The sequence below is a fragment of the Anthonomus grandis genome, chromosome 22 (assembly GCF_022605725.1).
Source record: "Anthonomus grandis grandis chromosome 22, icAntGran1.3, whole genome shotgun sequence".
In the NCBI taxonomy this organism is placed as follows: Eukaryota; Metazoa; Arthropoda; class Insecta; order Coleoptera; family Curculionidae; genus Anthonomus; species Anthonomus grandis.
This window is the reverse complement of record NC_065567.1, coordinates 33,239,090-33,340,586: the sequence shown is the minus strand read 5'-3', so window position 1 is coordinate 33,340,586 and position 101,497 is coordinate 33,239,090. Positions and strand designations below refer to the sequence as shown.

At 32.1% G+C, this 101,497-nt stretch overlaps 3 protein-coding genes across 9 annotated transcripts; 2 read left to right on the top strand and 1 right to left on the bottom strand.

Annotated features, from left to right (window-relative positions):
* The first annotated feature begins 6,510 nt into the window (after positions 1–6,510).
* LOC126748270 (elongation of very long chain fatty acids protein AAEL008004-like) lies at positions 6,511–61,675 on the top strand. The gene is made up of 8 exons (XM_050457382.1): positions 6,511–6,850; positions 43,545–43,608; positions 54,165–54,355; positions 58,552–58,632; positions 58,683–58,739; positions 58,796–59,038; positions 60,397–60,561; positions 60,625–61,675. Exons 2-8 carry the CDS (start codon positions 43,548–43,550, stop codon positions 60,820–60,822), a joined length of 996 nt encoding a protein of 331 aa, XP_050313339.1. The 5' UTR covers positions 6,511–6,850; positions 43,545–43,547; the 3' UTR covers positions 60,823–61,675.
* Positions 61,676–71,565: 9,890 nt separating this feature from the next.
* On the bottom strand, positions 71,566–93,461 carry LOC126748255 (transmembrane protein 201). 6 transcript variants are annotated; one of them, XR_007664677.1, is made up of 9 exons: positions 93,247–93,461; positions 87,837–87,948; positions 84,727–84,950; positions 81,743–81,921; positions 72,840–72,922; positions 72,277–72,621; positions 72,008–72,167; positions 71,798–71,946; positions 71,566–71,711 (listed from the first exon to the last, which is right to left on the bottom strand). XR_007664677.1 is itself a non-coding variant. In XM_050457360.1 (8 exons), the coding sequence occupies exons 1-5, from the start codon at positions 93,312–93,314 to the stop codon at positions 72,879–72,881; spliced, it is 627 nt and encodes a 208-aa protein (XP_050313317.1). In that variant the 5' UTR covers positions 93,315–93,461; the 3' UTR covers positions 71,566–71,711; positions 71,798–71,946; positions 72,008–72,621; positions 72,840–72,878. The 6 variants fall into 6 exon arrangements, 3 of the variants coding, with proteins under 3 accessions (XP_050313317.1, XP_050313316.1, XP_050313315.1); XR_007664679.1 differs by having other exon boundaries at positions 72,008–72,415; positions 72,485–72,621; XR_007664678.1 differs by having other exon boundaries at positions 72,008–72,406; positions 72,485–72,621.
* Positions 93,462–93,624: 163 nt separating this feature from the next.
* On the top strand, positions 93,625–101,083 carry LOC126748256 (actin-related protein 5). Of its 2 annotated transcripts, none has more exons than XM_050457362.1 (10): positions 93,625–93,754; positions 94,778–95,113; positions 98,714–98,920; positions 98,980–99,210; positions 99,359–99,513; positions 99,575–99,802; positions 99,861–100,047; positions 100,219–100,428; positions 100,554–100,807; positions 100,865–101,083. In XM_050457362.1, the coding sequence occupies exons 1-10, from the start codon at positions 93,688–93,690 to the stop codon at positions 100,964–100,966; spliced, it is 1,977 nt and encodes a 658-aa protein (XP_050313319.1). In that variant the 5' UTR covers positions 93,625–93,687; the 3' UTR covers positions 100,967–101,083. The 2 variants fall into 2 exon arrangements, with proteins under 2 accessions (XP_050313319.1, XP_050313318.1); XM_050457361.1 differs by lacking the exon at positions 93,625–93,754 and adding an exon at positions 93,774–94,078.
* Positions 101,084–101,497: the final 414 nt, after the last annotated feature.

Genomic DNA, 101,497 nt, shown 5'->3' with positions numbered 1-101,497 from the left:
ACTTACACTTAAGAAACTCCTGACTGAAAAACTTATTATTCATTGGCCGAGTGCCATGCTGACTCTTTCTAATACTTAAGTTTATATTTTCAAATTTTAGTCCTGATTTTATGATAAATGGTTTCCATCCTCAATACTTTAAGTAAAATATATGTTCCATTTTTTAGTTTAATATCTAATACCTTTAAAGGTATATTCTAGTTTGATTTGATTAATATGGATACAATACTGTATCAAGTACAACGCCTGGAAAGCTACGTGACTTTTTGATAATTGTTTTCAAAATTATATTTGAAATAAATTTAAAAAATGAAAGTAAATTTTCCTTTTATAAAACACCGCTATCAAATATAAATTTTTGTTTGTTTATTTAACATATAATTGTTCATATGCAACTTAATTTCTACCTATTTTAAATTGTAACGACAAAATAAAATACGATTTTAACATATGTGCCTACTATTAAAACCTTAGGATCGAATGATTGATTTTTTATGGTCTCGTTTATTACCGTATTTTATAGTTTACCTATCGTTAAAAAGTAATTTAAGCGTCAGCCTCCAGGGGCATCCAGCGGAATCGACAGGAGGCGAGGATGAGAAAATCGCCAAAAAATAAATTTATCGTTAATAAATCCTGATTTATAAAAAATTATTGAAAATGTGTATTGAAAATTTTCCTACGTGTAACTCTGGCCTTTATGAAGTTACACTAAAAAAAATTTTAATATGGCAAAGTCTAGCAAATCGGAATACTATTACTTTGTGTTATTTTATATCACTGAAATTATTAATCATTCTCGTTTATTTTTTTTATTTCTTTCAGCATTCTAAAAATTTCGTTATTTCATTATTTTACTTTCTTATTTCAATATTCCCAGAAATCCCAGGTATCCTAGACCTTCCAGACTTTTTTTTCATTAAATTTAAGTGTATTTTTTCAATTAATAATATAAGCACTTAGCTCTCTCTGCTACTTGAAGTAATTTTTTTTTGAGTTATTTTTCGTTTACTGGAGGCAGTTTCATTATCAGATTTCATTTATTTAATGCAACCTTATATTTTTTTGGCAATTGATTTTTTTTCCGCTATAGGGACATTTCATTCATCACACATTTTATTTTCAATTATTTTTTATTATTAATAAATTGAAATGAGTGAAAGATTTAGGGATTACTTAGGATGCCTGGTCAAGAAATATATTTTTGTAATAATGGAAAAGATGCCTTATATATTTAATAAAATTGCAAAACATAATGTGTGGAAAATATCTCCTAATAGCTAAAGTCACGGCTTATGCACCAACCACGTGTGAAATACCCTATCAACAGCCATGGAAAAGGGTATCTATATGAAGACCTTTTTCTAAATGTCCAACAAAAACTCAACAAGAATAGTAAAAATGCTTAGTCTGAATTCAAACCCTTAATGCCTCAAAAGGGGTTCTAGCGAGGTTAGTAGAAAAACGTACATTAGATTTTCAAAAAATTTGGAAAAGGCAGTATACTGATGTTGTTACAAAGGCCTTACCTCCTGATTTGAAAATAGGTTTCAGAAAACTTTATTTCTATCAATTTGGAAATATGCCAGGTTTAATAAAAAAACTAAATATGTGATATAAGGGCTAGTTACATAATAGTTGGAGAAAAAAAAAAATTCCACTACCTGGAAAAAAATTTAAGAAATTTGAAAGCAAACGAAGAATTTACTTCAACTGCAAGAAAATTTGGCAAAAATCAGAGTAACTTCAATAAAAATAATAAATCATGAAGAAAATTAAATGTGACTGCCTGGAATGAAAAATACCATTTGAAGTTAATGAAAAATGACTTAAAATGGTTAAAAAGGGAAATGGCTCGAAGGAATAAAACTTTAATCTAATGAACCTGAAGCAAAAACGGGTAAAAATGATAAGTGGCTCAAAAAAAATTAAAATTGTTAGCAAAAGTTCTCGAAAATATCAGAATCGCTTTAATAAAAATAATAATGTAAGAAAAGAAATGAAATTCAAGTGACTGGATGAAGCTAAAATTACCTTAAAAAATAACTGCAACTGCTTGGAATAAATAAAACTGCGTCCATTAAATGAAAGCAGCTGTTCTAAGGCTAAATATTACTCTTGTAGTAGTTACAGTTCTTCACAAATATTACATATTGTGAAATTTTTGGAACCTTATATGTATAAAAAATGTTTTAATGGTTCTTCTTCTTCTTCAGGTACCTAACTGTTTCGGATATTGGCAATTATGCTAGCATTAACAGCTAGAAAGTCTTTTATCGAACTCAAGAAGTATCCCTACAGCTAAAATAAACACACTAGTAGCGTTGATTGAATATTTGAGTAAGAATTCCAATTCTCAAATATTCACTAAACGCTGGTAGTGTAGGGCCTTGAAAACTTGGACGATTTACGGAACACTGAAAAAGCTTGTGCTCCTCGACATATAGATGGCGATAAAAGAGCGAAATTACCACCTCGAGACTACGCGGACTATCAAGAATCTGATATGTCATAAAATGCGGCATAGTTTTAACACGTGTGATAAAGGAAAATTTCCAAAAAAGTGAATTATATTATTGTAAAAGAACTGAGAAATAAACAGTAAAAACCTTAAATCGAATATAGACATTGGCGACATTGCATTTACATAAGTACTTATTGCAATCAGCTTTCTTGTGAAAATGGCCAGTGCAAATGTAAACAACAAAAGGGAGAAATGAATTTTAAGAAAACGAAGCTGTAGCAAAAGACACACATTTCCTGGTTTTTTAACAGGCCCAATATGTTTAATAATTGGGTTCAGATTCTTAAGCCTTGAAACCATGAAAATCTCAGTAATAAACAATTCTATTTGAAATTCTGTATATGTGAAAATTATTTTAATCTTCATTCATTTATGCCCAATCCATGGAGAGGCCTTAAACCAGCTGACATACCTTCGGGTAACCTCCCAAGCTTAATACAACTTAATTTAAAATGGTTTTCGTCACAAATAACTTAACCAGAGGAGTAAGCTTAATTTAATTATAAACTGCTTGGGTTAAACTCAGCTCTTTAATTAATAATTTAGCTTTATCGTAGTAAAAAAATATTATATTTAACTTAGTAATGCTAGACTGACCTTTGTTGTGTGGCCAAATGATATTTTGTATAATATATTTGATATCAACAAAATATTATCTTTTTACTTCTTCGAGTCGAAGATGTATAAGACATTCCATTTAAAAATGTCTTTTTTCAGAGCGCTATTATAAAACCTGTAAACTTTTGTAAAATCCTTTAATTTTACTTTTTACATGTTTACTTATTGCCTCTTTCATTACAAATTAGTTGATAGTTATTTCATTTATAATAATTATTAAGGAACACTTTTAGTGAATGAAGTGGAGTGATTTTGTAAGAAATTTATTGCATTTGTCACACCCTGGATAAATTCTACTTTGCAAACTTTGCTCTTCATACAACAAAGTTAAATCATTAAATTAAGTTGTCATTTTATACATTATGGAATTTAGAATAATTTTTATATTTTAACAAACATGCATAATTGTTAATTCTATACTCTATTTCAGAAGTGTATAGAGCAATAAACTGGGGAATTCCGTTCTGTTTGGCTACATTTATAATTGTATAAATCGTGATTTGTTTTACTTCTTGCCTCTTTCATTGCCAATTTTTTGATAGTTATTTAATTTGAAATATTTACTAGAAAACATTACTGGTGAATTAAGTATGCAGTAATTTCTTAATAATTTTAATAAATCTTTATTGATCTGTATACATTTACTATAACCTTTTACTAACTCTGTAAAGCAGAATTTATTCTTCATACAACAGTTTCTAAATAAATTAAGTTGTAAGTTTATATATTATGAAATTTGGAAGAATTTTTGTACTTTTTTTAATGTTTTAACAAGCATATATACCTCTTAATTTTGATTGTATAGCCTGCCAATTTTTTTGCTATAATCGGTGTCTTATAATATAGTAATACATTATGTGAATATTTCTTGTTTAATTTTTTAAAACCCAGATTTATGTATATAGTAGGAAATGTATGGATCTTTCAGAAATTATATTACGCAAATAAAAAGAGAAACAAATTAAGGACTTACGTATTTAATATGGGGAGAAAAAAGTTGCAATTTAACACTTTTTTAATCTGCCTACTATAAATTCCGGAAGAATAACACATTTCCCACTAATTTTAAGCGCACAGTATAGTAGAGCACAACTCAAATTTGGCGCCATAATTAAATTTTAAATTACCCGCCTTTATGACGTCACAAAACCATCTTCACTTTCGGTTAGTACTAATCCTCGACATTCAGAGGGCGCAACGATCGACGTTCAGTTTTCTATTGGCTCCTATGGGAGTCTCCTTTCTAAGAATTATTAATCTATGCTGGTAGTAATATTCTGACTTAACGTAATATTCTTATGCAACCCAATTTAGACTATACAGTGTGGTGACTTTAACTGGAATAAATTCAGTTAAAACTAATCAAATTTTATCTCGCAAAATTCCTGAGACCCGTCGATTTTTGTTTATTTTTTTTCACATTTCAAGATAGTTTTTGTATTTTTTCACCTACAGGGGGGGTCCAAATTAACCCAAACTTTTTTTTTCAAATAGAAAGCCACTTTTTTTAAACTCTCATTGAAAAGAGCCCTTTTTCCTGATTAAATTGCCCTATTTACTTTTGTGATTATCTAAAGGAGAAATACGAAAAAAAAATAAAAACCATTAAATTATTAAAAGTCTCGAAATATTTTGTGTTGGTAAATTTTTGGCGTGTTTGTTGGTATCGAGACATTTCCTGACATTGTTGTAGTGTCACTGTTAAAGTGAATTTCAACCAGTTGTTAAATAAGTTAACTTATATTGAAAAAACGCCTTATTTATCCGAATCCCACAAGATTGAAATCTTAATGATGATTGGTTATGGGGACAGAAGTCGTACTCAGCTAGAGGTTATCCACTTATTCAGGCAGAAATATCCAGATTTGCCACCTATTAACCAAGGTACGGTTAGTAAAATCGAAAGCAGATTTCGAGAAGTTGGGCACGTGAGGGATGTTTCATGACAAAGGTCTTCTAAAATCGATGAAAACACCCAATTAAATGTATTGTTAGCGATGGAAGAAAATCCGGTAACTGCAGCCAGAAGAGTAGCTCGCGAAAACTCTATTCATCATAAATCTGTGCTAAAAATTTTAAAGTACAAACAAACGACCTTATAAAATGCAACCCGCTCAAGAGTTATTGGAAGACGATCCAGATCGCAGACTTCAGTTCTGTGAATTAATGATGAACGCCATTGACGAAAATCGCATATCTTCGGAGTGGATCCTTTTTTCTGATGAGGCTACATTCACCCTAAATGGCCATGTTAATAAGCAGAACTGTCGCTACTGGTCTGACGAGAACCCACACTGGGTAAGGGAAACTAATACACAATATCCCCAGAAAACTAATGTTTGGGCTGGCATAATTGGCTGGCAAGTTATAGGGCCCATATTCTTCAATGATACTTTAACTGGGGAAAGATATCTAAAATTTCTTGAACATGAACTAGTTCCAGTCTTACGTGCCTTATATCCAAGTCAGTTCGATCCAGATTTGTATGATGAAAGAATCTGGATGATATCTTCGCGCAAGCACCACTCCAAGAGTGACATAGGACTTTCCTCTTGTGCTTGTGTTTACCATAAAAAAAAAACATGTAGAACTTCTAAATGAAGCTTTAGATTAAATTAAAATAGAAATAAAGAATAATAAAACGCAAATAATCAATCTGTCAGTTTTTTTCGCGATACATTTTTATAATTATAACTAGTTTCAATATTTTTAAATGTATTATGATTAGTTTTTATAAATTCATATATATCTGTCTACTATTGTTAATCTTATAGCTGTAGGTACTTTCTTTTTTTTTATTGTTTCTTTTATTGATTTTGTTAGTTCTGGTTGTTTTATTTTATTAATTTTGTTTTTATGCTTGAATTATTATTTACCTATTACTATTATTAATAGCGTTTGAAAAATGGTCATGAATTCGCATGCTACGGATTTCATGGGTTGACAGAGTTACAAAAGTCTAAGTGCTGCATCGTGCGAACAAAGAAGAAAAAATGTATCAAACGCTAAAGAAAAAGGAACTTGAATATTTTGTACAAATTATTAGAGGTTTAAAATATTATGAAGGGAAAAATTCAGGTGGTGTCATAGTAGAAAAGCCCTAGAAAATCATCTGCACGTAAAAGAAGAAGATTGAGGATTAATCAAAAATACAAGGTCGCAGTGACTGCAAGTAAAAAAATAAAAAGTGTTCAAAACATACGACTTCGACTGTCTTAAAAAAAAGTATTGCACGCATAAATAATATGTTTATTAAATAAATTACGCTGCTTGTTGACATATACTACTTAAGTAAAACCATAATAAATTCATAACGGTTGCGAAGTGTTTGATCATAAAAACACGTTCAACTGTCGAAAAGCCCAAAACAAAAACCGAAATATGTATTTCATAGCTACATTAATTAATATAAATAAATGATCAAACAAGTCGAGTCCACAGGTGGGGACACTCTCAAGTTATAAAAGTATTCTTGTAATACCGGCGCGAGCTTTATTTTCTATTTTACTACAACATTCTGTCTCAGCAGGACTTTGTGCTTGTGCAAGTGGAAATATTGCAGATTCTGCTAATTCGTAACTGGTTACGGTGATTAGGTGATTTATTGTAACGCATATATTTTTGCTTCTTTGTGGAACAGTATAGTACTATTAGGTCAGTTTTTGTGTATTTTTTAACGAGAGTTTTAATATTGTTTTTTTGAATAAGGTAAGTTTATTTTTTTATACTTTAGGCATTGTTGTTGTTTTTTTTTAAAAAAAGGTGTTGTTCGACCTTCAAATTCTACGCACAAAAACGTTTTAATTTAATTGCCAAAAATACATAGTATGGACAGTATGTCAACAAAAAGATACTTGCTGTTTGAAAAAATGTGCTTCTTTTTTTTGTAATTTTTTTCCAAAAAAGGATTAATTCTAATAAATCACGTATAAGTCATCTTTATATTTCCTTTGTTTTTTTTGTATATCATATTAAAATGTAATGCCTTTAAATACAAAACATTACAGTACCAAAACTCCCAATTTTTTTTCTGATAAAAGTAAAAGTAATATTGCAATACAACGTTGCCAATCCGCGAAATTTTTTTAATAATGAAAGGCTTATTGAATTAATGCACTTTATGTTAACTATATGGGACATACTCTTTGTAAATTAATTAACAAGACAAAGAACATAACAGTTTTTATGGGAACTTTAATGAATCAGTGTTAATGTTAAAAGTGTAAGTAAAAAAAGGTCGTTATGTTATTATTTTTTTTTAGTATATGACGGTTTCTTTTTTATACCCATCTCTGAATCTTTCGGAAATTGTATTTTTTTCTTGCATATTTTACCCCAATTAAAAGAATTAAAATTGCACTATCTAATTTTTCTATTATTCTCTAAATATTATAGAAGTTCCATTTTTGTGTCCTAATTTATGCATTTGCAATAAAAACTACCATTCTGCATGATTCTTCACACTGAGATGGGGGTTATTAGAAGGGAATTGAACTTTATTTCTCTCGTATAATTTACCCAATTGCAACGAAGAATCATTCTGTTATTACCCTTTTTTATGATACCTGAGACTAAGGTAGGGATATATTAATGAAAGTTTTCCATTTTTTTGCTACATCATCATTTTATTTTTATACCAATGTCTCGATCTTCTGGAAATTACTTAATACTAATTACAATGAAAAAAACATCATTATTTATAAGAATTAATTGTTCTTCCTGTTAACTCAAAAATCTCTTATAGATCTCTTATAGACTTTGATTTCTTACACATTTACATAAACTTTTTGGATTTTTTCATTATTCTCTTTTTTTTTTATATAAGGGGGTCAAGGCGGAATTTGTAAAAAAAGAACATCTAGGTCCAAGCAATTTTTTGATTAAAAAAAATATTCAAATAGAATTTAACGAAGACTGTTTAAAACAGATAAGTAAAGTTTGAAAAACTTTTCGCTGATTATTTGCGGATAATTTAGGAAATAATTTGTTTCTTGCTGATGAGTTGTATCAAAACAATCAGATTTACTTTACGATGTTACTTTCACCACAAGTGATTTCCTTTACCAGTTGTTTTAAGGACAGTTTATCTAAAATTAATTCAATTAGTTGAAAATGTTAGTTCATAATAGTTTTATTGAATTTTCGTATTTTTTTACGATCTCTTTATCGAACGATCATTTTCAGAATTGAAATTAATTAAGAGTTTTCTAAGAAACTCGGGGGGAATTTCGAATGATGTGACAAGGAAAATTTGATAAAATCTAAAGCCATTTTATTTGCTTCAAGTTCCTTGTATTTTATTAAAGCATTTTTATGGATTCCAGACAGTTGAATTTTATTTTTTTTAAGTTAATATGTTTATTGAAAGAATTGTGATATTTTCTAGGTTTTCTTCTCAATATTTTCCATGTTACTTCAGGGTATTTAGATTTCAAAACTCATTTTATCGAGTCATTAAAAGGTATTTTCCTTTTTTAAAATTTTCAAGCATTTTCGTCATTTCTCATCCCAGGCACTTGCAGTCATACTTCATTGGATTTTTTCTTCATTTATTGAAAATTGAATTTGTATTCATTAAAAACGTGAATTTTTTACCAAGTTCGATTTCTATAATTCGTTTTTATTTTTAGCCATTAGACCGTAATTTTTGACTATTTACTTTTTTCTTATTAATAGTTTGCACTGGTTTTGTATAATAATTAATAAAAGCTAAAAATCTGCATTAATGATGCGACGTATCGCTTTCTAGCTTTTGCAAAATATTTTTTTAATAAACACGTTTTCAAAATTTGACATTTTTGACACATTTTCTATTATAAAAAAATATATATATATATAATATTTAATGTTTTAATGAGAGCATAGACTAATTAGTGGCCTAATCGGCTTTAATGTAAATGACCAAATAAGTATAAAGAGATGTCTTGAGATTTTTTTATTGCTAATTAAATATATATTCAATGCTTTAAGGCATACATTAAATGAAAGAGTGGTCACAAAATTTTAATTAATTAAAATTTTATTGCTCTTTATGGCCTTTTATGGCCCATCTTAGAACTTATTAACCTAATTTCATGATTTCTGGGTATTTAAATTATAATGCAAAAATCCTTACAGAATTATATTTTTGAACTAAAAAGACTTATCAGTCCTAACGTCTAATATACCAAATAAGGCCATGGACGAATATTTATTTCTAATTAACACGTTAAGGCAAATAATAATTTTAAGTATGGTCAAAAATTTTAATTAATTAATAACTTTATTAGTCATAATATTAAAAACCAATTATTTTTGTTTTATTAGGCTAAAATTTTCTTAAAAAGGATAGATTTTTTTAAAGAAATTAATTCAATTTATTTTTTTTTAAATATTTTTTTTTTAAATACAATAAATGACTACAAATTTCTGAATAACATGTAATTAAGTAAAATCCCAGCCCTGAAAAATAGTGAACAGTTGCTCTGAAATTTTTTTAATTAATTGGTTTTTTATCAAGCACGCTTGCAGACAGCATATTGAACCGTAGTAACATCAAATGACGACCGGAGAGACCTGCATTTTAAAACTTATTTCCAGTACCAGGAAAATTATGAAAAATGCCAGCTCTGGAATATAGTGAAAAATAATTCTAAAAACCTTTATTAATGAGGTTTTTATTAAATATTCTTGTAAACAGCATATTGAACCGCGGTACCGCCAACTTCAAAGCTTTAATTAAACTTATTTCCAGTATATAGAAACCATAAAAAATGACTCGAAAAAAAATTCAAATTTCCGAAAAACGTAAGATATGATCGATGGAATGCCTGGAATAAAATTATATGTGGTTCCAAAAGGCATTAAAGGTTATTCCCAATGCCTGAAAAATATAATTATTATTCTTAAAAAATGTCAAAATTCTGGAAAATATGCCAATTTTGTTTAAATTCCCCTCATAGAAAATATCATAAATCGGTTTAGATACAGGGTAACTTATAACTACAAAAATAATTACCTCGAAAAATGTGTTTTTGAAATTTTGACACTCTCCAAGGTTGTACAATGTTGCTCTCAAAAAGTCCATTAAAAATTTAATTTTCTTATTTGTATTTCCAAATTTGATCAGAAAATCGAATTCATTTGCCCTCATTTTCCAGAATTTAAAACTCACACCCTTTTTAACACAGATACCATAAATGTGACATAAACCTCAAATTTGTAATGAAAATAAATTAATAAAGACTTGGAATATTAAATAGCAATTATTTGAACTTTTTGCATAATTGCTGGTTAAAACTATTTGTTGCCGTACCTATTATTCTTAGCCGCGTCTCAATCTTTAAATTTATTTATTTTTTATGTATGCGTAAAAGCTGCTATTTGAAAATGAATACCTTAGGAAATCCGTTAGAGTTAATTAAATAATTTAAATTTCCATCTTAATTCTGCTTGAGTCTGGTGGCCTGATTTTAGTAAGATTATCATAAAAATTCGTGAAATATTTTTTATATTATCGTAGATACAAGATAATTAATTATTTATTATTAAATTATTTAACGAATTATTAATACTGAGATATTGTACCATAAGGAAAAATCGGAAAATGTCGGCATCATTTCATTATGATTCCCCATGATAATTCCTTCCATCCCCATCTTATGATATTTCTCTGCTTTTTATTCCAAAATAGTTTGTCTCACTACATATGATATATAATGGAACCTATCATACTCCATAATATATAAGAACAAATTTATCTATATCTGTTTCAATTTCTCCATTACTACCTAAATCATATTTTTTATACGTTATTGGACACTACGCAACTCAAGCATAATCTCAACATGATCCTCCACCGCGACATTCATGTGTCAACTGTCAAAATATCCATCAAATGAAGTGACGTTTCAGGACTCTTCAAGGAAACCTTACTTCGTCACATCAATTAAAACTCTAATGTGTTCTTTTTAATTATATATAGACCATTTAGACAAGCCATTCATTATCGTAGTTAATGAATGGCCTTTAAAGACCATTCATTAGCGTTCACGCTGATAAATCAATCAATTCTGTTAAATGGACTTTAGTTACTGACCTGGTACATAAGTTTGCCTTGATCTTATTGTGACATAGGAAATTTCCACCCTAAGCCTGTCCTGTGTAAAACTGTCAATGATCACTTTTACCTTTGATTCAGTATTTATGATGTCACCACACCTGGTGTAATTTTTTTTAAATAATAATATATTATTAATGAGCGATCATGCAACAGTTCCACTCGGTCCGATTGTCTAATCTAATTCTTTACAGACGACTAGCACTAAAGGAAATGTTACTCCCAATATTGCGTTCATCAATTAACGGTAAAAATTGCAGTCATGCAAGTTACGGTATACGGGTATAATTTTATTTTTTTTCTAAATGAACTATGATACAGAACCATTTCTAGTGCAACTAGTTTCTTGCAATATATTTTTAAAAATATTGAATCAGACAACTGTTTAAGAATTAGTAATGGTGCTAATTGGTGTAATAGATGTTAATATGATGATAAACTTATTTTGAGTTAGCCTAAAAGATCCAATTTCAATTTCCTTGTTTAATTCAGAAATGACTTGCGTTAACCATTTTTTTCATCAACTCTATTGCATTTAGTTTCTTTGCATCATTTTTTAACTTAATTTATTTAATTCATCATATCATTAGGATTTTTAGTAATAATTTACTCTCAGATTGAAGATTACGGATGAAAACAAGGTAAATATTGATTCCTTTTTAACTTTTTATTGCCTTCATCTAATTTATTTTCATTAGGATCACTGCAAACCGGACAAATATTTATTCTTTTTATTTTTTCATGAACTTTATCGCATTTCATCTTTTCATTACTGTGTGCATGATTTTTTGACTTATCATGACTCCAAGGATTCGATCAAAGATTGAGGATTATGGCTGAAAACAGGATATATATGGATTCTTTTTTAACTTTTCATTGTCTCCACTAAATTGAATTTCTCTTTAGTATCTGCATTATTTTTTGACGTAATTTGACTCAATCCATTATTTCATGAAGATCCTCGATAATAATTTGATCTGAGATGATAAATTATGGTTCCAAACCAGAGAAATAATAATTCAATTTAATTATTCATCAACTCTACCGCATTACATTTCTAAATTACTGTCTGCATATTTTTTTGACGTAAGTAAATGCAACGCATCATATCATTAGGATCATTAATATTAATTTGATCTAGTATGATTTAATATAGTTAGTATATAATGATTTCAAACAGGAAAAATATAAATTCTTTTCAATTGTTTATCAACTCCACTGCATTTTATTTCTCTATTGGTGTCTATATAATTTTTTAACGTAATTTAACGCAATGCATCATATTAGGATCATCAATATTAATTTAATCTGAGATATTGATTATTTTTAATTGTTCATAAACGCAACCACATTTTATCTCTCTATTACTGTTTGCATAATCCTTTGACGAAATTTAATGCAATTCATCGTATTATTATGATCTTTAATAATAATTTGATCTAAGGTGGTGTATTATAATTGCAAATAGGAAAAATATTGATTTTGTTCAATTGTTCATCAATTCCACCACATTTTATTTGTCTATTACTGTCTGCATAATTTTTTTCTTCCCCATTTCATCTCTCTAGTATTCTCTGCATGATTTTTTGATAAAATGCGACCTAATGGATTTGATCAATATTTGATCTAATATTGCAGATTATGACTAAAAAGATAAAAAATATTGATTTTTCTTAACCTTTTCATTTTCGCTATATAATTTAACTCGATGCATCATTTCATTAAATCCTTCATAGTAATTTGATCTGAGGTAAAGTATGATAACGGAAAACTGGATTGTATGATTTTTTTAAAATCATTTACACCACCGTACGTTTTCATCATATCCATCGCATTTCTCTACTACTGATGTATTTTTATTACTCAATTTGACTTCTAATAAGTTTCTTATGATCCTCTATGGCTTGACGTGACGAAAATTTTGTTTGTTTCCATAAATATCAAGGTTTTGACCGCTATGAGGACATCCTCAGGAATCTATTTAAAAGCTAAGAATATTTTTCAAATAGTGTCGAAAGACCATCATATTTGTAATCAAAATATTTTCTTAATACTTTAATCTGAAAATTAATAACAAATATGACATCAAATATATTAAGCATTATTCAATGTTGAAACTAATAAATTAATTGAGGTTGAATATTGATGATAATTAACGTTAAAGGTCAAAAAGTATTTAGTAATTTGACTAATAAATATATCATAATGGCAGCTGCCTTGACCTACAAGAAATTCCCTAGTTACATAATGCCGTATGCAAATACTATCCCAGAACAACACCTGTGACCAGTGCGATGTGATTCCAAAAATATCATAAAATTTATTAATCGCCTATAAAGGGGGTCTCTGACATCTCGGGTAATAAAAGCAGATATGCAAGGGCACCGACATAAAAAGAAAATAAATATAAGGACCAAAACAGGTGCTATCAACCCATAACCTTCCATTCAAAGGTATCGTAAGACACCAATTCAGACGCAACAACCAGTCGCGACACTCCTTCACCCAAGTAAAATGTAAATCACGACAGGAACTGACTTCTTTTTTTTTCGCTTTTCATCTTGAATTTCCTGATTACCTTGCCCTGAAAATGCCAAAAAACTGTAACGCGTCCACGAGCGACTACTTTTGCTTTTATTATCGGCAGTAATTAATTAATATTGACTTTCGAATCGAATTTATTTAGAGCGTTGATGTACTATTTAGACGATCACTGCACAGGTTACTGATGAGCAGGCGCAGATTTTGGACGTTCGCGCATGATTGGGTAAGAGATATACAATCAGGCATCGTTTAGAAAGAATAGAAAATAAGGAATACAATACAATGAATACAGTCGTAGAATGGTTTATGATTTATATGAATATTTCAGTGAAATTTCTTAATTCACATAGATATTCCTCTTCGAATCACGACTCACTAATTTACCTGTCATATGAAAACTTGTCTTTAGTCACAAACTCAAGAGTATTGCCCATCATCACGATATTTAATAACATCATGATACTAAACATCAAATTCTCTTTGTAAAAGATCATCAAACTCTCTTAGTTCAAACTTGTTCTCCTACCAAAGCAAAATACAAAGACAGCTGAAATCGATAAAAATTCCAGATAAGTTAATAGCCAATAAAAATCGACTAAACCAATAACAACCATTACAACTCATCTAAAACCGAGCGTGAGTCATGAAGACGTATATAAATAGATATAAGTGGAAGATGGAATATATTCAGAAAATTTGAAGTAGAAGATATCATTTAAGAGAATAGTAATATTCTTTGATTGAAAGAACTAGCAATAAAATCTCATGACGACTTAATCTGATATGCAGAAAGATTTAAATTTAATGGTTTAGATTTAAATGTTCCGAAGTGTTATTCAATAACTTTTGGAAGAATTCGCAATCTTACCTTGTTTGATTATAGTATAGGTTCTACTATTTTAAAAAGGGTAACGGAAGTTAGGGATCTCGGAGTGATTTTCGATTCTAAGTTGACATTTTTGTCTCATGCTGAAAAGTTAGTTCAGAAAGCGTATAGAAAAAAAGTCTAAAATAAATTCTTAAGAAATTGTTCTTTTAAACTTAAGGTTCCATTAGCTAATGGTCATACTGATTACAAGTCGGTCATGTCAGTTCTCTCTTTGGACTCACTTGAGCTAAGGCGTAATAATTCAGACTTGTGTTTTATTTTTAAATTAATATCTGGCATGACTGATTGTGATTATCTTTTAAATAGGCTGAATTTTCGGACGCAAAAATTGACTAGACTGAAAAAACTCTCCTATGTAGATTTTGATAGTAGTTCTTATGGGTAGCATAATCCTATAACTAGAATGCAACGTTCTTTCGATAGGTATAGTCTTGACTTGCACGTTTCTTTTAGCAGTTTTAGGAGCTCTCCTAAATTCATTAATTAATTAGTGACTCGTTACTTTAACAGGTTTCTTTAAATTAATTTGTAACTTTGATTGATTTATGTCTTACTATTATCTAGCTTAAGTTGTATTATTGTTAGTATCTTTTGTGTTATTTTAATTTTGTAAAATTGTAAAATTGGTGGATACCGTTAAATAAATAAATAAATAAATATTTGTTTAAATGCAACAAATCAGGTTTGAAAACCAATAATTTAGATCTGATTTTGAAATGCAGACTCATTGGAATTATGTTATTGAACTGACTGAACAAAACTCAAAGAATTTGGCCCACATAAAAGAGAAAAGATCTCAAAATAGATAGGTTGTAGAATCTTGAGACGGAGATTAATCTTGATGCTTCATTGAAGATATTGGTGATGTAGTGATTATGGATACTCAATTAAAGAAAATTGAAAACAAAACTTTCGTAAAAATTAAACGGTAAAATCATATTAAATCGGAGGTGTTGATTTTCAAGGATCAAAGTCCATACCCTCGGATTCGTGTAAAACCTGTCTGGCAATATTTTACCGTTTTTTTTGTTTCAATTAAAATCACATATTGATTATCATTTAAATTTTTTATCTGCCTAATAGGTTTATTTGGTGAAAACTAAATTACCATACAGTCATCACCCAAATATAAATTAGTAAAGAGTGGTAAGTTTATACTGTTACATTAAGAGAGGTTGAATGGCTTCGTAATTGATTTAAAAAAATTCCATTACTTTTGTAATGCAGTTAATAATTGTATTCAGAATATTTGTTTGATACAAGCAAACCCTAAATATATTATATTAACCTTTCTCGAGGCCAAATTAGCATAGATTTATTTTAAATGTGCCATATTAATGTTATCACAAAAGAAATCATTTATTATTTAAATTGATAAAATGCATCTGCTTTAAAAGTCAAAAATTTCCGATCACTTAAAAAACATAATGGCCTGCGGTAAAACCCAAATTCTACCTTGCTTAGACCCATGTCCAACCGTAATGTAATGGAAAAATATCGCTTTTAGTGTCCAATTTATTTAAGTTTTAAGTCAATTTATTAAGTCTCCGTCACAGTCGGTCATCAAATTTAAATAACTGGAAAATAACGAATCGTATGCACAAAGAGTCGCATAAAATGTCTTTTAACTTGACTACGTTTATATCAGTGACTTGAAACCCTATTTAAGCCTACTTGAAAATTCAAAACTAACCTTTGGCAATTTCCTATTTCTTCTGGGTGGTTAGGATCTATTTGTTCTTTGATGCAGTTACTCCCTTTAAGCATTAGATAATTAATTTGAAGGTTATTGGTTATCTGGGTTCAAAGTATTTTAATTTATTACCAAACGTAACCAAAGCAATTAAAAAAATAAATAAATAAAAGAAAGAACGTATTCTTCTTAATGTTAATAAATTTAGATATTGCATCTTAACCTAACTATAAATGTAATATGTATATAAATTTTTTAAGTTATTATTTAAGGTGTAGAATCATATTTTGGTTTGTTTTTGTTTAATGGAATTTTGAACTTTTGTTTCTTGTTTATTTATTATTATAATTTTATAAGGATTTTTTTGGTACAAGAGTCGAAATTTTTTTATATATTGTCTTTATAAGTAAGGTACAATAGTTTATTTTGAAATAATTGAAGGCATACTCAGGTGTTAAGTCACTTAAGTACATAAGGTATAATTTACTGTATTAGATATTATTTAAATGGTACATATCCAAACATTTAATTGTTTATTTATTTTTATTTTAATAAATTTACGGGAATCCCCATTTTACAAAATAAATGTACAAAATAGATTATTACATAACAGATAACTTAACCTAAATAGTGAGTTGATACAATGTAAATAAATATAAAATATACACTAAAAGTATTCATTTAAAATACCAAAGTTTGGCGTAAATAAAATATTCATTATTTCTAGACATTTTCGCTAACTATTTGCTTACACATTTACCGATTTCATTTTTTTTGGTACCGTTGAATAGAGAATTTTACGCTGCTTACTATGATGTATCACACGATGGGGTTCCCATTTGCTGGAGGTGAAGAGGTGATTGACAGAACTTCAGTAAATGCAAAATTAAACGTCCCCTGTATATCTTTTTTTTTTTTTTTTTTTTTTAAGAAAGTTATTAAGGGTGGATCGTTTTGAAATGAAAGCACTGTATACATATATCTAAGATATGAGTTGACACCATTACAGCCATAGTCTGCTCAGGCTATTCTTAAAAACGGACAGTCAACTACTACATAAATCAATGTTATGAGCGTTTAAGACACTCAGAGATCTATCGATAGGAGAATGACGGCCATATTCAGTTCTGTGCATAGGAACATGATAAAGGTCAAAATTGCATAGAGTTCTATTTGAAACATTGGGACCTACTTTAGAAAGAAGGTCTGGAGCGTTAATCATGTCATTAACCAGCTTAAAGACAAAACAAAGATCAGCGTTTACACGCCTTTTGGCCAATGTATCCAGTTAAGTCTTACTCTCATGTCTTCACGATGATACTCGTCAAAGCTAATGCCCATTCTAAATGCAGCACACCGTAAAAATCCATCTTGCACTCTCTCAATCATATCTATTGAATTCTGAGGACACCACACTACTGAAGAGAATTCAAGATTAGATCTACCCGGTGAAACATAAAGGAGTCTATAGGCTTGCAGAGAGAGATGTGAACTATACCTGTTTACAGCACCCAACACTCTTAGTCCCTTTAAAGTTATTTTAGAGATGTGATGAACAAATCTCAGATGCTCATCGAACCACACGCCCAAATCCTTGACTACATTCACATACTGTAAGGACTTACCAATGATACTATATGTAGAATTGAATCTCTTCGAACCTCTATGAAATGATATGTATCAACACTTGGAAATATTGAGCCTCAATCCGTTCATCACTGACCACTCACACAAAGCATCAAGGTCTTCCTGAAATTTGGCTATATCATTCACCTGCTTAATCTGCAGGTAGCGCTTCAGGTCATCAGCAAACATACTTACAGAACTATGATTGGTCACATTAACAATATCATTCACAAATAGATTGAAGAGCAGAGGGGCACAGTGAGATCCCTGAGGAACCCCTGAGACTACATAAGTAGGTGCAGAAGTATAGCCATGCACCTTCACACTTTGAGTTCTTCCTATCAGAAAACTTTGAATTTAAAGCCCATTTTAGTCCAGGTCCATGTGAAATCATTTTTAAATGACTTAAAAGGGATTTTTATTATATTTTCCTGCCTTCTTATATATTTTAGAACTAATTGTCAATTTTATTCGAGGCATATTTTTTCTATTTCTATCAGTTTTTTTAAGGTACTTCAGGTTATCTTTAAATTAGTTTAAAGTAATTTTTCATATTTTTTAGGAATTTCAAATAATGTTTTATAAATCCCAGGCATTTAAAGTTATTTCTTGTATTACATTTTTCTTTCGGATTTTTGAATAAATAATTTTTTATTTGATTTCAGGCATATAGTATTCCTTCTATTTAAATGCGTTCCTTCAAGGGATTTAAAATAATTTTTAAATTAAAGTTTTTTTTTCAATTCTTTCCAGGCATTCGGTGTTCCAGGACTTGAAAATTAATTTTTTATAACTTTTGTAGTCATTTTCAATGTATTTTTTTCTATTTGATCAATTCTTTTAAGGTATTCGAAATATTAGTAAAATGAATTTAAAGCCCTTTTTCATGTTTTTTGCCTCTCAGACAATTAAAGTAATTTCTTTTATCTTTACCTTTATGTCGGACCTTTGGACGAATTTTTAATTTCTATTTCTTGTATTTAAATGCATTCCTTTAAAGCACTTCATATTATTTTTAAATTTATCAGTAATTTTTTCTTATTTATTAGGCATTCAAAATAATGTTTTATGTCTTCCATTTTTACATCTTCCAGGCAGTTAAAGTTTTTTCTTATAATATATTATCATATCTTACTCCTCGACAAATTTTAAAATTTATTTTAGGCATTTAAGGTCAATTGAACTTGACTTCATTGCATCAAGATATTTGAAATAATATTTAAATTAATTTTAAATTACTTTACATTTTCTTGGTTTTTAAAGTCATTTTTTAAATGACTGTTTGACCGATGCATTGAAAGTACTTTTTGATATCTTTCAGGTAATTAACGATATTTTTTGGATAATTTTTTTAAATTTTATTCCAGTCATTTGAAGTGATTTGAAATGTCTGTCTTCTATTTGACTTTATTGCTTCAGAGAATTGAATTATCTCCCTTCTAATTAAATTAACTTTTTACATCTTCTAGTTCTTTTGAACCAATTTTTAATTTTATCTAAGGCATTTGAAGTGATTTAAAATCTTTGTTTCTGTTTGACTTTATTCCGTCGAGACATCTGAAGTCGCTTTTTACATCTTAAGGTTTCTAAAGTTATTTTTTTAAGCAATTTTTATTCCAGGCACTTGAAGCCATTTGAAATGTCTCCCTTTGAATTGCCTTGATTTTTTAAAAGCATTGGAAATAACGGTTAAATGAATTTCAAGTGACTTTTTATATTTTTAGGCGTTTAAAGTAAGTTTTTACATCTTCCAGGTAATTAGAGTATTTTTATTCAAGGCATTTTAAGTGATTTGAAATGTCTCCCTTTTATTTCAGTTCATTCCTTCAAGGCATTTGAAATAATGTTCAATGAATTTTAAATAAAGTAAGTATTTGAAGTGATTTGAAACGTGTCCCATTTATTTAAATTCATTCCTTCAAACATTCGAAATAAGGTTTAATGAAATTTAAATAACGTAAGCATTTAAAATTATTTGAAAGGCTTCTATTTACATGTTTTAGGTTTTAAAGAATTTTTTTTCAAAAATTTTAAATTTTTTTCCAGGCATTTAAAACTATTTAAAATGCTTTCCTTCTAATTCACTTAATTCTTTTAAGGCATTTGTAATATTATTTAAATGATTTTTAAGTCACTTTTTATGTTTTTAGCCATTCAAAGTAATTTGTACATTTTTTAAGTAATTACCGTCAGTTTTGGATTAATTTTTAATTTTATTCCGAGCATTTAAAGCGATTTAAGATGCCTTCCTTCTAATTAAATTAAGTCCTTTAAGGCATTTGAAATAATGTTTAAATAAACTTTAAGTAAGTCAAGCATTTAAAAGGTCTCGCTTCAATTTGAATTAACTCCTTTAAGTCATTTGGAATAATGTTTAAAAAACTTTTAATAGAAAATGTAAAAAGTTACTTATATACATATTTAGTTCAAAAAATTATTGCATTTTTTGAACCAATTTTTAATTTTATTCCAGGCACTTGAAGCTATTTGAAATGTCTCCCTTTGAATTGACTTCATTCTCGAAGCAATTTATTTATATTTTTAAGCATTTAAAGTAACTTTTTACATTTTCCAGATAATCAAAGTCATTTTTTGAATCAATGATGAATTTTATTCCAATCATTTGAAGACATTTCAAATGCCTCTCTTACAATTTACTTGATTCTTTCGAGGCATTTAAAATAATGTTAAAGTTTCAAGTCACTTTTTATGTTTTTAAATATATAAAGTGATTTACATCTTCCAGTTTTTTAAAGTAATTTTAAATTTTATTCCAGGCATATTCCAAGCCAATTCTAATTGAATTCACTTTTTCAAGGCATTTAAAATAAAACATATTTCTGACTTTTGTTCAATTTTCATTCTTATATGTTAAACCAGGAGTTAGTTAATGACAGTTTTACGTTTCTTCTTACGATTTTAAAGGCATTTTTGGTTCCTTCTTGGTCGTTGAATTACTCCTTATACCTTTGAGCCCTTATTTTAAATCATCTTCCAGATTATTCCAGGTATATGACGTAGTTTTTTATGATTGACAGATTTTTTAAGTTATTACTTCTTTAAGTTATTTCTAATTTTAATTATTATATTTCAAGTTTTCGAAGCCGAATTCAATACCACTATTACACTTTTTAAATTAAACCATCTCACTTAAGAGATGAGAGAAAATGATACTCAGTAGCACCCAAAGATATTCAAGAACCACAACATTTGCATCATAATAACCTAAATATGTGTAAATTAAAAACCTCCTTTTATAAAATCAATAATCAGTAAGCAAATATTAAATAAAACAAAATGAATATAACTATTGACATAAATATCTATATACCGCCGTAGTAGTTCCTCTCTGCGTCAATGACCCAAAAATGGAAACTTGCAATCACTCACCTTTAGTGCATGCAATAGCTAAAAACACATGTTATAAACCAAATATTTCGATTACACATTGCTGATTTACAACGTGGGTTACACCTCTTTTAATGTTTTTGCGAAAGGCAAATCATTTTTAAATAAATAAATTACCAAAAACTAATTACCTACCTGCGTTGTGTCTGAGGTTTATATTTGCAACTAAATGCGTTACGACACGAGGCAAATCGGTATAAAAATTAAAATAAATTGTTGCTAATGAAGCCTATTTAACGCACCGGACTTTAAAATAAAACGAGTGCGCCTTGCGGTTGAATAACTTGAGATTGAACGAAAAATACATTTCTCATGATGCACATGTGTCGAAAGTTGGTTTCAAGTTGAAAGCAGCTAAGTAATTAAATTAATTTTTGAGATCAATGCAGAAAATGTCCTTCTGAAAAAAAGCTATCGGTATCCAGTTTTATCAACTATTTCGTAAAAGCACGACAAATGACGACCACCAACAAGAGAAAAACCAGGCAGGATTGTCTGATTAACCAATGCACGGCATAGAAAGCTTGCAATGTTTTTTCGAACGATAGTCCTTGCTATTTCAAACATTTTTTGTTTTAGTTATATTTATCTAAGACCCATAGTTTTTTCGGAGAAAAGTGGATTTTTCAAACATTCTTCAAAATTAATTATTTTATTTTTCCATGGCTTTCCTATAGGAAATGAAAACTTTTGTCATAAGACTTTTTTTATTGCCTCTTTATGCTTAATATATAGCGATATTTTTTTTTATTTGGACAGATTTTCAAATGTCCTAAATCACTAGCTTGGCATGGTCAAAAAACATTGAACACCATGAAAAACTTTGAACATCTATCGCAAAAGTGTTGAGAATAGGCTGAGGATCAATAAATAAATTTAGCTTAGTCAAGGTTTCAACATAAGTAGTTGACATTTTTTATATACGCTATTAGAAGCTTTTGATGGATCTGAATAGTTTCCCTCTATTGAGAGAATAAATGAAAAACTTATCTTATACAGCTAATTAGTAATAGTTCATCCTCTAGAAGCCATGGTAATTTGAGAGATTGAGATGTGTTACGTTTGGTATGACAGAGAGGAGACATTTATACATTTTCCTTAGTCCAGCAGATTCTAGTACGCATTTACATAATACTCGTTCTGAATCATATTGGCATCTCACTCTTTTGGGCTCTTAATGCCATTCATCTTTGTCGTGTCATCTTTGTGCATAATAACCAGTGATAATCTGCAGAGAACTAAGCCAAACACTTGAATGGGAATAAGATATATACATATTCCTTTCAAATTCGACTCACTCCCAATGGTTATTTAACTTAACACTAAAAAAAAATATTATTTTAAGCAACATAAATCAGCTGTCATCAAGTATTCCTCTGAAAATGCTGAAAGAGCATTTGAGGTTAAGTATCCCCTTAAAAGTAAAGGTGTAATTCCATCAGGTTTGGTCCTCTTATTCAAATCAAATTTTCTTAAGCGTTCTTCAACATTTGGTGCATCGCCTAATGAACTCCCAATAAACTAGATCAGGTGGATGCTTGATGAGTGTATGTATATTTTTTCTTTAGATACAATGTTCTTTTTCATATCTATTATTCATAAATGTTGTTCAATATCTGATGCATGGTCTGAGAAGCTGAATGAAAAATCATCGCAAGAAGGTTGGAAATGGACTAAGGATCAGTTAGTAGGATATTATTGAAAACTAATTTCGCTAAAATCAGAAGCTTTTGATAGTTTTGTCCTATTTAGAAAAAAAATCAGGAAGTTTACTTCTACAGCCAAGGTAGTAAATAGTAGCTCATCCTCTAAAAACCATCCTAATTTGAGATGATGAACTGCGTTACGTTTAGTATGATACAGGGAAGAGATTTGTCCAATAGTCTAATTTAATATGTCTTTTCTTTTCTAACCTTAAATCAGGAGGATCAGTTAGAGGACAGTTTTTGCCATACGCTATCAGTAGCTCTTGACAAGTCTATAAATATTTTTCCCCTATTCAGAGAATGAATCAAAAAGTTTTCATATACAGCCAAGGAAGCTCATTCTCTAAAAGCCATACTAATTTGAGATGATGAACTGGGTTTCGTTTGGTATGACAGAAAATAGATACATATTCCTTTGTCCAGCAGCCTTATTCATATATATCTGTTCTTTTCAATTCTATTTATCTCTGAAAAACACCTGATTGTCACACTTATCCTAAATCATTAACATCTAACTTTTCTGGGCTCTTAATGCCAGTACGATGCTAAGCATCCATCAAGTTACTTGGATTCACTGTACAGATTTGAATAGATCGGTGGGCGTTTTGCTCGAACCTCCCTATAGTTAGAGGTACTTGGCACATTTTTATAAAAATATACAATTTAATTTCAGTCTCATAATGCAAATAAGAAAATCAATAAATTGAATGATCTGACATTTTGAAAATACCTGATATGAATCACTTAAGTGCATATGAAATGAAACCACATAATAATTATTTATACTTTGTAAGTGAATTATTGTATGTGAAAATTACGGCAAATATTACAGTGCTTGAAAACGAGTTGACCAATATAAGTAATAATACTCAATGCTTATGGAATATCAGATGTATCTTTTGCGGAAGCGCAGATGACTATATTCAATCATAAAGCAACAATTGCTGACATCATGCTTCTTCGGCATCTTTTTAAAAAACTCAATCAGAAGTTTCGATAACAAGGATAGTAAAAATTGATTTGTGCTGATGGACTCTATTATTATTCAAATAACAGAGTCTATATTTTCCTTCTGTTAAATTTGAACGCTAAAAATAATTAAGAAAGGACGCAAAACTGACTATATCTTAGAAATTAGCAATTTGTGAAGATATGGTGGCAAACACTATCAAAAGCTTTCGGTAGATCTATATGAAAAGTATTTACCTGACAGCTCTCCAAGGAAAGGCCAAGTGACGGTGTTATTATTCAATATTTGGTGTATCGTCCAATGAGCTTAATTGGAAATATGTTGTAAAATCGTTGACAATAAACTGAGAATCAGATCAGATGGATGGTGTGGTTTAGGTAGATTTTTTCTTCATATTCAATATTTTTTATCACATCTAATATTCATGAGTATTCTTGAACATATATGACAAAAGCATTAGGAATATACTGAAGATCAGTGAGTAGGACATCATTAAATTTAATTTGGCTTAGATAAGGTTTTAACATCAACGGATGACAGTTTTTGCCAAACGCTATCAGCAGCTTTTGGCAAGTCTATATTAATATCTTTCCCCTATTCAGAGAATGAATCAAAAAGTTTTCTTATACAGCCAAGGAAGCTCATTCTCTAAAAGCCATTCTAATTTGAGTTGATGAATGAACTGAGTTTCGTTTGGTATGACAGAGAGAGTAGATACATTTTCCTTGGTCCAGCAGCCCTATATATGTCTATATCATATATGTCTCTTCTTTTTAATTCTATTTATCTCTGAAAAACATCTGATTGTCACACTCATCCTAAATCATTAACATCTAACTCTTCTGCACTCTTAATGCCAGTACGATGCTCAGCATCGTTTTTTTTTTTGAAGTATTGACGTGTTTCATTGTAAGGACATCTATAACAATCCTTATAATAATCCAAAGGTTCTATTGACCTTAAATTTGACTTAAGAAAGATAAATGGGTTACGTGGATTTACTGTACAGATATGAATAGATCTGTAGGCATTTTATAATCTTCATGGAAATACATTGCTCGAACCTCGCTATAGTTAGAGGTACTTGGAACATATATAAAAATATACAATTAAATTCCAGTCTCATAATGCAAGTAAGAAAATCAATAAATTTAATGATCTGACATTTTGAAAATACCTGGTATGAATCACTTAAGTGCATATGAAATAAAACCACTTAATAATTATTTATACTTTGTAAGTGAATTATGAATATTAAAATTAAAAAGATCGAAAATTACGGCAAATATTACAGTGCTTGAAAAACGAGTTGGCCAATATAAGTAGTTATATAAATATTTAGTAAGAAGTAATCAAATTAATGCACAGCATGAATTTTCACTAACATTTTTAACTGCTGCTGTCTGCAATGCGCGTATCTATGTATTAGAAATTAAAATATCTTCGATATACTTAACAATCGTTTATATGCAGCGAAACCAGGTTTGTACGATCAATGTTAATTGTCCAAAATCTTATGTTAAATTACGATAAAGAACTTCTGAGGCTAATCAAGCAGTTAGTCAATCAATTAATGGCTCAGGTGCAATTATGAAATAATTTCGGTTGTCTAAATACTAAGGTCGTACAATTTCGAAGATGCCTAAGGAGATGTGTTGTTCTCAATTTTACGATTATTGATTATAGCCGACCTCAGTTAATACATTGAATATATCATTAAGAACTAATTTTCGGAGACTTCTCGAGTGTCTGGCCAGAAAGCACGGCATAGAACGGCAATTTTCGTGACAGGCATCAAATGACTCATAGAATTAATTGATTTATTGATTTTCGACTCTGATTTACACTATGGAATGCCGTCTATTTTTAATTTGCAAAAAAGATTGATATGATACACATTATATAAATAGTACAATAGTATAAGGGACTTTAATATAAGGGACTAATTCAAAAATTTAAGAATGTGTTAAAATATTTTTTTAAATTAAATTTATTTATTCATGCTAAACTGTGCAAACATAAGTCAAATTATAGAAAAAAAGTATTATATTTAGTAATAATATAATAAGATAATCCAAAATTAAAGGAAAAATGCATCAAACTCTAAGTAAAACTAGCAAATACAGAGCAACTAAGAAATACAGTACATACATGAACTACATAATATTCCTAAAAGCTATAGTGGAGTGAATTCCTCAAATGAGTAAAAAGGGTTATTAAAAAGTCGCATACCTGTCCACATTTTTCCTAACATATAGTATTGCTAGAACCGGCTATAGTACCTAAAGTACTGTCCTACATATTTGAGCTTCTTAATTGATTTTCTGGAGGGACAAAGATGACACGACAAAGATGGATGTTTACCATCATACGGGCATTAAAGGCCCAAAAGAGTGAGATGCCAATATGATTCAGGATGAGTGTGGAAATTACATGATTTTGATCTAAAGTATATAAGAATCCAAAGCCAAATCATAGTCAGACATCAGACAAATCGCCATAATTAAATGCGTAGTAAAATCTTCTGGAAAATGATTAAACTGGAGATTCCCTATGGAAAAAAAAATGAGTATCTCAATGCCAACCTGTGGCCGACAGGCATTATTGTGAACCATTTTTTGAATGTACAGCGCCGGAATGGAAATGCTCCTCTCCAGAATCGGATAAACCAAATAAAAAATTAGATTGTAAATCAAAAATAAAGATTTTGCATGCAAATGTACAATGTATTCGTAACAAAATTTTAGAATTTGAGGTACTCTTCAAAGAAGGTAATTATAGTTGTATTTGTTTGAATGAATACTGGCTTCTATCTGCTGAACTATCCTCACTAACATTTACTAGGTACAGGGTCTCTGCGGGTTTTTGCAGGACTGTGAGGCTTCATGGCGGAGTTGCAGTGTTGTTGAGAGATGATGTTGAGGATGCCAAGCTTCAGGTGTCCCGGCTATCTGAGGAAATACATTGTGAAGTCTCAGGAGTCTTTTTAACATATCTCAATACATATCTTGTCACTCTTTACAGTTCTCCCAGCGGGGATTACAATAGATTTTAACCAGTGTTTTTGATTCACTTGACATTTCAAAAAATATCATTTTAACTGGAGACTTCAACGTACATTTCTTGGATTCTGCAGACCTTAGGGTAGCCCCCCTTGTGGACCTGCTACTTTCATATGGTTTGTATAAAACTGTACAGTTCAACACTAGACATAATTCCTGTCTTGATAAGATTTTTACAAATATTAACGTAAATAGCTTTACCTCTGAGCCAATTGATCTTGATGCTTTATCGGACCATACAGGAATTGTGTCTACGTTTAAGTCATTGGGGCAGGTTAGGGGGGGTGGCGTTAGGGTGAATTACAGGCCAATCACTGACAAAGGTTTGTTCAATTTTTACAATGCTGTCGAATTAATTAACATTAACTCCATTCTCAATACCAACCAAGATATAAACAGCAGATGTGAAACCTTCACCGGTTTAATAGGTAATGCTATGGAGGAAAGTTTCCCTATTAAATCTAAAATCTTTAAATCGGGCCCTAAAGAAAACAATCCTTCATGGTTTAGTGAACATCTTAGGAACATGAGGGAAAGGTTACGAGCACTACATAGTATTCATTTGCAGCACCCTACTATGGTTTCTAAGCAAGAGTTAACTCAGTATAAAAAGTCCTATCGGGGAGAGCTGTGCAAAGCCAAAAAAGCTGCAAATGACAACTTTGTTAAGAGCTCGGAAAATAAGCAGGCAGCAATGTGGAGTTTAATTAGTTCAAAAAATGCTACATCTATTTCTTAAAAAAATCAAACTGCTCAAATTTTTAATACCTTTTTTGTTAACATTGCAGAAAGTATAGTCTCAGAATTACCTACACCCACAAACCATTTTTCCACATTTTTAACTCCTGGTAGATTCACTTTCATGAGGTGACTTTCAATGTGGTTAGAGATAAAATAAACTCTGTTAAAAATAAAAAAAGCAAAGACTGTTTTGATCTTAACGTTAAACTCATTAAAACAATTAAAAATATTATCATTTATCCATTGACAAATATCTTAAATGCCTGCATAAAAGAAAACAATTTTCCTACATCCTATAAGGTGGCTAAAGTGATACCAATATATAAAAACAAAGGTGCAGTTGATGATGTGTCAAACTATCGCTCAATATCACTGTTGCCAATTTTCTCAAAGATTCTGGAATCACTCATGAAGGATCAAATTTACCAACATTTTAAAAATAACAATCTCCTTATGCAGGGTCAGTTTGGTTTCAGGAGTAACAGGTCAACTGCATTGGCTATAAAGAGTTTGGTGGATTTTTCATCAAGGGGTCTGGAAATGGGTTTCGACACCTATGCTTCATTCTTTGACCTGACAAAGGCCTTTGACCGTGTATCTTATGAAATTTTATTAAGCAAGCTCTGTTACTACAACTTTCATTCAGAGAGCATTGCCTTTGTCAGACCGACTCCAATATGTGTCATACAATGCTAGTGTATCTGATAAACAGCCATTACATCATAGAGTACCACAAGGATCCGTTCGAGGCCCACTCTTATTCCTTATTTATGTAAATGACTTGCCTTATTTTACAGACCGGGCACATGAGCATAAGTTGATCCTGTTTGCTAATGACACTACTTTACTCCAGCATCATCACCCGGCAAAACAGAAAATTTCCAGTACAGAGGAAATAGAGAGTAAAATGAGGGAATGGTTTGTAGCAAACAAACTAAACCCTAGTGCTTCAAAAACACAGCATCTAAATTTTTCACTTCGAAACTCTCAAATAGATCTGGCACAGGATGAATCTGTAAAGTTCTTGAGTGTACTTCTTGACTCTGGTCTCACTTGGGAAAACCACATTATTCAGCTGGCATGTAAGTTATCAAAAATAACCTTTCTAATAAGAAATCTATCCAGCTCTGTATCAAGGGAAGTTTTGTTGTTGGCTTATCATGGTTACTTTAGCTCCGTTATGTCATATGCTGTTCTAAACTGGGGTCACTCTACTCATGGGGAGAAGACATCTGGTTTACAGCGCATGTGCATAAGGGCTATGACTGGTTTGGGGCACCGTGACTATTGTCGAGACTGTTATTCTGAACTTGGCATCCTCACTTTTCCATGTTTATTTATCTTGCAATGTTTGACTTTTATAAAAAATAATCTACCATCATATTTAACACACAGTAATATACAGCAGTATTCAACTCGAAACAATCTGAATATTTTGCCAGAATTTCGCAGGCTTGGGAGAACCTGCAGAGGAATTGTTATCATGGGATTTGTTTCTATAATGTGTTACCATTGCAAGTTAATGAACTTAATGAACAAGCTTTTATTAAAAAAATTTAAAACTATTTATTAAAAAAGTCTTTTTAGTCATTTGAAGAGTACCAATAACAATTTTAATGACCTAATTTAACTGTTTTATAAATATTGTGCCTCTATTATAAGTATTTTTAAATTGAGTGTCTGTAGATTTTAATTATATATAAATTTTAGAATCTTACTGTATATGTGCGTATATAATTTTTATTTATCAATTTTAGTTAATACTTAAGTTTTAAATCATGAAATTGCATTTTATATATTACCGTAAAAACACTATGTGTAATATTACGAATAATAAAATTTAAAAAAAATGTATGGATCTCTTCTCTTTGTCATACCGAACGTAATACACTCATTATCTCAAAATACCATGACTTCTTAAGCATGAACTATTACTAACTTGAAACTATTTATGCAGATCTATCAAAAGCTTCTGATAGCGTAAGGCAAAAAATATCAACCATTGATGTTGAAACCTTACCTATGATAAATTAGTTTTCAATATATTCTGCTAACTGATCCTTAGGCTTTTGCGATAGATGTTCAGTGTTTTTTCATGTTTTTCAATGTTTTTTAACCACGCCCAGCCAGTGATTTAGGACATTTGAAGATATGTTTAAATTTAACAAAAAAATTGCTATACATTAAGCAAAAAGAGGTAGTAAAAAGAGTCTTATAACAAAGTTTTCATTTCCCATAGAAAAAAATAATTAATTTGTTTATGGAAATGTTTGAAAGATCCACTTGCTAATTTTTTGCGAAGAACTTATGGGTCTGACATAAATATGACTAGAACAAAAAATGTCTGAAAATGCAAGGGCTATCGTTGAAAAAGAAAATTGCATTGTTATTTCTCATACAGTGGGAGAAAATAAGCAAAAACGAGTATTTAAAAAAGGCAATTTCCTTAAAACTTATGGAAAGTTTGAAGTTTTTTATTTTTGCAGAAGGTACTCTCAAAGAAAAATAAAAATGTATTCAATGCATTTTTTCGAAAAACATACAGTAAAGAAGTTATTGGCATTTTTTGGTTTTTGAACACGCCCAACGATTGGTTTGGGACATTTGAAAAAACGACCAAAAAAAAATTTTCACTTTGAAATATCCACTTTTTTTCCGAAAAATCTATGATTGTGCGAAAAATATCACTTATATACAAAAATTGTTTGGAATAATAAGAGCTACCATCAGAACTAAAAATTGCAATTTTGTTTCGCAAACAGTGAGAGAAAATAATATGATGATCGTACTTCAAAAAAGGCAATTTTCTCAGAACCTATGACGAGTTTTAGGTTTTCTATTTTTGCAAAAGATGCTCCCTTCAAAGACACACAAATATATCCTGCATATTTTGTTCAATAAAGAAGTTATTGGCATTTTTTTGATTTTTGACCACACTCAACCAATGGCTTACAACATTTGAAATTTTGGACAGCTTAAAATTTTTTTTTGCTTTATATTAGTAAAGAAAGCAATAAAAAAAATCTCAATTTCCCATAGGAAAGGCAGGAAAAGATCAGAGTTACTTTCCTCTTTTAATTAAAAAAAAAACAGTTTTTCTGAAAAAACTATGAGTTCGCCATAAACATTGTTTATACAGGGTGTCCCGAAATTACATTGCAATATTTTACCAGCCGCATCTTTGTCTAAAAATAAGACAAAAAGTCCATATACAGTATGGTTCAAAAGTGCATCGTTTTTAAGTTACAGGGTGTTTTATGAATCATGTTAAAGATGGTTTTTTGTTAATATATCCGGAACGTCTAGTTGTAATCTTATGAAATTTTCAACATTTACTATGGGTTTTATTAAAAACTGATATTGCAACCATTTTTGCCAAAATGTATATAGGGTCGTGTAAAATAAGTGGTCGGTAAAGTTTAAATTGTTAAAACTTTTTCTAGCAACAAAGAAAGAAAAGAACAAACATTTTTACATAAAAAAGGTGCTCTTGTCTAATTTCGATAGGAGCTTCCGTTTTCGAAAAAATTAGATGTAAATGTTTTGCAAAGAGAACGCGTAAGTTATTTTGGTAACAGTTAATAAAATTAAAAAGCATCTTAAAAATTCGTTGGGGATAAACATGACCTAAGACTATCACAAATACTTTATTTAAGATAAAAAATTGTTTTTCGAGTTCAATTATTTTTTTTAATGTAATTGAATAGATAAAAAAAGGAACAATTAATTTATCACATAAAAGCACCAAACAAAAAAGTACAAATTACAACAAATGTTCAAAGTGGTTTCCATTTTGCTGAAGACACAATCCTGCGCGTTATTGCGCGAGTAGCCCTTAAAACAAAAAATGGATTTCTCTTTATTTCATTAACAGCCCACTTAATCCTTTGCATCAGTTGTTCAAGGGTATTTATCTCCATGGTTATTCATCCACTCACACACATTGTGACCAAAATGAGCAGGCAAGGTCTTGTTGAAAAATCATGTTTTGGCGTAAGATAAGAGGAACTTCTTCCAGAAGCTCCACAAGATTATTTTCCAGCATATGAAGATAATTCTCCGAAGTTAGCCGATTGGGTCATTCTATCGGGCCAATAAGTTGGTCCCCGATTAATCCCGCCCACAAATTTACCGACAACCTTCTTTGAAAATTACTACGCCTTATGGCTCTTGGATTTTGATCTGCCCAAAAATGCATATTATGCATGTTAAATGAACCATTTCGTGTGAAAGTGGCCTCGTCCCTCCATAAAATGGAAGGAATTAAGTTTGGATTATTAATTACCCATTGACAAAATTGGATCCTCAACGGAAAATCGTCTGGCTCTAAATCTTGGACCCGCTGGTAATGAAACGGATGTAACCCTTGGGATCTTAGCATTCTTCCAATCTAATAAAAATTAAATTACTATCGTAACAATAAGTAATTTTTTTAATTACTTACTATAGAGCGAGAGATATGTGTGGCTCTTGACACATTTCTTATACTTGCCCCCGGATTTTCTTCAAAAACATTTAAAACATTTTCTAAATTATAATCTTCTTGTGGTGTGCCTTGTCCACGAGCTCTTTGAAAACTTCTGTTATTGCATAAATTTCGGTAAGTGTTTATAAAAACTTGACGATCTGGAACATATCTTAGGGGAAATCTTCGGCGATCCTCACGGACAGCCTCTAAAGAACTGCCATTACACAAACCATAAACAAAATGCATGTCAGCTAACTCTTAATTTGTAAATCTATCCATAATTTTTGAAAAATGAATCACAAAAAAGAACTAATTTACTTGTAGTTACTTTTTGAAATACTAATTCATGATTTATTAATAATTGATTTTTTCGAAAATGGAAGCTCCTATCGAAATTAGACTAGAGCACCTTTTTTATGTAAAAATGTTTGTTGTTTTCAATTCTACCATACCTACTAATACCAAAATTATCACGGAGTTGCTAGAAAAAAAAGTTTTAACAATTTAAACTTTACCGACCACTTATTTTACACGACCCTGTATACATTTTGGCAAAAATGGTTGCAATATCAGTTTTTAATAAAACCAATAGTAAATGTTGAAAAGTTCAAAAGATTACAACTAGGTGTTCCGGATATTTTAACAAAAAACTATCTTTAACATGATTCATAAAACACCCTGTAACTTAAAAACGATGCACTTTTGAACCATACTGTATATGGACTTTTTGTCTTATTTTTTGACAAAGATGCGGCTGGTAAAATATTGCGATGTAATTTTGGGACACCCTGTATAAAAATAGTTTGAAATACTATTTTTAGAAATAAAAATTGTGATTTTATTTCCCATATAGTGAGAGAAAATCACCAAAACGTGCAATTCAGAAGAGTCAATTTTCTCAAAACCTATAGGAAATTTAAATTCTTTTTATTTTTGCAGAAGATATTTTCGTCAAAGTCAAACTAAAACGTATTTAATGCATTTTGTCGAAACAAGAATAATAATGAAGTTATGGCATTTTTGTAGAAGCAAAGTAATGGCATTTTTTTGTTACCTAAACCATAATATCCATCTGACCTGATCCTCAGTTCATTGTCAACGATTTTACAACATATTTCCAATTAAGCTCATTGGTCGTCCAATGAGCACCAGACGCTGAATATGAATCTCATCTTATTCCTTCTTATATATCAAAACTTTATTTGATTATGTGTTGAAGGGCTGATCACTGTAATATCAGCCCTTCATATAACATTTCAATATAACATAACATAACATATATAACATATTCAATATAACATAACACATCATTTTTTCTTACATATTAAAAATGCTTAATTGATTTCCTGGATGCACAAGATGGTATGACAAAGATGGATGCTTACCATCATACTGCCATTATTAACTCAAAGTAGTGAGATGCTTATATATGATTCGGGATGACTATGATAATTAAATGTTTTTGATCCGAAGTCTTGAACAGCTCCAAAGCCAAAGAGATATCCAGATACAGAATTAAAAGCGTATTGAAATTTATAGTCTAGAAAAGAAAAGACATACGTGAATAAGACTGCCAAACAAGCAAGGCATATGTACCTCTTTTCTTTATCTTACCAAACGCAACTTTTTGATTCATTCTCTGAATAAGAGAAAACTATTTATGCAGACCGACCAAAATCTGCTGATAGCATGTGGTAAAAAATGTGAACCATTGATGTTGAACCCTTAACTAAGTTAAATTAATTATATCCTATTAAGTAATTGTTGATTGATGACTGGTTCGGAAGTCCTTGTATCGAAATATGTCAACACTGTCTAAAAAAAGAATAGTGACAAATATGGATGCCTACCATTTTACTGGCATTATCAGCCCAAAAGAGTGATATACTATTATTACTTATGATGAGTGTTATATTTAAATGTTTTTGATCTGAAGTCTGTCTTGAAGAATTCCAAAGCCAAGTGTCAACTCAGATATATCTCCAGAATTAAATGCGTATTAATATTAATAAAATATAAAATATAAGACACATATGAATAAGACTGCTAGAAAAAGAAATATATATATCAATCGTAACACAGTTCATCATCTCAAATTAGCATACCTTCTAGAGGATGAGCTACTACTACTTTGGCTGGATAAGAAAACATTTTCATTCATTCTCTGAATAGGGGTTTGAACCATTTATGCACCTATCAAAGGCTTTTGATGTCAATAAATGTTAACCATTGATGTTAAAACGTTGTTGAGCCAAATTAATGTTTAAAGTCCAAAGATGGTCCATTGTCAACGATTTTACAACATATTTCCACCAGGAGCTGAACCTGATATTCCTTCTTACATATTTAAACTTCTTGATTGATTCCCTGGAAATGAGCTGTCAGGTGGGTACTATTCATATGAATTTACCGCAAGCTTTTGATAGTGTCTATTCACCAATAAAAAATTTCTTCAAATTAATTTTTAAGAAAGGTATTAGCAATTGGTGATAAACATTTGTTTTATGGCTGGATGTTGATCTTTGCGTCCTCTAGCGTTCAATAAGATCAATAGTGTGTTGTATTTTTAGTTTTCCTTGATATACAGAGAAGATTTTTCTGAAATTTAGCTTTCTATGGTATCATTAGAAAGCATTTTTTAAGATCTTCAAGATGATGTATTAGTCGACCCTCCTTTCTTATTATTTCTATTTAAGATTTTAGGGTTTATCTCACCCTGTCCAAGGGGCAGATAAGGGTGAGATTCTTTTGTTCCCTCATCGTTTTTTAGAAATTGTTTTCAGCGTTTTTTAATATATGGCCATTCCAAGTTTTTAAATTGTCACCCATGTAAATGGTAATAGTATTAATGCATCCTTTAGTTTTGTTCAAAGTAAGTTTATCAAACTGTAATAATTAGGATTCTTTTGACCTTTCCATTTTTATGTATATTATTTTTCTTTATTATTAGCCTAATTGTATTTATTGAGAAATATGACGGAATTCTATTGTTGATGCTGTTAAGAGAAATGTTTTCGTCAATACTATCATTATCATTTATATTTTGGGAGGTAAACAAAGAATGTCAATCAATCATGTTTAATTCTGTTTGTATATCATTGTAGTTTCGATATTGCTTTATTTTGCAAATAACTTTTAAGTGAGAAGAAGGTCATTCAAATAAACACTTAAGTGGTTAATGTTATCAGATAACAAAGAGCCATCACAATGACACAAACTATTAATAAAAAATTTCCAACAACCTGAAAACCACGTCATTGAATTGCATAAGGTCAGCATCAGAGAAAGATTCCAATAACTAACATCATTTAGGAGATACATTAAATGGTTCAAAATAGCTGTTAGTCTTAAGCCAATTGACTGTTCAGTAGTTGAAATCTCCACTGATCATCAATGTACGTCTTTAATTTTTTGTAGCTTGGGCTTAGTTTTGTTAAGAAAGAAGTACAGTTAACATCCTCGTTATGCGGTAAATAAATACATCACAAATAAAGTTTAATTTAACCGATAGTTAAGAAAACTCACACATCTTTTGCATCACCTTCTGGTTTAAAATTATTTTTGACTACTAGAAAGGCATTTTTTGAACATGGGGGGTATTGGATCTTGTCAAAAAATGAACTACCCTTATGTGTCTATAATTTTTGGTCCAATATGGTGTCATTTGGCCAGGATCCTGTTATAGAAACAGTTACAACCTTCATTATTTTGGATAATCACGATGAATGAGGAAGACAGTTCTAAATTACAAATCTTTAAATATTGATACATGGAATTTCATGAACACAGCACTTATCCTGGTTTCAAATTTTCATTACACTCGAAGTAGAAGATTTCCACCCTGAAGCCCACAGGACTCCCAATTCATTGCACCCTCTTAAAAAAGCTTACTTTTGTATTTCTTGGATCAAGGGGAATTTTCTCTACTATTGCAATGATAATTTTTTAGAAATTCGGGGTTCAAACGTCTAGAAATAGTCTTCACAGTCTCAGAAATACATTAGTTTCCCTTTCCTTCTGTTCCGTTGACAGCAGTTTATTCCCAATTTTTCTAATGGTTAATTTAAGAATTTTATTGTCATTTTCAATTTTCTTTGGTGTTTCTGTAGTCTTGATTAAGTTATGCTTTTGTTCTTCGAAGGAATTTGAGATAAATTGGGTCATCAATCTCTTGCTTTATTGACCTGGTCGCAGTTGATGCATATGATTTAATATAAGAATCAACTTTAGACTTCAGGAGCCCTATGTATGTTATTTATATTGTGATCCATTAGAAAAATTAAATCATATTATATAATTAAAAATATCAGACGATGTCCGATAATTGGTAAAATATTAATATAAAATTAGTGGCAAATATTATTGGTATTTGCACTCTTGAAAAAATTGTACTAAAAACGCCTTGTTCCGGGACAGAGGTCACCACCACCACTTCAATTATCACAATTATTTCATGCATAGAATCTTTTTAGTGCAGTTTTTTAATATAAAATTTGACAATAAATAGTACAAAATATTAATAGAACTTTGTACTATTTAAAAAATTGTACTGACAACACCCGGTGTCCAATTTGCTAAGCTAAGCAATAACAATAAAATTTTCCATCAAAAACTCATCTAAATATTACCACGTCTGTTCCAATTACAATTTTAGCTGACACTTGAATGTTTTTGATCAACTCGTTTATATTTTTATATAGTAAACAGTTATTTCTATGTTATGCTATTGGGAAATTTTGACCCACTAATTAGCGTTGGTATATTAGCTTATGTGACCTAAATATACCCAGTAACCTTGGTCACTTAAGTATGTCAATTTCGAATATCTGGTCAGTCAATTTAAGATGACGTAATGTGGTTGCTTGAGGATCTTTTCCATTAATCTGGTTTGTATTATTTATTTCATTTAGATAGTCAACTTTCTATCCGGGAAAGTTGTATCTGTCATTAACGCTTTGGTCACTTATTATATCCGTCAATATTCAAGAAAAAAAAACTCGAAAACCTTCCATTGTTAATATATTATACATTAATAAGGATTTAATGTATCAAAAGACTATTGATTGATTTAATTAGCAAATAATGAAACACGTATCATCCCTATTAATTGCTGGTGATGAGTTGGAAATCATTTCACCTTTTTAATTATTTGATGATTCTTGATTCTGTTATTTAATGAAACAATTCCATTGTATCATTGGTTATTGATGAATAGTACTTAAAACGAATTCTCTTGTCTGATGAATATTTCACTCTTAAATCTAAAAACCTGCTTTAAAGCAAAATAATAATTAAAATTTCTTCATATTGAAATAAGCCAAAGCACATCAAACCTCATATTTATTATATAAAACAACATCATATATTTTAGCATCTTATCTCGTTTCTCCTAAAAAATCTAATGTATACTTACATTCGACTAATTTTAAGATAGCATCACGTATGCTCCTTTTGATGTGTGCGCATACGTGCTTGTGTGGGTGTTAAGACGTTCTTATACTAAACACAACTTTCTAAAGAATATATTGAATTTAATGACAAATATTTGCCCAATTAAGCTTAAGCCCAATAAAGGAAACCTAGTTCCTACATGAAAAACATATTTTTTTAAAACAATATTACAATTATTATTTCATAGAGTATGCGTTTCGACCGACTTACTTCACGGTCTTCTGCTTTTTAATTTCATTCGATGCCGAAAGTCAATTAACATTTTCTGATTTTTTTTTGGCTAAAAAATGACTAAGGTAGCCACAGGGCCGGGCTGTAATCGGTTGAACGTAATATGACGTCAAGGCAAGTAGATAACTAAGATTTGAACTACATCATATAAATAATAAATGATTTTACCTGCCCATACTGTATCAATAATGACCGTTAAAATTAGGAAATCAATTCATAATCAATAATCATTAAGTTTAGCAGACCTTACGCGATGATATTGTCATTCTAATAAGATGATAATGACATTATTATTGGTCGAATCAGTGAGTGTGTGAGGTCCGCATAAGTATTCAGAAGGGATCTTTTTTGGAGTTGTATCGACATATGTAAATAAAATGTATTGATGTTAAATATTCTTTTGTTAAGTAGGTTTTATGTTTTTGTTTATTACAAAATTTTCTAATTAATATAAATAATTTTATTTTTCTTGATTTTTTGTATGTTTGATTATTTCTCAAACATTCCTCGGATTACACTAGAAATTTAACCTAAAAAATATATTTTTATATTTTATCTGTTCTATAAATTTTCACGAATTTAATAATAGTTTTTTTTTTGCTATAAAAGATTTTATATTTCTTTAAAATTCCTGACAATCACCTTGTATATTGGGTGCCTTGATTTATGCATATACAAAATCTTATATAGTGAATAACCTTGTTATGTAGCAGATTCATGCGGAAAAAACAAAGTTATATGCAAATTTGTTTCCTTCCAAAATCTTGCAAAATTACAAGGTCAATGACTAAAAGAATATAAAAATCTCATAAAAAATTCCAAAATCTTAATCGTATTCCCTTTTTTGCTGTTGCATAATTTAAGAAAAAAAGCTTAAAATGTTTTTCAAGGATTTTATTTTTTTTATAATCCAAGGCTCTATTTTAAATAAAAAACAAACATATTAAATACTTTTATTTATTTATTTATTAACAGGCGAAGGGTCCAATATAAATACAAGTTAAATGCAAAATATTTTAAAAATATTCTTGTGAATTTGTGACCACAAATTGTGTATTAGAAGTGGCATTTTGTAGGTGTATTGATCAATCGTTAAAGGAAACTATTTGGTTCTAGCCAACGTTCTAGTTCTTACACTTTAAGATATATACGTGTATGAAAAGTATATCATATGCTACACAGCGGCATATATGTGATATCAGGGCCATTTTATCACATATTTGAGGTGTAGTGGTCGAGTTTAAAGACTAGATATGTAAATCCCCTGTTTTTTTTTTAAATGCCGAAGTTTTCTCCCTTTTGGAAACAATGATATATATATATATTTTATAGTTTAATAAATAAACCTTGACCATATACGGTTAATAAATATACCAAGTTTTAATTTTAGAAAATTGTGTTTTTGGACCTAGATAATGAAAAGTTGTCTAGAACCAAAAAAAAACTGAAATTTCTTCAACACCTATTGACTTATCTTAAAAAACTAAATTTTCACTTGCAATAAGAAATCGTACAACTACTACAATTAGCATAGCGATAGGCTTGATTTTGAGAAATAAAATAGGTGCTTTTCACGTTTTACTAGAAAACCTTAAGGTTATGTAAGAAAAGTATAGATACAAAAACCATAGATTTTTTTACCATTTATAACATGCATTTTTCTTTCAGGCAATTATTTTCTGCAAAAACACCGTTTTTCATTAACCCTACCCTTACCCCCCCACCCACCCCACACAACTTACCAGTAAGAAATTGTTTTTAAAAGTCACTGTTTTTCCAAAATAATACGCATGAATAGCGCCTGGTTTTGTCGTTAATATCCAATCTAGTTAGACAGTTTGTTTATTTATTTTATATGAAAAACAGTGATTTTTCAAAAGATTTTCTTAATGGCCAAATGTTTGGGGTGGGTGGGGGGGTAAGGGTTGTTTTGTTGAAAAACAATGTTTTTGCAGAAAATATATATTCAATATTTAATTTAATAATACTGTTTATTTAAATTTCATATAATTTTATATATAAATATTTAGTATAATAACAGCGTTATTAAATTGGCTATATCGACGAAAAACAGTGATTTTTCAGAAAAATTTCATCATATATTAAAGGGTCCATATATATATATATATATTTATATACAGGGTGGCCATTTGAAAACGAAACAGAGCTTATTTTGGGTCCCTCAGACCATTTGCGAAAAAATCCTCGGACCCGTCAATTTTTGATTCAAGGGGGAAACATTTTTTTGCTAGTTTCGCCCCCCTGAGGGCAAAGCCCTAGAGGGAGTGACAAGGGCCCCCAAAATGTTAAATGGAACGGGGGGTCAAGTGATACCTTATTTTGAAGGTATTTTTATGTGGATTATAACCCTAAAGTTTTAAATCGTTACTATTTGCCTAGTCGATACAGTGGCTAATAAAAGTTACAAAAAAATGGTAAAAAGTATAATTTTAAATAAAGGGCTTAAAGATAAAATCAATCAAGTAAATGTTCAAAATGTTGGCCTTCGACTTCCATACAGAATACAGGTTTTGTTCAAACCTTTCCCGTCATTTTGCAAAATTTCTGGGGTGATTTGACGACATTCATCAATTATTCTTTGTCGCAAATGGTCTAGCAATGTTGGCTGACTAGCATAAATTTTAGTTTTTAAATGGCCCCATAAAAAAAATCTAACGGGCTTAAGTCCAGGGAACGAGGAGGCCATTCAATAGCTCCTCTTCTTCCAATCCATTGTCCTGGAAACGTTTGGTCCAAATATTGACGAACCCTTGCAGCATAGTGGGGTGGCGCTCCATCTTGCTGAAATACTAGACCATTTTCCAAGTACTCGTTGTTATTTTCTAGTATCTCCACTAATGCTGGATGAATTGTATTTTCTAATAACTCCAGGTACATCTCTTCTGTTAAATTGCCAGGTAAAAAAAGGGGCCTACGATATGTTTACCAAAAATGCCAGCCCAAACATTTTCAGGATGTTGTGTATGCACCTCACGAAATATTCTGGGACTTGAATCAGCCCAATAGCGACAGTTGTGACGATTCACAGTACCGTTTAGGAAAAAGAAGCATTCGTCAGAAAAACATACATTAAATAGAAAGTGTGGATCATTGGCGGCTTGTTCAGATATAGTTTCACAAAATTGTACTCACCTATCAAAATTGTCTTCGTTTAGTTCCTGTACGAGATGCATTTTGTACGGATGAAACAGCAAGAAACCCATGCTGTTCATCAAAGATTTTGTACTGATGTTTTTGAAAGATATTCATAAATAATACTTTCAAATATTTTGGCAAAACAAGTATGCTTATTGGTCTATAATTTTCAATATCCTTCTGAGAGTAAACATTTTTACAAACAGGGACAATAACTGCCATTTTAAGTTTTTCAGGAAAAGTGGAATGCTAAATAGTCAGATTGAAGATGTGTGCAATGGAGTATGCTAGAAAGTCGTGGTCCTATTAAGTTTTCTTCGAAAAAGTATGGCCCTATTACTTTATTTTCCACGATACCAGTCCAAACATTAATAGATTTACGGTACTGTATAATGAGCCTCAGTTGCCCAGTGTGGATTTGACAATGACCAGTAGCGACAATTTTTAGCCGATTTACTATACCGTTTAAACAAAAAATTGCTTCATCCGCAAACAAAACTCGTATCACAAACTGACGGTTATCATTGCAAATGTTCATCATTTGCTCGCAAAATTGGTTTCTTCGATCAGGATCGTCTTCATTTAATTTGTGTATTAGTCTAATTTTATAAGGGTGGTATTCATTTGCTTTTAAGATGCGTCTTACTGACGTTCCGGCTATATTATTAGCAACTGAAATTTGTGAAGTTGCATTGTTTGGATTTTCTTCGAGGGAGAGCAGAACGTTTAATTTTGTTTCTTCAGAAATTTTTGGATGACCTGATCTTGGCAAATCCCTAACATGACCTAAAGTTATGAATTTGTGCTCTATTCTACTAACTGTTGACTGAGAAATAGGATGGTTTGGCTATTTGGCATTAAACAGTTCACTTACTTCTTTTTGCGTGCGCACTCGATCCCCGTACCCTAGCATCATCAAAATTTCAATTCGTTGAGTTTCCGTTAAATTAGCCATAATGTATTCTGATAAAAACTATTAATTTTCAAACTGACAGTGACATTCGAAGATGGAGATTTTTTACAAGTGCAACCATGGAAATAGAAACAATTGGCAGTGTTTATAACATTAATTTTATCCTCGATTTTACCTTAATTTATAATCAGACGTACTTATTTGTTTTCTTGTTATTTTAATGTAAATAATTCGGAAACAGTTGAGTTTTGAGATAAGGTGTGTTATACGAAACTTGCTTGGAATTTCGCCTATATTTCATAAATGCAATAAAAAATATAGCATTCCATTTAAAAAAATGACCGATGACGTCATATCTTTTTTTTGTTCCACCCTGTATACAAAAATTTATCTAAAATAATGCGCGACTTAAAATAAAAATCGACGGGTCCGAGCGTTTTCTCAAAAAATCATGTCTCTAATTTTTATCGAATTTATGCTGAACTTTAGGTGGTCTCTGTATATAAGAGGGAATATTGTCAAAACTTGTAGTTTTTTTCTGGTTTAAGTTTTTAATACCTTGTCTCACCATGTCCTTAATGATTAAAGTCAAGTCGATTTATACAGTCTCAATAATGATTGTTCTTCAGTAAAGATGGCCTGAAAACTAAATGAAAAAAATTAGGAAACTCATTTGTAATGGTATTTTGGTCCTAAAAAAAGTCCAGAAACTTTACGGATCAACACGCATATTTTGCTTTATACCCTTTTTATATAGCTGATAACTAAACAGGAAAACAATGTCTATTGCCCCTTACCTTTATTGAATTTCAAGGAATAGACTGGTTGATGCATGAGGAAATTCTATCATAGAAGAGACCTAGACAGCAGTCAGTAACTATCATGCTTGGTGGGCATCACCCCAACTTGAACTTTTTATTAAGTCATACAAAAGTGCAAAATCTGCATTGGTATAATCATAAATATAAGAAAACTGAATATTATTTCTAAATTTCTTATTGAACAAAATTTAGATATCAATAATGGGTGAAAGCCATCTTTACTCACAAATAGAGTTTTTTGCCTTAGAGTTTAAAATATCACTATAATGCTCTAGATCATAAAAATTGCAAAAATCCTGCTCTACACTTATCGGAAGTATTACTTCCAAAATTTGGTAAATTAAAATCACCTACTATTAAAATTTACTACCGATATAATTAAGAGACTCTACTAGCTTAATATAATAACTAAATAACCCATCCTAGCAAATAAACATTCAAGGCTTGACACAGTCCGGACTGTTAATAGGTTATCCCACAAATCCACTAGCTTTAGTCAAGTCCCCCTAATCATTGCCTTCTGGAAGGTTAAACATCATGAGGCTACTCGATATTAAATACTTTTAAACGACATTTCATTGCATATGAGTAAATGTATTTAATGTTAATAAAAGTTTTTTTTCAGAAAATGGCTCAAATAATACACCATATTTATGACAGCTATAGGGACTTAATGGATAATAAGAGTGGTAAGTAATTCTCAGGGGTAATTCCTAAGTAAATTTAAAGTAATAAAAGCCTTTTTTTTATTCTCAACTTCGATGTATAACAATTTTCTTTAGGCATGTTTTTCTTAAGAGAAAAGAGCGATGGTTATGACCCACATAGCATACGATATCCACTGTATATATACCTATTGAGTCCAGAAAGTGCAAAAAATATCGTGTATGTTCTATGTATATACATTATACACATTGAGATAAACTTTATTTTTATATGTTCAAGTATAAATATTATATGTATATATTTTGTGAACATTACCGTCGCCTGCTAATATCTAAACCTTCGATATATACATAACATGTACATATGAACGATGTACACACATGTAGCCTTAGCCAGGTACCAACACGACGTCAAATGACGTTAAGCGATGTCATCTTAGTAACGTCACTTGTCAGACGTCTTTATGTCGTCCTGACTGGTCAAAAAAATCAAAATTTTAAATCAAAATAAAAAAGTACAGACAATGCCGACAATTGAATCCGGGATCACCTGCACCATATTTGCTGCACAGCAAATATATACTAAAGCGGTTTGTTTTTAAGCCAAAGCCAATTAACTTTAAATAAAACTATCACATGACTAAAATAAGATACGCAATTGGTTGTATATTTAAGTAAAAATGTTTTTTCCTAATATTCAAGTCCTCAAAGTCTTTAAAACTGGTCCTATGTAAATATTTAATGTCTCCCAGAAGCATTTTTCAATTCCGTTTAAGTCGTCTTTTAGCCTTTATTTAGGACGTCGTTTTGGATGTGACATTTGTACGTCACTTTGAGGTAGTAAGGAAATCAAAATGACTCGTGATATAGATCAGAAACTACGAGAAACGAGGCATTCAAGACGTACCTAGAAAATTATGCATATATGGTATATCCAGAAAATGTTTCATGTATATCAGATCACCTATATACCTATATCTCCTGAAATATTAAAAATGTATTTGTATATTCTGTAAAGATACATAGAATATAATAGATGTTTATGAGACATCCATAGGATATAACCCTTGGATATAGTTTAAATATATAGTATATTCGGGATATACACTGTACATACTAATAGTATATTCCATGTATTACCTAGTGTGTGACAAATGTATATTTATTTTATATCCATAAAATAAACAGAGCAATAAAATTAGGCATTGTATGTACATATATACCTCAGGATATTATGAATATACATAGCATTTACATATAAGATATATTTGCTATGTGGGGAGTGACCACAGAAAAGAAACACTACAGCCAAAATATATTAAAATATGCACTTTGAACGTAAAAACCAAAGCAAAAGCAGAAAAAATAGACAACACTACCTAGGAAATAAAGAGAATGAATATCGACATAATGGGCATAAGCGAGATGAGATGGACAGAACTAGGAAGTATAGCCAAAGAAGACGTCACAGTATTTTATTCGTGATCATCAAATGGAAGCTGGAATATGGAGTTGGAATAATAGTTGCAAGACGTATTGGCCAATGTGTGTATAATTTTATCCCAATATCCGATAAAGCAATGCTACTATGAGTAAAAGCTCATCCTGTAAATATGAATAAGCCGAAACTCTTTACCAAAGCATAGAAGACGTAATACAACAACTCCCAAAGCACGAAATAAATGTCGTAACGGGCGATTTTAATGCCAAATTTTCATTGGACCGTTTAGATTAGGACAAAGAAATAATAAAGAAGACAGGCTTGAGACATTTGCAGAAAACAACAAATTAGTCATATAATAAACACAATCTTCAAATTGCCAAAGAGAAGACTATATACATGGAAATCGTCAGCCAATACATCTAGTAACATTGTCCATAACCAAACTGACTATATGTTAGTTAACAAAGGGTTCAGAAACTGCTTTAATTCAGTTAAAACTTATCCTGGAGCCCACATTGAATCAGATCAAGATACTAAGAAAGTTAAGAAGAAAATGATTCTTCAATATGCTATGAAGGCTTTACAACAACCTGTTAAAAAATAGCAAGCGAATACGTTAATGCAGAGGTAAGAAATTAAAAGAGGCGAGTAACATGTAGGCGAAGATTAACGTATTTACGAAGATAATAGATTCAACAAAGAAAGAATTTTTAAAACCAGAAAAGGAAACCAAAAAGAAATCATGGATGACGTTTTAAAACTAATGGAACAGAGAAGAACCCTGAAAAGTAATGAGGAAGAGGACAAAAAAATCCAGACACATATTAAGAAAAAGATTAGAGAAGTTAAAGAAAAACAAGCAGCAAAGAGATGTGCAGAAGTAGAAGCTCTAGAAGACAGATGCGACAGCTTTAACATGCACAAAAAATAAAAACGGTAACTGGAACCTTTAAAGACAACAAATTATGAAGGTCTTAGACTACTAACTACAAGGCCACTTATAATAAGCCACGAGGTAGCAAAATAAAAAAGCAGTGGGACCAGATAACATAAAATCTGAATTTCTAAAGCTGTTGGATGATGAAGGAATAATCTGGATTACCGACACTCTGGAAATATCCCCGAAGAATGGCTGCAATTAGAATTTCTAGCATCGGCTGAAAAACCTGGAGTGAAGAAGTGGGAGGATATCGGACCATAAATCTTATAAGTCATATGCTAAAATTGTTTTTTAGAATCATCTACAGAAGAATTTATAATAATTGCGAAGAACATATATTCGAAATATTTGGTTCTATAAATATAATCGGAACGCGCGAGGTACTCTTTGAAATTTAAACCCTAATCCAGAGATGCAGCGACGTCAACTGTGATGTATATGAAAGTCTAATCTACTATGAAAAAGCATTTGATCGCGTCCCACATTATTAAATGATCAATATTCTGAAAAAGACTAGATTGGACTATAAGATTATCAGATTATTATCAGTAAATCTTTACGGAAATCAGATAGCACGCTTAAGACTGGATGGAGATTAAACGGAATAAGTGAAAAGACATTGTGGTGTCAGATTTCAACTTTGATCTTAAACTTATATTCCGCAAAAATTGTCAACGAAGCCCTTAATGGAGTAGAATAACATTCGATATCTCTACGATATCATGGTGATAGCAGATAGCTTGGAAGTACTGCAAAGGTTAATGGACCATATCGCGCAGTACATTAAATAATATGGTCGTAATATCAAAAGCAAAATCAGCGTCAGCAAAAGATTTTTCTTAAACGTTGCACGAAAAGTCTATTTTATTTTTTTTTTAAATTTATTTTTGTGAATTTATAAAATAAATATTTTTTTTTATTTTTGATAATGATGGAAATTATCTCCTACTACAAAGAAATTAAGAGGAAACGGTTTCTACAATTAATTGTAGATAACTACTGGGCTACATAAAAAAATCAAACGAATATTTTAGATAATCGCATGGATCTATCGGAATCCAACCTACCCTACCAACTTGGAGAGGAAATCCAAAAATAAAATGAAAGCCTTTTGATAGTTAGGTTTCATTTAAAAAAATTAACGATTCATTTGTCATTCTAACTATCACCAACCGTACTAAATTTGAAAATCGTACATCAGCGTCATTAACGAATACATTCTGTAGATTGCCTGGACAATCTTCTGATGAGGGGTCTAGGAAACAAGATTTCCTAGACCTTGATGACTTCCTAAGATGTGCTACCTGAGGAGGTATGTTATTCTAGCTTCACATAGCTTTTGTAACGATCATGCTGATGTGAAAATATTGATTGATATTCAAGAAACTGTAATGCAGTATGAGACTGAGCGTTATCTTGTTAGTTGGCTCCAGAATGTTGGCCTTACAGAAATACTAAAAGAGTTCTACCTAGGCTGATTTGAGTACAAACCATCACTCTTCCGGTAAAAACTGTTTCCTATTGAACAGCAAATTCCAAAAATCTCCTTCTACTTCTTTTTGCTACTTGACTCTTCTTTGAAAATTGGAATTTATCTAAAAACACAATCCTAACAATATATCAAAGGCCATCGGAAAGTCTGGATGATGCATCTACGGATAAGCAAGCTTCACTCAGATGGCTGACACAGGGGCATCTTAATTCGGAAACTGAAGGAGACCTAAGTACCTTGTCAAAAACTAAAAACTAACGAAAGTACATATTGATAGGAAACGTAGAGAATTTGGTGCTTAACCCGAAATCGTAGATAATATAACATCAGGTATGACCAAGTAGCAGAAATCGTACACCTAGGACTCCTAAAAGCGTGCTAAACGAAGACACACCATACTACCAATATAAAACCAACCCTGTAGAAGAAAATCCTTTAAAATATACTGGGATAAGAGGACACAAGACAACAAGCTAGATGTAACTGTAACTGACAAAAACAAGAAAACAACTTATCGGATCAAAAGAGATATAAATGGTGATCAGCTATATGTCGACGTAACTCGAATTGAGTGTGTTTAATAATATTATGTTTATTAATATATCTTGGAGCAATCATAAATGAGAAATGGAACAGTGCACAAAAAATAAATGTTCTAGAGAAAAAGCAAGGAGTGTATGTAAACGAGAGTAAGGCACTTGAAATGCTATGTCTTTTCTATTTTATTGTATGGCATAGAATCCTGGATACTTACAGAAGCCACCACTGAACATCTTGAAGAATTTGAAAGGTGGTTGTATAGGAAAATGCTCAGAATACCATGGACCGCTCACATTACAAACAAAGAAGTGCTAATAAGAATAAAAAAAGATCTAGAAGTCATATGTACCATTAAAAAAAGAGAACTAAAATATTTGAAGCATGTTATGAGAAATAAGAGCGATACTCTCTACTGCAAACCTGATTAAATCATTGAATTAATCAAGAAAAAATTGAAATAATTATTGTTTTTTACTTTCAATTTTTCTTCATGCAACTCAATTAAATTCATACAATCTAATTAAATCAATGAATTTATTGATAAAAATATTTAAAAAAAATATAATAAAAAAAAGTATTTTTATTTTTAACCTCAAAATGCGAATTTTGAATATTAATTTAGGAATTTTAGTTCATGCACTTTTTTTTGATGATTTGACACAAAAAAAATACAATTTTTCTTTCTAATTTTTTTAATTAAAACCCTTTTAAATCAATGAAAATATTAAATAAATTAAAATTACATATATTTTTTTTTTGAATTTCAATGCATATTTTTCATGATGATTTACCTAAAAAAAAACTATTTTCCTTTTTAATTTTTTTAATTAGAACCTCATTAAATCAATTATTTAACTAATAAAAATATTTAATCTTCTGTTTAATTTATAACAAAAAATAGCATATTTAAATAACATTAAGGTAAAACATTCATTAAGTTTAAATAAATAATTATGTAAAATAGCACTAATAGAATATTTTTTCTAATTAGCAAAGTGTGATAAGGCATAATCAATTACTATTTTTAAAATTAAATCAACTGTATTATAATCTTACTGGAACAGTTGATTCAGAAAAAGGTTTATAAAAGTGTTAATAAAAGATATTTTTTAGATGCTGTTTCCAAATATTTAAAAAAAAAACTAAAATTTTAAAAATCTTTAGTACTTTGTTTCCGACATTATTTAATGTCGTAGAGCAAAGTAAATGACACGAGTATTTTCCATAAGATCTTCATTGGAAAGATAAATCGATAATTTTTGGGAAAAAAATTATTTTTGTTTTTTTTTTCAAATTTCTCAGGATAATGTAGGATTTTTTTAAATGACATTTTAATAATATTCGAGATCCCCATTCCGAAAAGTTCTATATCCTAAGATGCTCTAAATATTAATACAACTTTATGACCATGAACGTTATCCCAAACGCCAGCATCCTGGATACAAAAAGTTTATTGCGGTTCATCGGCGGCTCGCTGAGACAGGCATGTTTAAGACCAAGATGCATGATACTGATGTTGCTCGAACCGTAAGAACGGTCAAATTTGAAGAAGAGGTGCTTCAGCGAGTTGCCGATGAACCATCAAATAGCACACGTGAAGAATATGAATGCCAGTAACGCTTCTGTCTGGCGGGTACTACACAAGCAACAACCCCATCCTTACCACTTCCAGAAAGTTCAAGGTATGACTGCAGCCGATTATCATCCTAGAGTTCAATTTTGTCGATGGCTTCTGGATCACATCATTGCACAATGTGTGTGTTGTCAATGTTTTGTGGACCGATGAAGCCTCTTTCACAAGAGACGGTATTTTTAATAGTAGGAATAGCCATGTTTTGGACGAAGAAAATCCTTATGCAATTTTTCCAAGAAAACATCAGAATCGTTGGTCTTTCCGTATGGGCAGGCATTGTTAACACGTTGAGTGCCATGAGAAGCAACATATGTTTCACATACAAATTTTTTTCTGGGGCCACGTGAAACGTATGTGTTGCACACGTCGAATTGACTGTCGAGCCTTGTGCAACAGCTCTTGCTTCTCATCTCCATAAGAAATACATGGGCAATGAATCTATATGGCCTATGGGTACAGCAAATGACTTTGGCCTGTTATTATGTACGTATTTTAATTGAATTTTAGAGGGTAAATAATTTAACATATTTTTGTAAGTTTTTTTATTACAAATGCAAAATCAACAAAAAACAGTGAGTTTGAAATTCTACAAACCGTTAAACTAAATAAGAAATTAAAATTAAAACAAAACAAAATACATTCTGAAACAAAACAAAATAAACAAAAATTATGTTTTCTTACAGAGTGAGCCAGACTACAACTAATTTTACACAAAAAAATCAATTATTTTTAGTGCATTCATGTACCTCAAAGAAGCACGAAATACAGTAATGTTTTTTACAAATTTCACAGAAAAATGTTGTATTTTTGGCTTTCGTTTGGGCCGGATAAGTTACGATAGCATTCAATGCATCGTCTTCGGCACTCTTTTTCCGTTAGCACATGTTTCTGTTCATTCCTGTTTGTCGCTGGTTCATTGTCAACACAATTTATGTCTAGAAGTTCTTCACACAAAATCTCTTTGAAAGTAGTGATACTAATTTTATTTTGTGTAACAGAACAGTATAAAATATGTGCATTTACAATAGTAGTTCCTAATATCATTTCTATCGCAAGTTTACGGTACCACGTGATACCTCTCCTTAGTGAAGAACTATAAGCTTTTAGTTGGTCCGACAAATCGATGAATGCCTTTGAATTGTTATAATCCATCACAACTAAGGGCTTTACAATTTCTTTATTTCGCCGTTTTATTGTAACAACTTCGTCGGTATGTTTAGTGCTCAACATGAGGACATCTCTTTTATCCTTCCATTTAGATATAATATCACCCTGATTTATTTTCTCATCAACGACCACTTTTGGATTCAGTTTTCGGTTTTTCCTAAGTGTTCCGACTAAATGAGTATTTTGCGCAAGAAGTTTGTGCGTCAGGCTGATGCTAGTATAATAGTTATCGGTATATATTGTATACCCTTTGCCTAATAGGTCAGCAAGTAAATTGTTTACTACACGAGTCGGTACAGGTTCATTATTATTATTCTCCTTGCCACAATAAACACTTAGATTGTATGTGTAGCCACCTTTAGTACACAATTTAAACAATTTTACACCAAATTTGTGCTGCTTGTTCTTAATGTACTGGCGGAACGATAAACGTCCCATAAATGGTACCAATGTCTCATCGATACATATGTTTTTTTCTGGAACAACTACTGAGTGGTATATCGATTTTAATAAATTTAACAATGGAGTGAGTTTTCGAAGTTTACTTGTATCAGAAAAATCCTTATTATCATGAAAGTGCCACATTGCAAGTAAAAGTTGAAATCCGTTGCGGGACATTATGTTTTTAGTTTTATTATAGTAAATGTTTTTAGTCGACCAACAAGAATATAAGTGAGGCATTCGCACTAGACCCATCCAAAGTAAAATTCCTATAATTTTTTTTAATTCCTCGGGATTAGTTTCTTTCGACTTTTTTAGTCTAGCGTTTACTTCAAGCTGTGGATCTGTTAGTTTTTGAGCGGCATACCTATTTGTTTCTATAGCTATTAACTGAAAAATTTCATCATCCAAAAATATACTGAAAAATTGTAAAGGAAACTATTAGGAAAGCTTTCATAAATATCAGGTCTGATTCCTACATTCTGTACAGTAAAATCAAACTTTTTTATATTGGTACCTGTCACAGGAGACCAGGTCATATCCAAATTCGCACAATGATTGTCTTTGTTATCAACATCTACCATATAATTTTTTATAACTTTCTCTATTGTCTCCGAGATGTTGGTCAATTGGTCATAGGATGTTGAGGGTTGATCCGTCACACCTGAATTTGGAAATAATTGGTCATGTGATCTGTGACATTCGGATTTGGCAAAAACTGTTCACGTGATGTTGAGGGTTGACATTTCTTGATGCTAGGCCTAATAGAAAATATCAGTATAAATTATGTCTTAAAATTTTCAAATAACTATATACCTTTCATATATCCTAGTTTTTATTTTTTTATTTGGTGGCTTAGAATCAGTTGAATCATAATCGCTTGATGATGGCATGTAGTTATCAGTGAAATCTTGACAATCATCAGAGAGATACTCATCCATGAGTTGTTGCAACAGCGCTTGATCCTTCTCGTAGCTCATTTTTTATACTCGCAATAAACGCACCTACTCAAGCAACGACCCGAAACCAACTAATTCAAATTATTCGAATGGTAACAGACATGCTCAAACAATCCCGGTACGCGCGTCAGTCACGCACTCATTGCACCCCTGCCCTCGCACACTATTTTGCCAATAGGACTGGAGCTACTACACATGATCTTGTTGCGTGAAACGCGGATGTCTCACGTGGCCAAAACTGACAACTTTTTACTCATAGGCCGCGTGAAACATATGTTGACTTACACTAAAAAATATGTTTTTTTTTTAACTAATTTTTTTAAAACTCGAAATGTGTACCTAATTATTAATACATAAACTATTTTGAACTAAATATCGCAAAATTAAAAAGTGGCCAGATGGGTTAGACTTTTTAGCAACATTGCGGCACTCAACGTGTTAATGATTATTTAATTGGGCCATACCTTCTACCGCAACGGTTAACAGGACCTATTTATGTGCGTTTCTTGGAGGAAGTTCTCCCAGAACTCCTTGAAAATGGTCCACTAAACGTTAGACAGCAAATGTGGTTTCAGCATGATGGAGCGCCGGCTCACTTTGCTGTACAAGTACGCGAATATTTGGCTCAGTGGTTTGGGCACCGTTGGATTGCCAGAGGTGGAGCAGTTTCTTGGCCTCCTAGGTTACCCGATTTAACGTCGCTCGACATGTAAAGTCTTTAGTCTACGAAACTCCAGTAGAATCAGAGCTAGACTTAATTGGACGAATAACAGCAGCATTTGGAATCATTCAAAACGAGGATCAAATATTCTTATTGTACTCCACCGAAATCATGTGCGGCGTTTAAACCGGTGTATTGAGGTTGGAGGAAGACATTTTGAACAATTATTGTGATGGTATCATATACAAAAGGTAAAAATAAATGCATCAGATCCTATTTAGGTAATTAATATTTTATCTAAATTTAAATGAGTCTTAGGGCCGTAGTGGCGTAGTGACACATTTGCGGACATGGGTTCCTATACTCAAATGGATTCTACTGTTGCACTGAACAACCCCTAGAAGTTTGATCCCATAGTTCTGAAACACCCTGTATTTGATTTTTTTAAATATTAAAAAATTATTTGGATAATATTAAACAGTCTTGACCAAACACGACTGACCGAAACCGCAAACCAAATTAATGAATGAGTAGTAAAATTTCACGTGAAAATGCCATTCAAAATTCGAAACGTAATTTGTCAATAAATTAACTTCATTGTTATCCCACCGGTATTTATTAAATAAATATTATTTTAAGAAAATAATATGAGATTTTTTCGCAGAATATTATTCATGAGATTTGAATTTTTAAATGTTCCTTTTAATCATAATTATCGAAAAACTTTTGAAAGCCACATCTAATATTTTTTATAAAAAAATATATTTTCATGACGCATATATGGTACACGCGTTCTACTATACTAACATGACGCGCCTATGTGGGAAAATTATAAAAGGACTTGAATTATAAAAAAAAGGTTGGGAAAGCGTCAAAATTCAAAACCGGCATTCGACCTGTGACACGTATATGGGTCACGCAGACTGGTCAAAAAATAATTATCTTCGACATATTTGTACGTATCCACGTATATGGCGATTTACAATTTATCCCAGGTAAAACGAGAAAAATGTCATATTATGGTCGGATCATATGACTTCAATTCTATTAGTGTTTTCAAAATAGATATCTTCGAGAAAATTATTGTTTTGCAGACGATACAGCTATTGCCGGGCATGATTCTTAAGTCAAGCATCAATGGTCCTAATCCAAGAAAAGCAATTAAACATTAAAAATTTCTTCTCTTGAGTTGGGTCTGCTCCAGGTTTTCTGCTGTTCATCACAATATAAAAATAATGTACTAGAAATTGTTAATTTTAAATAAGACATTTCACTAATTTTTAATACTAATTTTTTGTTTTAGATCAACGAGTAAAAGACTGGTTCTTGATGAGTTCGCCACTGCCAACGTTATGCATATGCTTATCTTACGTTTTTGTGGTTAAGGTCTTAGGTCCTAAGCTCATGGAAAATAGAAAACCCTTTGAGTTGAAGAAAATTCTCATATACTATAACTTGTTCCAAGTTATATTTAGTTCGTGGCTGTTTTATGAGGTATGTCCATTTTTTACACAATTTTTAAAAATAACCATTATGCCGACTTCTTCAGAGTAACACTGCTAGATAAACGCGTCACGGGGATTCCATCGACGATACTAAACTACCGTAAAGGCATAGGAAGTCATATAAAAAATTCCTTTTAATGTCAAATTAAGTTTCTTATTCATCAGCCTAGGAGTCATGAGAAATTACTTTAAATGCTTGTAAGGTATAGGAAACTCAAGGACAAAAGAAATTACATGAAAAATTACTTGAAATGTTGTCTAGAACTATTATCTGTATATACTTTCAGTGATTTACTTTCTTGTTTCTGGATTATTATATCACAATTTCAGCAAATGGTATAGATACTGAAAAGTACTTTTGGAACTCTAAGAATGAGTAGAAAAAATTTGTTTATTAGCCATTCATTAATAACTTGAGACATCTTTCAGCAAGGAACTGCTCCTCAGACAAGGCATAAATTTATGAATTTTGTCAAACTTGCGCTCCCATCTACCATTAGTGTACCAAATTTCAATATTCCATCTTCAGCACAATCATAAATAGAAGAAAAACACTTTTAAGCCTCCTTAAACCTCCTCCTTCGATTATCTTGATTCCACCTCCAGAACTAACCCTCATCTAAAAATCCATTCACATTTCACCTTTATCCACTAGTAACGCTGGCTCTAACTGTTACCACTTTTTTTTTTCGTTTTTTGGCCTTGTTCTTGGCAGATTTAGCCACTTGTTCCAATATAGAAACTCATTCATAACAGAACAGACCACCTTTTTCATTTTATTACCATTTTGCAATTATGTAGATGATAGAATATTGTTTGAACTGATGAAGGCCTGCGATCTGGAATACTTGAAGAAAAACCAAGACAAGAGACCTTCCAATCTTTAAGAAATCTTGGTATTCCATAATCTTTTGTTTAGATTGCGTCTAATATCAACATTTTATCTACTCTCTCTAAGATACCACTAACGTTGAAAAATACTAAGGCAATATCTAATGGTGCTCTGTATAAGGCTTTCGACTGTGTGGATCAAAGAATATTGCTGTCTAAAATAAATAAATATGGAATAAAAGTTATTGTCTCGCTCAGAACCAACTAGTTTTTAGTATTAATTGTGTGTCTATAAAATACGTACGTCTTTCAGCACTGAAGTTTTTGATCTACCACAGACAGTTACAGGCCTATACATAGAGTTTTAGACCCCCATCTTCCTTCTTGGACTCTGTGGATTCTCTTCTTAGAGAGTCCATACGTTCATTCCTTGTTTTCCTAGTTAGCTGATGATAAATAGCAAGAAGTCATATAATAGTGTCCTGTGACCTTTGTAAGGCTTTCGACTAAGTGGATCATAGAATATTGCTATCTAAGATAAATAAATATGGATTAAGAGGTGTTGATTTGCAGTTGATGTCTCGCTCAGAAGATCGTTGGTCATGTAATAAGTCATAGTTCAGCTTGCTGATAATTGGAGTTCCCTCATCGTCTTTTTTATGAAAAATCATAATTCGTCAGGCTCTGACCGAATTTCACTATGTCTGCTCTCTGAATTCATTAGTCTTGCATAAAAGATGCATTTTGGTCTTATATCAAAAAAAAAAAAAATGGTTACTCCGTAGAGGTGATTTGGGCAATATCTACCCTCCACAGAATACTACAACAAGGTTATATAATTGTGTCTAGCGATCTGTCTAAGGCTTTCGACTGTCTGGATAAAAAATTACTGTCTAAGATAAGTAAATATGAATTTAGAGGCGTGATTAGAGCTTCGCATTTACTGTCTCGCTCAGAAGAGTGTTGTTTCAGGGTCTAGTAATAATACAGGTTCAGGGCCTATACATTTTAGAACCACATCTTCTCTTTTGGACTCTTTGGATTGTCTTCCTAGAGAGTCTACATTATCATTGCCTGTTATTCTAATTGGCTAAAGTACTGTGAACATTTCTATGACATTCTTAAGATAATTTTATAGCTTTTGTGCTTTGCTTTATCATTAGCATATAAATATTGCCCCCCTTGTTTATTTCATGCTTTGTAGTTCTCTCATAAATATGTCATACAACTTTCTTTAAAAGATCGTAATTCTTCAGGTTCTGCCCAAATTTCACTATATTCTATCATGCTTTCGTCTTGCAATAAATTAATCTTGAATGAGGGATATATTTCTGTCCTGTCTTAAAGAAATTATTCAGTCAATTATTTGGCAATATTTATTTGATCTACCCACTTTAAGATACTGTTAAGACATAAATAGTAAGTGTTCTGTGATCTGTCTTCGACTGTGTAGGTCATAGAATATTGCTGTTTAAGCTGAATAAATATGGATTTAGAAGTTGGATCAGGTTGATCAGAAGTTGTTTCCTCTATTCCTACAGCCCTAAACTGTGAAACGAGATTCATAGAGGTCTAGGACCAACTTTATATTTGCATATTGTATGTTAACGATTTTAGCTTACTCTAACTACATGGACAAGTTATTCAATTTGCCGATAAAACTACTGGGTGGCATCATACCCACAAAGATATTCGATCTTTTATTATTGAAGACCTGCTTAAATAATATTAGATATAGCAGCTGCTTATTGTATCCCTTATTGCACTAGATTCTAACTAAGCATTTTCTTCAAGAGTCTTTTCTCTGAACATGTGTCATGGGTATACCAACCTTTCCAGGTAATTTTTCATACTCAATTAGTGAACCAAGCCAAGTCTCATGAAGCATTACTCATAAAACAATTAACTTACTATCCTAATAATACTCAATTATTAAGTCGTAAATTCTTTTAAATATACTAAACCTTTGATTGCACATTTTGGTCCAGACATTTTCATCCAAATCACTTTTTTCATATCTGGCTCATCTATATCTATGTCACCCTTCATCGATTGAACGATTTCGTTAATAAATTCCGCTGCTGCAATACCAACAGCTAGTTCTACAATAAATACCACCAATAGATAGACTAAAACAAAAAAAAACTGAAATAATCACTTTATTTGAACTTGAAAAGGAAGCTGGAAGTAAGAAATATCCAGTAGTTACTAGCGATGAATCTTAAGAGGTTTGTAAATGACTGGACTAGATGTCTGCCAGCCGAGGGAGGTGTAGATGAGGATTTGGTGTTGATATGCAGAATTATGTCCTGACGAAGAGCTTACTACAAGAGTGTAGTAGGGTATAAACCTTAAAGAGTTGTCCATTTACTTTTCTGGCTTGGGTCTTGGCATGGCGGGCCCATGAAAGACGACACCAAGGTATTTGGCATGGGTAGACCATCCAAGAAGAGTCGGAGTTATGGGTTTCTTCTTGGAAAAGGAGACTGGTCCATCAGAGGTAGGACTGGAAACTGATACAGTTTTTTATGGGGGCAGTGGACGTAATGGAGGTTTTATCAGCATATTGAAATTAAGTTATGGATCCTGGGTTAGGAGGTCGTTCAATAAGAGAGCAAGAGTAGAAACAGTTGTACTCTTGGTGGTAGAAGTGTAAAGTCGTCAGCCGTGATCCTAGTCAGAATCGTTGGTCAGAAAGAAGCAGGGCCTGGGGACGTGAAAAGTTGGCATGGACCATTTGAATATCAAGCTGTCATGCTACATCTTGTCAAAGTCTTTGCTGGCGCCGTTGTTCAATTCTGCTGGAATAAAAGCGTTGCATCGAGATCCTACTGTAAAGAGCCAGCAAAACCATATACATATAAACCCAATACTGGTAACATCACAAGCCAACATAGAAGAAAATCTTGTTATAACACATAAGTACATCTCACAGTGAAATTGAGCAATCTGCGTATGCTTTCTTATCGTTGATTGGCTATAGCCTAAACAATCGCAATATCACTCATGCGCATTGGCGAATTTTCTACTGTAAGATAGACTTCTACAAAATTTATATTAAGTATATTATTGCTTTCTCTTTTTTTTTTGGATTTAAATTGAGTTTATAAATATATGAGTAGAAGAATTAGCATCATTTTCTCGTTGATGTCTGTCTCGTTTTGTTGTACGTACTTCAGATATGTAAATAACGGTCCACTCAAGCTTTACTTAAGCCAAATAAAAGATTTATGCATAGTAATGTAAATGTACAAATTGTAAACTTTTGAATATTTTCTGCAATGTTTAGTGGGTCATCAATATTTGTACAGATGATTTTAAATTGCTATTTTAATTTTTTTTCCCATTTTCTAGGCCTCGGTATCAGGATGGCTTAATCATTACAGCTTGAAATGTCAGCCTGTGGACTATTCCACGAATCCATTGGCAATGAGGGTAAGCTGTTATTCCAATAAAAAGACTATTAATTAACTAGTTTTTTTTAGATGGTTCGAGGATGTTGGTGGTACTATTTTTCAAAGTTTACAGAGTTCTTTGATACGGTAATTTGACACTTTATCCAATTTTCTATTTCAACTAAAAATTGTACACATTTCAGATATTTTTTGTAATGAGAAAAAAATTTGATCACGTATCGACGCTTCATGTAATCCACCATGGCATTATGCCGATGTCAGTCTGGTTTGGAGTTAAATTTACACCAGGAGGCCACTCTACTTTCTTTGGTTTTCTAAACACTTTTGTGCACATCATTATGTACACGTATTATCTGATCGCAGCCCTCGGACCACAGTATCAGAAATTCTTGTGGTGGAAGAAATATGTGACCACTATACAGATGGTAAGAAATATTTTTAGATAACTATTTTTTTAATGGCTATTAAATATTGTTTTTCTTAAAACCATTTAATTGAACATTAAAATTTTAATAGTCTTTGGGCAATTAAACATTCTGTGTAATTTGCATGTCAAGATCATAATATATAACCGAAAACTTTGCAATAAAAAAAAGCTTAAATTCAACTCTGATATATATTTCATAGTTGTGCAGAATTACATCATAGCGTTCTGCGCATTACATAATGATAATTTACGAGGTACATCATGCCATTAATTAACACAGCGTGTATACATTTCTGTAGACAAGGAAATAGAGGAGAAGCTGACGTGGCAGAATTTTTTTTTTAATACACGCAACGGCGCTCATGCCAAAATCAAAATCTTTGTCTTCTTTCTGTCGACAGACAGAAGAAGAGAAAATCGACACCATAAAACGATTTCAGCCTTCTACGCATTATAAGTAATCTGTGGACATATCAATTTAAACAGCTTGAATACAAAGTTAAATATCCTCTGATGCAATCATCTTACTCTTAGTGAATGAATCTCTGCAGGCTTTCATGATGTTAGACAAAGAAAGACAAGAGAAGTACGGGGGGTACGGATAAATCAGCTGACGTGGCAAAAAATTATTTTTCATAATACACCTATAAAATTTTCAATGCAGTAAACTAGATACTCTCTGTGCATTGAAGTCTGCCATGCCATTGTTTAACACAGTAAGGGATCCAAAGTAACATCCTCTGATTGTCAATGTCAAGATATTAAGATATATTCAATTTGCTGTAAGTCAAGATTTTATGAACTTTCGATGCAAAAATGTTATTTTCGCCTCTCGTTAAGTGATGTGCTATTCTTAAGGAATAAATGTCACCCTGCAAGAAAAAGAAATAAATTAATTCCGGCAAAGTTATTTTTCCAAATGCGCAGAACTCGATTTTAAGATACCAGTCATTACTGGACAATAAATATCCATTGTTATGCCTAGATCGCTTTTCGTCAACAATACTTATAGGGCACTTTTTTCTTAATATAAAACCGTGAGTTTCTGCCTGGATAACTTTACACATTGGATTTTTTTACATCATTACAAAAAAGTTAATTTGAGATTTTGATCTGCAATAGTTCTTAAAATATTTCACTATTAGTGGCAGTAGGTTAGTGATTGATATTAATCTCTTGGACGTATTTTACATTTGGAGCTGGATAATTTGGAAAGTTTTGCCTGTAGCTATTATTATGGTTTGACTATAACCTCCTTAGAAAGACATGAACTAGAGTGTTTTGTGTTTTCTGCTCATATCTACATTTCAATATTATGAAATGGCTGAAAAGATTATGTTTTATGTTTTTTTTTAGATCCAATTTGTTCTTGTGATGGTGCACGCGTTCCAACTTCTGTTCATAGATTGCGATTATCCCAAGGCATTTGTTTGGTGGATAGGATTGCACGCAGTAATGTTCTATTTCCTCTTCTCAAAATTCTATAAGCGTACATACAAGGGCAAAAAGGAAAAATGCGAGGTGAGTAATATTTTGTGAAGTTCTGTCTGCATACTAAAGTGTTATAAAATGTTTAATTTTCAGACTAATGGAACATATTACGAAGGCAAAAACATGACAAATGGTTCAGCTAGAAGTTCGAAACCAGGCATATGTTTTACTACCCAGTCAGCTCTCTACGAAGACGAAGATGTTAAACAGATGTCCAATAGTTACACGACGTCAGAAAACTCAAAACTGAAAAACCGAGCGTTCGTGGACCGGCAACTCAAGACAAAATAGTGATTTAGTTATTAGATAAATTAGTTATTATTAAATTTCAAGCAGCTGAGATTTGTATGTAAAAAAGGTAATTTTTGACTTTTTTTGGTCAAGTCAATTTTAATATAACAGCCCAGTCTCAGCAATGGTAATGTACATATACAATTTTAATGTCTATAATTTAGCCAGTACGGTATACAACAAATAAGTACAATAAACTTAAACCATGGATGCCTTAACAACAGTTTTAGGGGCAACAGAGCATGTTTACGAAATTGCTACAATTTCGCGACCTAGTCAGTCTTCCTTTAATTGCGCATGATTTTCACGGTATTCGCGCATGTTCCAACGTTGTAGGACAAATGTCAGTTGACCAGTGACATGCGCAATGGAAGGACTGCTATGTTTTTCATCGGCTCAATAGTCTTGTCTGGATTTACTGGGAACCTTCTGTCAGAAGGAAACATGCTCAAATTTATATTGTTAGTAGTCTATTCCATAATTGTACATCTATGTTTATTTAAGCGGGTAAATGTATAATTAAATTATATGATTAAACTCTAAGTAAATAGGTACAGGGTTGGGGACAAACTTTATTACATAAATGTGTGGAATATGTATATGTAGATAAGGCATTAATTCACCTATTGCTTGTACATAGATTCAGTGCTTAGAAATCATTCGTATCTCAAGGCGCATATGCCGACACGTGTACAATAATTAATTTGATCAATGACGTATTCTTTGACTCTTCTTTAACAATTTTTGCATTGTCAAATATAAAACTATGTATACCTTAATATTTATAAAAATAAATTTATTTATAGGTATTTACACTGGTTATAAGACAAATACAATAGAATTTATAAGGATATATATGTGATTTTATTGAAAAAAACACTGGTCTGTCATCATAAATGGCCGCCAACAAAATGCTGGTCTCTTTCATTCATTGTCTTAGTTTCTGTAGTTCTTCTCCTTCTTCTTCCTATAAAAGCTGGATGGGCCGAGCACAACGTGGTTAGACAAGAATGACAGCTGTCCTTAACAGGTCAAACCAGATTATTGTCCATATGAGAAGACGTATATATGAAAAGAAGAAGAAATATCACAGTGCTTTTGTATATGCGCATGCAGGGTTTTTTTAATTTTAACACGCGCCTATGATTGGTCCAATTTGTTGGGCGGATGTAGTGAGCCTTAATTTATTCTTATTCTTAAATCGAATTTTTGTGCTTATTATGAAGAATCAGTAATATGATATAATTGATATCCTAACTAGTTTTCTCTCTTTCTCTCTTTTTTTTCTTCGTGTCCCTGGGAAAACTGAAAGTTCTGGAGTAAGCTGGTATAGCTATTGCGAGGGGTTCTACTTCAATAAATTACTCACACTGTATTGTGAAGCGGGATAAATAATGCAAGAAAAGTCCGCCATCCTGAAAGCTACATTGCCCGATCCTGCAAAACTGGAAGAAAACTGTGCCACACTAAGAGAGAATTATGCCATCTTGGAAGAAAAGATTTTAGAAGGCAAGAAAGAGTTAAAGGAAAAAGTTCTTTCATTGGTGGAGGAAAGGTCCAAGAAGTTCAAAACAGGATCATTCAATTAGCTGCTCAGTACGTCGACCTTTAGCAGTGGACCACATTAGAATGAAGTTTGTGCCAATACGAAATCTGTTGGGCTTACGCGTCATAAACCGCCTCAATTTGATGGTACTGTATTATGGAATATTTATGACAGTCAATTTGTAGCAGGTGTAAATGCAAACGGTTGGTTACCCTTGAAGAAGGCGACTTCTCTTACGTTGAGAAGTTGCGTAATCGTAAGAGATGCTACCGTCAGCCTACAAAGCATGTCCCTCGAAGAGCAAGAAATCTGCGCCCATCTAGTGAGGCATTTGGAGATGCGTTATGGCCAGTCAAACCTGAAACATTTCTACCACTCAGTTGAAAAATCGGTTCCAGAAGTCAGAAGACTCCTTGCTGAAATTGCGCGTTCGGTTCGACTGGTATATCCAAATGTCCCGGAAAGAATCATGGAACGTTTAAGCATTTCTAGATGGACTCCGCGATAGTGGAATGAGCGAGATGCATGCACGGATCCTTCGATTCGAGACTAGCAAAACCACGAATAAGGGCCATCAAATCCGGCAAGTGATTCCAAGAGAGGACAACTACCTTGAGGAATCGGTCAAGCGGATGATTACAGAGGCGATTGAAGGACGAAACTGCCAGGACCGGAAGTTGGAGTGTTGGAACTGTGGCAAGGCAGGTTCCACTCCCGTCAATCCGGAAAACTAAAGCAGGTCGATGCAAAAAAAACGATCGTCAACCTGTATTTAGCAAGCACTAGTAAAAGTGAATACCGCCCACGTCTTATCGCTGCAGTACCATAGTAATAGTGTTTTCGTTGACGTGCGTGTGGATCGAACCACCACACTGTGCTGCTGGATACAGGTCCAACAAAGAAAATTATAACACCCAACATAGTAAAATATACATCTAGAACTCGACAATCAAATGGACTCTATGAACAACGGGGAATCAAGCAAATGTCCTTGGCAAAACAAATATCATGTTCACCATAGGAAAAACCACATTTGAATATCCTGTGATAAAATGGCTGAAGTTGAGGATGAAGTGAAACTCGGGACGGACATGATGGATACGAAGACGACTGCAATGCATGATGAGGATAGCAGTCCGGGAGATCCTTTTACGTGCTGAAGGAAGTATTCCAACTAGGGTAATGAATGTCAATCATTATCCTGTGTTCTAAAAGAAGAGCCGGAGTTAAGACACTGCTCTGCAGTTTCAGCAATACTTTGAGAAGTTGCGGCTATGGACATCAAGCGAGAAGCCATTTTGAATGAATTAGAAGAGCTGGTATCATCGTCAGGCAACGACCTAAGGCCACGCACCAATGAAGGGGCTGTGGCATTTGGTGCATCATGATGGTCATGTTTTTGATACTGGGAAGAAGGGGTGACCAACATAGTCCAGCACAAAATTAATACAGGAAATGCTCATCCTATCCGTCAAACAGCTCGAAGACTACCACTGGCCAAGAGAGAGGAGACTGATAAGATTATTGTGGGTATTGCCAAAGAAGGCGCCATAGAACCGTAGCAGTCCATGGTCTTCACCAGTGGTACTGGTAAGAAAGAAAGACGGCTTGATCAGATTCTGCGTAGATTACCGGCAGCTTAATGACCTGACTAAAAAGGACAGCCTCTTCCTCGCATTGATAACACTTTGGTTCAGGCAGGGTGTGCCTCAGTCAAAGATCTTTTCCACGGTAGACCTGAAAAGTAGATACTGGCAAGTTGAATTCACCCCTGAAGTTAGGGAAAAGACGGCTTTTAATGTTGGTGCTAGATTATGGCAATTTAACGTAATGGAATTTGGATTGTCGGATGTCCCCGCCACTTTTGAACGGCTGATGGGAATGATTTTAAGAGGACTTTTCTGAAAGACTTGCATGGTTTACCTTGATGACACTAGTGTGGTAGGAAAATCGTTTGAGATTAATGTTAAACCCACAAAAATGTCATATGTTTCAAAAGGCTGTGCAGTATCTGGATCACGTGGTTTCCAGTTAAGAAATTGCGGTTAATAAGACCACACTGTTAAAGATCGGCAAGTTCCCACAGATAAGCATGAGCTACGTAGCTTCTTGGGATTTCTACTATCGACGCTATGTAGACCGACTTGCAAACATCTCAAAACCATTAACCAGATGGCAGAAAGAGAGCGGAAATTCCAATGGTCCTAAGACTGTCAGGAAGATTTTGAACAACTCAGAGACGCTCTGAAGTCCATCTATCATGAGATATCCTTTACCTGAAGGAAAATTTGTACTGGATATCGACGCTAGCAATATGGGCATATGAACCGTGGTGAAGAAAAAGTCATTCGCTATTTTAGTAAGACACTGTCCTAGTCAGAGTGTAACTATTGCATCACTCGACGAAATTTGCTAAATATTGTTAAAGCGATAGAGCATTTCTATAAATACCTCTATGGGAGAAAATTGCTGCAAATTGGCCATGCAACTTTAAGATGGCTCCTTCAGCTTAAAAATCCGGAAGGTCAAGTGGCAAAATAGATAGAGAGGCTATGGGAGTTTGACACTGAACACCGAGCAGAAAGAATTCATGGAAATACAGATGCTCTATTCAGAATGCCCTGTCCAAAGAACTGTGAACATTGTCAGCAGAGAAATAAGATGCTCACTTGTTAAGAATAAGCATCGTCGATAATATTTGACAAATCGGAATCTGAAGACCAAAAAAAGGATCGCAGAAATCCAGATAGTCCTTACTTGGAAAGGAAGGAAGGAAAGCAATTTGGAAAGGAGCTGCCAAGTATGCTTCCAATGTCAAGTCATATTGGGCACAATGGAACTCCCTAATCTTGTAAGATGGGCTCTTGCGGCGGAAAATCAAAGGAAGAAAATTAGAGGAAATCTATGTCGGCGCACCCTGGGAAAAGCAAGGGAAATATTTTACTGGGTCAATAGCAAGGCAGACGTAAAGGACTGCAGGAAATGTGTTGTTAGTACGGCAAGTATGGTGTACGGCAAACTGTCAAGTATAATGGCCCGCAGAGAAATCATTAGGCTTTGATGCGTCAGTACAACATAAGAAATCCCTTTGAAAGGATTCCTATTAACGTTGCTGGTCCGTTTCGCGAATCGGCAGCAGGGAATAGGTACATGGTGGCCGTGGTGGGCTACTTCTGCAAATTAGTTAAGGCTTACCCTCTATCAAATAGGAAGCCTCTTCTATCGCCGACGTCTTATTAATAAATGAATTGATTTTCCAATTTGTTGTAGCTTTGAAGCTACATACGAACGAATTTTTGAATTCAGTTTGTTCTACAACATCTGTAAAACGCTTGGAATCAAGAAAACGAGGATTGCTGCATTACACCCGCAGTCAAATGGTATGGTGGGACGAATGGTAAGAATCATTAATCGATATTTGGCCAAAGTAGTCCTTAGCTACCAAAGAGACTGGGATAGGTTTCTTCATTTGTTCCTGCTGGCTTATCGATCGGTTATCCATGAAAGCACAGGAGAGTATTTGGCCCGAACAGTGGCGACTGCGTTTCCAATTCCATCTGAAATTTGGTTGCCCACCTCGAACCAATGTTGTCGGAAAGGACTACATCAGTGAGCTGCGTAGAAAAATGGATGTCATTCATAGTCAAGTGCGCTTCATTAAATCGGATGAAGGACGCCTAGATGTCAGTGCCAAGAACCATAGGTACAACAACAATGACCTGATTTGGATCTATGATCCTAAGAGACGGAAGTGTCTGTCATCGAAACTTCAAATATCCTGGGATAAGCCATACAAAGTGCTGGAAGCCACCAACGATGATGTTCTTTACAGTATATAAAAGCAGCCTACGCGTAAAGCTCGAGTGTTGTTCACTTTAACTGACTGGTCCTTATTATAGAAACCACGAAGGCGCTGAGCTGCGGGAAATCCAACCAGAGTCAGATTTGACATTCGATTAATTCATAAGCATTTCATTCTAGGGCCAGAACAGTTGGTATAGCATGTTTTTTGAAGTGCAGCAAGATCTGTTTTTTGCTCCGAGTATGTTCGGGCACATTGTGTGGCTAAGCATTTACAAATGAGTGGAGGAATATCAGAAAAGTTACATAGAACACCAACATTTATTCAGTGTAAGAAAATAGAGGAATAGCTGAGGTTTTTCGTAAAAAGTTCGGAAAAATTCAAGAGCTGCGTCGGTCTAACCCCAGAGTCGAGCAAGCACTTAAAATAATGGATGAAGTATCTGGTAAAAATATTTGCTACCTGCTTACCAAAGAGACTTCAAATCAGGAGCCAACCTATAAGGACGTTTGGAACGCTTTGTGTTCTCTAAAGTAGCAGTTGCTTGCTAAGGATCGGAGCATTTTTAGAAATACCCAAATATTAGTTTAATCAGTAATTCTCAGCGCCTAGCTTAAAGAGTCTACTCAACAGCAATAAACTCTAAAGATAGATGGAAGCATCTATCATAAGAAAGGCTAAGACACCCATAAAGATGTTTCGTTTGCCTGTCTTACCAGACAACTGCTTCTAAGGAGATGCAAAATTCGGCTTCTAAAGAACCTAGAATCCTGTGGAAGTTGGACAGAGTGATAAACTGCAGACCACGTCATCAGGGAATGCCGAAACACTCACGATGCACGTTCTGTTCTCTCAGAGTGCCTCATTGGCTTTTCTAAAGCTATTAGCCTCTGGTAGCCATGCCGAGGACATCAGGTGTCTTATTACAGCCCCATGGTCTGCCTACTGTTCACCCCAATAATTCACTCAACAATTTTGTTTATAATTTTTTTATTTAAATAAAGGCATAATTTTATAACAAACATTTAGTTACAACAATTTGTCAATTAAATGCTACTATAATAATTTTTAAAACAATATCTGCTTCAAACTTTAATTACTAATCATATTAACTATTGATTGTTAGCCGCTTTGGCTCTGTTTGGTGGCTCGCGAACCTGTTCATTTTCACCTCTTTTTTCGGATGTGTTTTCTGGTTGTGCAGCTTTCAACGCCTTTTTCTTCTGTATCTGAGCTTTTCTTCCCTTTCTGCGCCTTCTCCTCAGAGCTTTTCTGGATTTTCGCTTGCTGGAAGTTTTTGGAGGGTCATCAAATAAAAAGACCCTCTGTAAATTCCGAGACAGCCTTTCGTAATTTTCCCCGACATTTGGATACTCAATACTGCAATAGTCGTAAAATATGGTTTTGGCTGGTGGGATATCTATAAATTCACGTGTTTTTATAAAACAGCCGTTATGTGAGCAGCAAGCCATTTTCTTTAACCACTGACGCTTTCAATTTTGACAATTACAATTTTCTACATAACAGTTTGTATTCTTGTTGCTATAGTTACTAGAGTGGCTTTAGTTGTAATTATGACGTGCGTTATCTCCACGTTTCCTCATGGTGCATTTATGGGTTTATTCTCATAGCAAGAAACAAGTTTTTTAAGAAACAAGTTTTCGATAAATAAAAATGCCTCAAAATAGAGTAAAAGGCGTTCGCACAGGAACTTCTGATCGGTTTTAAATCAAAAGTTTGATGTTTTTACACAAATTTCTGATCGTCATCTTCAGAGAGTCATTCAATCAGATATGTTCTCTGATTTATTTCAACCAGTGTCAGGGAATTCGTGTAGCCCATATACTTATAAACTCCAATAATAAAATAATATTAGACAAGTCCAGAACAAACATCTATTTTGTAAAAAGATAAGTTGCTTTGGAAAAACTTTAAATTTTTTGCCATATATAATACCTTTTAATGATAGAGTGTACAGAGGCTTGTCCTGCCAGAAGCGCTTCTGGATTCTGGAAGTACTTTTGTACAGAGGCACATGTCCTGCCGGCAGGACTTCTTTCCGCTCATAAGATTAGCCTGCAAGCAGAACAAAACGTCCTTCTGGCAGTACAGGTGCAAAATAAAAAAATAAAACATGCAGCCTCATCGTCTTAATCAGTGCATGTCCTGCTGACTCATATTTAGGCATATTTGTACTTCCAGAAGTTCAATGTTTAAAAACGATTATTTTTATTAACTTTATCTTGATATGTAAGTACAAAATAAAACATTTTAAATGAAACGGTAATATTTTAATCAACTTAACATATAAGGGTTTTATAAAAAAAAGGAAATAAATTTATGTTGATAGAAAATTAGGCTGGTATACCATGCTGAATGTGATATGTGAAACAATTTCTTCCAGTAGTTGGAGAACACATTACTGCTCGGATTCCACAAGCGCTACATCTGTAACTAGACTTCTGCTGCACATTTCTTATTCTACTGCAAATAATACACTTTCTTTGCACTCTTTGCCGTTCATCTACCTTACTCAGGGCAATGAGAGTGTGTTCTCCAGGAAGCCAATCTTGTCTCGGGGGTAGCCGTGCTTCATTATGTACTTGCCGCGGAGGCAGCGGAGTTTCTACTACAGCACCTGTCCATTGGTTATTAATAAGTTGTAATGCCAAAGCTGCAGTAAAATCAGAATGCTTTTTATTAATTTTTTTTTAAATATTTATACGCTAGAAAGGCATTTGTCTCTATAATTCCAAACATGCTAGCAAACATTCTATGCTGCCATCTCTGAGTATTCCATGTAGTTTCTAGAGCTAAGCCGTTTTGACGTATATATGGTTATGAATATCGACTGCGGGGGCTCCATCAAAATAATCCTCCACTAGCTTGATTCGCTCCACTTCTTTGATAATGGTTTTCCCGTTGGCATCTGTCCTTTTTTTTCTCGCAGGTTCACCTGGCAGAGTTGAATCTATGAATGTGTGAACCTTCTTGTCACGCCAAGCAACACATGTTAGTTTGATGTATGGATCTGCGATCACACAGGTGGCAGCAATAGACTTGCCTTTTTCTTCTGGGCAACGTATTTTCGCCTCCTGTATTGGATAATTTCGGGTTGCTGTTTTTACGATTCCTAAAAAATACAGGCCCCTTTTATTGAGCTCTGCAGCCGTCTTGACAGAAGCAAATCATGAGTTGCCTACTACAATACGTCCAGATCCATGCCACGGACGGGTAAGTCTCAGAGTTGTCGCAGTTCCTGCGCCCAGTTCTCGTTGCCATTCCTTTTTCTGCATTGCCTTTTTTCCTTGGTTTATTTCAAGCACTATCATGATTCCAGACTGAACATCAGCAATGGTTTTGCATTCGCAACCGACACCTTTTGGCTTTCTTTGTATTTTTATTACAGCTGGCATACCATCGCGTTCATTATGAAGTCCTTTCCCGTACCACGCAAACATCGATTCGTCGACGGTTACCTTATAGCCCGGGCTGAAAATATCATTCCATTTAGATGTTGTCATATCGAAGAACGCTCTGACTTGGTACCAGTTATCCATATTTCTTCATTGTTAAGTTCTTCAGCAGTAGGCATTGCAAATGCCAGGCAATTGATGATTTGTGATACAGCTGGATATCATGGCATCACTAATTTTGCGTTTGAGTGGTGGAGCTTTTGTCTTTAATACGCCTTGAAACAAAAATAAAATTAAAAAGAATGGCAATTACGGGCAGTTAGCTTTTTTAGAAAACGCTCGGATGCGTTGATTCTATTTACGAGTGGGACACCTAATATTTACAAAATCACCTTCATACCAACCAACAAAGTTTTTTTCAACACTAAAATCTTACCCATTCCCAAAAATTCATTCATTCACTCATAAAAAGAGTATTTTAGCCTTCATTAAATTTTCCTAATTTTTAAAAAACATGTACCTGTAATCCTTACCAAAATAATATTGGCTAGCTCCCTGAATAAATAAAAAACGGGAATGTAAAAATACGCCGAGATATAATACAAATAAAATCCTGTACCTGTATTTGCTCTTAATTACAAACATATGCCACTAAAAACTTACCATTACTAGCAAGTCGCAGATGTTTGCAACTGATTTTTGTTTGGTTTCCATCTAATTCCCACTCTACTAATGCCATATTTGTTGTCTTAAACATTTTTTTCACAACGTCATAACACACTGAAGTTTGCCATTTATCCCCAAACTGTGATTTACTCCACGAATTATCATTTTTTGAATCAAAAACCGTAGCGGGTGTAAAAATATGACTGCCGACTTCCATTTTTCACGCGTAACTAATTGACAAGTTTAAACTCTTATAAAATCGGACTCAATACAGATATCGACCTCATTCAAAAATGCGCTTGTCGGACAATCTTTTACAAATCAGAATATATGCACATTTGTTCTGCTGGTAGGACCTAAAGTCCTAATATTTAGCGATTTCTTACGTACTCAAATGTGCCACATACGTCCTGCCGGAAGGCCGCTGTACATTCTATCAGAGTCTCTAAAAGGTCTGTACAAAATCCTAGGACATATGCCTAAGGTCAAAATAAGCCTATCAACGTCTTAGTCCAAAGTTGCTTCTTTTCTTAATTATAGGTTGTTAAATTTAAAAAATAAAAATCGATTTTATTTTTATTTTTTTTACATTTTACAATATACCAATTTGAAAATTGATACTTACGGGTTTTTTTGTATGAGAAGCTCGAAAATGGGCATCTTTTTACTGTGGCCGATAAAGGGCGCGCCATACTGCGGTGTAAAATGGCCATAACTTTTTTGCAAGGGTGGTTTTGATTTTTTTTTGTAAAGGAAACAAATTCCCTAATATGTTTAAGTAAAAAAGGTATTCTTGTTAGAACCCGCTAAAATTAACCGTTCCCTAGATATCTCGTTTTTTAGTGTTTGATGGCGCACCAGAATAATTAAAAAAAATAACTTTTGCGTCATGGGTACTAATGCCCTCGCGGAAACCAAATTGTTTGTTTAATATCAAGTCGTATTTTTTAAGGCAGGTAGACAATCTAGCTTTAATTAGAAATGGGTTAATAATTAGATGCTAGTTCCTTATCTCTTTTTTTAATAACTAAATATACCACCTAATATGATTATGATTATATATACGATTTATTTTTTAATCAAGGCAAAGAGCAGTATGGTAACAGTAAGTTAGCAGTATTACATTTCTGGTTATTTTTATGAATTGGCCTTACTGTTTCTAAAATACACGTGACTGTAAGTTAACAGCTAGAAAAACGTATACGATATCTCAGCCTCAATTCATTTAGGACTAAATATAAGTTCAAGAGCAGTTATTTTAATTGCAAAACCGACAGATGCACAACAAGCAGAATATCAAGAAAAACAACTAATAACTTTTTCAATTATTTTAATTTGCAACCCCGTAGTATAAAAAAAATTATAAATATATGTAAAGATCTTGAAAATTTCGATGGTAAGGTCGGATAGAACTGACGCTGGGATTTTGGAACTACGGAGATGGGCGGGTAATTGTTACCTGAAAATATAGTGTAGTAATTATATTATTTTTAACTAGTAAAAATAAAATGAACAATAAATATATACTGATACAGTATTATTTACCTTGTATTACAATTTTAATTTAATTCGTCCTTTTTTTCCTCCTCTTCTTGCCTTGTCTGCTTTGAGACATTTTAGACACCTTTGGTTTCGCCCATTGTTTAACAGCCAATTCTTTAAATTCCCTCCCATTTTTTTTTCTAAAATTTCATCTAGAACGGAAATACATAAACAATCTATGAGCAGTTTTTTATGGCAAAGAAGTAAACTCACTCTAAAATTTATTATGAATATTTCAGTAAATTTTGAAATAATTAATTTCAGCATAATTATTTGCCATATTGAACGGCTCAATAAGCACAATAAAGAGATGTAGAAGACTTTCGATATTCGTCAGGACATCCTTGTATTTTTCTGCTAAATAAAATGTACGCTGAAAAAGAAATGCTAATTAATAATATCTAAAAAACACAAAAGCACAAAGTAAAACTAAAAATGTTTTTTCCGTTTTATTTTGTGTTTAAATATTTCCGATTACCCACACAGTACAATAGTTTTAATCTCCTTCAATTGTGTTTTAATTTTTCACTCCAAGAACCCTAATGGGACATAAAATGTGGACCTTCTACCACTGTAATAATTTTGCCTTAAACTCCTGGATTGCTGTTGTAACTGTAATAACTATTGTTATTAGTTACCAAAAAACTGGTAACAGTAAAGTTTATGGACTATTAATAAAGGCTGATTCACCTTAATTTAGATTGGGCATCCACTTGCCTGCGCCGCAAACTATAGACATTCCTTTGGTTTCCTGAATGTTAATTTTGCCCGTTTCCCTTAAATTCCCTCCAATTGTCATTACCCGCTCATTTTCATGATAAATATACCTAGGATGGAATTTTTATGTAAAAGTAAAAGGATTTAAAGCATAAGAAAGCAAAAAAGCCACGAGGCTAAGTTTTAAGATCCTTTATTAATGGATAGCATATACGATAATATAGAGCCATTTATTAAAAGGATATGAATGCTTCTTAAAGGTGTAAATCCCTATAGCAATAAAAATAAATATAGAAGAGCCAGAAGCATAAGATCTTTGATGTTTCACCTGAAATTTTGAATAAATTTTCTAAAAAAATTGAGCTTGTTATTCACTCTTTCTTCGCCGTAACGCCATCCTTGTTGGGGTATCTGAAACGAACAATTTTTTTAACAACTGGAAATAGGGTAAGAAAAAAAACTCTCCTAAAGTTTTCTAATTTTTTTTAATATAAAATAAATACCTAAACTAGCTAAAATTAAAACGAAATTCTACATTTCATAAAATGATATGCGAAAGCGTAAATATAAAATCACATTCTGGAGTGAAAAAAAAATAACTTTTTTAATGATTTTGGCAAAATTACTTTAAGTTAGTTTCGATAACTAGGAGATGTCTTGTGTGTATTAAAAAAAAAACCATTTTTTGCCAAGTTTTGTTAAAAAGTAATTTTGCCAAGTAGGTTTATAAATATTTAACCCTTTCGCTCCTGTAGGGACACATATGTCCCATCAGCAGCTTTTCATACATTCCTAAAACGGGCTACATGTTATTTAAAACACTTCTTACTGGGATACATCAGTACTTTATAGCTTTGGGAGAAAAATTTGCGATGTGGTAACATAGTTTTAGTATTGTTTTCGTTTTTTAGTGGTCTGTTTGGAATACATTATTATTGTTTATTGAAATTCGGGAGTGCAAAGTAAGTATATTTACTTAAATAAAGCACTACATTTTTTTATTTTGAATTTTTACTTTTTTTGCCCTCTTAGCAATTATTTTTATTACAGCATGAGTGAGAGGGAAAGGGCCCTTACCACGAACTTAATAAATATACCTGGAATGCCAATTCAATGAAAAGTAAATGACCACTACTAGGGGGCCGCCATTTTGCGTGATTGTGTCCTTTTGATGTTGGTCACTCTGACAAATTTTAGTTGTGCCAATTGTAGGGAAACAAAACAATTAAAGTTTTTAAGAGGTTATGTTTACAAATACAAAATAAAAAGTAACATTTAGTTAAGAATTTAAGAGAGTTGCCTTAGATCTGTGAGTTTTCTGTTTCGTTAAAATTTATGAACGAAAGTAATCCTATTCTAAAATGAGACAAAGTTTTAATTAACTTGCGATAGATGCATGCACTTTAAAATATTTGTTTTATTATTCTGATAATCTTGAATCTTATAAATCCTAATACCATGAAAATAATGATCTTCATTTAAATTTTTGCTTGTATTTACTTAACAAATTTAGTTAAAAACACTTTTATTTTCTTTCTATTTTTACTATTATGACTTTTACTTTCCTTCTATCTAGGTGATTTTTCCTTCTATATAGATGATTTTATGAAGATTTGTGATTAGTAAGGGTCTATATAGTAAAAATATATTATTCATTCATATTAATAAACAACACAAACAGATAATTCACAATAATTCGGTTTTGAGAAACAGTGAACCAAATACGTTTAAATAAGGATGGTGATACATTATCCATGTATTAAATAAGGAGGAAGCTATATCGCCTGTTGCAGAGGATATAACCAAGCGTCGTTTACAAATCGCCAAAAACTAGGCAACACGTCAACTTCATTACCGTTATTTAACATATTTTTGTTGGCAACACTAAAAATGTTCAGAGTGACAAACATCAAAAAGATACAACCACCATAAAGATGGCGGTCACCAGGCAGTGGTCATTTTTGGGTATCGTGGTCATATGCATTAGCAGTCCAGGTATATTTATTAAGTTCGTGGTCCTTACAAATGATGAACTGAAGTACTTGATTGACAACAATCGAAGATGAGGAAGATTCACATTATTCTGAACCGTTTGGTAGTGGCGACAGCGTGCAACATCGAGATTTTCTGCCATCATTTGAATCTGAGTCAGAAGGAATCGTTAGTGGTTCTTCTATGTTAAACGTTGAAGAAGATGAAAACACTGATACATATACATTATACAAATCAAAGACAAAATATTCACAACAAAGCTTCAAAGAGATATGCTGAGAAAACCTGTGCTAATAACTGGTGTGTCTTTGATTATGCATTATAATAGAGTACCAACATTTTCTATGTAATGGTCAAATAATCCGTCGCTTGGTAACGAAGCAATAAAAAATGCAATATCAAGGGATAGAAGTAAACTACTTCTGTCAAAGTTATATTTCAACGAACCTGAAGTGATTCAACTTTTCAGAGTATCAACGAGTCGATGGCAAAATTAAACTAATAAAACGTGGAATCAAAATTTGGATAAGATGTGATTCGTTGACTGTATTTATGACCTAAACATTTATAGTGGCAAGGAAACTAAACTTACAGTCTCGATGAACGAGTAGTAAAAAAGCTGACTTCTTCAAGTGATCCAAAAGCAAATGTAGTGTTGTTTTGTGTTTTGACGGATTTTTTACATCAGTCAAATTGATGAACGACATTCAATTTGCTGCAGTGGGAACTTGCATGAGAAGTCGCAAGGATATGCCGAAGTTTGAAGGAAAACTAGCAAGAGGAGAATCACAAATAAGATTTAGTAATCAGGAAACTTTAGCTATTAGATGGCAAGATACAAAAGATTTTGTTTTGATTTCAAACTGTCATAAATCCATAATAACTAAAGGTTCAAGAAAAATGAAAGACGAATCTGTTTCAGAATTTTCATGTCCTGAAGAGCTTCACAATAAGTACATAGGCGATGTGGATCATGCCGATCACATGGTTTCTCTATATGATATCAACAGAAAATCTGAAAAGTGGTGGCGAAAAGTATACTATAAGTTCCTTTCGATGGCGGTCATTCCTCCTTTATTATATTTAAAGAAATAAATCACAAAAAAGCTACCTTTATTTAATATGTTGTGAAACTAGCGGAATCACAGACTATTAGTGATTGGAGTATTATTATTAGTACCGGGATCAAAATAATGTTGGCGATCATTTACCCGAAACAAGGCTTTTGAAGTTGTTCAGAATGTGTAATTTACCATTATGCTAAGATTTTTTTACAATCTATCACAGTTAACTTGGCTGATTGCTGGGACAAATATATCCTGCCAAAAAAAGCCCCTGGGACATCATCGTGTCATGATATAAAAAAATTAAAAAAATTAACTTTTTTTTATGTATTTGTACATACATAGGTATAAAAATTTCCAAACAAAAAAGTTAAAAAAAAAAACAAATCCGGATAGAAAGGGCTAAGTAAAAAAAAATCATGCGCGACCAATAACATCACTTCCAACAAACTTTTACTTTGCAGACAAGGTTTAAAATAAAAATAACAGCCCTAATTAATAAATAACAGCCCATAAACACCATAAATAATTAATTTCAATTACTAAGAATCACGAAACCTCTTAACGTGATCATATTTTTAGTTAACGTTCACTAACATTAACTAATTTCTTTTTTATAAGAGAAAAGTATTAGTAAGAAATATCAATGCCTAAGAAATATATTAAACATGTAGGCACTTATTCATTGACTTTCGGCGTAGAAATAATATTTTATGCGAAAGAGTTAATTTAAAATTAGGCCTAATGTAAAAAAGCTCATTTACTAGACTAGATTAGGATAGACCTACATATATTTTGTGTTTCAATTTTTAACTTTTGCACATCAACAGGTATACATAAAAAACATTCTAAGTTAAATGCATACATTTTAAATGCATTTTGAACTCATTTGGATATATTTTTTTAACATTTACCCTTGCAAACATTCTTGTTCTTTAATAACAGAAAATAACAATCTTAAGGTATCACAAAACTGTTTAACCACTTCACCAAACATGTAAACTTTTTACTGAATTTCTCCAAGTTTTTTTTGGTAAAGTTGGAAAACTGTTTTAATTTTTAGATATTAACAATAAGATCTAAACCGAACTAACAAACTTAACCGAAACATTTAAAAAATAAACTTTTACAGATGCCTTTCAATTAGAACATAGAAAACAAATCGAATCAGTAAAGCAAAATAGAGCTTCGAAAATCGATTTAAACAACAAAAAAAATTATTGGCACAATATTTCAGTCTTTATAAACTGCTAAAAAAAATAAATCATTTAAAACTATTTGTTTAACATTAAAGTTGAGCTAACCCTGAGTTGTAGAATGCATTTATTTAAGTATTAATGCAATTATCTAATATTATAAAGAATAATAATCCTTAAATCTATTTTTATGTCAGTATATTACCAAGTTTATACGGGCAATTAAACCACCTAACCGGTTTAGCGGTTTAGAGATAATTCAGTTTGGCTAATGTTTACATGAGAGGATTAAGAAAGGGAGTCCACCTTAAGATTAAACAACTGTTTACCATTGCCAATCAAGGAATTCAACAGAAAAATAGTTGAGCTGACTAGTTAGTAAATTACTTGAAAATTTGAGTAGTTTAACAAGCGATTATTAATTAACAATAATTATTAATTAACATCTAACCTTTAATATCTGTTTATTAATTTTTTTAAAGCATTTAAGCACTGGGAGTAAAATCGGTTGAGTGGTGACAGGTGTATACACGATAGTTTAAAGCGGTTTCAAATTGGATCATCCACTTATTTAAAACGATTTAAACTAAGCCGGTTTACGGGTGTTTATACATGCCAATTATGTTAAACCGATGTCCACTAAACCACGGTGCTCGTATAAACTTGGTAAATTAATGGTCTATTTTATTGTGTCATAGGAAATCTTTTTAAAATATCCAAGCATGTTTTTTCCGCATACATAAACCCTTAATGAATAACATAGTAGGTGAAGTCTTTTGGTAGCAGCCAAACAAAGCTTTTGGCATGGGTTTAGATTAAAAAAATAATAAGGACTCTTTATAGTCAATTCATTCCTCAGCTCACCTAATCGACATCATATAGTTTCGGTTTAATGGGGAAAAAGTTGTGCTGTTTTAAGCCCAATCAGATGCAATATTAAGATCCACAATATCTACAAGGGTTTTCAAAATATGGGGCTAAATCTAAATATTTGGTTTTTAGAAAACCTGCAATATTGTCGCCATCTTTAATCCGATTTTAATAAAATTTGGTAGTTTTGGCGTATCTACTATGACCAATCGATTGACGTTAACGATATTTTTCTAGGCATTTTAGATTTGATGCAACCATAGTCAACTTTATTATTTCTTATGGACGCCATATTGGATTATACGCCATTAAATAGCACGTAAAAAGACCTTTTCAACCATGTATAACAACCCTATCTTGATATGGCGGAAAACATAAATTTATTAAAAAAAAAAACATTTTTTCACTTACAAAACTGGAGGCTGTGAAAACAAAGGCTGTGATTTCATTTAATATGAAAATGAAATTTTAAAAAAAATGAAACAACAACTTGCAACGATAAATAAAATTAAACAAATAACAATCAACAATTAACCAAAATAAAATTAATTAATAAAGTGTTCAAAAAGACCTCAATTTTTGTCAATACACAATGTACACCCCTTAATCATAGCCAAACAAGCATTTTGGACAATTTGTCGTGGCATTTCTTGAATTGCTTGTCGAACGGCTGCTTCAAGTTCTTTCACTGTAGTATGCTTAGTGTAATACACTTTATCTCTTAGGTATCCTTATACATAGAAATTAAGGGGCGTCAAATCAGGTGAGCGGGCAGGTCACGCAATAGGACCTCGATTTCCTATCCAATTACTTCCATATTGTTCAGTTAGGTAATTAGAAATAATTGTAGAATTGCATGCGAGGGCGCCATCTTGTTGGAATCGCATGCTGACTATGTCATGAAGAGGCAACTCTTCTAAACTGTAATTTTTAAGAATTTCTATCTTGTTCCTGTTAGGTTGTCATTAAAACTGTTAAATAAAACATGTCCCTTTAAAGTACCTATGGGAACATTAAATCCTCATCTTGCTGGATGGCGAATTTCGCGGTTTCTAAATGGATTTTCATCGGCCGAATAAATATTATATCTATTAAAGACACCACAATTTATAAGCTTGCTTTCGTTCGATCACAACACTTTTAAAGGAAATCTAGAAGATTCCTGGCATTTTCTGAAGAACCAGTTGCAAAATCTGTCCCTGACTAATGTGCTCATGATAGGGACGGTATTTAAACTTTTTGAGAACTCGTTGGGCGATAGTTTTAGATACTTCCACATTAGCTTCGATTTGCGAAGCGATGTGCGCGGATTTTCCAGGACACTTTGCAGTACTAAATTTTCGTCGCTATTTCTGTGTTTGTTGGGCTTGTTAAAAGAATTTTAAATTAACTTGCAATCTACTGAAAGTCACTAAACCTAGTTGTCGTCTTTCTAAAAAGCGCTCATTGTACACTGTGTCCCATTTTGGATGAGATTGCAGGGTATCTCTGTCATTTTTTAAGATATAGCTTTGCGGTTTTCGCGACCCTGTATCACTTTTTATGATTTTGTGGCGAAAACGAAAATGCCCTCTTTTTAAGATGTTATTATTTCTCAGGCCCTGTATAAGATAGAAAAAAAAATTAAAACTGCTTATAATAGATAGTTTTACATATGGAAAAGTCAGTGCCGTATTTAAAAAATTTTTAGAGCACTGATTTTAAGATTGGGCACAAACTTGGTTTTTTTATTAAATGAAACACTCTATATAGTATTCTAATGTCAAATTTTTGCATTTTTTTTTCCTGAATACATTGATGTATCACAACCTAATCTTTAGTAAATTTTAGCTTCAAAAATCAGAAAAATCCATATTTATGTTTGTTTTTTTAATAGTAGGCCATGAATTTTTTCACACATGCATAAAACTTGAACGTGCATAAAAAATCGTTTTGTTTATTGCATTCATGGATACTAAGTCACAGACTCAATACAAATCAATAATGATAGTTGAATAATTCAAAACTTTTTTAAAAGTATGATATTATAAAATGTTTAAACCTTTCTAACAAACAACGAATCGCCTATTTTATTTTGTTAAAAAATAAAAAAAAATAAAAAAGATCTCTTTAGGTTTCCAGAAAGATGTCAGCCATCTCGTGCTTGTGCTAAACACATTTAGTCACGAAAAACCTCTATATAATTTTTTAGTATTTAAACTAAATCGGACATCATAAACGACCATGCCAAGTCTGGGATTCGAACCCAGGGCCACACGACTGCTAGGCAGGTACCCACCTCGCTGCCAGGGCCGGCTTGCAGGTTTTCTAAAAAACAAATTTTATTTTTAGCCCTATATTTTGAAAATCTCTGTAGATATCGTAAATCTTAATATCGCATCTGATGGGACAGCACAACTTCTTCCCCATTTAACCGAAACTATATTTCTTCCGGTTTATGAAATTATGCTATGTGGGACCCTGTAGTACTTTCTTGGCCTTTCAAACCCACCCCAAAGAGATTTGAACTTATCAACCAAGATTATCAATATCTAGGAGAAAATAAGCAAGACGAACCTATTTGAAAAATGAAAACCATTACAGTAAGTAACTTATTTTACAGTTAAAAATGAAATGCAACAACATTTGAAAAATATATTATCGTACTGGAGACGATTCCCGAGAACTAGGCAAAGACTGTGACATACACTTAACAAAATCATTATTTGAAATAAATCCTGAGCTTTCACTTGAAGAAGACTCTCTGGAAGAAGCATCATCATCATCATCATCTTGATGTTGAAGTTTATTATTTAGTGATGCATTGTTCTGAATATTAGGATTTAGGAAAACACTTTGTGAACTGTGTGGAGCACCAAAGCTTAGATTTAAAGAAGATCCAGTGAAAAGAGTTGGGTTTTCACGGTGAAAAGAAGTATTATACACTGAATTGTTTAAGGCAGTTCGGTCCAGAGCATTATAAAATTCATTTGGGCTAGTTGGCCTAGGAGACCACAATTGCGATACTGAAGGAGCCCTTGTGTCGTAATTAACTTTATTTTGAGTGTTACTAAAATTGAAAGACATTGGCTGGACAAAGCTTGCACATGTTCCAATTGAGTTTTCTGGCCTTTGATATGACTGAACGTTTATCACACTAGAAATATCGCCACAGGAAGCAAATCTACTATTATTAAACGGTTGATTTGAGAAACTATAAAACTGGTATGAATGATTTAGTGGTGAAGTTCTTGGGCCATTTTGATATCTTAAATCATTTTGGAATGGGGCACTTTGATTGAATAAATTCCTATTTCGCACTTCACTTAGTGTTGGTTGAATGTTATGTGAGGGCAAACAGAAACTATATATTGGTGAATGTGGTCGGCTATGAATATTGTAAAAGGGATTTGGCGAAAGTCGTTGGGAATTAGTATTAATTGTACCAATATTAACATTATTCAAATGTTTACTCAAATCAATATCCTGTTTAACAGATTTGTTAAATGAGTCATTAAATGAGGAGTTTCCTGAGTAGCTTAAATTCCTTGTGTTAATTGAGGCAGTATTATAACTGGACCCAGATAGATTTAAAGACTTCTGCTCTTGCTGCAAAGATACATTTTTTCTGCCAGAAGTTGGGATTCTTTTTAATTTATACTTTTTAGACCTTTTTGAAACAACAAATCTTAAGCCATAAACATAAATTAAAAATAATAAGCAAAATAGTTCAGTCCAGTACAATACTACATCACTGTGTTCAGGAATATATAGAGTAGCAAGAGATAAAAATATCCATGCAAAAGCCTTATTTAAGTTAGTGAGGTAATGTTCCCTTTTCGTATTAAAATTATCTAAAAGTTCAACAAACAATCCTAATATGTATAAATATAAAACTGTAAATGCATAGTTTTTAGGCATATACTTACCTATAAATTCCTGATTAATATATTTATAAGTCGAGTCTAAGTTAGAAAATATCACACTTTGTGGCAGTGAAGATTCTCGAAAGATAGTCTTAAATATAAGCATATGTAAATTCAGAAATACCGATAAATTAACAATAGATAAAACCAATAAAACGGCGCTCGTTTTACTAAGTCTATTATAATTGAATTCCAACGGCTTACTTGGTCTTCTGGGCGACCGTCTCCGCTTCATATTAAGTTGCTGAGGTTCTTCAACTTCTTGATGATACCTTTCCTCCGGCAGTGTTCTTCGTCCTCCCTCAAAGATGTCTCCATATTTGAGGGAGGCGGCAATTAAGTTACACCCGTCACACAACCGAAATGCCTTTTCAATTTCATTTCTAAAAAATATACACATATTTAATTTATACTGCCCAGTACAAAGTATACTAATTTGAATAGTATAGTCGTCGCGGCAAACAGATAAAGTAATAAAAGTTCGTGAATAACCCGTATTTCATTTCATTTCTCGTATTTCGCTTTGACACAGTTGGGTCTAAAAACAATAGACAGCATATGTTCATCTTGTGTAGAAGGAAAAGCTACAAGATCATCTTTTTACAGTAATGAGAAAAACACTAGACACAGAGATTGGAGAGTTGGTCCATAGTGACATATGTGGTTTAATCACTCCAGCAAACATTGATGGAGGAAAGTACTTTCAGGTAATCCTTGATGACTTCTCACACTTTTTGGTAGTTAAAATTTTACAAACAAAGAATGAAGCTGATAAGAAAGTTAAAAGGTTCAGACTGGATAATGGAGGAGAATTCTCAGCAAACAGTTTCAAGTCATACTGTAGACAAAAAGTTATTCAGGTGGAATACACTATTCCCTGCAGTCCTCAGTCAAATGGTAAATCAGAAAGGATGAATAGAACTCTACTAAATATGGTAAGAACCGACATTGTTGAATCTGGACTACCAAAATCTCTTTGGGGAGAAGCACTCAAGTGTTCAGCATATGAATTAAACCGCACTCCAACCTCCGCCTTAACACGAGGTTAAACACCATCCAAGATTTACAATAGGAAAAATAACTAGAGCAAGTTAATGATTTTTGGTTGCAGGTACTGGTACACAGTTATGCCAAAGAGAAACAAACTGGACCCGAAGGCAGCAAAAGCTGTCATGGTTGGTTATTGTGGAGGAAGATACAGGCTGTGGTTGCCATAAGAAATAATTATAATTAAATCAAGGGACGTCCGGTTTGATAAAACTGTTAGACTGTGGCTTTACCACCGGAAATGAGTACCAGATCCGGAAGGAATGTAACAAGGCCCAAGAATCTCAGTGACTATGAGATTTATGTCGCATTTTGTTTGCTTTCTTAATCAGAAAATGAACCAAGAACATGGAAGCTGCAGAGTCTGAAGATTGGCAGGAAGCCATTAATAATGAGCTAGAATCCCATGAGAAGCTTCAAACTTGGACAACGGCAGAGCTACCGAATGGGAAAGTACCCATTGACACACGTCGGATATTTAAAGTCAAAGATGATGGTCAAGAGAAAGCAAGACTAGTGGCAGAAGGATTTTAAGTTCCTAATGAATCTGAGGAGTTCAGTTGCTCACCAGTATGTCAACTACCCACTATTAGAATTTTGTTATCAATGCCTGTTCAACAGAATTGGACCTTGAGTGAAATTGATGTGCCAACAGCATTTCTTAATGGGATGTTGGACAATAAAGTTACAGAGCAAGTCAAAAACGTTTAAATTAAATAGAGCCCTTTATAGTTTAAGAAATGCTCCAAAATGTTGGAACATCAAGTTTAATGAAGTGATGTCACAATTACATTTTAAAAGATGATTACTGTTTATATATTAATGAAGATGTATACCTAGTATTATTTGTTGATAACGCATTAATTTTAGGACCCGATATAAAAGTTAAGAAACTTGTGCAAGATTTATATGATATCTTTAATGTTAAAAATATACCAGATGTAACATCGTTTCTTGGAATGGAAATTACCAAACTGGAAGTCGGATTAAAAGTTATTTAAATAAGGATGATTTCAAGACTCTTGACTGAATTCAATATGATGGAGTGTCGCTACATTGCAACACCTATGGAGCAAAAGTTTTAAGTGGATGAGAATCAACCAGTCTTAGAAAAAGTACCCTATGGAAGATTAATTTGTAGCCAATCACATACAGAGTGTCAGTTTTGAGTAAATATTTAAACAAACCAACAGTACAACTTTGGAAAGCAGGAAAACGCATTTTGAGATATCTGAGTGCTACAAAAGACTATGGATTGAGATTTAGAAAAGGAGGCAGTGGTTTAGAGGGAATGTGTGATGCAGACTGGGGTGGAGATAAGCAGAGCAGAAAAAGTATTAATGGATTTGTGGGTTTTCATGCAGGAAATGTGATTGCATGGCACTCCAGGAAGCAGAACTGCGTAGCTCTGTCTTCAATGGAACCGAATATGTATCAGGAGGAGCAGCAGACCAAGAACTAGTGAATCTGAAAGGTATTTTATCCGAGTTTCGTGAGTGTAGTCCAGTGATTCTAAAGATTGATAATCTGAGTGCAATTTCAGTGATTAAAACTTTTAAGAACTCTAAGAGAAGTAAACACATATACATTAAATACCATTTCATTAAAGATCTATGCAATAAAAAAGAAATTATAATAAAATACGTGTCTTTTAACCAAAACTATTCAGACATTTTCAAAAAATCTTTAGAAAAAGAAAAGTTTGTGTATTTCAGAATTCATATTTTTTTTAAATTTTGAATGTACTGCTAATTTCAAGTTAGATTTTATGTTAAGCAATTAAAATGGTAGATCATTTAAATTGAGAGGGCGTGTAAAGTATTTATAATTACGATGATCTCTCTTGTAAAGCCACTATTAGTTTGTAACATGACCCCACTCCGTGAGTCTTTTGTGGTTATGTAGTTTTTTTAAAGTTAGTTTTGTTGTTGTTATCTTTGAGTTATAAGCATGCCGGAAAACGTTTTTATGTTAACCATTAGAAGTACTTTCGTAGTCGAAATAAGGTGCTTTTGCTTTTGCCTCATAAAAACCATCTTTAAAAGTGAGCACTCTATCTGTTCGGCGGGGCGACTATAGTAAATTGCGAAGTTAATTATAAAGAATACTAAACAATTTTTTTTTAATGTATCAGTACTTACTGAAAATGTTCAATCTCCCTGTCAAAATCCCGAATGGGAACAAAGTTAGCTAGCTGCTGAACTCTCAGTTCTTGTATATGGTTGCATCTATCACACAGTCCATTAGACGGGCTCCTTTGCAAAAATGGTCTCTGGAACTGACTGCTGGAGGATGTAAATTGTAAGAAACGGCGATTAAGTGATTCATCATGCTGTGCTTCAATGACTCGATTGTAGCTGCCATCCTAAAGAAAATATTTTATATGACCAAATGAACAGTGCCATTTTTGAGCGACTATGTACATACTAAAAATGTTTTCTTAGTCTGATCAATAAATACATACAAAAAATCCAGATTTTTATCAAAGGAATGTGAGTCTTTTTTTCATGTGGACATAAATGGAGAAACTTTTTGTACACACGGTATCAACTGAATAGTTCCGATCATTTCGTTTTTAATTCTTGAGAAGCACAATTGGTTACCAGAATGCCTCAAGGTGTTAATTTATTAGTTGAAATAAAAGAACTTATAATTGAGAAGCACAACGCCGGAATTAAAGAAGTGTCAATTGCTAAAGAACTGAATCTCATAAAAGTGTTGTTTGTAAACAAATTAAATTGTGGCAAACTAGAGGCACTACTGCTATTATTGGAAAGCCAGGTAAACAAACTATTTCTGGAACTGATAATCTAATTGTTGAATCTTAAGATGTTGTATAAAAAATCCGTTTAATCCGAAAAATAGACAAGGGCGTTTGAGTTTCGCAAAAGAACATTTAGACTGTAGTTAAATGGAATAGTATGAATGGAACAACATCTTATGGTCAGATGAAAGCAAATTTAACTTATTCGGATCGGATGGTATCAAAGATCTAACCCTAAGTACAATAACTCCACAATCAAACATGGAGGTGGTAATGTCATGGTATGGGGATGTTTTTGTGGCAAAACTAGTGAAGGTAGAAGACATCATGACTGAATAGTATTATTTAAACATCTTAAGAATTCATATGCACCAACTAAATTAATTTCGACATTTCAACATGACAACTATAATGTAAAAGATTTCTTGACCTCTTAATAAATTCGTGTTTTGAAGTGGCCAGCTCAGAGTCCAGACCTTAATCCTATTGGGAACTTGTGGAAGCACTTAGAGAGAGAAGTTAGACAATCAAATCCTAATAAATTCCATAATAAAGATGATTTATTCCAAGCCTCAGGAGAAGTATGGAACAGAATTTCTGAAGATGTTATTCAGTCTTCTTAAATCCATGCCAAGACGATGTGCTGAGTTTATAAGGAATAAAGGTTATGTCACAAAGTATTGATGTTTTTTTTTTAATTTTCTGTAAAGTAGTGTGAAATATAGCATGAAACCCCACATTTTTTTGGTAAGATTAACAATTAATATTTTTTTTGTTTTTTATTAAATTTGGTCAGGTTTATAGGTGTTTTGATATTTAATGTTGAATTTAAAGGAATGATATTTAAAATTGCTTTAAAATTACTTCCATTAGGAAAAAATAAAAAAACAAAAAGTTTCTCCAATTCTGGCCCGCACTTTATGTGTGTTTTAAATTTATAAAGCGATTAACCAGACAACTAATAGCTGTTTTCTCTAAAAATATATTTATTTTAGATGTATGTAGATAGGGTACAAATGAAATGTATTTACGTAGCAACAGATTACAGTATTATTCATTATATGAATCCATTTATCTACTACCTCTCAGCTGCACAATGGCTGCTTTAATCAAGATTAGAGGACTAAATTAAGGACATAAGTCAAAGCAGTCTGAATACCTGCAGGACAATCAAACAAAAAAGTACAGGGTATGTAATTGGAACTATAAGACTGTTTACTTGAGACTGATTTAAAAAATCAGAAAGGATTTATTCTCTGTAAGAGAAGCTTAGCAAATCAACAGTTTGTGATGAATGTTAAGGTTTACCTAACCAGTAATAACAAACTGGGCAAAGATTTTCTTTACACTTTTTAAAATAGACAAACACAGTCAAGAGTTATACAACAATTGATGAAGTTTTATACTAGAGTGATAAGATTTAGACAATTTAATATATTAATTATCAAGTTGAACGAAGAACCCATAACAAAAAAACACAGACACTACATAAAACATGATCCAGCAAATGCTGAACAATGGATCTAATGAAATTCTGTGAATTGCCTATTTTGCACTTGTCCAGGCACAGTTGTCCTATGGAATCTTGGCATGGCGTCACTCATATGGGGCTCATGGATTGTTTGCATTACAGAGGAGAGCTGTTAGGGTACTGGCTGGTCTGGGTTACCAAGATGATTGTAGAGAGGCTTTTGTACATTTTGATTTCTCACACTACCATGTACATATATTTTTGAAAATCTATTGTACATAAAGAAAAGCAACCGTTATTTAAAACATGACCATGATACAAAATACTGGTGCCTGGAAAGGTGCTGGGATGGACTCAGATACTGGGCTATCAAGCTTTTTAATGTGTTGGTTACCTGTCAATGAATTTTATACAAAAATTAAGTCTATTTTAATAGGTAATTGTTTTTATTTATTAGACGAGTATATTGAATTTACATTTTAGTATGTTTGTAACAAGTGCATCTTATATAATATCATTTTATGATTCTAGCTTGTAAGTTTATATTGCCTGACATACATAACCAATTTAGATATTCTTTTTCGTATTTTAAATAAACAAATGAGTCACATACATATTCCAATTTGAAACTATAGGGGATGTTATTGGAATGACAAGACCATGTACCCAAGGACTTTAAAAAATCAGAAAGGTTTTATTGTCTGTGAGAGCAGCTAAGAAAATCAACAAATCAATGGTCTCTGATAAATGTTAAATATTCCAGATAAATAAAAAATATACATCACAAGCAATAACAAAGGGGGCAAAGATTATTTTACTCTTTTAAAATAGACAAACACATTCAAATATACCCACAAATACAACAAACAAATAAAATATACTGGAGTAAGACAATTTATCATCATATTCAAATGAAAATAATCAAGCAGAACAAAGAAGTCAAAACAAAAAAAAACACACACACTTTTACATAGAACATTTGGCTTCATCATTCATTTTATATAGTTGTTACTTACCCTGTTGAAGCCATTATACTGCTTGCAGGATTTGCAAATAAAACTGTTACGGTCACTAAATGGTACTTTAGAGTTATAATTGCAGAACCAGCAATTGACAGGATAACCATTCCTAAAATAAATCAGTATTAAAATATTAGCACTAATACCAGAGAGATATACTACCAATATAAGACTATAAAAGATAACAAGTTTATTTAGTTAACAAAGTTACAAGTACATAAACACTTAGAACTATAGATACCACAGATTTAGGTTCATCAAGAACAGACTCGCTACATTTATGTAATCCTAAAAAAGGAAAATAAAATATCTTTTAAAATTCAAGCAGATCCAACACCTCAGAAAGCAGGGCTTTTAGAGTCATGACATTTGGTTTTGTCCAAACTGCGCTGATGAATGTCTGGTGCCATCTGATGAACTGACATTGATTAGCAAAAAACTAACACTTTTAAAGGATATTCCCAAGGGAAAATCTTTGGTAATTGTAAAAAAGACCAAAGGACTAATAACAACAACTGTGTGAACACCTGATGGTCCCATCCACCATCATACTCTGCTTCGCCCCTGATGAAATGTTTCAAACCATTGATTGACTCGTAATTTCAAAAATATACCCTATAATTACTAGTGGAAAACCATCAAATGTCTTTTAAAAATGTATTTTATCAACTAGGCTATTACTCAAGGGGCTAAATTATATGTAGGTGAATAAATCAAGGGCTGTTTCTTAAAAATATGAAGTGTCAGACCCCAGGAGAAAGCAGGCAATTTGGTTGACTATTTTCCTATAAACTTCCCCTTTTAAATACAAATAAATTACACAATAGACCGAATTTCAAGTATAAAGTCTATAATTTGAGAAGCTAACGAAACTTTCCTTCTCGAACTGAAGAATCCTACATTTACTTCCTATGTCTTAACTATACTCCTAAATGTAGGTCCCAATACAAAAAGTTATATATTTTATAATACATATAAATTGTTGGCTTAAGTTAACAAATGGTTAAAAAAATATGTCATTATTTATAAAGTATATGGGGTTAATTTCCCATGTGCCTCCTTGTGTTGTATGTGTCTGAATTTTAAGTAGCAATTTGATATTTAATAAACAATGCTTACTTCCAATGACTCATGAATAAAAACAAACTGTGTTGAAGTGGTAGAAAGATATAATGCTTTACAAAAAATGTTAAATTACAATTAAATAAATCTCAAGACCTTCAAGGTCTCCGATGGCCTCAAAATTTTGGTAGTATTAAGATTTATTACATTGAGACATTGCTTTAAAAATTCAGTATTTGTGAGTGTTGGTTTATATTTTAAAGAATTATAGAGTTAAGGGTTCATCATATTGTCTGTATTAAATATTAATACTAGAGGAACCTTAAAGGTATCTTCCCAAGTCAGGGGATTTATTTTAATTAAACCTTTTTTTGTAATGAATTATTTCATTGTATCGCTCGAACATAATGTTTTCCTGTGATTTCTGAGGCATTAGGAGTAGGCTTTTAAATGTTGTCTATTAAATATTTTTCTTGGGGAAGTGAATTCAATGAATGTTGAATTTTGTACATTCATTGTCAATCAGTTTTTCAACCCCCTGAGAAACATTTAAAAGCTTCAAATCAAAGTTTCTATAGCATTAAGTTGTATTACATACAGAAACTTTGATGCACTTTCTTTGAACCCTTAACTTTGTAAATTCTAGACAATAAATCCAACACTGAAATTTGGGATTTCTAATTGTTGTTGAAAGTAGGTGCATCAGATTGTCTGCGATAAATATTAATACTACAAAAACCTTAAATATCTTCAAAGTCTTCAGATTTTGTTTGATTGTAATTAAACCATAAAGAATTAGATCTCTGTTCCATTTGAACATAATGTTTTCCTGTGATTTGCAAGGCATTTGGAGTGAGCTTTTCATTCTTGGCGGTGAAATCTTTCTTTCAGTGTAATGAATTCCATAAATGTCTCCTGGGGCATGATTAAGTGAAAATTTAAGAGACACATTTATTAAATTCACTACACTGAAAGAAAGATTTCACAGACAAGAATGAGAAGCTCACTCCAAACTTCTCAGAAAGCACAGGAAAAGATTATATTCAAATAACACAAAGACATAATACTTTACAAAACGGTACAACCACAATCAAACAAACCTCCAGACTTTAAAGGCACTTCAAATTTTCATTAATAATAAGATTCATTACAGAAATCTTGATGCACTTACATTCAACCTGTAACTGAATTCCTTAAATATTTATATTAAAACCAACACTCTGAAATACTAAATACTTAAACTGTCTTTGTTTTTATAAGGAAGACTTGTGAAGATACCTAACCAAATTCAATCAAAGCACAGTATAAATATTTAATATAATAAATAAAAAATTGGTCTCCATCAAGTTGACAAATAACAAAATAGATATTTGATTTTTTGCAACTCCTTGTGTGTCATAAATCTCTTAAGGCCATCAAGTCACTTAAAAGAGAGATTTAGCATACAACACTTGAAAGCTTACTTTCTACAACTCAGAAATAAGAAGAAAAAAATGGGTTTATGCCCTACAAAGGTATAATTCTTTATGAAAAAGATTCGAACACCATACAAAAAGTCTCTGAGTTTAAAGATGTTTTTAAAGCTTCTGTATTACAAAGTTTTAGTACAGAAACTTTGATGCATCAATTTTAAAGCCTGAATTGACACCACCGCCCTCAAATACTGAATTTTTATAAAAGTATACTGTGTCTATGTTAAGAGAGCGAAGATAAGAAGCTAAACCATTTTTATACTTGAAAATACAGAACCAAAGGTCTTACCTATACTTTAGCAACCCGGTACCCAAGAGAATGACCATAAGCAAGGCTATCAAAAAGAATAATTCCATTTTTTCTCAATAAAAGTGTAAAAAAATCATAAAATATAGGGTAAAAGATGATTTCTCTTCAGGGTGCCAGGTGTAAATGCAAAAATGGGGTTGTGTATCTTTTGTTTGGCCTACTTCAGTGTGTGTTTGTATTGTCGGTAGCTATGCAATTCCTAACTGTCTACAGTAGGAACAGGTGATTTTGTCATGTTTTATTAGTGAAAATGTAATATTTCAATGGTGCTATGGAATAGTACCTTTAAAATTATTAAGACAAAAAAATTGTATTTTACATTGTACTTTTTTCCTTAAACACCTTAAATAATATAATAAAGCACTGTATTTCTACTTCTCCTTAAGGATAAGTATATAAATCAGCTGAACAAATTATATTCAACTGCACTCTTGCCTTTTCATTGTATTTGTATATACTTATATGTGAATAAAGACTATTATTATTATTAAAAAAAAAAACTGTCAAAATATTATTGGAAATACATTGAAAATTTAAATTTTCTTAGGAACAACCACTACATCATGATCAAATGCATCTGTTGCATTACTGGGCCCTACCTTGTAGTTCAGTAAGAAAATTCTGACATTACCATTGCTGCAATGATTGTGTGAGAATTGAAAACACAATATTGAATGGAACAGTGCAATATCAAACCTTTTATGTAATACATACATATGTACATTAGATTATTAACCTTGCATGAAAAAGGAATGAAAGGGAGAGTGCGGCGGCGGTGTTCTGTGACTTATCTAAGACGTTTGACTGTGTAAGTCACAGAATACTGCTGCAGAAGCTAGAAACCTATGGATTCAGAGGAGTTGCTCTCGACTGGTTTCATTCTTACCTATCTGGAAGAACACAAAGGGTATTCTTTGACAATGATATGTCATCCCGTCTGGATATGGATGCTGGTGTACCCCAGGGTTCTGTTCTTGGACCAATATTGTTCCTGCTATATGTCAATGATATCTCTCAAACTCCAATTAGGGGCAAATTTACTATCTTTGTGGATGATACAACATTACTTTGGCATGACACTGACACCAAGAGATTAAGAAATATCGTTGATGAAGATTTAATTCTTGTAAAGTCATGGTGTGAATCTAATAGATTAACTTTTAATATTTCTAAAACTAATATTTTAACTTTTAAATGTAACCTTGGAACTGTCACTTTACAAAATGAAACAATAAGTCCTTCTGAAACATGCAAATTTTTGGGCCTGACGATTGATAAGCAATTAAAATTTGAAAATCATATCTCCTCTTTATTAGGGAAGTTATCATCCAACTGTTATGCTATTAGAGTAATAACACATTCTCTGGGACTTGATGTGGCCAAAATTGCCTACCATGCTCTTATAGAGTCTTATCTGAGATACGGTATTGTGTTTTGGGGTGTGTGCTCTCAGTATTTGTTCAGCTCTCTATTTATTTTGCAAAAAAGAGCCATACGCTATATGTGTGCAGCTCCCTTTCGTAGCCCCTGTAGGCCATTATTTTTAAAACACTCTGTCCTGACATTGCCATGCCTTTTTATTTTAGAGACTGTTTGTCTTATCCACAAAAAATATCGCCATCAGCTTGGCCCCCCCTCCTCGGGTTACAACTTCCGAACAACCTTCTCTTTACCACTGCCTATCCCAAAAAGTGAGCAGATTAAGTCTTCTTTTGTGTACAGGGGCAGAAGGCTTTTTAACCACCTACCCCTTTATATAAGGCTAATAAATTGTGAAAAATGTTTTAGGAAAAATATAAAGAAACTCTTGCTTGCTAAAGCATTTTATTCTGTAGACGAGTTTTTAAATACAATTTTTTGACAGTGAAGAGTTTTGCGCAGCGTAATGTGAATTCTTACTACCCTTTCTTTGGATGTGTTCTATATTCTATGTATGTAGGAATTGTTAAAATTTTTATATTTTTGTAAAAGATGATGTTACATAACAATAAAGCTATTTTTGACTTTGACTGCTCAAGATCCCATGTAATTTATCAGCAAAGGCGAGGCCACTGGTTGACAAACATGATATCTAGAAGTTCTTAATTTTTTTCTATGGTTAGTACACTATTTCTCTGTTTTGCTGAGGAGAAATTTGTAATTTTTGTGATGTACCGTATCAAAAGTACCTTTCGTTAATTTGGCCTAACTAGCAACTGATAAAAAATAGACAAATATTTTAAGAAATTTTAATTGCTGACACTCTTGTTTTGTTTCTGTAGACCTCAAAGCATTATTAAGTGGTAATTTGACATAATTACAGTAATAGGAAGCTTAATTACAGAATAAATGAACTGCAGGACAATAACTACAAAATTCTAAAGCTCATTCAATGTCTCAGTACTTAGGCCCAAGTAATAGTTTGCTTTTCGGTTTAATTTGAGTGTTTTGCAGTAAAATAGTGAGCTACAGCCCAGAAATAATGAATTTTTGAAGTTAAATTCGTACTTGGAAAGGCGTACGCCTAAAAGAAAAAACTAGGCCAGCCGATTTATAATAAAATTAATAAGAAAATAGGACTTACCGGTACTTCAAAAACCCTACACCGATGAGAAAGACCATGAACAACCCTATCAAAACGTAAATCTCCATTTTTTTTCTGAGTAAAAGTGTAAAAACTTGTAAAAAGCGGTATAAAAGTAAAAAAGGGTTGTCGTTTCTCTAAGGGGTGCCAGAAAAAGAGAAACACGGCGTTGTTTGGGGCAGTTGCTTAGGGCCGTAAACAAGGAAGCATCAAAACATAACCTACTAGACCTAACCGCGAAAAGAATCATGGAATACACACAATGTCAAATGGAGTGAATGTATGAACCAACAGATGGCGCTCACCATGAAAAAAAAAATTTTTCTCCATTTTTTTTGAATAACATATCTGTTTTGATAACTAAACTTTGTAAAATGTTTACCAGGACTAACAATGATGTTTAATTTGCTCTTGATGCTTTTAAAATAATATTGGGGCTATATGATCAAGCATCAACCCGTTTTTCCTAACCCCACTGTAACACCTAACCTAACATTTATGCTGAAAAGTGAGGCTATTTTTCTTATTTGTGTATTTTGATTTTCGTTTTCGGTTACACAAATTTCCTGTCTCCCATAGAGGATTTACTTTATTTTCTTTAGTAAAATGTCTGAAAATCTTTCTCTCTTGTTTTGTGTAAATGATATGGTTGGTTGAGTGACTGTTTAATCAGGATTACTTCTGCTTTTATTAAATTTTATACCAATCTTGGTTAATGGAAATTAAAAAATGGAAGTCTTAGAGTTCATTAATGCCAAAACAGTACCAGATATTGTTCATACATATACACCCACTCTTAGGAATAATGAAGTTCCAATTATTATTGATAATGGTAACTTTAGGATCTATCTGATTACTTCTAAATATTAATTATAAAAGTCTTTTATCTGTATTTGTGGTGAGATTAGTTAAGGCGAGATAAATCTTAAGTGTTCTACTTCTTGTGTACTGCACAAACAATCCAATCTGACTTCACCCTTTCAATACTTCATCTAAAATATATTAAGATCCATTTGGGGAATTTTGGGACTTACAGTAAGGTACCTAGCTAAAACATAAGGCTCGCCTTATATCACAAACCATCTGGGGTATCTTTTAATTAATTTTTGAGACACTCCTTAATGCAATAAAAATTTGGAGAGGCAAGTGCATAAATAAAATCTCGCACTTTAATTGTTGGCATAAGACAAAATTTAAAATGCTTTTGACTCAATTAGTAAAAATGAAATGAATGAAACACAAAATTAAAAGTTTATGTGACTAGATTAGGGAGTTCCAAATTTAATCACTGCTTAGTGTGGGCATTGAGGGTGTATTTTAGACTCAATGGTACCAAGATAAACCTTTTATTTTTGATATAACAAGCAAGTTGTTTTGACTACAAATAAAGAGCACAGCATTGTGATAAATATTTAAGTCAATTACCTAAGATAAGAAGTTATTTAACTGAAAACCCCATTACTTAAAAGTGAAATGTTTCAAATTAGCTCCTTAATGCAGAATTATACTAAGATTTTTTAAAACCTTTTAGGTTCCTATACTTGCAAAGTAGGCTGGGCCACTGACCCAGAACCCCTCCTGCAGTTCCGGAATCTCATAGCAAAACCAAGAAGGGAGAGATCTAAAAAAGATACAATTGAGCTACCTCAGACACCTCAGCTTCAAGTAGGAAATGATATAGTTAACATTGAAGCAGTTAGATTTCAGTTGAAAACACAATTTGATCGAAATGTTGTTACTCACTTTGAAGCTCAAGAACACTTGTTAGACTATGCTTTTAGTCATCTGGGAATTAACACTGAGAATTGTGTTCCTCATCCAGTATTGTGTACAGAGGCTTTATTAAATCCTAATACATCTCGACAATGTAAGTTTTAAGTTCACAGTTTACTACTGATATCATATATTTTTATAAAAGATATTAAATTAAAATGGTTTTCAAGGGAACTTACATGTGGATTGTGAGAATTTTATTAAAATCAGAAATCAGTTTAAAACTGGAAAACTAAAAGAGATTTGCAAAATAATAAATGAAGTATATAAAGCCAAAAAATAAATTGAATTTTAATTCAATAATGGCAAATGATTTTAAGTAAAGTAAATTTAATTTATGGTAATAATAATCAAATTTGAAAGTTAACATGAAATGCAAATATAGGGCCAATTAAAAATATTATATTATAACACTGCAGGACATACCTTATAAACACACATTATGAACAAATTTACTAAGATTAGTATTCAGTAAATTACAACAGTATTATAAGTCAATGATAAAAATGTGATGTAAATTTTAAAATTAAAAAAAATATACTTAAGGCACACAATATTAACAACATTTAAAACTCGAGTTGGAGATTTGATGATTGACACAGCATACCTACTCTTTACAGTTCTTGCAAATTGTTTCCCTGGTAGGTCTCTTATGTGTGGTGGCAGTTTATGAAAAATAGATGGAGAATGATGATGTGTATGATTATGAAGTGTTAATATTTCAGATTTTTTCCAAGTCTGTCTGCATCTAAGGAAGGGTATATTTAAGTTATCAGTCTGCCTTCTATTGTGATTTCGTACATTCCATAAATTTTTTATTTCTTTTTTGCATAGATTAGGCACTCACAATAAATGTAGAGTGCAAGAGGTCAGTATTTTTAAGCCTCTGAAAAAGTTTTTCACATCTTCTTTGTACCCAGGACCTTCTACAACCCTCAGGGCTCATCTTGGCAACTTAAATATGCATTTTGCCTGAGGTGCATGATCCCAACCCATAAGTTCAGCTCGACTGGATTAAAGAATAAAACACCATTAGAAGAACCTCCTTCCTAATTGCCTTTTTAAGGTTTTTTAACAGATATTTATTTATTTATTTATTTATTACACTCTCACAAACACATTGGAAATTTAAGTACATGTTAAGAGTGCTTACTAAGCCAGTAAAGGCAAGAAAAAGAAAGACTACAACTAAAATATACTAACTAAACAAATTAACAATATAAAAAACATACAAATACATATAGCAGGTTCTAAAACAAATATGTGTACTACTTATACTTTGAACTACCTAAAATCACAGATCTAATTTGTCCTACAGAACTATTAAAGAAATCTATATCACATTTTTGTATATATTTATTACTTTGGTACATCATTCGATTTATAGGTGAACTACTTGGAGTTAAACATTGGAACAGCTTTTTATTTCTTATTCTTAAGTTTACTTTAGGAGCCACAAAAGTTATGTTGTTAATTAAGGAACATTTTTTATACTTTAAATTGTTGACAATATTATATATAAATAGTACATCATTTAAACTTCATCTAATACTTAATCTAACCATACTATATTCAGTCAGCATACTTTCATAAGAAATCATATAGGGACAGGTATTATGAGTTCTTAAGTACAGATACCTTAAAAACCTCTTTTGCACTTTTTCAATCATATCAATATGCACCAATGACTGTGGTGACCAAATAACAGAGGCATATTCTAAATGGGGTCTAACCAATGTATTGTATAACATTATGATTGATTTTATTTGTTTAAAGTTTTTAGTGTTTCTAATTACGAATCCAAGAACTTTATATGCTTTATTGACAATAGCTTCATAGGGCTGGTTAAATTTAAAGTTTGACTGCATGTACACACCAAGGTTCCTAAATTCACTTTTCCTGCTTAGTGACAAATTATTAATCATGTAATTAAACTTGGTACATTCCACTTTTCATGTAAAAGTTAAAACATGACATTTACCAACATTTAATGGCATTGTATTGACCTTAAACCACTCAGACACTAAGTCTAAATCACTCTGCAACTCATCACAATCTTTAATAGATGATATATGTTTAAATAACTTAAAGTCATCTGCAAACATGACACACTCAGAACATTCTACAGAATTTCTATGTTGAATTTGCAATTTTATTGGCAACTACATGAAGTGCTTATAAAAAACTAAACTGAGGATCAAAGTGGATTCTCAGAAAATACCTCAGCCTTAGTTTTCTCAGGGTAAATACCATTTGTTCAACCTTTCCCACATTATTCCAAACCTGATATCGCTTCCTCCATCAGCAAGTCCACCAGGCAGTCAGCTCTGCAAAGGGTTGTAGTGTCATCTGTGAAAAAGACAACTTTACACCCTACCAGTCTATTAATATCATTTAAATATAATATAAAGAGCAAGACTTACATATTCTCCATTAGACTTAATGAACCATATACATTTTCATAACAGGGAAGCTGTAGAAATGGTTTCACAAAAAATAAAATGTATTGTGCCTCTATCTTTCTTGCACATTTTGTTGATCCAATGGTATCTGATTTGATTAATGGTGTATTAAACAGGAAAACACTTATTTTTCGGCTAAGTAATAAATAAAAAAAACAATAAAACATGGTTTGGTACCTGGAGTAACCATCTTTAGCAATTCTTGTTTTGCTAAAGGTGGTTTTCCCTCAAAACTTAAGATCTCAAGGAGCTGTCCAATATTTAAAAAAAGAGACAGAAATTAAAAATGTACATATTGTCCAATATCAGTTGTTCATCATTCAATATCATTACAATTTGCATAATTTCTGTTCAATTGAACTGTAACTACAATTCAATATGCGGATGATACCAGATTTTATGCATCCCATGTGGATTCTGCGATTTTCCTGGGTATGCTGACAGAAGGATTACAGGTAGCAAAAAAGTGGTTTAGCGCAAATTCATCATTATTAAATATAGAAAAAATCTTCAATATTCAATTGTCCTAAAGACCCAATAATAAAATTTTTCAGAATGCTATTAAATTTATTAGAATCTCTTTTAATAAGGATATAACTTTTAAACAACACATAGGATAACTATCTTTAAAGCTTGTAAGTATAATTTTCTTAATCAGACATTCATCAACACATTCTAGTCAATTATTAGAACAGCATACATTGGGATGTTTCAGAGCCAATTACTGCATACCTAAACAACAAAATTAAAGAATGAAAACTGTCATATAATAAGTCGTGTAGAGTTCATTTTAAAAAACTACAAATATTAACAGTGCCTGCACTTTTTATTTTTGAATGTTTTTTATATGCCAAAAACAACCTATCCAGATTTATTACTCATGAATTTTTTTTTATACTTTTGTTAAATTATATAATCATCTTCCAGGCTTATGTAGTTATGAAAATTGAAAATAAGGATAAAAAACATTAATTTTCTTTTGTGTCTTTACACATTACACGAATTTTTGGATAAACCACTGTAAATTTAATAATACTTAAGATACTTGCTCTGTTTAGACCAATGTTCATTAATCCTGGCCCGTTCAATTAGATTCTTCTTTTTTTGTGACAATGCTAACACTGTAAAGTTGTCATTGAAGCAAATAAAAGTTTCCTGATTTCAATTGTACATTTACATCTTAATATGTCTCGGCAGATTTAACTTCTCATGAAACTTTTTTTAATTTCTAGTAATGTCAGAGTTGCTTTTTGAATGTTACAACATCCCAGCAGTCTGCTATGGAATAGATTCTTTATTTGGGTATTATTGCTTTGAAGAAAAGCCTCCAGATTTTTCGGGAAATGCATTAATAGTCCATTTAGGGTATCAAACGTGCCACATAATCCCAATTTTAGATAACCAAGTAGTTTTTGAGAACACGAGACGACTTAATACAGGTAAGAAATTTTATTCATTCAATTTATTTAGACACAATGAGCAGATTTGACTTTTACAGGGGGCTTTCACATAGTTAACTTTCTACACCGACTGCTCCAGTTAAAGTATCCAGTACATGCTACTTCCATAACATTAAGTAGAGCAGAAGAAATACTACATAGATTATGTAAGGTTGCAACTGATTATAGAGAAGAGCTGAAAAGATGGGCGAATGTGGAGTTTTATGAAGGCAATGTTAAGAAAATACAACTGCCGTTCACGTTTAATCCTGTAAATACAGCGATAACGCGTAAGAATTATACTTTGTTTAATACATACAACATATAAATAAATGAATGGCTTACTGATAAAGCTTCCAACAGTTTTTCTCAAGTTTCCAAGAAAATCACAGCAAAAGGAAATTGTCCTAATCCTGTTATTTTATTTATACTTTTTAGTTGAACAGCAGAAGGAAAGAAAAAGAGAATTGGCAAGAAGGTTAATTGAAATTAATGCAAGAAAAAGGGAAGAAAGGTTAGCTGAGGATGAGGAGAGAATAGGACAGCTCTTAGATATTAAGGAAATGGTAGAAATGGGAGCTGACAGGCAAACGGTATTGGTCTTTGCTTACACATTTAAAGTTCTCTGTTTATTATTGTATTTTTTTTATATAGGTTGAAAGAACACTTCTTGAATTTCAAATAAAGAATGTTTCGGAGTTAGAGAAGAATATCCTTCACCTCAACAATAAAATCGAGAAAACAAAGCAGAAAATATTGGCAGCTTCGAATAATGTTGATGAAATTGATGAACCGCCTCCCCCAAAACAGTCAAAGTACTCCAAAATGGCTTTCGAGAGTGATAAGGAGCTGTTTGTATTTTTACAGAATATTAAAAAAATGGTATGTTCTAATTATATTTTTTAATAAAAGAGATCAGTGAATATCTTGATATTTTTAGAGGCAAGAAATTTTAACAAAGAAGATGATTAGAAAACAACGGAAACAAGATATGGCCAAGCGTAGAACAGCAGCTGGTCAAGAAAGGATGAGAATTATTTCGCAATTGGCGAGGAAAGAGAAGGGAAATGATGATTTTGGCATGAGGGACGAGGACTGGGATATTTATAAAACTATTAGCAAGGATGGTAAGCCAACTGTAATTAAATAAATTATTTCAATAAAATAAATCCAATAAAATACCTGCTGATAGAGAAGAGGAAATACATATTGATTAGATCCCTAGTATCGAATTACTTGTGATTTTGAGCATTCTGTTCTTTTCCTATCGTTATCTTCTTAGATTGATATATTTTTAGGTGGAGACTCCGATAGTGAGGCTGAAAACGAAAAACTTCTGGAGTTTGATGAAATCCTTCGGGCACACGAACCTTCTGAGCTGGGCGAAAGTTCTCAGCCAGGGGAGGCTCATCAACTTCATATTGGAGTTGAAATGTACAGAGGACCAGAACTTTTGTTTAAGCCATACATGTTTGGGAGTCAAGAAGCTGGTTTGTCAGAAGTCATTGGTAAGGGTAAAATAATAAAATTTAGAATGAATGCATTGCAATCTATATTGTTAATTATTTAAAAAGATTATTCATTCAGGAATCACTCTCTCTGCTTAAATCAAATAAATGCCATTTCTTCTTAGGTTATGTCTTATCTCTTTTTGATGAAGCCAGTCAGTTAAAATTAGCATCAAACGTCCTAATAACCGGAGCGCTAGCCAACCTTCCAGGCTTAAAAGAACGAATTCTTACGGATTTAATATCAATTAGACCATTCAAATCAACAGTGAATATTGCCATCATAAAATCCCCGAGTTTGGCTTCTTGGTATGGGGCCAGAAATTTCGCTAAAAGCGAAGAGTTTAAGGATTCTTTGCTGACAAAGAAAATGTACCAGGTTTGCCAATCATTACGTTTACAAATTTTAGAAATATTTAACGTGCATTTTTTTTAGGAAATGGGACCGGAATATTTTAAGGTTCACAAGTGTTCAAATCCTTATATACCTAGTCCTAGTATCAGTAGTAGTATGATTGAAGTTGTGGATGTAATTTAGGGTACAGCCTAGTCATTGTACATTATTCTTAGAGTTTTTTTTGTTCGTGTATGTGCGTGGGTGATAATTTAATATGAACTAGTTAAGTCAGTTATAATTAATAAACTTTAAGAGATATTATTGTTTTTTAAAGCTCCCATTAAAAATGTTCAGTGGCCCAATAGCATTATGGGTTTTTATCTCGAATTCGTTGCAAAGTAAAATATAAAAAATAAATTATTGATTTAGTTTGCAAAATTAAACTAAAAAGAAGAAAAAAAAGGAAATTAAAGAAACTGACTAAAATTATACAAAAATGCTCTGCACAAAAACAACTACAATAAAAAATAATATCTGTTGGATTAATGGAGAATACATAATTACAAAAAAATTAAGGAAATACACAAACTATTACATGGCAATAATACAGAACGAACATCCCGAAAGAAAATTTAATGAAGCGAAGAGCTAAATAAACTAAAATTAAATTTACACAAGCAGTATGCAGAAAAAAAATTTCAGGAAACACAAGGTGACAGTAGAAAAACATGG

What these genes read in the sequence shown, in the direction of transcription:
- LOC126748270 (XM_050457382.1), top strand. Translation starts at nt 43,548, where the DNA reads ATGGCTCAAATAATACACCATATTTATGACAGCTATAGGGACTTAATG. An exon ending in CTTAATGGATAATAAGAGTG is followed by an intron (nt 43,609 to 54,164) that starts GTAAGTAATTCT and finishes TTTTTGTTTTAG; the next exon opens with ATCAACGAGTAAAAGACTGG. An exon ending in GTTCGTGGCTGTTTTATGAG is followed by an intron (nt 54,356 to 58,551) that starts GTATGTCCATTT and finishes CCCATTTTCTAG; the next exon opens with GCCTCGGTATCAGGATGGCT.
- LOC126748255 (XM_050457358.1), bottom strand. Translation starts at nt 93,314, where the DNA reads ATGGAGATTTACGTTTTGATAGGGTTGTTCATGGTCTTTCTCATCGGT. An exon ending in AGTATAATGGCTTCAACAGG is followed by an intron (nt 84,951 to 87,836) that starts GTAAGTAACAAC and finishes TATTTTCTTTAG; the next exon opens with GATGGCAGCTACAATCGAGT. An exon ending in AGGGAGATTGAACATTTTCA is followed by an intron (nt 81,922 to 84,726) that starts GTAAGTACTGAT and finishes TATATTTTTTAG; the next exon opens with AAATGAAATTGAAAAGGCAT.
- LOC126748256 (XM_050457361.1), top strand. Translation starts at nt 93,976, where the DNA reads ATGGAAGTCTTAGAGTTCATTAATGCCAAAACAGTACCAGATATTGTT. An exon ending in CACGAGACGACTTAATACAG is followed by an intron (nt 98,921 to 98,979) that starts GTAAGAAATTTT and finishes TGACTTTTACAG; the next exon opens with GGGGCTTTCACATAGTTAAC. An exon ending in TGACAAAGAAAATGTACCAG is followed by an intron (nt 100,808 to 100,864) that starts GTTTGCCAATCA and finishes CATTTTTTTTAG; the next exon opens with GAAATGGGACCGGAATATTT.